The sequence below is a fragment of the Delphinapterus leucas genome, chromosome 19 (genome assembly GCF_059928025.1).
Source record: "Delphinapterus leucas isolate spDelLeu-1000000601 "Yukka" chromosome 19, BTC_Dleu_Yukka2, whole genome shotgun sequence".
Lineage (NCBI taxonomy): Eukaryota > Metazoa > Chordata > Mammalia > Artiodactyla > Monodontidae > Delphinapterus > Delphinapterus leucas.
Window position 1 is genome coordinate 53,539,571 of NC_143147.1, and position 101,901 is coordinate 53,641,471.

Below are 101,901 nucleotides of genomic sequence, written 5' to 3' on the forward strand. Positions count from 1 at the left end.
GGAAGCACAAACTTTTCAATTTTTATAAAATCCAACTCATCTATTTTTTCTTTGTTTGTTTGTGCTTCTGGTGTCATATCTAAGAAACTGTTGTCTAATGCAAGGTCATAAAGATTTACTCCTGTGTTTTCTTCTAGGAGTTTTATAGCCTTAGCTCTTACATTTGGATATCTGATCCATTTGGAGTTAATTTTCATATACGGTGTGAAGTGTAGGAGTCCAGCTTCATTATTTTGTGTGTGGATGTACAGTTGTCCCAGCATCATTTGAAAAGACTGTTCTTTCCACATTGAATTGTTTTGGCACCCTTGTTGAAAATCAATAGACCATAAATAGGAGGGTTTATTTCTATACTGTCAGTTCTGTTCCATTGATTTACATGTCTGTTCTTATTCCAGTACCACACTGTGATTGCAGTAGCTTTGAACTGAGTTTTGAAACCAGGATGTGTGAGCCCTCCCACTTTGTACTTTACCAACATTGTTTTGGTTTATTCTGTTTCCTTAAATTGCTATATGAATTTTAGAATTAGCTTGGCAATTTCTGGAAAGAAGTCAGCTGGGATTTTGATAGGAATTGCAATGGAACCATAGGTCGATTTGGGAAGTACTGAAATTTTAATAAGATTATCTTCCAGTCCATGAATCCAGCCTGTCTTTATATTTATTTAGATCTTCTTCAATTTCTTTCAACAGTTTTGTAGTTTTCACTGTGAATCTTGCACTTACTTCGTTGAACTTTTCCATAAGTATTTTATTTGTTTTGATGCTGTTACACGTGGAATTGTTTTCTTAATTTCATTTTTGGATTACTCATTGCTGGTGTGTAGAAATAATATTGATCTTATATCCTGCAACCTTGCTGAACTCATTTATTAATGCTAACAGTTATTTTTCTAGATTCCCAGGAATATGTCTTCTGGTCTTCCAGTTTCCCAGGAATACACTGGAACATTTCAAAGTCTCTGTGGACATCTCATTCCTCAGCTTTTCTTTTTAAGCTTTTCGATTGGGCTGTTTTTTGCCCCCAACTGTTATCCATTGCCTCATGCAGCTGCCATGTTAAAATATTTGCTTGAAAATGTTTTCCAGAAATGCCACCTGAGGAGAGTCTTTTCTCACTAGACAGCTCTGAGTCAGCTCTATGGCAAGCCTTTCAAGTGAGGTCTCCCAGGGGACCACCAGACATGTAAAACAATGACAGTTCTTTGGGAATGAGGCTTTGAAGGACCTCCCAGTCCATGCTGCTCCTTCTGGTACCAGGGATGTGGGCTGTTTTGCAAGGCTACCACTGGCATGGAGAGCGAAGGTCAAGGACAGGTTAAAGCAACACAGATCTCATTGTTCTTACAGAAGTTAATTTGTTTTCCTTGAATAAATTGCTCCCCAATTTGCTTCAAGCCTGTTGGTTAAATTTCCAGAGCTCAGAAAAAGTTGATTCTGACCATTTTTGCCAGTTTTGTTGTTGTTGTTGTTATTATTGTTATTGTTGCTTCTATGGAGGGATGAATTTTCAGATATCCTTCCTCCATTATTTTTACTGATTTTCCTGCAATATTTTTTAAAAATCTCTAAAGTCTCAATGACCATAGGCTAATTAAATATTTATCATGGGAGATGATTAAGGAAAAAATAAATTAAAAGAGAAAAAAATAAATAAAAGAGAAAATATAATTCTTATAGAGGCTTTCCCAGATGGGTAGATGAAGTTTGAAAAGGTATTTCTATATTTAGTGCTCTCAAAATTAAGGTTAAGGGCTTCCCTGGTGGCGCAGTGGTTGAGAGTCCGCCTGCCGATGCAGGGGACACGGCTTCGTGCCCCGGTCCGGGAAGATCCCACATGCCGCGGAGCGGCTGGGCCCGTGAGCCATGGCCGCTGAGCCTGCGCGTCCGGAGCCTTTGCTCCGCAACGGGAGAGGCCACAACAGTGAGAGGCCCGCGTACCGCAAAAAAAAAAAAAAAAGAAAGAAAGAAAAAAAAAAAAAAATTAAGGTTAAAGTAACAGATGTTTTAACACACCCCTTTTTTTTCATTCAGGTTAAACACAGACTTTAGAGTCAGAACTGAGTTCAAATTCCAGCTCTGCTTCCTACTAGCTTGATGACTTAGGACAAGTTATATAACTTCTCTGTGCCTCAGTTTCCTCATTTGTACAATGGTGTAATATATCTATCACATAAGGTTACTGTGAGAATTAAATGTTAAATGCTGATCACAGATGCCTGACAACCCAAAAGATATTAGTTTTCATAATTATCTTTCAATATTCTGCAAAAATACACTAATAATTCTTGAGTACAGTTAACCTAAAGTCATATATTCTTTTCTCTCTTCCTGTTTCTTTTGGGGTTTTTTTTTCCCCTTATTTGTTTTAAAGAACTAAGAAAAAGAAAGAAAGAACTAAGAAGAAAATCTATTCCAGCATTTTGGAATAAAATTTTGTTCCCCAAAATTTATTTGTTTATTTTATTATTATATATACAAAATGTTATTTATTTATTCAGCAAACATTTATTAAATACCTAGTAAATATTAGGCACTATGTCAGGCACAGGAATAATAATGACAATAAAGTGTGGTCCCTGCTCTCAAGTTGTTGACAATCTAGGAGACTGACAAGTAAACAGTTGATTACATACACAGTAGCAAAGGCTATGATACAAGAATACACATGGGACTATGTGATGGGAGTATGGCTTTCACCAGTTCCTCTTGGATTTCTCTCTTCTTCTTTGGCTCCAGAACCAAGGAATTAGCCCTATTTTTGTCTTTAACTGGGTAGTGTAAATCATGAAATTTTTAAAAATTGGTAGAGATGAAAGAAAAACACCTTGAATTATGGAGGACACTAGAAATAGTACTTTTTTACAGAGCAAGGGCTTCCTACCAGCATAGTCACTTTGAGGGTTTTTAACCTGAAAATCTTTTGGCATATTTTTTCTTTGCTAGCCACTTTTTTTCTATTTTTTTTGTTTGTTTGTTTGTTTCACTTCTCCACTTTATCATCTAGAGACCTGGGTAGTTCCCAGTGAAAGAGTGTTTTATAGATTCTGAGGGTGATTTATAGGTAAAGACAGAAAATGATTTTTTTTTAACCTTCCAGTTCCATACCAAAAAAAAATGAATATAAGCTTTCATGGAAGTAATTGAAAATGCAGATAATTTTAATTCCATTCCATTTTTCAGAATTCTCAGTCATAATCCTTCGACAACAGTTGAAGATTCTCATCTTTTTAAATTGCCAGCATTAAAATATTTGTAAGTATTGCAACAGTTTCATGGCTCATGAGATAATTTCTGCTCCTTTTTACTTTCGTCAAAGATTGAGTACTTTGGCTAAAAAGTCATAATTTAGACTTTAACTGGGTTATTGAAAATAAGAGTTATTGGCAAAGAAAAGGATTAAGAAAAGATATATACGGATAAGACAGCCAGCAGAGCATGGAAACAGTGTTGAAGAACACAGATAGATATGGAACATGTAGATGCATGTAGGAATATTATTGATCCCAGAAAGAAAAAAGGAATAAGGGGTACATTATTTTTTTTTTTTAAAGAGTGATCAAAACAGGTAGATGCAATTGAAAATGAGAAGTTAGGATAATAGAAAATGATTGTGCTGTTCAGCACCAAGGTCATTCATTTGATGATGCAAATTTAAATTTCTTCAATAAGAGCTGTTTTGGATTATCATCTATGGCAAGTAAGAAGGCAGCATTGAAGTAATCACATGTTAAGTATCTTTTTAAGTTTAGAGCTTTTGTCTTTGGGTTTTCTATCACGCATGTTTGGGCTTCTCCTTCAGAGATATGGGAACAACACAAGTGTCACTTACAACAATTGAAAGCATCTTCATGATGACCCTTGAATTGGAAAAACTGTAAGTTGATTTTCCTTACATTTATTTTCACGCAATTGTTTTTTTAGGTTTGTTTTATTATTTTCTTAAGTCAGGTTTATTTATGTATAATTTTCATTTAACAAAATTCACTATTTTGAAATATACAGTGTGATGTGTTTTGACAAACGTATAGTTCTGTCGCCACCACCACATCTGAGGTAAAGAAAACTTCTGCACTCCCAAAAGACCCCTCGTGTCCCTTTGTAGTCAATCCATCCTCTTCTCTCTATCAGCCCCTGGCAACCACCAATCTGATTTTTGTCCATATAATGTTGCCTTTTCCAGAATACCTTATAAATGAAATCATGTGGTATGCAGCCTTTTGTTTTTGGCTTCTTTCACTTAGCCAGTCTCTTTGGAGATTCATCTGTTTTGTTGCCCCTGTCAGTAGTTCGTTCCTTTTTATTGCTGAGCAGTATTCTAGTTGACTGGATACACAGTTTGTTTACGCATTCATCGTTTGATGAACATTTGAGTTTTTTCTCGTTTTTTGGCTATTATGAACAAAGCCTCTGGAAATAGTCACATGAGTGTCTGAACATATGTTTTGTGCGAGCATATGTTTTCATTTCTTTGGGGTAAAATCCCTAAGGGTGGGATTGCTTCATCATATGCTAAGTGCATATTTAACTTTTTAAGAAACCGCTAGACTGTTTTCTAAAGTGCCTGTGCCAGTTTGCTTCCCCACAGGCAGTCTATGAGAGTTGCGGTTGCTCCACATCTTCACCTGATCCTTATATTTGTTTTTAAAAATATTTTAGCCTTTCTAGTAGGTGTGTAGTTGCATCTCGTGGTTTTTGCCACATTTTGCATTTCTGTAATTGATGATGTTGAGTGTCTATTCATGTGCAAATATCTTTTTAAATGAAGTGTCTGTTCAAATCCATTTTTAATTGGATACTGATATTGTTTTAAGAGTGCTTTATATAAAAAGCAATGGAAAAAGTCCTTTCTCTCAGATATGTGTTTAGTAAATATCTTCTCCCAGATTGTGACTTTTCTTCATTGTATTAAAGTGTCTCTGAAAACTAGAAGTTTTAAATTTTTGATGAACTCTAATTTAGCAATTTTTCTTTTTTTCATATTTATTTAATTAATTGATTTGGTTGTCGGGGGGGGGGGTCTTCATTGCGGCTCATGGGCTTCTTAGTTGTGGCATGCGAACTCTTAGTTGTGTCATGCATGTGGGATCTACTTCCCAGACCAGGGATCAAACCCGGGCCCCCTGCATTGGGCACTCTGAGTGTTAACCACAACGGAATCCCTTAGCAATTTTTCTTAAATGGTTTGTGCTTTTTTGTGTCTTATCTAAGAAATCTTTGTCTGAGACCCCATTGTCTAACCCAAAATCACAAAGATTTTCTCCTCTGTTTTCTTCCAGAAGTTGTATAGTTACATTTAGGTCTATGATTCATTTTGAGTTAATTTTCATATATGTTGTGAGAGAAGGTTCAAGTTTCATTTTTTTGCAGTTTCAAAAACTATTTCTCTAGGACCCTATTGTGACAGTTTATTACACAACTTACTGCACCTTAAACTGTGCCATCCCCCCGCCAATATGGCAATCTAATAGAAACTTTCTGTTATGCCAAGGCTAGTTGAGGGGATTGCATGAGATTAGTATGCGGAAAGTGCCCTGCATTTAGCAGTCTGTTCCAACCATCTCTGTCAGGTCAGCTGACAAATGACTGTCTTCACCATGCCGTCACACATTGGTCACTGCTGTAGCGTCATCTTCCTCAGCTCCCCAAAGCATCTGCCACAATTGCGATCCCTGTCTTGTCAGCTAGATGCCCTCCTCTCTGGATATTAAAAAGTATTTCCCTATGTAATGACAATACTGTTAACACACAGTATTTAAGAAATTGAATTCCTACACAATAATATTACCTAATAAATAGTTGCTATTCAAATTTCCTCAATTGTCTCTCTTATATAATATCGTTTCTTTTAACAGCTTTTTGAGGTATAACTGACATACAATAATCTGTGTTCACACACACACATACTTACACACCATGAAGACATCACCAAAATCAAAATGTCCATCACCTCAGAAAGTTTCTTAATGTCTCTTTGTAATTCTTCCTTCCCATCTTTCCTCGCCCTTCCCAGTTGCCATGCAACCATTGATCTGCTTTCTGTTTGCATTTTCTAGAATTTTATGTAAATGGAATCATACAGGGTATACTTTTTCTAACTGGCTTCTAGCTCAGCATGATTATTTTAATCTTCATCCATATTGTTGCATATATCAGTAATTTATTTCTGTTTATTGCTGAATAGTATTCCATTATATGGATGTACCACCATTTATCTACTCACCAATGATGGACATTTGAGTTGTTTCAGTCTTTGTCTGTTACAGATAAAGTTGCAATATAATACTTGTACACAATATAATAGTTGTGTACAAGTCTTTGTGTGGATGTATACTTCCATTTCTCTTGGGTAAATACCTGCAAGTAGAATGGCTGGATCATTGGTAAGTGTATGTTTAAGTTTTTTAAAAATACCTATTTTCCATAGCGGTTTGATCATTTTCATCTCTACCAGCAGTATATGAGAGTTGCATCTTCTTCACGTTGCGGCCAACACTTGCTATGCTTAGTATTTTTAATTTTAGATAGTTTAATAGGTGTGTAGTTGTATCTCACTGTAGCATCCCTAATGATTAATCATGTCAAACATCTTTTCATATGCTTATTTTCCATCCATATATCTTTGAATCTGTTATCTAAGTATAAGAGATTGCTAAGTATTTTCTCCCATTCTGTGACTCATGTTTTCATTCTCTCAGGAGTGTCTTATGCAGGGCAGAAATTCTTAATTTTGATGGTGTCTAATTTACCTATATTTTTCTTTTATGGATTATGCTTTTGGTGTTGTATCTAAGAAATCTTGCCGAACTCACGGTCATAAAAGTTTTCACCTGCTTTCTTCTAGAAGTTTTATAGTTTTATGTTTTACATTTAGATCTTTGAACCAATTTGAGTTCATTTCTGTATATGGTTTGGATGGAACTTCTTTTTTTTTTTTTGCAGCTGGATATTCAATTGCTGCAGCATCATTTGTTGCAAAGACTATCGTTTCTCCACTTAAATGCCTTTGAACCTGAAAGTCAGTTGTCCACATCTCTCTACTTCTGAACTTTCTATTCTTTTCCTTTTTCTCTGTCGTTACACTACTATCACAATGTCTTGAAAGTGTAGCTTCATAAGCCTTGAAATCAGTTACTGTTAGTTCTCCAACTTTGTTCTTTTTCAAAGTTGTTTTAGTTATTCTAAATTTTATTTCCATATGAATTTTAGAATTAGCTTGTCAATTTCTATAGAAAAGCCTACTGGGATTTTGATCTATAAATCGATTTGGGGAGAATTGATGGCTCAACAATATTGAATCTTCTGATCCATGAATACTTTATATCTCTCCATTTATTTAGGTCTTCCTTAATTTCTCCCAGCAATATTTTACAGTTTTCAGTGTGCAAGTCTTTTACATCTTTTGTCAGATTTATTCTAAGTATTTTATCTGCTTGATTCTATTATAAGTAGTATTTTAAAACTTTGATCTCTGATTGTTGATACAAATTAATCTTTTTGTATGTTGATCGTGTACCCTGCAAACTTGATAAACTCATTTATTAGTTCCAGTAGCATTTTTGTAGATTCTATCACGTTTTCTACATAATCGTGTTATCTGCAAATAAAGATAGATTTACTTCTTCGTTTCCATTCTGAATATCTCTTTTCTTTTTGTTGCCCTATTGCACTGGCTAGAACCTTCAGTGCAATGTCAAATAGAAGTAATGAGAACAGACATCCTTGCCTTTGTCCTGATCCTGGAGAGAAAGTACTTTGTCCTTCACCATTAAATATGATGTTAGGTATTTTGTAGAAGTCATTTATCAAGTTCAGGAAGTCTCCTTCCATTCCTAGTCTACTGAGGGCTGTGTTTTTCTTTAATCAGGAATGGATGTTAGGTTCTTTCACTCGTTTCCTGCATCTATTGCAATGACTATGTGATTTTTCCCTTCTTTTCTTTTCTTAATTTGTTTATTTATTTTTGGCTGCATTGGGTCTTCATTGTTGCACACAGGCTTTCTCTAGTTGTGGCAAGCCGGGACTACTCTTTGTTGCAGTATGCAGGCTTCTCATTGCGGTGGCTTCTCTTGTTGCAGAGCACAGGCTCTATGGTCACGGGTTTCACTAGTTGCGGCACATGGTCTCAGTAGTTGTGGCTCACTGGCCTAGTTGCTCCGTGGCATGTGGGATCCTCCCAGACCAGGGCTCGAACCTGTGTCCCCTTCATTAGCAGGCAGATTCTCAACCACTCTGCCACCAGGGAAGCACTTAAGTATTTTTTTTTTAATGTATTTTTTTGCTGCGTTGTGTCTTTGCTGCTTTGCCTGGGGTTTCTCCAGTTGTGGCTAGCAGAGGCTACTCTTCATTGCGGTGCACTGGCTACTCATTGGATGGCTTCTGTTGTTGCAGAGCACAGGCTCTAGGTGCATGGGCTTCAGTAGTTGTGGCACACAGGCTCTAGAGTGCAGGCTCAGTAGTTGTGGCATACAGGCTTAGTTGCTCCACGGCATGTGGGATCTTCCTGGACTAGGGATCGAACCCGTGTCACCTGCATTGACAAGCAGATTTTTAACCAATGAACCACCAAGGAACTCCCAATTCCAGTATTTTTAATCTTTTGTGTAGATCATTATTCCAATCTGGTGTCATTTTCCTTCTACTTAAAAATACTTCTTTTAACATTTCTTATAGGGAAAGTCTACTAGTAATGAATTCTTTCAGCTTTTTTATGTCTGAGATAGTCTTTATTTTGCTTTTGTTTTGACAGATCTGGGTATAGAATTCTAGGTTGATAGAATTTAATTCACTACTTAAAGATGTTATTCCACTGAGTTCTCGTTTACAGTGTTTCCAACAAGAATTCTGCTGTCATTGTTATCTTTGTTCTTCTGTATGTAGTGTATAGTTTTTTCCTCTGGCTGCTTTAAAATTTTTCCTTTATTGCTGGTTTTGAGCAATTTGATTACTTTTTGTGCCTTGGTGTCGTTTTGTCCATGTTTCTTATGCTTAAAGTTCATTGATCTTCTTGACTTTGTGGGTTTACAGTGTTTACCAATTTGGAAACATTTTGGCAATTATTTCTTCATTGTATTTCTCCTCTCCTTCATGGACTCTAAGTACACATGGATTAGGCCACTTGAAGTTGTTGCACAACTCACTGATGCTCTATTCATTTTTGTTGTTGTTTTGTTTTGTTACTCTTTTTGTTTAATTTTGGATAGTTTCTATTACTATGGTTTAATGTTCACTGACCCTGTCTTCTGTGGTGTCTCTTCTGCCATTAACCTCGTTCAATGTCTTTTTCATTTAGACATTGTTTTTAATCTCTAGAAGCTCAATTTGGGTCTGTTTTGCATTTTCCATGCCTGTACTTAAGATTTTCAGTATTTAGTCTGGGTTTTTTTGTTTTTTTTTTTTTGCGGTACATGGGCCTCTCACTGTTGTGGCCTCTCCCATTGCAGAGCACAGGCTCTGGACGCGCAGGCTCAGTGGCCATGTTGCACGGGCCAAACCACTCCGCGGCATGTGGGATCTTCCCGGATTGGGGCACGAACCCGTGTCCCGTGCATCGGCAGGCGGACCCTCAACCCATGTGCCACCAGGGAAGCCCTAGTCCGGATTTTTTAACATACGAAATAGTTATAATAACTTTTCTTCATGTATAATAACTTTTTAAATATTCTTTTCTGCCAATTCTAACATCTGCGTAGATTATGGGTTAGTTTTCATTGATTGCCTTTTCTCCTCAGTATGGGTCATATTTTCCTAATTCTTTGCATGTTTGGCAATTTTTCAGATGATCCCACATATTGCGAGTTTTAGTTTATTGTGTGCTATATATATTTATATTCCTGGAAAATGCTTGGGCTTTGTTTTGGGTGAAATTCAGTTACTCAAAACAATTTTATTCTTTTAAGTCTAGCTTTTAAGATTCGCTGGGTGGGAGTCCAAGTAGCCTTTAGTCTGGAGCTCATTATTTGCAACTACTGAGACAAGTCCTTTCTGAGTATCATGAGGTTTTCCGGTCTGACTTGTAGGAACAGGTACTATTCCTACAACTCTGTGTGATATCCAGTTATTCTTCTTATTAATCCTTTCATGTGGTTCTTTTCCTGGCATCAAGTAATTCCTCACACAAATGTACTGACCAATACTGTGTTGAATTCTCAAGAGATCCCTCTGCGTATCTCCAGAGTTCTTTGTCTGTGCACTTCTTTTCTCTCTGATACTCTACTTTGTGAATTCTAGTTACCTTGGTTTTCCCAGACTCTTAGCTCCATTTCATTAGTCAGGGAGTCCACCAGTCTCGGCCTGGACTTCTCTTCCCTGTACCATGACCTGGAAACTCTCTCAGAGAAGTAAGTTATGGCCATTATAGGTATCACTTCATTCATTTTCCATCTCCTGGGGATCACTGAACTGTATTGCCTGAGGTCCAGTTTCTTGAAAACTGTTGTTTCATATGTTCTGCCTGATGCTTTCATTGTTTCAGGTGGGAGGTTAATTTGTTCCTTGTTGCTTCATCTTGGCCAGAAGCCAATAACATTCTTTAAGTCTGTTTTGTTTTGATACAGGGTCCAATTAAAGATTAGGCATTGCATGTCATGTCTTTCTTTCCTTTAATCTAGAATATTTCCCTACTATTTTTTTTTTGGCCTTTTATGACATTGGCATTTTTAAAGAGTCTAAGCCAGTTGTCTTGTAAATTGTCCCACAATCTGGATTTGTCTGTTTGCTCATTAGATTCCAAGTAAACATTTTGGGGAAGAATACTATATCGGTGATGTATTCTTCATACTTCATCACTTCAGGTGGCCCAGTGCTAAGTCTGATCACCTGATTAAGGGGGTGTCTTCGATATCTCTCCATTGTAAAATTATTTTTCCCCTTGGTAATTGATAAATAATATGTTGGGTGATACTTTGGGATCAGTGAAGATCCTACTTTCAAACAACTCTTCACCCAACTGTGCATCAATGATAATCCTTGTCTGAATCGATTATTACATTGATAGTTGCAAAATGACACTTTCCTGATCTATCATTCCTTTTGCATTTATTAGCTGACATTATTCTATAAAGAAGAGCTCCCCCACTTTTCATTTTGAGTATCATTATGAACTCATGTGCTTTTTTCTAAATTAACTATGTTATACCTTATTATAATGATCATGTTATTCTTTGGAATGTTCCATTTGTCCAGATTTGGCCAATGCGATCTCTGTTATTGTTTAACCAAATGATGCTTTTTTATTACCAGAATAACTTCTAATATCTTACTACTGACATATAGGAACTGAGAAAGGGACTCCAGAAGGTGAGGTCTTATTCAGACTCTTCTTAGAAGTCTGCCTTCTTCCTGTGTACTCTCAACCCAAAGTGAGGCTTTGGGGTTGGTAGGAGATACTTCTGAAATAAATTACAGATCAATGTCACCCAATTCTAATCCCTATTCCCTTTTTTCTAGGCATACCATACCTACTGCCATCCTAATCCTTCTGTTGGGCACCTCGCTCCTTCTCTCCTCCTCTATATTTATTTACAACAGTCAAGAGCACCAATTGGCCACTGGCCCCTATCCTGTTCTCCAGCCCATGAGCCCCAAGAACTTCTTTTTGCACTGGTCTGTGGTGGCCTTGGACTACCCCTTCTCCCTACTCAAGTAACTCTTTTATCACAACTTTAATGACCAGTGTTTCCATTTATAGGATCTTACCTAGCCGTATGGGCTGCTGCCTCTGCCAATTTAAAAATACTATTGAGGTTGCCTGTAAGACAGTCAAGCTGCATTGTGACAGTGAATGCCTGACAGACGTGACACCTTGTGGTGAGTCTCAATTGCGGGATAATAAATTGTTAATTTAATTTTTTAATGTTTATTTTTAATCAATGATGATAAATTTTAAAATTAGTGGTGTAATTGCATTGTTTTAATTCATTCATTCAGAGTTCCAGCTCCCTAAGATTCTAAGAGCTACCCCCTTGCTAAAAATCAGATCCTTGGTTACATTATTAAGCTAATATAACTGATCTGCATACATAATGGAACAAGATAAAGGAATGGAAGGGGGAAGGGAATTAACATTAATGGCCACTTTTCCTATGCTGTGCTCTCTGCAAATGAGAACTTATTCATATAGTGAATCACTTGGAATCATGCAGCCCGGGGCCTGTCCTGGCTGAGGCAGGAGGTGGGTAGGTTTGGTGCTGGGCTGAGCTGCAGGGAGCTGAGCGGCACACAGCTGACCTGCAGTGGGGTCAGGAGAGGCCAGGGCCTGAGGAGGGCCGTCTTGGGCAATGGCTGCTCTCACACGTTCTTCTTTACCTTGTCTTTCTGGCACCTCCCTGCTAGTTATCCAAGGGGTTGGGATCTTTTTTTAAAGGAAAAAAAACAACCCAATGGGAATTTTCCACCAGCTTGAAATGGTGGAGAAACCCCTACCAAGACAGGGTACACATTTGTACCTGAGTTTGAGAACTTGGGAGAAAAGTTAGGCCTTGGCTCCACAGCGGAGGGAGGCCCAGTGATCCAAGTATTCTTGCAACCTCAATGACCGTACGTGAGGGGCCAGAAGTAGATGATCCTCTATGGGCAGGAGGTCGAGCATGTTGTAAATAACTGGTACTTGATGAACCAGGAGAGAGGAGGGCACCAGAATAAATTGTTGTTTGATTTAATGATCTATGCCCCTTGAGGATGGTATGTTTTCCAGTTCCCAGGGACGGATGATACTGGGCAAACAAGGGAGGGAAGCCTCTCTTCATCCTTCTACTCATCCTCCTTTGCCCACATTTCCCCTTGTGGAAGTACTGGCTACATGAGGGATTCTAGTTTCAGCCCTGCTTCTTCTTGCAGGCCCTTGTTATTGGTATATAAATATTCAACTATTTACATTTTAATTCCTTACCACATGGTTAAACTTGGTTATGAATTTATATATTTTAATATGAGAAAAATAAGTATTTTACAAGCAATGCTGAGAAGCCAGCATTAGAAAATAACATTTGCAGGTGGCCTGAGGCAGAGCAGGGCTCACTCTGTGGCAGTCTCGTGTGCTGTCTCACTTTCCTCACCCGCCTCTGCATCAATCCAATATGCAGCCAGAAGCTTGTCTGCTGGGGCTTTGATGACTTCCCTGGGGTAAGAAGACTAATTGCAAGGCTTTTACTTTTGAAAGGAACAATTATAGTTTCATTATTTCCTCATTTAGATGAGAAATTTAAATTGTCCCCTATCATTCACGTTGCATCCTTATAGAATATCTCACCCTCATCAGAAGACTCCCTGTCCTGTAGCTTTGGTGCCATGTTTTCCTTGCCTGTGGCGTTGAGGGGCCTATAGGTTCACTTTGATTGGAACCCCACCCAACCGGCAGAACCTTCTGGGCTGTCTCCCAGGCCCACTGATCCTCTGGGGGACCGTGTGCTATCACCCCGTGGCTTGCACCGTTCTTCACCTCACGTTACTAAACCACCAGCAGTATCTGTGGTCCTTTTGGTAGATTATCAAGTTTTGTTCATTCAGAATTTCTTTTACTCATTAATGTATTTAACTCTCACTGACTTAATAAATGTGATTAATGACTTTCTTTGCAGGAGTGGAAGAGCGTTTGCACCTTCCGCAGGTGGCACTGTCATTATAGAATCACTTGGAATCATGCAGCTCGCGGCCTATGCTGGGTGTGGCAGGACGTGAGTAGGTTTGCTGCTGGGCTGAGCTGCAGGGAGCCGAGCAGCACACAGCTGACCCGCAGTGGTGTCAGGAGAGGCCAGGGCCTGAGGAGGGCCGTCTTGGGCAATGGCTGCTCTCGCACGTTCTTCTTTACCCTTTCTGGCACCTCCCTGCTAGTTATCCAAGGGTAGGGATTTTTTTTTAAAGAAAAACAAACCACCCAATGGGAATTTTCCCCCAGCTTGAAGTGGTGGAGAACCCCCTACCAAGACAGGGTACACATTTGATTTAATGATCTATTCCCCTTGAGGATGGTATGTTTTCCAGTTCCCAGGGACGGATGATACTGGGCAAACAAGGGAGGGAAGCCTCTCTTCATCCTTCTACTCATCCTCCTTTGCCCACATTTCCCCTTGTGGAAGTACTGGCTACCATGAGGGATTCTAGTTTCAGCCCTGCTTCTTCTTGCAGGCCCTTGATATTGGTATATAAATATTCAACTATTTACATTTTAATTCCTTACCACATGGTTAAACTTGGTTATGAATTTATACATGTTAATATCAGAAAAATAAGTATTTTTACAGGCTATGCTGAGAATCCAATATAAGAAGCCAATTTAAGAAGAAAATAAAATTTGCAGGTGGCTTGAGTCAGAACAGGGCTCACTCTGTGGCAGTCTCGTGTGCTGTCTCACTTTCCTCACCCGCCTCTTCATCAATCCAATAGGCAACCAGAAGCTTCTCTGCTGGGGCTTTGATGACTTCCCTGGGGTAAGAAGAGTAATGCCAAGGCTTTTAATTTTGAAAGGAACAATTATAATTTTCATTATTTCCTCCTTTTAGATGAGAATTTTATACTGTCCCCTACATTTACCCTGCATCCTTATAGAATATCTCATCCTCATCAGAAGACTCCCTGTCGTGTAGCTTTGGTGCCATGTTTTCCTTGCCTGTGGCGTTGAGGGGCCTATACGTATCCCTAAGCCAAAGTGGCCGCCTTCTCCCGAAAAAGCCCTCCTAGAACACAGAAAGGGAAATATTAATTCTGCATCTCCCCTGCTTTCTCTGGCCACAGTACTTTACCCTCCTCAAATTTACCTGACTCTCACTTTCCCCTGGGCTTCTCTTACGCAGCAGAAATCGAAAAAAGCCCCTTGGAGGAAAACACACACAGTTAGTGTTACATGTCATTTTCCACCTCTCTCACAATGTGTTATCTCTGGTCTTATTAGGACTAAATGGGTACCTCAGTCCATAATCACAATGAGCAAAAATCACCACAGACCCGGGATCTTGAAATTCATTCCATGCCTGCTGGCCTTCCAGAAGTTCTCTGTGTCTGTCCAAAATGGACCCCCAGTGTCTCCGGGGAGACCACTGCATGTGGCTTAGCATGGAGTATAGGCAAGATTTTCAGCCCCGTTCACCTTTCCTGGCCCTTGGCCAAGTGCCCTCGTGCGGTGAAAACACTGCACAACGGCGCTGGGCAGAAACACGTTACTCTCTAGACGCGCTTCACACCAGTCCGCTTCGGACTTAGTCGCACATGCAGCATTTGCTGGGGGTGTGAGTGTGGGAAGAAGGTGCTTTTATTTTCCTGGCTGCTCTATACTATAAGTTGAATCACACCAAGTAAACACGTGAACCCAACAAGCAAAGTTATCTATAGCTCTCTGACTTTCACACTGCAGGGTGTCACTGAGGTGTCAGTGAATTGTGGAATCAGTTTAAAGGCCATGACCAGCAGGGAAACACAAAATACTGTTTTTGAATACAAACAGAATAGGAAAAAAAATCTGAGTGCACAGTAAGTTTGTTTCAGAAACTACTTTTTTCCATATAATATGTATCTACTGAATTGTGACATAAAACCTAGCTCACAAAACAAACAAACAAACAAACAAAAAAAAAAACCTAGCTCACCGCTGAAGCACAGTGGGATCAGTAGAGAAGACCTCAGTGGAAAGGGACCATCTTCTTTTTCATAATCACTAGCAGTATGACCATGGGGCAAGATATTTTCCCTTTCTCTTTCTCCAGTTCCTTATTCTAAAAGGATGAGACAAACTAGTCTAAAGTTTCTCCCGGTTAAAATTCTATGAGGTTTGGATAAAGGGAATAGAGAGTAGGGGCCTGAAAAGCAGTAGGATGAGACGGGAAGTTTTCTTGCCACCTTACAGAAGGGACTCACACGTTCTACCTTTCGTCAGCTTTGAGTGAGGCCAGCCCCTAAATCCCCAACCATGTGGCCCTCCCGACCCCAGAGCCTCCTAGAAGGCCTCTGGTCTGGCCTGATGCCTAGGAACCAGGCATCAGGCCAGCAGGAACAGGTACAACCAAAACCCCTCCCCGTCCACGCTCTTTCCTTAAAGGACTAGTGAAAGCAGATGAATCTGTGCCAGTCCTGTTCTAACTCAGCTTGGGCTGGGGAGCTAATTCTGCTGATAGATAAATTAGGGTAAACCATTAGGGTAATTAAACATTCTTCCTGTCTTTGGTGAGGAAATGGAAACAGATGAGTTCTCTAAGTTCTCCTCTAGTTGTAAAATTCTGCTTTCAAAGACCAATATTTACCTTCTGCTTCTTCTTTTATCCTCCTCATTTGCAATTCTATGAGAATAAATCTGTTTTGAAAGAAAATATGATCATGATTAGCCATTACAACTATTTCCAAATCCTTATTCATTCCTTTTTACTTTAAATCTTGTCTACCCAGTGAGATGATAACTTTTTTAAGGAAAGGAATTCTACCCTGTTTAAAATTCCTGTGACTCTTCCACAGTACCTAACTTAGGGTCTTGCATGCAGCCAGCGATATATTTTATTGACTGTTTTAGATAACATTCAACAGATAATTCCTAATAAAAACTCTTAGAAGTAGGAAAAGAAAATAAAAGTATCTAGCAGAAACCTAAGCTTTGTTTTTGTTTTTTTGTTTGTTTTTGTGGTACGCAGGCCTCTCACTGTTGTGGCCTCTCCCGTTGCGGAGCACAGGCTCCGGACACGCAGGCTCAGCGGCCATGGCTCACGGGCCCAGCCGCTCTGCGGCATGTGGGATCCTCCCGGACCGGGGCACGAACCCGCGTCCCCTGCATCGGCAGCTGGACTCTCAACCACTGCGCCACCAGGGAAGCCCCTAAGCTTTGTTTTAAAGTCAAGAACAAGAGTAGGATGCCCATGATCACTGCTACTATTGATCATTGTGGAGGAGGTGTTAATCAGTACGATAAGAAAAACGAAGTATTGGAAAGGAAGAGACAAACATATTTGCATATGAAATGAGGGACCTAAAAAGACCAAGAGAATCAACCGAAATTTTATTGGAAGTAACATGAGTAAGATGGCTCCGTACAAAATCAACAGATCAACATATAAGCCTCAATAGCTTTCCCATATAACACAAATAACTAACTAAAAAACAGAAGAAACATCCCACTTACTATATCCATAAAAATGCATAAAGTACCTAGGAATAAACTTAACCAAAAATTTGTAAGACCTATGCGATGAAAATATTAAAACTTTTCTGAAGGACATGAAGAAGTACTTACATGGCATGAGATACCATCCTCCTAGAATGTTGTCAAGAGGTCAGTTCTCCTCAAATTAACCTACAAATTCAATGCAATCCATTTATATCCAAAATAATTTTAAAATAAAACCTAGCCACCTGACACTTGGTAGGGAATATATGTAAGAATAGTTATGAAATGTATGCAAAAGAAGGTCAAAGAGTAGGACCTTGCCCTACCAGATATAAAATATGTTACAGAGCAACTAGAATTAAGCAGTGTGATATTGGTACTGGTACAGGACAAGATAACTGGATCACAGAATAGAGTCCAGATGAAGAGAGTATATTAGACCAGGGAAGAAAGAATAAACCATTCAGTGAAAGATTTGAAAACAACTAGATTTTCATGTAGGGGGAAAAAGTTAGATCCCCTACCTCAACCACACTAAAAAAGAAATACAACAAATTCTAGACAGATTATAAAAGTACTTGAAGAAAATATTAGAGATGATTTTTACGTCATGAGGTGACAAAGGCCTCGCTAACAAAACCCACCCCACATGAGCCATGAGGAGAGGACGAGCAGATATGGTGGCAGACTGTCAACACACCTCCTACTCTTCACAGCCCTTGCCCCCCTTTCCCCTGGACTGTTTGTCTTCTTCTTGTTGACTCATGAAACTCTTGGGAGTTCCCTGGTGGACCAGTGGTTAGGGCTTGGCGTTTTCACTGCTGTGGCCCGAGGTTCAATCCCTGGTCAGGGAACTAAGATCCCGCAAGCTGCACAGCATGGCCAAATCTCGCCACCCCCAAACAAACAAACAAAAAACAACTCTTCATAGTAAAGAAATACTGGCTTTCAGTGAATTTCAGGGTTTCGAATCTTTCCAGTGTTTTTGTCTCCAAGGAGACACGACAAAAGAGTGGAGTAGGGAGCACAAGCTTTGCAGTCGGGTGAAACTGGCTTCTGCTTTTGGTTTGGCCACTGGGCCCTCACACTGATCTCCTTCACCTATGAAGGAGGGATAGTAATATCAGCCTCACAGGACTGTGGGCATTAAATCAGACAATATATGGAAAACTCTTCATCTTACGCTTGGCATGAATCAGTGCTAAGCTGGTGTCACAGACAAGATGGTGGAATGTATCAAAGGCTCTGCTTGTGGCATCAGGCTCTGAAGGCTCTTTTGCACCATAAGATTATAAAAATATTGCTCTTATTTTCTTCTAATACCTTTATGTGGTCTTTTTCACATTTATGGAAATATGTTTATTTAAGATGAAAAATGGGGATCTGCTATTATTGACCCCCCAAAGAGTTAGGCAGCTATTCTATCACCACTTATTCATTTTCTTCCACTGATTGGAATATTGAAACATGACATTTCAAAAGTCTTAACAACACATGGGTCTATTGCTGGACTCTATGCTACTTCAAATAAATATTCGGCTGCATTATTCCTCACTGTGGAATTGACATAATGCCTCATCTCTCTTCCGTTGAACACCATTATTGTCTACCATAGGAAGAACACTGCATGGCCCCTGTCCTCAAAAAGCTTATCACATAAGTGGGGAGAGGAAATAACGGTTAGGACTCCTCGCTTTCACTGCCGAGGGTACAGGTTCAATTCCTACTTGGGGAACGAAGATCCCGCAGGCCAAAACAAAACAAATGTAAGGTTAAACTACCTAGAAGTTAAAAACAATAAGAAGGGGACTTTCCAGAAATTCTAAAAAAGCAAAAGGCCATACGCCACCTGGCGATATAGAGGGTACAGTCTGGGCAATGGCCAATGAATAGCAAGCTGACCCCCTGCCAGTCCCCAGCCTCCTGGCTCAGAAATCATACTCTTCCTCACCAAGAGAGAACTCACGTCTTCCTGTTGTGGTGGTCGCACTTTATCAATATCACAGGATTGATCAAAAATCAGAATGCCAAATTATTACTTGACAATGAGAAATACATCTCTTCTACACACAGGGCATCCATGTCTACACAATGAGAGAATTACCTTCTGTGGAGACAGGCCTCCGTGGCACACTAAAGCACAATCACACAATCGAAGGCTACTTGGTGAGGACAGAATTAGAAAAGGAATCAGCTGAATCCAGAATTTAATGGGAAGGCTTGAGGTAGCTGGATCCGTCCATCTCCTCAACAGGCGCAGCCTGGCTAGGGGGCCTGACTCTTCAGTTATGCTGCCTAAGGTGCCATCTCTACTCTCGGGCAATGTGAGGATGGGCACTGCCCATGTTGGTCTCTCCTCACCTTTTCTATGCTTTCACTACTGACCAACCCTCCTGCAGATAGACACATTTCTCGTTAGAAGTTAGTACATCATGTCAGGTTGTATTCAAGTCTGATAGGCCCGCAAGCCATTGGTCCTTACGCACCTCTGCTCAGCTCCATGATGTGCTAACTTTGGTGTTTCTGTCTTGGGGGGCTGCCTTTTAAAAAACTGCTTACCACTTTTGTGAGTTCTGAGGGGAGGGACCGCTTTGCTATGGCCCCTAAGAAATGGTGACAAACCTCACAGGACTAGGATCAGGAGGGCTGCAGTATTCAGGGAAGGCTTTACGAAGAAAGATATCTGAACTTGAGTTGGCTTTTCAGAGGTTCATAGGACTTCCACAGGCAAAGCAAAATAAAGGAATTTTAGATGGGCAAAGGCACAGACAAAAGTAGGAATGGGTATGGTGTAACGAGCGTATAGTGAGGAGCTGCTTTGGCTGGAATGGAGGGAGGCCATTACAAGAGAAAAGGTAAATAAAGTAGGTTGGATTCGTAGGGCAGAATCAAGATTGTCAGCTTATTAAAACCACTCTTTTCATGTTAGCAACTGCCTGTGGGGAAAAGTAATAAACCATTGTGTAACTGAACAAAAGGTAAACAGGCTACCTCCAGGAATAGGCTACTATAAATATGACATACTTTAGGGTAGCCTGCTGCAGGATTTTACTTGCAGTGGTTTAATGGAACCTATCTACACAATTCCTAATACACCGGAGAAGAAAGATGCTAAGTAAACCTAAGGAATTGAAAAGATCACACTTTTGTCATCTAGGCATGTCCTTTTACCTCTCCCAGGGTGACTGATAGCTCCATGACTTTGGAGATCGTATATCTCCCATCATTTCAGCCAACAAAGGAAAGAAATCAAAAGTAGAATGAGAGTGACTGGTGAGTACATCAAATCAGCGTCGGTTTTTGAGTTGAAGGAATTTTACTATCATGTCAACTCTGGCCTTCCTATAAACTTAATTTGTCAAAATAGTCCAATGGCTTGTTATCATGGATCCAATTCCATAGAGATTTCCTGGGAGTGGAGTTCCTTTAAAAATCCTGTGGGGACTTCCCTGGTGGCGCAGTGATTAAGAATCCGCCTGCCAGTGCAGGGGACACGGGTTCGATCCTTGGTCTGGGAAGGTCCCACATGCTGCGGAGCAACTAAGTCCGTGCGCCACAACTCCTGAGCCTACGCACCAAGAGCCCGTACTCCACAACAAGAGAAGCCACCTCAGTGAGAAGCCCATGCACCGCAATGAAGCCCCAACGCGGCCCAAAAAAAAAAAACCAAAAACACACAAAAAATCCTAGGAATATACTTTTCAGTAAAAGAACAAAGTGTATGTCAGTCCTTATGACTAAAGAGAAGAATCAAGTACTAGTAGGTGGAAAGGTGGATTTGATTCTCAGTTTGTGGGTTCTGAATCTGAATTAATTATTTTCCTTACCTCAATGAGACAGAGAATTGTAACCCAAATCGTCACTACTACAGATATGGATATTGCCAAGATGAGTCTGTTGTTATAGCCATATGCTGGAACTTCTTTTGTGAGCTAAAAAAATAAATAACTTTTTAAAAACAAGGAGATAGAAGGGATGAAAATTTACTATTCTTAAAGCTATTCTAAACGCTAGCTAACTATTCTTAAACTACTATAAAACCCAATACTTTCAGGCGAGTTGCTTCTATAAGAACACACCAAATTTAACGTTCTTAATCTTATCATTAGCATTTTCTTCTAAAATTTATTTACCTACACCTTATTTATCTTGTGTTATGCCTTTTCTCATCTTTCCTAGGAAGAGTGGCACACTGAATAAATGAGCAAAGTGGGAGATCACTGTCTTAGCCCGTTTCATGGCTGAAGATAAGATACAGACTAGGAGCCCGTGGCATTCCTGCTTGGGCACATTAATGGCGTGTCCTAAACTGAGTAAAAGTCCAGGTCCCATGTGTCAGGGGTTATCCTCACCTCACTTGACTCCTGCCCTTTCTGCTCACTCTGGGCTTCTGTGCGCTCACTGATATAGTTGTCAGCTTTCCACTGGTCCGTATCCCACTCCGCTTTGGACACATTTGCTTCTTGCTGCTTGCTGAGAAGCTTCATCAGGAGGCCTGTTCTAGAGATGAGGTTGGCACAGGCCAGCTGCACGTGGGTCTCTGAGCAGTTCATTTTTAAAGTCTGGATAACATGAGAAATGAGCCTTCGCACGTCATTGTTGGGGATGAGGGACCGTAGCTGCTGGTTTAGCTGAGTTTCAACTTGATCACCCGGGGATGTGAGCCCTGGGAAAGCGAAGCCTGCGGCCTTAGAGGATAATTCAGTGCCCGTGTTGTGGTCCTCCCATCGTGTTTGGTTGGTGTGTTGAACAGTCGGCATACTGCTGTCTGCAGCAACAGTAGAATGTGCAGGGGACACGCTCCTATGGGTAGTGTTTCCAGGGCCGGTTCCTCCTGGCAGAGTGGAGCTTCCTGTAGAAATAATTTCTTCAGAAACATTGTGTGCAGTATTGTTTTCTGAAGTAGTGTTTTCTGTAGAAGGGTCTGAAAGAGAAAATAATTCTGGAAAAGGCTTTTCCTGAGAAGTCACTTCTCCTGAAGATGAAAGAGCCTCTCGTGGAGGGGAATTTATGAGACTCCTCAGTACAGAGAACGGAGGGCTTACAAGCGTCATTCTATTGAGTGAACTTTTCTTTCTGAACTTTCGACTCCTTTTGCCTTTGGGTTTTCTGTGGACCCGATGAGACCTAATTTTATGGAAGATGTATTTTTTTCCAGTATGTGAGATTAGTTCGAAGTCCTTAATATTTCTAATTCTAGCCTTCGCATCCTCTAAAACATGAATAGTGTTGGATGAGTCTTTTGATCTGCTTTTAACGTCAGATGGGGATTTTGGAGGGATGGAGGCAGAAGGCCTGCCCTTGAAGTACTGTTTCCGGGAAGAGGAGCCTGCTGCCTTGTGTTCTTTTATGAATGAAGACTCTGCATTGGAGGACTTTCCCACCAGCTTCCTGGGCCTCTGCACCATGAGAAGCTGTTTCAGCTTTCTTGGGGATGGCCTCCTGAGCCTTCTTTCTTCGGCAGTGTTCGCCTCTGATGGCTGGGCATTCTGTTTCCCCCTGACGCTCCCATCTCCCACTGCTTTGAGGTGCATTTTCTGTACGCCCCTTGGGCCCTTGAGGACCCTGTCCACTCTCGGCAGCCTTTCCTCTGTACTCTCAGTGTTTGCTAGGCTGTCTTTCTGTGGTTGGGCAGTTTGCAATTTCTTTTGAAAGATGTAGCGTTTAAACGTGGCACTTGAAATGTTGGAACGCGTACGCGTGGCAGGTTTTTCTTCCTTTCTAACCTCATCAATTTTTTCTTGAGTTTCTGCAGCTAACAAATTTTCCGCAAAATGGAGTTTCCTCAATTTGTTTTTATTAGTTGAAGTGTTGGGTACAGGTGTAACAGAAGGGCTCCTTGAACTGTTTTTCAAAAGGCCCTGCGGCATATCTCCATCTTTTGTATTCGAAAACAGAAGCTGAATGAATGGTAATAATGTTGCTTCCACATCTCCGAGATTTCCCTCTGAGGTATAAGGCAGTATGTCATTTAGTGTACTGATAATATCACTTTTATTCTTAAAGTCCAGCTGCTCATTCATGAAGCCTGACAAGCTGACAGCACTTTTATCTGACGACGCCCTCTCTGACTCAACAGTCAGTTCGGTGCTGTTGTTCTTTTTCCGGGCTTGTAACACCTTCATCAACGATCCTTCTGCATTCCGTATAGATGTTTCTTCATCTGTCAAAAAAGAAGGGACTGTTTTGATCATTGAACACTGATGGGACAGCTTTTTGTCAGTCCACAGCCAAATAAATTAGGAATCAGTCAAAGTTTGAGTGCCACTGAGGAGTAAAAGGAACCCACACTTAAGCCTATGACTGGCAACAACAAAATGTGAAAAAGATATCTCTTGAAAAAGTGGCTATCTACTCAGAAAATTCTGTAGCGTGAAATATAGTAACTATGTTCAGCATTACTCCACTGGCTCCCAGGGGCCAGTACTCAAGGAAAGGCAAGGCTGGAAGACAAATATTCCCCTACTCAGCTGGACTCTCTGCAGATCTACTGTGACTCCTCACATTCATATACCCCATCCTGTCCTGCCTCAGGGGCAGAGGAGGGTGAGGCTTCCTCTCTCCACCCCCTCAGTGTGCTTGTGTTCTTGCTGCTATCACAGATGTCCACGACAACAACCGCCGCTAACAGGTCGTCATCTGTACATGTCCTTCTCCACCCACCCACCGAGTCCTTTGCTCAGTCCCTGCTTCCATATATCCCAGCGCCCATAACACAAGGATCTATACAGAAAAAACACTATGCCCACCCTGGCTCTTTGCTAAAATTTGGGCAGGGATCTGGGGTATAAATTAAGAGATTTGCCAGATTATATGCCAATGTGGAATGTTCAACAAATCAATGGAATAATACTTGAGGTCTTCAACTGCAGAAGGGAACAAGCAACTTCTGTCAGGTGGCTCCTTTGCTTTCATTTCATTTTACTTCTAATATTTCCAGCTTTACTTGGGGAACCATCCAAAGCTTCTGACTGTGTGAAGGTAATGTGTACCATTGTGTAGCTGGGCTTCTCTTTCAAAAGGATTAAAAGTAGTTTTGGTGAGGGTCAAAGGAGGAGGGGAGGGTCATGAGAAAGGAGGAGCATGGGCTTGCAGAGAGCCCCAAACTGGGGACAGGAGATCGGGGCACTAGGGTCATAGCACTTAACACCTCTGATCTTGTTTTTTCTCACCTGTAAAAGGAGATTAAAAATGCCTTTTCTGCCCACATCTGGGGGAGAAGGGAGTAATATAATTAGTAAAACAGTTGTCTAGGGGAGTTCCCTGGTGGTCTGGTGGTTAGGACCCGGCACTTTCCCTGCTGTGGCCCAGGTTCAATCCCTGGTTTGGGAACTAAGATCACACAAGCTGTGTGGCACGGCCAGGAAAAAAAAAAACCATGTTGAAAAATCAGCAATATTGTCTTTATATAAGGTGCAAAGTGTTATTTGTATGATGTGCTCTAGATCACTGAAAGAGACTCGCATTCAAGCTACCTGGGCATGAAAATACATTTTGGAAGCCATCAAGTTAGTGCCAATAAATCTAATATATAGAAAAATAGTTGAAACCCCCTGAGTGTTTTGTGGATAGAAAAGCTTGAGATTCAGAGCAAGCTCAGAGCTAGACAGTCTAAGAATAAACTAGCTCTCCCATCCATTAGAAGGGCTAGGTAGCAGCTTCTGGTTATGGAACCAGAAAATCTCAGGCTCCAAATAGGACATAAAACAGCATCACTTGTACTCTTTATAAAATTGCAGAAACACACAAAATAAACAAAAATATATTTACACCTCTCCTATGAGACAAAGAGTACCTGAGACTTAATGTATATAAAATCAGTTTACAAAATGTGATGCGCTATATGAATAAGTTCTCATTTGCAGAGAGCACAGTATACGATATGTGGTCATTAATGTGAATTCCCTTCCCCCTTCCATCCCTTTCTCTTGTTCCTTTATGTATGCGGATCAGTTACATTATTAAGCTAACAATGTACCTGAGCTATTATTAGCTTAATAATGTAACCAAGAATCTGATTTTTAGCAAAGGGGTAGTTCTTAGAAACTTAGGGATCTGGAACTCTGAATGAATGAATTAAAACAATGCAATTACACCACTAATTTTAAAATTTATCATCATTGATTAAAAATAAACATTAAAAAATTAAATTAAAAATGTATTACCCCACAATTGAGACTCACCACAAGGTGTCACGTCTGTCAGGCATTCACTGTCACAACGCAGCTTGACTGTCTTACAGGCAACCTCAATAGTATTTTTAAATTGGCAGAGGCAGCAGCCCATACGGCTAGGTAAGATCCTATAAATGGAAACACTGGTCATTAAATGTGTGATAAAAGAGTTACTTGAGTAGGTAGAAGGGGTAGACCAAGGCCCCCACAGACCAGTGCAAAAAGGAGTTCTTGGGGCTCATGGGCTGGAGAACAGGATAGGGGCCGGTTGGCCAATTGCTGCTCTTGACTGTTGTAAATAAATATACAGAAGGAGAGAAGGAGAGAGGTGCCCAACAGAAGGATTAGGATGGCAGTAGGTATGGTATGTCTAGAAAAAAGGGAATAGGGATTAGAATTGGGTGATATTGATCTGTAATTTGATTCAGAAACATCTCCTTCCAACCCAAAAGCCTTTGGGTTGAGAGTACACAGGAAGAAGGCAGACTTTTAAGAAGAGTCTGAATAAGACCTCACCTTCTGGAGTCCCTTTCTCAGTTCCTATATGTCAGTAGTAAGATATTAGAAGTTATTTTAGGAATAAAAAAGCATCATTTGGTTAAACAATAACAGAGATCGCATTGGCCAAATCTAGACAAATGGAACATTCCAAAGAATAACATGATCATTATAATAAGGTATAACATAGTTAATTTAGAAAAAGCACAAGAGCTCATAATGATACTCAAAATGAAAAGTGGGGGAGCTCTTCTTTATAGAATAATGTCAGCTAATAAATGCAAAAGGAATGATAGATCAGGAAAGTGTCATTTTACAACTATCAATGTAATAATCGATTCAGACAAGGATTATCATTGATGCACAGATGGGTGAAGAGTTGTTTGAAAGTAGGGTCTCCACTGATCCCAAAGCATGGCACCTCATATTATTTATCAATTACCAAGGGGAAAAATAACTTCACAATGGAGAGATATGGAAGATACCACCTTAATCAAGTGATCAGACTTAGCACTGGGCCACCTGAAGTGATGAAGTATGAAGAATACATCACCGATATAGTATTCTTCCCCAAAATGTTTACCTTGAATCAAATGAGGAAACAGGCAAATCCAGATTGTGGGACAATTTACAAGACAACTGGCTTAGACTCTTCAAAAATGCCAATGTCATAAAAGACCAAAAAAAAAAATAGTAGGGAAATATTCTAGATTAAAGGAAACAAAGATATGACATGCAATGACTAATCTTTAATTGGACCCTGTATCAAAATAAAACAGACTTAAAGAATGTTATTGGCTACTGTCCAAGATGAAGTAACAAGGACCAATTTAACCTCCCATGTGAAACAATGAAAGCATCAGGCAGAACATATGAAACAACAGTTTTCAAGAAACTGGACCTCAGGCAATACAGTTCAGTGATCCCCAGGAGATGGAAAATGAATGAAGTGATACCTGTGATAGCCCTAACTTACTTCTCTGAGAGAGTTTCCAGGTCATGGTACGGGGAAGAGAAGTCCAGGCCGAGCCTGGTGTACGCCCTGACTGAGGAAATGGAGCTGAGAGTCTGGGAAAACCAAGGTAACTAGAGTTCACAAAGCAGAGTATCAGAGAGAAAAGAAGTGCACAGACAAAGAACTCTGGGGATATGCAGAGGGATCTCTTGAGAATTCAACACAGTATTGGTCAGTACATTTGTGTGAGGAATTACTTGATGCCAGGAAAAGAACCACAAGAAAGGATTAATAATAAGAATAACTGGATATCACACAGGGTTGTAGGAATAGTACCTCTTCCTACAAGTCAGACTGGAAAACCTCATGATACTCAGAAAGGACTTGTCTCAGTAGTTGCAAATAATGAGCTCCAGAGTAAAGGCTACTTGGACTCCTACCCAACGAATCTTAACAGCTAGACGTAAAAGAATAAAACTGTTTTGAGTAACTTAATTTCACACAAAACAAAGCCCAAGCATTTTACAGAATATAAATATATATAGCACACAATAAACTAAACTCACAACATCTGTTATCATATGAAAAATGGCCAAGCATGCAAAGAAGTAGGAAAATATGACCCATACTGAGGAGAAAAGGCAACCAATCAAAACTAACCCATAGTCTATGCAGATGTTAGAATTGGTAGAAAAGAACATTTAAAAAGGTGTTATACATGGGGCTCTCCTGAGCCTGCGCATCCGGAGTCTGTGGTCCGCCACAAGAAAGACCACAACAGTGAGCAGCCCGCGTACCACACACACACAAAAAAAGTTATTATACATGAAGAAAAGTTATTAGAACTGTATTTCAGTTGTTAAGAAACCCAGACTAAACACTGAAAATGTTAAGTAGAGGCATGGAAAATGTAAAACAGACCCAAATTGAGCTTCTAGAGATTAAAAACAATGTCTAAATGAAAAAGACATTGAATGAGGTTAATGGCAGATTAGACACTGCAGAAGAAAGGGTCAGTGAACATTAAGGCATAGTAATAGAAACTATCCAAAATGAAACAAAACGTGTAACAAAACAAAACAACAACAAAAATGAATAGAGCATCAGCAAATTGTGCCACAACGTCAAGTGGTCTAATACATGTGTACTCAGAGTCCATGAAGCAGTGGAGAAATACAAAAATTTGAAGAAATAATACCCCAAATTTTTCTACATTGGTAAACACTATAAACACACAAAGTCAAGAAGATCAATGAACTTTAAGCATAAGAAACATGGACAAAACGACACCAAGGCACAAAAAATAATCAAATTGCTCAAAACCAGCAATAAAGAGAAAAATTTAAAAGCAGCCAGAGGAAAAACCTATACACTACATACAGAGGAACAAAGATAACAATGACAGCAGAATTCTTGTTGGAAACAATGTAAACGAGAACTCAGTGGAATAACGTCTTTAAAGTAGTGAATTGAATTGTATCAAGCTAGAATTCTATACCCACATCTGTCAAAACAAAAGCAAAATAAAGACTATCTCAGACATACAAAAGCCGAAAGAATTCATTACTAGTAGACTTTCACTATAAGAAATGTTAAAAGAAGTATTTTTAAGCAGAAGTAAAATGACACCAGATTGGAATATGGATCTACACAAAAGATTAAGAATACTGGAATTGGGACTTCCCTGGTGGTGCAGTGATTAAGAATCTGCCTGCCAGTGCAGGGGACACGGGTTCAATCCCTGGTCAGGGAAGATCCCACATGCCGCAGAACAACTAAGCCCGTACGCCACAACTACTGAGCCTGCACTCTAGAGCCTGTGTGCCACAACTACTGAAGCCCACGCACCTAGAGACTGTGCTCTGCAACAAGAGAAGCCATCCAATGAGAAGCCGGTGCACCACAACGAAGGGTAGCCCCTGCTCGCCGCAACTACAGAAAGCCCAGGCAAAGCAAAAAAGACCCAACGCAGCAAAAAAATAACTTAAAAAAATACTTTAAAAAAATTTTTAAAGGATTTTAGTCAATCAATATATGTCTCTGACCAGAATGGAATTAAATTAGAAATTAAAAATGCTGAAAAAGCTCCAAATATTTGGAAACTAAACAACACACTTCTGAGTAACTTTGTGGTCAAAGAAGAAATCAAAAGGGAAATCAAAAACTATTTGGAACTCACTGAAACTGAAAACATATTATGTCAACATGTGGGATATGCTAATGCTGTACTCAGCTTCCTCAACTTCCACCTTAAACTGGAAAAACAAGAGCAAATTAATCACAGAGTAAGAGAAGAACACAATAAAGGTCAAAGTAGAAATAAATAAACTGCAAAATAGAAAAGTACTATAGATATTAAAAGGATAATAAGAGAATATTATAGAATACTTTATACCAATAAATTCAATATGAAATGGACAAATTCCTTGAAAGACATACACTAGTAAAGTTTATTCAAGAATAAAGATATTAAAGAAATTGGATATGCAGTTTAAAACCTTCCAACAAAGAAAGCTTCAAGTCCAGGTGGCTTAACTGATAAATTCTACTGAACATTTAAGGAATAAAATAATGCCAATTCTACACAAACTCTACCAGAAAGTTGAAGACAAGGGAATACTTCCCAACTTATTTATAAGGCCAACTTTCACTATACCAAGATTAGACAATGACATTACAAGAAAACTATAGACCAATATCTCTCATGAACTCAGAGGCAAAAATTCTTAACAAAATTTTAGCATATCAAATCCAATAATATATAAAAAGATGATACATCATGACCAAGTGGGGTTTATCTCAAGAATGAAAGGCTGCTTTAATATCTGAAAATCAACTTACCCAACTTAGTACACTAAAAAAGAAAAATCAGGACATCTCTGGTGGGGCAGTGGTTAAGAATCCACCTGCCGGTGCAGGGGACACGGGTTTGAACCCTGGTCTGGGAAGATCCCACATGCCATGGAGCAACTAAGCCTTTGCACCACAGCTACTGAGCCTGCGCTCTAGAGCCCGTGACCCACAACTACTGAGCCCATGTGCCACAACTAGTGAAGCCCGTGCACCTAGAGCCCGTGCTCTGCAACAAGAGAAGCCACGGCAATGAGAAGCCTGCATACTGCAACGAAGAGTAGTCCCTGCTCGCCACAACTAGAGAAAGCCTGTGTGCCACAAAGAAGACCCAATGCAGCCAAAAATAAGTAAACAAATTAAGAAAAGAAAAGAAGGGAAAAATCACATAGTCATTGCAATAGGTGCAGGAAAAGAATGAAAGAACCTAACATCCATTCCACATTAAAGAACAGCCCTCATTAGACTAGGAATGGAAGGAGACTTCCTCAACTTGATAAATGACTTCTACAAAATACCTAACATCATATTTAATGGCGAAGGACAAAGTACTTTCTCTCCAGGATCAGGACAAAGGCAAGGATGTCTGCTCTCATTACTTCTATTTGACATTGCACTGAAGGTTCTAGCCAGTGCAATAGGGCAACAAAAAGAAAAGAGATATTCAGAATGGAAACGAAGAAGTAAATCTATCTTCATTTGCAGATAACATGATTATGTAGAAAACCTGATAGAATCCACAAAAATACTACTGGAACTAATAAATGAGTTTATCAAGTTTGCAGGGTACACGATCAACATACAAAAAGATTAATTTGTATCAACAATCAGAGATCAAAGTTTTAAAATACTACTTATAATAGAATCAAGCAGATAAAATACTTAGAATAAATCTGACAAAAGGTGTAAAAGACTTGCACACTGAAAACTGTAAAATATTGCTGGGAGAAATTAAGGAAGACCTAAATAAATGGAGAGATATAAAGTATTCATGGATCAGAAGATTCAATATTGTTGAGCCATCAATTCTCCCCAAATCGATTTATAGATCAAAATCCCAGTAGGCTTTTCTATAGAAATTGACAAGCTAATTCTAAAATTCACATGGAAATAAAATTTAGAATAACTAAAACAACTTTGAAAAAGAACAAAGTTGAAGAACTAACAGTAACTGATTTCAAGGCTTATGAAGCTACACCTTCAAGACACTGTGATAGTAGTGTAAACATAGAGAAAAAGATCAAAGGAACAGAATAGAAAGTTCTGAGGAAGAGAGATGTGGAGAACTGACTTTCAGGTTCAAAAGTATTTAAGTGGAGAAACGATAGTCTTTTCAACAAATGATGCTGGAAAAATTGAATATCCAGGTGAAAAAGAAAATAAAAATGAACTTCCATCCAAACCATATACAGAAATGAACTCAAATTGGTTCAAAGATCTAAATGTAAAACATAAAACTATAAAACTTCTAGAACAAAACAGGTGAGGGCTTCCCTGGTGGCGCAGTGGTTTAGAGTCGGCCTACCGATGCAGGGGACACGGGTTCGTGCCCCGGTCCGGGAAGATCTCACATGCCGCAGAGCGGCTGGGCCCGTGAGCCATGGCCGCTGAGCCTGCGTGTCCGGAGCCTGTGCTCCGCGGCGGGAAAGGCCACAACAGTGAGAGGCCGGCGTACCGGAAAAAAAAAAAAAAAAAAACTGGTGAAAAATTTTATGACCCTGAGTTAGGCAAGATTTCTTAGATACAACACCAAAAGCATAATCCATAAAAGAATAAAATAGATAAATTAGACACCATCAAAATTAAGAATTTCTGCCCTGCAAAAGACACTCCTGAGAGAATGAAAAGATGAGTCACAGAATGGGAGAAAATACTTAGCAACTTACATATTGGATAAAGGACTAATTTCCAGAATATATAAAGAACTCTCAAAACTCGAGAAAAATACAGATAAAAGATTCAAAGATATACAGATGGAAAATAAGCATATGAAAAGATGTTTGACATGATTAATCATTAGGGATTCTACAGTGAGATACAACTACACACCTATTAAACTATGTAAAATTAAAAATACTGAGCATACCAAATGTTGGCTGCAATGTGAAGAAAATGCAGCTCTCATACACTGCTGGTAGAGACGTAAAATGATCTATAGCCCTCTATGGAAAATAGGTATTCTTTAAAAACTTAAACATACACTTACCAATGATCCAACCATTCTACTTGCAGTTATGTACCCAAGAGAAATGGAAGTATACATCCATACAAAGACTTGTACACAAATATTCATAGCAACTTTATCTGTAATAGACAAAGACTGAAACAACTCAAATGTCCATCAATGGTGAATAGATAAATGGTGGTACATCCATATAATGGAATACTATTCAGCAATAAACAGAAATGGATTACTGATATATGCAACAATATGGATGAAGATTAAAATAATCATGCTGAGCTAGAAGCCAGTTAGAAAAAAGTATACCCTGTATGATTCCATTTACACAAAATTCTAGAAAATGCAGACAGAAAGCAGATCCATTGTTGCATGGCAACTGGGAAGGGCAAGGAACGATGGGAAGGAAGAATTACAAAGAGACATTAAGAAACTTTCTGAGGTGATGGACATTTTGATTTTGGTGATGTCTTCATGGTGTGTAAGTATGTGTGTGTGTGAACACAGATTATTGTATGTCAGTTATACCTCAAAAAGCTGTTAAAAGAAATGATATTATATGAGAGAGACAATTGGGGAAATTTGAATAGCAAAGCTTTATTAAGTAATATTATTGTGTAGGAATTTAATTTATTTAGTACTCTGTGTGAACAGTATTGCCGTTACATAGGGAAATAATTTTTAATATCCAGAGAGGAGGGCATCTAGCTGACAAGACAGGGATCGCAATTGTGGCAGATGCCGTGGGAGGCTGAGGAAGATGAGGCTAGAGCAGTGACCAATGTGTGACGGCATGGTGAAGACAGTCATTGGTCAGCTGACCTGACAAAGACGGTTGGAACAGACTGCTAAATGCAGGGCCCTTTCCGCATACTAATCTCATGCAATCCCCTCAACTAGCCTTGGCATAGCAGAAAGTTTCTATTAGCTTCCCATATTGTAAGGGGGATGGCACAATTTAAGGTGCAGTAAGTTGTGTAATAAACTGTCACAAGAGGGTCCTACAGAAATAGTTTTTTAAACTGCAAAAAAAAATGAAACTTGACCCTTGCCTCACAACATATGTGAAAATTAACACAAAATGAATCATAGACCTAAATGTAACTATACAACTTCTGGAAGAAAACACAGGAGAAAATCTTTGTCATTATGGGTTAGACAATAGGGTCTCAGAGAAAGATTTCTTAGATAAGACACAAAAAAGCACAAACCATCGAAGAAAAATTGCTAAGGGACTTCCCTGGTGGTTAAGACTCCGAGTTCTCAATGCAGGGGGCCCGGGTTCGATCCCTGGCCAGGGAACTAGATCCCACATGCATGCCGCAACTAAGAGTTTGTATGCCACGACTAAGAAGACCATGAGCCACAACTAATGAGCCCATCTGCCGCAACTAAGACCCAGCACAACCAAATAAATTAAATAAATATGAAAAAAAATAAAAATTGCTAAATTAAGAGTTCATCAAAAATTTAACACTTCTAGTCTTCAGAGACACTTTAATATTATGAAGATAAGTCACAATCTGGGAGAAGATATTTACTAAACACATATTTGAGAGAAAGGACTTTTTCCATTGCTTTTTATATAAAGCACTCCTAAATCTCAATAACAATATCCAATTAAAAATGGATTTGAACAGACACTTCATTTAAAAATATATTTGCACACGAATAGACACTCAACATCATCAGCTATTACAGAAACGCAAAATGTGGCAAAAACCACGAGATGCAACTACACACCTACTAGAAAGGCTAAACTTTTTTTTTTTTTTTAAATATAAGAATCAGGTGAAGATGTGGAGCAACCGCAACTCTCATAGACTGCCCGTGGGGAAGCAAACTGGCACAGGCACTTTAGAAAACAGTTGAGCAGTTTCTTAAAAAGTTAAATATGCACTTAGCATATGATGAAGCTACCCCAAAGAAATGAAAACATATGCTCGCACAAAACATATGTTCAGACACACATGTGACTGTTTTCAGAGGCTTTGTTCATAATAGCCAAACAACGAGAAAAAACTCAACGTTCATCAAACGATGAATGCGTAAACAAACTGTGTATCCAGTCAACTAGAATACTGCTCAGCAATAAAAAGGAATGAACTACTGACAGGGGCAACAAAACAGATGAATCTCCAAAGAGACTGGCTAAGTGAAAGAAGCCAAAAATAGAAAGCTACATACCACATGATTTCATTTATAAAATATTCTGGAAAAGGCAACATTATACGACAAAAATCAGATTGGTGGTTGCCAGGGACTGATAGAGAGAGGAGGATGGATTGACTACAGAGGGACATGAGCGGTCTTTTGGGAGTGCAGAAGTTTTCTTTACCTCAAATGTGGTGGTGGCTACAGAACTATACGTTTGTCAAAACACATCACACTGTATATTTCAAAATAGTGAATTTTGTTAAATGAAAATTATACATAAATAAACCTGACTTAAGAAAATAATAAAACAAACCTAAAAAAACAATTGCGTGAAAATAAATATATGAAAAAACAACTTACAGTTTTTCCAATTCAAGGGTCATCATGAAGATGCTTTCAATTGTTGTAAGTGACACTTGTGTTGTTCCCATATCTCTGAAGGAGAAGCCCAAACATGCGTGATAGAAAACCCAAAGACAAAAGTTCTAAACTTAAAAAGATACTTAATATGTGATTACTTCAATGCTGCCTTCTTACTTGCCATAGATGATAATCCAAAACAGCTCTTATTGAAGAAATTTAAATTTGCATCATCAAATGAATGACCTTGGTGCTGAACAGCACAAACATTTTCTATTATCCTAACTTCTCATTTTCAATTGCATCTACCTGTTTTGATCACTCTTTAAAAAAAAATAATGTACCCCTTATTCCTTTTTTCTTTCTGGGATCAATAATATTCCTACATGCATCTACATGTTCCATATCTATCTGTGTTCTTCAACACTGTTTCCATGCTCTGCTGGCTGTCTTATCCGTATATATCTTTTCTTAATCCTTTTCTTTGCCAATAACTCTTATTTTCAATAACCCAGTTAAAGTCTAAATTATGACTTTTTAGCCAAAGTACTCAATCTTTGACGAAAGTAAAAAGGAGCAGAAATTATCTCATGAGCCATGAAACTGTTGCAATACTTACAAATATTTTAATGCTGGCAATTTAAAAAGATGAGAATCTTCAACTGTTGTCAAAGGATTACGATTGAGAATTCTGAAAAATGGAATGGAATTAAAATTATCTGCATTTTCAATTACTTCCATGAAAACTTATATTCATTTTTTTTTGGTATGGAACTGGAAGGTTAAAAAAAAATCATTTTCTGTCTTTACCTATAAATCACCCTCAGAATCTGTAAAACACTCTTTCACTGGGAACTGCCCAGGTCTCTAGATGATAAAGTGGAGAAGTGAAAGAAAGAAACAAACAATAAAATAGAAAAAAAGTGGGTAGCAAAGAAAAAATATGGCAAAGAACTTTTTAGGTTAAAAACCCTCGAAGTGACTATGCTGGTAGAAAGCCCTTGCTCTGTAAAAAAGTACTATTTCTAGTGTCCTCCATAATTCAAGGTGTTTTTCTTTCATCTCTACAAATTTTTTAAAATTTCTTGATTTAAACTACCCAGCTAAAGACAAAAATAGGGCTAATTCCTTGATCCTGGAGCCAAAGAAGAGATAAATCCAAGAGGAACTGGTGAAAGCCATACTCCCATCACATAGTCCCATGCGTATTCTTGTATTATAGCCTTTGTTACTGTGTATGTAATCAACTGTTTACTTGTCACTCTCGTAGATTGTCAGCAACTTGAGAGCAGAGGCCACACTTTATTGTCATTATTATTCCTGTGACTGACAGAGTGCCTAATATTTACTAGGTATTTAATAAACGTTTGCTGAATAAATAACATTTTGTTTATATATCAATAAAATAAACAAATTAATTTTGGGGAACAAAATTTTATTCCAAAATCCTGGAATAGATTTTCTTCTTAGTTTTTTCTTTCTTTCTTTCTTTCTTTCTTTTTTTTTTTTCTTAGTTCTTTAAAACAAATAAGGGGGAAAAAAAAACAAAAGAAACAGGAAGAAAGAAAAGAATATCTGACTTTAGGTTAACTCTACTCAAGAATTATTAGCATATTTTTGCAGAATATTATAAAGATAATTATCAAAACTAATATCTTTTAGGTTGCCAGGCATCTGTGATCAGCATGTAACATTTAATCCTCACAGTAACCTTATGTGATATATATATTACACCATTGTACAAATGAGGAAACTGAGGCACAGAGAAGTTACATAACTTGTCATAAGTCATCAAGCTAGTAAGAAGCCGAGCTAGAATTTGAACTTAGTTCTGACTCTAAAGCCTGTGTTTAACCTGAATGAAAAGAAAAGGGGGGGGGTGTTTAAAACATCTGTTACTTTAACCTTAATTTGCAGAGCACTAAATATAGAAATACCTTTTCAAACTTCATTTACCCATCTGGGAAAGCCTCTATGAGAATTATATTTTCTCTTTTTATTTATTTATTTATTTCTCTTTTTATTTATTTTTTCCTTAATCATCTCTCACGATAAATATTTAATTAGCATATGGACATTGAGACTTTATAGATTTTTTTAAAAATTGCAGGAAAATCAGTAAAAATGATGGAGGAAGGACATCTGAAAATTCATCCCTCCATAGAAGCAAAAATAACAATAACAAAAACAACAAAACTGGCAAAAATGGTCAGAATCAACTTCTGAACTCTGGAAGTTTAACCAACATACTGGCAGCAAATTGGGGAGCAATTTATTCAAGGAAAACAAATTAATTTCTGTAAGAAAAATGAGATCTGTGTTGCTTTAACTTGTCCTTGAACTTTGCTCTCCATGCCAGCGGTAGCCTTGCAAAACAGCCCACATCCCTGGTACCAGAAGGAGCAGCATGGACTGGGAGGTCCTTCAAAGCCTCATTCCCAAAGAACTGTCATTGTTTTACATGTCTGGTGGTCCCCTGGGAGACCTCACTTGAAAGGCTTGCCATTGAGCTGACTCAGAGCTGTCTAGTGAGAAAAGACTCTCCTCAGGTGGCATTTCTGGAAAACATTCTCAAGCAAATATTTTAACATGGCGGTTGCATGAGGCAATGGATAAGAGCTGGGGGCAAAAAACAGCCCAACCGAAAAGCTTAAAAAGAAAAGCTGAGGAATGAGATGTCCACAGAGACTTTGAAATGTTCCAATGTATTCCTGGGAAACTGGAAGACCACAAGACATATTCCTGGGAATCTAGGAAAATAACCGTTAGCATTAATAAATGAGTTCAGCAAGGTTGTAGGATATAACATCAATATTATTTCTACACACCAGCAATTTCATTTTCATTTCCAAAAATGAAATTAAGAAAACAATTCCACCTGTAACAGCATCAAAACAAATAAAATACTTATGGAAAAGTTTAACGAAGTAAGTGCAAGATTCACAGTGAAAACTACAAAACTGTTGAAAGAAATTGAAGAAGATCTAAATATAAAGACAGGCTGGATTCATGGACTGGAAGATAATCTTATTAAAATTTCAGTACTTCCCAAATCGACCTATGGTTCCATTGCAATTCCTATCAAAATCCCAGCTGACTTCTTTCCAGAAATTGCCAAGCTAATTCTAAAATTCATATAGCAATTTAAGGAAACAGAATAAACCAAAACAGTGTTGGTAAAGTACAAAGTGGGAGGACTCACACATCCTGGTTTCAAAACTCAGTTTAAAGCTACTGCAATCACAGTGTGGTACTGGAATAAGAACAGACATGTAAATCAATGGAACAGAACTGACAGTATAGAAATAAACCCTCCTATTTATGGTCTATTGATTTTCAACAAGGGTGCCAAAACAATTCAATGTGGAAAGAACAGTCTTTTCAAATGATGCTGGGACAACTGTACATCCACACACAAAATAATGAAGCTGGACTCCTACACTTCACACCGTATATGAAAATTAACTCCAAATGGATCAAATATCCAAATGTAAGAGCTAAGGCTATAAAACTAGAAGAAAACACAGGAGTAAATCTTTATGACCTTGCATTAGACAACAGTTTCTTAGATATGACACCAGAAGCACAAACAAACAAAGGAAAAATAGATGAGTTGGATTTTATAAAAATTGAAAAGTTTGTGCTTCCAAGGACACTATCAAGAAAGTGAGAAAACATATAGCATGGGAGAAAATACTACAGGTGGGAAGAATAAGATGCAGTTGGGAGAAGAAAAGTATACTAGTTGCTAGGTGTGACAATCTCAAAATTTTGAAGTATTACAAATAAAACAGCCACCCTGAATCACCCCAAAGGGCAGACCCAAGTTATTTTTGTTTTTAGCGTTTATGCCTTTGTAAATCTGAGAAGCAGCCAGGATTCTAGTACATAGCAAAAAGTGATGACAGCACACTGAAGTGTGTAAGCTTTTGTGTGTATATAGCTATCTAGAGGAAACAGTGCTAGCTGAATGGGGAAGCATTAGGGCGGCTCTGTGACCGCAGCTCAATTTGCCTTCATAGTGTGGCCTCACCTCCCTCATTGATATTCTCAACAATGGGGTAAATAATTCAATAGGGATAAGGCTTTGATTTTCCTCTTATTCTCTCTTAGTGCTTATGTTCTTGGTACAATATTGATGTACCACAGACAAGCCAGCTCCTAAAATCATGGAGCTTGTATTGTTAGAACCAATGAAGTGACTAAAAGAATTTTTAAAAATAAGCCATCAGTCTGCACCTGCATAGGTGAATGAAGGAGAAATACTTTAAAGTCAGAAAAAAAAGTATACTTAACATTTAGGATCATCAACCACTGCTGGTTTTCCATAATATATTTCATTCCTGATTTTATCTGAAAGAGATATGATTACTACCACCATTCAAAGAGTGGTACTTCATTAATTAATAAGCTCTTGGCTCATCTTTGAGGTAGATTTCGGATTTAAAATAGACTACCACACTGCTAACTACTTCACCTTATGCTTGTCAATAACATCGAGGCTTCATTCAAGAAACCTACTGGCTTATAATTACCTGAAACCCAGTGATGAATCAAGGTTTTGTGGGGCCTGAACCTCATCTACTTTGGGAAATCATATCTAATAAAAACATGCAAAGTTATGAATACAAAAATCGCCAGGACCCCTCTCAAGACCTTGCAAGGGAGCTATGCAAGTGAGGAGCCCTGAAGCCTAAGCTTCATTGAATTCATGATAAATCCACCTCAGCTGGGGCCCTTTTCCAAACTTATTTAATGCAGGCAACTTATAAACACCCCAGTAATATGTCATTATAGGGTAGTAAAATGACCTAACTCGAGGGTGGCATCTTCCCTTGGTGGCTTCCCTTTGGAAAGAGATGCAATAACGTTTATAGCTCACCATGGCAAATGTTTCCTGAAGCAAATTAGCTTTTTCTATTAGAAAGACTTAGCCCCAAACAAAGACTGACTATACTGGGACAGTCTGTTGAGAGTAACTGTGAACGAGTTTCAGGAGTACAGTAATGATTTCTTTCCAACACCAGATAGTTCTGATTCTTTCACTACCTTTTTCTGTCATTTAAGAAGCACACAAATTCCAAAGGAACAAGTTGGTGCCTCTTCCATCACAAATCTTTTCTAACCTACCACCCATTTTCTACTTCATCACCCCCCTCCCTCACCTTGTTACCCTGCTGCATAGATGCTAGAATGGCTCTCATATATGTTTTCCCATCAACATCCATCTTTCTCCTTCCAGGATGAAAGCTTCTTGGGGACAAAGTCCCTGCCCGACGCGTGTTTGTATCCCCAGCAGCTAGTACAGTGCTGACACACGGTGGGCATGGCACTCAGGGAATGTTTTTGAATGAATTCATTAATTTTTCAACTGTGATTTATTTATTTATTTATTTAATTTATTTATTTCCACAATGTATTTTCCTGGGTTGTCTACATAACTATAGTGAAACTCAGATGCTTATAAGGAACTCTTGGTGTTATAGGATGTTTAGGAAAGGTGGTGAGTTTAAGAGGTTGTGTTGACGCTCCTAAAACCTCCTGGTGAAGGGATGTCATGAGCCTGCTCTCCCTTGTGCTGGCAAAAGAAAAACTGACCCTAGTGCTCTCTCCCCAAGGTAGGCATCAGCAAACTAACAAGGGAAAGGAAGGAGGCCACTAAAGATAGGCATCTGCAGGAATTGCTAATCCAGCTCCAGACACAGCCACAACACCTTCAATTAACCAAAATGTTTGAGCTGAAGGGGTGTAAAACCCACACTTCTTATTGAAGAGTAGTCAGCAAAGAAAGTATATTGAATTAGGCTACAACAATGTATTTTCCTTATATTTTTCACACTACAGCTGAACACAAACAACGTCTTTTTCCATACCGAAAAGGTTCCTATTGACAACAGATAATTCACTTCAGAGATATATGCTTTTTGAAAAATAATGTTCTGGGTGGCTGGGGAGAGCCCTGTGGTGGGTGTTCAGGAATTCTTTCTGCTTTACCATTAAAAAGAGCTAATAATGGTTGGGGAAGCACCCACACCTGTTGCTCCCTGAAGAATTGGGTGCTAAACTTAGTTCTTTGCAGCTCTGTGTTGCATACATTTTAAGCAGTTAGGAACTTTGCACATGAGCAGGAATCAAAGTTAAATTCAAAAGCGGAACTTCATGGACCATTTGCATAGTGGAGAGGCATCAGTGGGATTCCATGACAGTGTTAATTTGAGCGTTTCTGCTTGGTGCCTTTTATTGCCCGTGCCAAAGATCAGTACTATGGAAAGCAGAGCGTTTCATATATATGAGTTAAACAAGTCTCCTGGCCTCTTTGTACCTTAGTTTCCTCATTTGAAAAAAAAAATGGCTCTCAAGACATACTTTCCAGAATTCAAACTGGGCTTACACTCAGCTAACCAATAACTGCATGATGTTTTTACACACAGTTTTTTACATGTATTCATCTTCTATTTCACTTACAACGTGTGTAGAAAGTGCATTCCATGCCAGGCCTGAAACGTTCCAAAGCTCAGTTCTGTGAGTGAATTGCAACCAAGATTTCTACAAGAAAAGACACAAGCCAAAGAAGAAGAAAAATATATATTCTTTCAGAACAGTTATCGTTTGGCAATAAATCTAATTTACATATGATGAAACATAACATCACTATTCCCCCACACACTAATGAAATCTCACTGTGGAAGATATTATGATTTATACTTTCACGATTTTATATGTGGTGCATTAGAAATGAAATAGTAAATGCTCATTAAATGCTTGTGTTAAGTGATCTTTATTTCTCTAGAAAGGCAGCACTATTGACATTTTGGGCTGGATGATTCTTTGCTGTGGGAGGCTCTCCTGTACTGTTGGATGTTTAGTAGCATCTGTGGCCTCTGTCCACTAGATGCCAGGAGCACATACAGTTCTGACAAGGAAAAATGTCTCCAGACACTACCAAATGTCACCTGCGTGCAAAATCACCCTGGTTGAGAACCACTGCTCTACAATGATTCACTCTGATCCGTGTAATAACTCTCACACTAAGCTTTGCTGGAGACAAAAAGGATTTGCTACAAAATGTTAGTAGGAATTTTAATCACATTTCAAAATGAGTAACTAATTTTATAAAAATTAAGCTTTATAAAAATTCCAAATATAATGAAGTTATAGTTGTAACTTACATAAACTGCAAAAAAGGTAGTGGTTCAAATGTACGTCTTTCGATAGACTGTATTTTATTGCAGGATAAATCTCTAGGAAAAGGAAAAGGAAAATATTGACTCAATTAGCTATCAGATATCTAATTAGTAGGAATCATTAGTAGAGTTTAGCATGATAATAATAAATAAGAAGCTTTGGTCTAAACTCCAAACCTTAGGAATTATTATTTGAACCTTCCAGAGACCCTAACCCTGCCTTCACCTCTCTTAAGAGTCTCACCTTCAGGATCTTCATAAATTAAATATACAACTACAGATCTTGATAGATTTTGGAGGTAATCTTTCCTGAGAGCAGAAGCATTGATTAGATTCCACCTTTTGTGGTCACATCAAATTCTAGATTATGAGCTCAAAGTTTTTATCTCTATATATCATTATAATTTCTAATATTCAAAGGAATATTCTTATATTTACACACTTCCCAGTATAGTTCTGTTTTTCTAGGCCAATTCATTACCAGAAGAAATAAAAGATACCCTTTCACACAACTTGAAAGGAAGTTACTCCTCTCATTAATATGTAACTTTAATTCAGTATTACACTTTCTATCATATTGACTTTTATTTGAAAATACCTACTCTTGACTATAGCTGACTATGTTATTTCCATTGATTCCAGCTTAGTCTCTCATTTCACCTGGATGGGTGTAACTGTCTTCTGACTGGTGTTTCCATCTCTTCGCTCTCTGTTTCTAAGCCATCCTCCACGCGATCCCCAGATTAACTCTCCGGAAGTTGTTCTCAAATACCAGCATCACTTGTGAACTTATTGAAGATACAAATACTCAGCCCTACTGGGGACCTCTTGAATCAGTAACTATGGAGGTGGAGCTTGTGTTTTCACAAGCCCTCCCAGTGGTTGGTTCTGTTGCAGGCTAAAGCTTGTCCTAAAGCCCTGCTGTGGTACCATGGTAGCTTGGCATATTATCCTTGGCTTGGCCTCCAAAGCCCTAGATGATCTGGCTCTACTCTCCTACTCTTCCCACTTGTACTCTACAGGTACTCAGAGTATTTTCCCTGTGCTTTGCCTTTCTCCCACTCTCCTTCTGCAAGATTACTCTTCCCAAGATGTCTGTCATTGATACCCAATGGCCCTTCGAGGTCCCATTTAAACAGCATTGCTCTAGTAACATCTTCCCTGATCCAATTTGAAGACTTCTTTCCCTCTTTTGTGCTCCAATACCAACTTATAGCTCTCATTGCCCATATTCATTTCTTTCTTTAAATATAGCTATTTTTGCAACCCATTTCCTCTGAGTATAAACTCCTTCAAAGTATGGACTAGATACTGCTTATGTGCATCGTCTATCATGTTTAAAGCCAACGTGTGGACATAAAGCAAACTCAAATATTTATAAAATCAAAATATAGCTGGAGAGTGGATAGAAGGAGGAAATGACTGTTTTAAAAGCAATGTAGTTTTATTACTTCATGGTGCCTCCACAGCACTTTGTCATTATGGTTTGAGTTATATGTTTATTTTCCCTGTGAGATCATGAGTTGCTAAAAGGAAACCTGTCTTACCCGTTGTCGTGTTTACAACACTAGGCATAGGGCTTATTAGCATATTCTTTTTTCGCTTTTTTATTGATTGGCATTGTTTTTTAAGAATGAGAATTCTTATGCTAACGTGAAATAATCAGATTATAAAGTATTTCATAGTAGAAGTAATGAAGGGCCTAGTCCACTGAGCATTTATCTTATTTGTTTTTCTTCAAACTGTGTTTGTAAGGTTTGGAACCCAGATGGCAGAGAAGAGATTAATATAAAGGTGATTGTCCCTTGAGGCTTGGAAGCTTTGATAATTAAAAGAACTATTTTTAGGGTCATGTGAGGCTCTTTATACCCACTTCCCTTAAGCCTTTTATATTTGCAAGAAGAATCTATTTGCTAAAGAGGATCATTAATTGGCTTAATAAGGATTAATGACATACACAGCTTTGGATGCCATGGACAAAGGACAAAAACTGAGCTTTTATAGCAAAAAACACTGTTATCTCCTTATCCCTAAATAAAAAGAAACACTAGGCAAGCATTTCCTCTTTGATAAAGAAGCTGGAGAGGGAATTCCCTGGCTGTCCAGGGGTTAGGACTCGGCGCTTCCACTCCTGGGGACCTGGGCTCAATCCCTAGTCCAGGAACTAAGATCTCACAAGTCCTGTGGTGTGGCCCAAAAACCAAAACAAACAAACAAAAAACAAGAAAACAAAAGGCTGGAGAGATTTTTGTTAGGGGCATTATTGATATGCTGATTTACTGTAAGCATTTCTAAATATACCACTTAACCATCATCTTAAACATTCTTAATATTGGCATCACAATTCCTGCATTGAAATCCTCAACAACAGCTTGTTCTTTTGGTAACTTAATATGTTCTTAACAATACACATTCTTTTTTTAAGATTTTTTTTTTGATGTGGACCATTTTAAAAGTCTTTATTGAATTTGTTACAATATTGCTTCTTTTTTTTTATGTTTTGGTTTTGTGGCCATGAGGCATGTGGGATCTTAGCTCCCTGATCAGGGATAGAACCTGCACCCCCTGCATTGGAAGGCAAAGTCTTAACCACTGGACCACCAGGGAAGTCCCTTGACAGTACTGTTTATATAATTCATCTGCATAAATATTTAAATGTTAATTCAATTTAGATTAAATTATCAAAGTTATGAGTTAATGGCATTCATACGAATGTAAGGGGTCTATATTTTCTTGTCCTGTAGGTGACAATTTGAGGTTAATTTTAATTCCTCTCATGTCACTATCCAACTTTTTCAAACCTTTGCTGTAAAGGCCAGATAAGTAAATATTTTAGGCTTTGCAGGCCACATACAGTCTCTGTCACTTATTTTTCTTCGTTTCTTTTTTTTCTCATTTACAGCCCTTTCAAAATCACTTTTAACTTATGGGCTGTATAAAAACGGACTGTGGGCCATATTTGATCCATAGGTCATAAACAAAATATAAATACAGATGGAGAGTATATGAACACTTATATAACAATGTTCATATGGGAGTCTATAATTGCTCAGACCTCATTACCACTTTTCCTCTACAACTAAAGGGTATTTTTCTATCTATACCTTGCCTATATAATTAAAAAATTAAAAATGAATCGGAGATATTTAGGGCTAGTGATGGGCTGGGGCCCTACACAGACTTACAGAGCTGTAGAAGTTTATTGCTAGAAGAAATTGAAGAGATTATCTAACTTGAACCCCTTAATTACTTTATAGATAATCTACTTTATAGATAAGAACTCATAAATAAATATGATTAACTTACAAATATCGGAGGGATAGCAAGCCTTCAAATGAGTCTTTATGTAATTCAGTCAAATAATTTTCACTGAGATTTCTGAAAAATGAAAAGGTTATTTCTGGATCAAAATGCAAAATAACTACAACTATATATTACATAGGACTAACTCCTATATGGGAAGGAAAGCTGGGTAATGGTGCCACCTGAACAACCTAATTCTTATTTAATTTAGGGATGGTGATTTCTGCTCTGTTTTCATTTATACCTTCTTTTCACATCCTCCTTTGTGTCCATCTCTCTCCGTCACGCATGTGTGCCTGCGCGCGCACACACGCACACACACCACCCACTCTTCCCACCAAATCATATAGTTAATGCCTACTGTCTAGATCACAAAGTCTCTGTTAGAACCCAGCTCTGGGTGACACCAACGTTGCAGAGCTGCCCTTCCCTCCTCTCTTTCCCCAAACCTTAATGGGAAGTCCCACACAGAACTGTATCAGGGCAAATGAAGCCATCTGAATTTTTCCCCCATTAAAATTTTTTGAAAACTAATATGTGCATAAAATATACATAACTGTTCAATAATTCAATTGAACAACTGTTCAACTGTTTAATAATTACAAAACAGATCCCCACGTAACACCATTCATGTCAAGAAAGAATCCTGCCAGCATCCCAGAAGCCCCCAGTGTGCCCTTTTCCAGTCACAACCCTCTCTCTGACTTCCTAGAGGTAACCACTATCCTGACTTTAAGAATAATTTCCTTGCTTTTTAAATGTAGTTTTGCCTTTTCTCTATCAGCCATAAACAACACAGTTAAGTCTTGCTTGTTCTTGAACTTTATATAAGTGGAATCATATTACATGTATTATTTGCCACATTGCTTCTTTCATTCAACATTATTTTGTAAAATTAGTTCATTTTTGCCTGTAGTATGTAGTGTTGCATGTCCAACTACATGAGGCTTCTGAGTATTTGAAAGTGGCTAATGTGACTAAGGAGTTCAATTTTTAATTTAATTAACTTTAATTATTCTAAAATTTAAAAAACTGATACTCAATGTAATTATTGGAAAATGTTTATGTTAGCAACAATTTGCATATGTGATATTACTTTTTCGACTGTAAATTTTATGAAATATAAATACCAATCAAGTATTTGTAATAAAATTTAGAAACCAAATTTTGATTTCAAAGAGTTAGTATGGGAAAGAAATGTAGATTCTCTCATTAATTTTTATATCGAGACATGTAGATATGATATTACTTTGGATATTTTTAAGTACTTAGTATGAAAACAACATAGAATATATTATTAATAATGTATAAAATGAGTACATGTTAAAATGATAATATTTTGGATATAAGGGTTAAGTAAAAGATATTAACATTTATTTCATCTGTTTCATTTTACCTTTATTTTTAAGTGGCTATCAGAAAACTTAAGATTACTTATGTGGCTTCTTGCGTTATGTTTCTGATGAAGTGTATGACTTCTAAGTATGATTATACCACACTTTATTCATTCAACTGTTGGTGTAGACTGAGATTTTTCTAGTTTTTATTTATTAAAAACAGTACTGCTTTGAACATTCTTGTATTTGTATCCTGATACATATTTGTCTGAGTTTGTCTTGCATGTATTAGGGATACAAAATTGTTTCCTAAGAAGTTTTGCTATTTCAAGCTGGCAGGTTGAAACATGTCAGGTCTCCACCCCTTCAACTTCCACCAAAATCGCTAAGAATGATACAAAAGATATAACATAAAATTCACAACCTTAGCTCAATGTGTGGGAGCAGCTCCACAAATCCTCCCCTACCAGAAACGGACCGGAGCTACCTACAGGGTGATCAGTTGGAATAGTGTGGTAGGAGCAGCCTACAGCACACATCAACCCCACATCTTCCCTCCTTGATCCAGGAAGCAAAAGGTGTCTTCCTCTAGGCAGGAGCAATTGGTGTTAGCAGGGGGGCAAGGTCCCAGAACCCTGGAAGAAAGGTATGCACTCCCTGACTAGCCACCAGAAGGCACCTTCCACCTCTGCCTTATTCTCAGGGGAACCCATTGGGAGTAATAACCCCCAACAGCTCCTTTCACTTCTCCCCTAAAGCTGGGAAACAAACCAGTAGAATCTCAACTACAAAGATGAATTACACTCAGGAATGACCAAACAATGTGACAAAGCCAGCTCCATTAAGGACAGAAAACAAAAACAAACAAAAGAGCTTATAGCCAGTGAATCAGAGTTAACGAAGCGCAAGAGAACCATAGAACAGCACAATTACTACCCTCAGACAGATGTAAGCAGATAATGCATCCATTAATCAATTCAGGAATATACGAATGAAAAGTGTTAGCAATAATTAAAAAAAACTCAGTATATGAGCAGCAGAAATGACAGTTAAAGAATAAATTAGGAAACTGAGAGATCCAGCCAATGACTTCTCAAGAATGCAGAACGAAGGGAGCAGGAAGGATTCACAGTCAAGCCTGACCCCTTGGTCTGCCCGAGGAATGTTAAGCCCTTTGCTTCCGCTGGTCTCACACTAAAGACTAGGAACATGCTGCGGGGAGGAGGGGGTGGGGTTTTGCACCAGTTTCTTATATCTGGTAAGCAGGAAGGCACATAGCCTGTATCCCAAGAGTGGAGTGAGGGAGTGGTAGAGAGAAAGCCAGTACGGAAGAAACTCTATAAGATGTCAAAGGTAGGTTTCTCTGGCCTCGAAGAATTCCCTTCCTTGCAGGTGATATTAACAGTGGTACATCCTTCAGGAGCCTTGGGGATCTGAACACAGGCTATGTTGCCTTGTGAAACTATTTCCACTGAATTGTGCATTTAAAACGTTCTGCTTTTCACTCACAGTGTCTCTTGGTCACATATTTATATTAATTCCATCTCATAGCTTAATTCCAGCTCATAAATTAATTCTTTACTCATAGCTTATGTGAATTAAAATATTACTACCTGGAAACTCTGCAACTCAGTTATTAAGGTGGTTCATATTATACAGAATATAGTCACACACATTTTTAAAAGATCACTAAAACAAAAACACAAAAGACTTCAATTCCCACAAAGAACTCTTGGAGCCCTGAGCATGATTCAAAGACCCTGACCTCAATTTGAAATTCACCATTTTAGGAGGAATCGCAGTGATTGTCAGAATACATGTTAGGGGGAATGGTCAACAGATGGTGCTAAGATTGATTGTTTTCTCACCTCTAAGTCGTGGTTTCATATTTCCATGGAAATGATTCAAAAAGAAAAAAACCAAATCAACATGTCCAACGACGTGTATGGTAACCCTTTTCATGCCATCAAAGGTAGGAAAAAACTCTACCTCCCCATATCGCATAACAAAACTGTATGTATATACCATAAATGATATACAAACGTCACAGGAAATGATGGTATATGAAAAAAAGCTGCACAAAAGTGGAACTCATATATACTAATTATAACTTTGAAAGTTGACACGGATTCAGTAAGTACTGCAAAGAGATGGGGCCGATCCTCAACTCTTTATGGCACTGTCTTCTCTGATTGGCTGATGCCCATATCACACTGGTTGGAGTTTGAATATCATGGTAGGACAGGGCGTAACCAAACAGTATGTATTTCAAATTAATAGGGTTTCTTTCTGTGAAGTTGTTTGGATGACAGGATGGTAGAAATTTTAAAAACAACAATGGTAAATTCAGCCTAGAAGTAAAGTTTAGACTGAGAATGAGTCAGTCACCAGAAAATTACCCAAAAAGGGGCTTCCAATAAGCAATAACTGAATAACTGAAATAAAATACATTAATCTGTAGAACTTCAAATATCCATTTTGACTGAAGAAAAAAATTTTAAACTATGGGGAATCAGAGTTAAAGCCAGATCTAAAACTTTCTCACACCATGAATATATCAAAACCAGGCATGAAGTTAACATTTAAGAAAGATCCATGTCTAACTTCTGACCAGGGTTCAGGTCTAAGGCAATCTTCTGAATTTCACATTCATTCTTGATTCTGTATTATTGACAATTATCCTTCTCCCCACCTCTGAAACTTCTAGGAAATTGAGAGGGCTCAGGGTTTGTTTGTTTCATTGATTTAACTATATATATAATGCAAACAATAGGCCTTTCTGGAACTGATTTACTCTCCTTCCCCTGCTTTCTTTCTCTCCAAAGTACTTAGCAATGCTTGAAATTAGATCTATCTATTTATTACACTTATATACTTATTTCTATTTATTTGTAAACCCCCTGAGAACTGGGATACTTGGGCTGTTTCATTCTTGGGCCTGTAACCCTAGCATGTAAAACAGTTCGTGGCATATAGTACATACTCGAAAAATATTTATTGAGTGAATTCAGAAAGTGACAAATTATGAACTTTCAGATACTTTTATTTAAAACAAATTATCCATTTATCGTCACTCATGAGGATAATTACAGGAAAAGAAATGTCATTTTTCTCTCCTACATTTGTGACTCAATCTTTTGAGGCAAGAATCCTTTGAGAATTTCATAAAAGCAATGGTGTTTTTCCCTAAGAAACTGCACTTTCTTGAACACACGCAAAAGTGTGCACGCAATTTCGACTTGTGGATCATCCTTTTAGGGCAGAGGTCTGTGAATAGAGAGGACTGAATGCAGAGTGCCAAACTTGGATGGGAAATAAAAGTACATCTCAGTTTTCACAAATCTCTAACTAAAACCAGCACTTCCTTCCATTATGAATGTAGGCAACGAACCACAGTAGATTAGCAGTATAGTTAATTTGGTCCCCAATAGAAATCACAGGTCACTTCATATCACGTATATGCTGCAGATACCTCAAAATATCATTTATTCTCATCACTACCCTGGAGTTATAATATTTATTAGACCTACCACTATATCTTGTTATTTAAAGTGTTAAGAGAAGCATATTTATTACTATTTCACTAATTTAAAAAATATTCTGAAAACTATTTCAATATAGTTGGTTTCCTTTGTTTTTCTATATATTTTGACTTACTATACATTTTAAAACATTATCCCAAGAACATAAGCTTCTGCAGCTTGCCAAAGAGTTATACACCGGGGAGCAGGAGGGAGGTTAAGAAATTCTGCTTTGGGGAACCACTGACCTCAAGTTAGGAACCTCTGCTTATAAGGTATAAACCTCAAGCTGACTTAGAAATCTTCAAACCTTACCAGATTCATGTTATAGTGTATCATCTCTGAAACACATGCTTTTTAAAAATTAACTTTTAATTTGAATTTATCTTTTAAAAATATGTAATATATATTCACATCTCAAAATTCCAAAAATATGTAGCACACAATTCAAACTTTTTCTCTTACCTCTGTCCCTCAGTCTACCACCCCCCTCCACTCCCAGAGGAAATTAAGTTATCTATTTCTTGTGCCAAATGACTTTCATTTTTCTTACAAGATTGGGAAATTAAATCTCCAAGTTAGGTACTATCACGGGAAATATAAACTACATATAGTATTCAGGAAATCTGTAAATTAAAAAAAGGGCTTGGTTCTAGCAGTTTTTTCATTACCAATAAGATATCAGACTAAGGGGGCATCTCTTTAAGGGTGGTCATAATACCAGTTTTTAGATTGACTGTTATGTCTTTTATTATTAATTCAGAAGTCATTTATGACATCTATTCAAGTTGAACTAAGGATATGACCACAGACTGTCATGAAAATTACTTTGAATGTTTTTTTCCCAAAATAACTTATGTATCTAAACTGACTTTTACTACAAATCAATAAAAAAATAGTAACAGAAAAATGGGCAAAGGACAGACAATTCAAGGATAAAATACAAATGTTCAGTAAACATATAAACATATTTAATTTCACAAATAATAAGAAAATTCAAATTCAGACGGGACCCCTTTTATTCATCTGTCAGATTAGCAAAAAAAAAAAAAAAAGTGAGAATCTCCAGTGGTGGAAGGGTGTGGGGAAATGAATGTCATCACAGCATGGTGACTGCAGGGTAAGCTGGCACAACTTTTTTGAGGGCAAATAAAATTTTATATCTAAATAGTCTTCACCCCAACAATCCCATTTCTAGATAACTATTCTATAGAAATAAACGACCAGGCTCACAAAAATGCACGTACAAGGATATTCATTGCAGCAATGCAAGTAACAAGAAAACTGGTCATAATCTAAACATTCTTCAATAGGGGCATTATTAAACTGTAACACATTCATACTATGGAATACTATGCAGGAGTTTAAAGGAATGGGGTAACCCTCTATGTACTGGGAAGGAAAGAAATCTAAGACATATCATAAAATGAAGGAATCAAGTTTCAGGATGTTACTTATGTAAAAAATGATAAGAAAAACACACAAACCTCTTTTGCTATCTGTAAATATGTATGTACTCAAACGTATGGAAAAGAGTCTGGAAGGATTAATACTAAACTCAAAGTAGTGGGTGTGGGATTAGGGCAAAAGAAGGGTTTTCACTATACCTCTTATTTCATTGTTATATATTGAGAATATAATCATGTATTACTTGTATAATGGAAAATAAGTTTAAATTGTCTCTTACTGATTTTAAAGAGGTCCTGCAAAATTTAATTTTTAATATAAACATAGAATTTCAATCATTAGGTTGCTTTGGGATATGGAAGGGGAAGTACCTTTGCTCACAGGTATTGACCTCAAAATTCTGGACCAAGAAGGATCTTACAATGCAGTTAGCTTTTTGTATTCATATTTGGGGAGAGTATACTCACAGCTTCTCAGCCCAGCGGTATGCCTTCCATATACTTTCATCAATGTAAGAAATAGAGTTTCCTTGGAAATTTCTGTGAAGAAACACAGTTCATATGCTTGAATAGGTAGGAAAAGAATGTAGAGAATAAGGAAAAGAATCATGGCCACCATGTAGGGAATATTCAAATGCAGAAAAGACCAGCTTTTCAATTCCCACAGCTGCCCAGCTTCCCAGTGTGCACAATTAATAAAAACATACTGTGAGGCCACTGGCACAAACAATGAGGCATCCCCTCAGAACCTGAACTTCCTATCTGTCCAAATTCTTGGATACATAATGCCAATTACTTTTTATCCAAAATCACTTATGTGTCTAAAATGACTCCTACAAATCAATGAGAAAAATGGCAAACATTTATCAATATCAGCAAATAAATATTAAGAAATCCTATGGCAGGCAACACCAAAGCTTTGGCTCAGTGCCCTCAGAATCTCTCCAGGTGTTAGAAGGATACGGGAAGGCAATTAGAAATTAGAGGGACTAATACGAAAATATCTCTTAAACATATTGCCTAGGGAAAAGCACAAGTCACTGAACAAGGAGTAAAGTTATTACCTCATTAGGGGAACAAAATGCAAAGGAAAGAGATCCGGAGGAAGGACACACATCAAAACAGTAACAGGAGTTACCTTATTGGTGGTAGGGAAGGGGGGGTGCAATTTTCACATTTTATCCTATATACTTCTGTGACATTTCTTTTTTTAAACAGTGAGAATGTATCCATGAATTAGACATGTTTAAAAGAAGCTGTTAAATGCCTGAGGTTCAGTTTGAACCACTAACTCAGTGGATGACTGAATCTTTACCTTTACCTTTGTCCTCTTCCCTCCACAACAATGGAACTATTCAGTTTATATGCACATTTTTCACGGGAGTCAGAAATAAGTCAAAACGGATACCTGTCTGCCCATCTGCCTGAGGGACATTTCCACTCAAACAGAGCCTTCTGGTTGCTTTATGCTCACCAATAAAAGATGCCTAAGACTGAACTCATCTCCCTCAAACTGGCTCTGCTTCCCAACTGCTGTATTTCCACCTATTATACCACCATCATTCTGCCCATCAACACATGTGATTTTTCTCTTTCCTGTACTACAATCCTCCAACTCTTGTCAATTACTACATCTTGTCAGGTTTTCCTCTGTAGTACTCTCAGGATTTTCTTTCTACTTCCATCACAACCACTCTAATTCGACCCCTTCTCACTTTACTCCTAGATTTTGCTAAAGCATTCTATTTGGTCTCCCTGAACCAAGCTTTCCTCTCTAGGTCGCTCTACATATGAAATCTAAAATCAGCCTCTTGCTTTAATCATTTGTCTCTCTTGCTTGAATACTTGCAGTGGCTCCCCGTATCTCACAGCATAACTTTCAAACCCCCGTTGCCGATAGTCAAGATATTTTATAATCCTATCTTTCATTGTTGCCTAACCCAATTCTTTATAGCCAGACTAATCCATTAAATTCTGATCATCCCTGCAGTCACACCTTTGCCTACACTGTACTGCCTATTATTTTTCTGACAAATCACAGCCAATCTTGAAGTTCCAGCTAAAGATTTAGCTTATCCATGCAGCCTTCTGTGACCTCCACACCCCTGTGATTACAGGTTCTGGTGAATTACAGCACGTATCTGTATTTCTCTTAATACTTAATTATATATTACCTCCCTTTTAAGGCATATCCCCTTTCTTCCCACTTGTCAGTGTCATGTTCTGGAGACAATGACATATACTTCTGTGGCTCCCACAGTACTTAGCCCTGGGTTGGGCACAAAATGGGTGCTACATATAGAAAGCCAGGGGACAAAGATGAGTTCTAGATATAACTGAGGGATTGAATAATAATAATAGCTAACACTAAAATATACGCTAGGCACTGATAGAAGAGCTTTACCAATATTAACTCATCTAAATCTCCCAATGAGATTGGAGTCATTGGGAGATTTAGCAGTCATAGGAATCATCCTATGAGATGATGACTACCATAATCCCCATTTTACAGATGAGGAAATTGAGTCATAAAGCTAATAAATGACAGACCTGGGTTCAAACCCAGGTAGTCTGGCTCCGGAATCTCTACTCTTAACCACATGGTTGTATTACCACCAAAGAGATGGGGAGAGGGACAAGTTGCTGTAAAGAGGATGGAGTAAAGATGGGAGAAGAGTAGATGTTAAGGAATTAAATAATGGTGTAAAAAATGGAGAAGGAAAAAATAAGGGCAATTAAAAGTAAAAGACTGGAGAAGAGGGAAAAATAGTTAAGAAGGATAATGAAGATAAGGAATCATTGACAAACAAAAGGTGGAAACAGAAAGTCAGTCAATGTGGATTGGGGAGATAAGGAGGACCCAGGGAGACCTGAAGAAAGGCTGCATTGTCAGGCAGGATGCAGAGAACAAATGAGGAAAGGGGATTCTTACAGGATGGTGAAGGTGCCGTTGTAGGCGTTAGGCTCTGGCTCAGGCACTCTGTGGAGCTTCTGCTTTGGGCTGAGACCATCACATGACAGCGTCTCATTTTTGCAGGTACAGAGCTCACATATGCTGATGTTTGTGGTGGCATTCTGCCCTGGCTGCTTCTTTTCTGGGGTATATTGTACACCAGGAAGACCTGTGGATACTGAATACTGAGTCGAAGGAAAAAGAACCGTCTCAGATGGCCTTGGTTGCTGAGATATGTTAACTCCCAGGTCCACAGGTGAAACTGTGACTTGAGACAGGTTTGGTTGTGCAAGTGTCACCTCAGGGTGTTTTGGAGGGGGAGCTGTAGTCTGCTGCCGGGCTGTAGAATGTTCAGACTCTGTAGTAGGTTCTGGAGTTGTGGTAAGCTCCAGGTTCAAAGGTTTAACTGTGATACTGGGTGATGTTGGAGGCTCAGTGTGATCCTGATCCGGTGTTGGAACTATTCGATTGTGATATACTGGAGGCTGAGCTACAAAAACCTCCTTAGGTAGTTCTGCAGGCTGGGTTAAGGTCTCCTGCATGATTGGAAAAGGTTCACCCTCCTTAGTGGGTTCTGGCCTTCTGGTCAGTCCAAGGTCCAATGGTTGAATTGTGACCTCAATCAAAGTTGGGTGGTGAGCCTGAACTTGTTCTGGATTTGGAAATGTCACCTTGGGGTATGGTGGTTGAATTGGGGCTCCTTGGTGAACTGGAAAAAGTTCAACATTTTCAGAGGGGACTGGATGCTGATCTGAAAATTCCTGCCAGACTGACAGAGGTTCCAACTGCTCAGAGGACACTGTAGACTGAGCCGAGGTTTCTTGTTGGAGTGGAGAAGTTTCAACCTCATTAGTGAACGCTGGAGTTACGATAAGTGCAAGACCCACAGGTTTAACAGTGACATCGGGCCGCTGCAGAAGCTGAGCTTGATCCTGACCTAGAGGAGAAACTGTTGGCACAGGATGCTCTGGAGAGAAAACTACAGTCACATTAGAGAGCTCTGGAGACTGAGTTGGAGAGGATTCCGCCTCACCAGGAGGCTCTGGAGGCTGAGCTGTGGCTTCCTGCTGAGGTGGAGAAGGTACAACCTCAGGAGCCTGTGGATGCTGATCTGGAGTCTCCTGCTGGCTTGTGGCAGGTGTAAATTCTTCTCCAGGATGCTCTGGATACTCAGCTGGGGGCTCCTCTTGTACTGAAGGTTTATTATGTGTACCGGCTTCTGGAGATTGGGCTGGAGCCTCCTGTTGAACTGGCAAAGGTCCAACCTCCTCAGGTGGCTCTGAAGGCAGCGTGGGGGCCTCATGCTGGGTTGTAGAAAATTCTGCATTAGTAAGGGGCCCTGAGGGCTGAGCTGAAGGCTTGCCCTGATTTGGAGAAGGGCCCACCTCTGGAGTGGGTTCTTTTGTTATGGTAAGCTCCACATCTGCAGGTTTGACAGCAACACCGGATAAGTTTGAATGCTGACCATGAGGGTGACTTGGAGGTGAAACTGTCATTTCATGATGCTCTGGAGGTTGAGCTGGCTGTTCCTGTTGGGTTGGCGAAGGTTCCACCTCCCCTGAACAAGGCCCTGTAGGCAGCTCTCCAACAGAACCCATGTCCGGGTATGGAGCCTCAGTCTCAGTCAACTCCTGATGAGGCGGGGCCAACATCTCGACTGGAGACCAGGACATCAAGTAATTAAAGCCCCCGGCTTCTGCCAGGGGTGTAAGGGCATGGGGCAATTTGGGAGGGGGGTCTGAGGCATATGAAGACCAAGCCTCTGTCAGCCGCGGGGGGTTGGGGGTCACCTGGACAGGGCCCAGAGCCCACTCCGGAGGCTGAACTGCCTGGACTTGAAGCCACAGTTGTAGCCACGTGAGGAAGAGCCGTGGCAACCAAAGGCGCAGCCGGGACATAACGTGCGGCGGCTCCCAGGCACAGTGACCCAGGCCAGTGAGGAGCCGGAGTCACATCCTGTGTCCTAGCTGAACCGCTATGCCAGCGCCGACGAGAGCGCTCAGGTTAGCAACCGCGCGCCCCTCCCCCGCCTAATGTTCCACCCGTTATTTATGACATCTTTCGTTACGCCACCTTTATTAGGTTAGTGCGGAGATCCAATCCGCGCCACCAGAGTGGGCCTTTTGTCCAGAGTCCCCAGGGCCCAAGCCATCCTTCCCCTTGCAAAGGCGACAGTTACCTCCTGCCGGGCCCTCTTCCCAACCCCTCCCTGCCCTCCCTGGCCCCAAACAATGAGGCGGGATTTGGGCTGCAGACCCGAGTGGCCCTAAACTCCAACAGCCCAGGGGTGGAGGGGGGTTGGGAAGGATGCAGAGCTTCCCGAGGAAACCACAGGACGTAGCATTCTGGGAAATTCAAAAGTGCTAATCCAGTTCTGGCAATCTGAACTCTTCCTCCTCAGAGCTGAAGTCTGAGAGACATTCTTCCTCCCTTTGGCCACACGGCTGACAAGAAAAGTAGCTGACCAGCAAAATGAGCACCAGTTGGGTGGCGGGAGGGGAACACACCTTACAATTATTCGAAAATGTTGCGTATATATGTCCATGCCACTCTCTCACTTTGTCACAGCAGCTCGGTGGTTTGTGACCACCTAGAGGGGTGGGATAGGGAGGGTGCGAGGGAGGGAGACACAAGAGGGAAGAGATATGGGAACATATGTATATGTATAACTGATTTACTTTGTTATAAAACAGAAACTAACACACCATTGTAAAGCAAATATATTCCAATAAAGATGTTAAAAAAATAAAAAACAATAACATAAAATGTTGCCATTTCCTCCAAACTCTCAGTATTCACGTCTCATTATTCATTCACCACTCTGTTATTAGGGGTTACCACTGAATCAGTGATGACTCCAGAACTTCTGTAGGAGGGGTTTGGGGCAGGTGAGCAATTCATTCTGGGAAAGAGAGTCTAAAACCAAGTGAATGGCCCTTTACATTAGAATGGGCAAACTTCCCACACCCCACCTTGTCTCAACAGAGCCATTAATCTAGAAAAAACTACAGTGTCACTTTTCAGAGGTCTACCCTGTGTGCACACATGGAGAAGACACTTAGAATGTTAAAGTCAGCATGTTAAGTAATTTTCTTGAAATACTGTAACTAGCACCCAGTTTACTTTCTTCACAGGCCTTTTCATAATCTATTTGATTTTAGTCCTTTTTAATTGTCTGGTACACCTTTAACACCTAAACTCCAAGAGAGAAGGAGCTTCATCTTATTTCCAGTGCCTAGCACATAATGGTTTCTAAATGGAACTGATTCCAAGATTGGCCTCATTTAGGAATGGATCTGTTGTTATAATCAGGTTTCCGAAATCTTTAGTATCAATACGGAATCCTTTCCTCTCACATTTCACAGGAAGCTAGACTTCTTAAAGCCCAAACAGGGATACGTCTGAAGTTTCCTTGACTGATTTAAATTGAATTAAAATAATTATATTGTACAGGAAAAACTTTCAAAATTTTTACATTTTACAGAACATAACCACCTTTTCTTTCTCTACTTTCTTCCCTTCAGAACAAACTTTGCAACATTGGGGTGAGTTAAATCGTCAGAAATCTAGCCCCAAATTCAGCTCTCAATGACATGAAACACATTTTTTGCTCCTTTTTAATAAAAATCCTATATGCAGTACATTAATGTTTTCTTTTAGAAATTACGTTGACAACTTAATCCCTAATTCGAGGCATCCATATAATTGGTTTACAGAAAGGTTCTTCGGCAAAATATTTAACACAAGATATATATGAGATGCTGAGATCTGGGTAATATACCTTACTTGAAAGGCATGAATAGTTTTTAAACACTGTAGCATAATCACACTTAAGGCCATAGTTACTTTGTTCCCATATCCTTGCAATTCTATTTGAGGGGAGTTCTAAAAGGCCTGTGTCTTCTCCTGTGTCCACAACTGTAGACGTACACTGATGGCCCTCAATCCTGCTCTCCAAACTTCAAATAAGGGGCCAGAGACAAGGCTCGGGACTTGGAAAAGTCCTAGAAATTCCCTGCCTCAAAAGCAGTTTCACAGTTTCACCTTTGCCTAAGGATAACAGGGCTGAGTAGACATGCCAAAGTCTTCCAAATCCTGCTGGGTGTTTTGAATTATGGCTACACTGGCTGTGTACCCCTTGAGTTTTTATCTCCACATACTTGAATGAAATCCTGTAGTTCCTCTTTGGTTCTAGCATCTGTGACCTCTTCACAGGGTCTATATGCCATAGCTACTTTACCACTTTCTAAAATCAAGTTAACAAGGATCAATTCACAAGGTTTCTTGTTCTAAAACTTCCTGTATACAATGGTAGCACCCAATAATTAGACATTCTTTTGATTTCTAAAAGCAGAAAATAAGAGCATTTTCCTAGAAGTTCCCTCATCTGACACTTCCGTTTTTATCATAATTACTTGTGAAAAAATATATAACAAGTATCAACTTTGGTTCAAAAACCTTTATGATCTTAGAAATAAGAACTAAGGAATAATGACATAGGAATTAAAAGCTGTGGAAACAAAAATGTTCAATCACAATACAATGAAATAGGAAGGCATTAGGTGAGGGTCAAAGTGAGTTCAAACCTGGGATAGATACCAGTGGACTATAATAGATACTTCATGTTAGAAGCAAGGCAAGTGCCTACTCCTTGGGAACAAAATTCTACCAGATACAATGAACAAAGCTTTGGAGACAGAGACAGAGAGCATTTGAACACTCTACTGGCAGAAACTGGCCCATGTACCCTTTGGACAATACAGCTTTCCTCAAGGCAAGCTAGAGCCACCAGGCTTTTTGGTCTAAGGAGTTTTGAGTACATATAAGGAGTACCTTGGCATATTAAGGACAAACAACCCAGACATTTAGTTTGGTTCTTAAAGGTTGTTACCCAGAGTTGACAGCTGGTGGAGATTCAGCCTGATGACCAGGGAAGTCAAACTTCATTGGAAGGACTGCCCAGGCGGGAAGGCCAAGACCAATGCAGGGTCAACTCTTACAAGCAAATAAGCTCTCTGACAACTTAGCTAGGATTTCTCAGTCTCTAAGCCTGCAGGGCTGTGAAGCAGGGGAGCAATTCTGTTCCAGGAATCTACTAATCATAAAGTTTCCTTTGGGCACAGCCTGTGACATTCTCACCGCTGTATAACTCGATAGGGAACACAATCAACGCTATTCAGTAGCATGACCACTTTCAAGGATCACAGAAACGTAGCCAATAATTATATAAGAATCATATTCACCCAATATATCAGAAATGAAAACTGAAATTAAACTGATTCCAAAAACATAATCTAATAAACTCTTCAACAAGAAAACAACAATGATAATAATAATAGTCCATATATTTTGTCTGCTTACTAGGTTTCAGGCATAGTTCTAAGCTTTTTACATTCATCATCTCATTTACTCTTACAATATCCCCCATTAGGTGGTAAGCTGAAGTACTAACCCTATTTGCAGATAAAGAAATTGCAGCTTAGAGATATTAAACACCTTCAAATTTCTCTGGCTAGAAAAACCTAAAATTGCAACAACAACAACAAATAAATCTAAGAGACAAAGTTAGGACTCAAACACAGGTGTGCAGGGCTTATAATCACTACAGTATTCTGTACAATAAGCAAGCAATTGAGGAAGAACTGGATCAAACACTTTCTGTATGAACTGAGGCAAGTCATTCTACATCTAAACACTGGGGACAATAATATTTGCTGTCGTTTTTCTCATAAATGCCACAAAGAACAAATTTAAGACTGCTGCTGTCAAAGCATCTGGTGAATGAAAGAATAGGTAATATTTTAGATAACCATTATTTTCATCCAATTCACTTTTTTTTTTTTTTTTTGCGGTATGCGGGCCTCTCACTGTTGTGGCCTCTCCCATTGCGGAGCACAGGCTCCGAACGCGCAGGCTCAGCGGCCATGGCTCATGGGCCCAGCCGCTCCGCGGCACGTGGGATCTTCCTAGACCGGGGCACGAACCCGCGTCCCCTGCATCCGCAGGCGGACTCTCAACCACTGAGCCACCAGGGAAGCCCCATCCAACTAACTTTTCAAATAAGTTTATTTGCTCACTGAAACTGAAGGACTTCAAGGACAATCAGAATGGTCTTACCTAAAACCACAATCAGCAGTTTCTGGAATGCATCTATCATAGCCTTCTGAATAGCAAGCTTCTGGGTTACCTTCCTTTTCATACGGAATGATAATGACCCTAAATCCAACTAAAACAGATGAATTTAAAATGCCTGTCTGAATAACTGATTTCTAGGTTATGTGTTTAAAACTAAAAATGCATCTGTGATTCTTAGATCATTACCTTAGTGATCAAGGGCAGGCAGAACACTGGGGTGCGGTTGGATGTCGCTGTTGTAGGTATACCCTGGCTTGGCACATTTTTACTGCTCAGATCTATTCTGGAAGTTCCTAAAATACTAGACGGGAAATGCAAACCAAGAACGTGGCACAAATCTCATATGACACACAGATTTCAAGTGGACAAGTTGAGGCTACACTGCTACAGACCCTGCTCTCCTGAGCATGAAGGGCGGGATTCATACAGTGACATAGATTTGGTGGTGGTGCAGATGATCTGGCCTCTCCTCAACCATCACCCACTCAGGTGGATGGTGGAGCCTCCTCCACTCCGTTCGCTAACAGCCCTGCCTCTGACTTAAAACCCTAACCCCAAGTGCCATGGATTCTAGGAAAAAACTCAGTACCAATCGGAATCCCCTTTCTAGGGATCTATATTTACTTTTTCCGCTCAGGCCCTTCTCTGGGAGGCAAAGGACTGAACATTTACACAAGAGTTTATTTCAATCTTTAGACAATGGTTTTGTTGGGATAACTGAACGCCAGAAGACATCTGTATTTGAAGGACTATTTTAGCACATAACAAATTATTAACCAAAAAAAAAACACAAAAACTAACTAATTTTCCCTCCTCCTAAGCTTCTTGGCAGGCAGTCAGTTCTAAAATTCTAAAGTTTAAGGTGCTGTCAGGTATTGCCTAAGATAAAAACCTATACTGTCAGGCAGAAAAATTCTGCCCAGGGCTTTAGTTGCTTAGAAAAGGTGATGATGTATCTGAAAAGTTGAGTTTCAGAAAGAAAGGAAAAAAGAGAAATCCCACTCCCTCACCTCCCCATACACACACATATTGGAAAACAGACCTTCCTCCAACTTATCCAAAGGTTCCTCAGCCATGCCAACTCCAGGACTCCTGCACTCGTGGGACGGCAACACCACCTCTAAAGCACAGAAGAACTTGAGGCTTTGCTTCTGAAGTGGTGTCACAATATCTTCCTTTTCCCTTTCTTCAAGGTTAGAAAGATCCTGAAGCTGTTAGGATTTTGAATTAAAGGCTAGACTTCAAAATATCCTGTTGTTAGAAATAAAAACTAAACTCCAGCAACCCCAGGTAATAGTTTAGGTATGCTATAGCTTCAAAATCAAGTGTGAATTGCAAATGAATGACTAGATATGGTCAAATATTTTTTATTATATACCATACAAATACTGGAGAAAATTATGGACACCACCATCCAAGTCATTGAGATTATCACTAATTCTAGGTGGCAGGCCAATGCTCAGATACTTCCATGTGGAAGCCTCTCACATCTCCTCCCCATAGCCCTGTTCTATTCTTCTCTCTAAAGTCTAGGAGTTCAATGTTGAAAGGAGTCTGGTTAGTCAAAGAAAGTCTACAGAGTTTACCTTGATGATCCTTTTTGACAACCCATTGAAGCCAAAGTAGTAAATTGCCAATTCTTGGCATCTGGAGCTGTTTAGGGCAGGCATATTACGTTGAACCGCCTTATGTCTGGTGCCGAGATGAACCTAAAGACATAAAAGACCTAAAAATATCACAACCCTACATAGAGACTTATTTTGGATATACCTGAGATTTATCAATACCAATTTCATAGAGGGGCTGTGAAGATTAAGTAGCACATTTTAAGCAATGAGTTCACAGTGAGCCCTAAATAAATGTTATTTATTATTTTTAAGTCAGTACTTTTCTGCACCATTTCCAGGGCCCCTGATTAACCGGAAGGTTCCCTGACCTCTGGTGGTGAAAGTGATGATGAAAGCAACCAAGGAAGCCCAGCAGAAGCCTATTATGGGGCTGGGGGTAAGCAAAGGAAGTGAACTGTTTTAGTCGTCTCATCCTGTAGCTCCTGCTTGAGAATATGAGCTGAAGAGGAGATAAGATGGACCTGCCACTGAATTAGGACCTTAATCTGTAGCACCCCCTCCCCAAGTTACTAACCCCTGTCAGAAGAGGAATACGTATACCTCTCTAAATGTAAATAAAGCAACCAAAAGAATTAGAGGTTCATCTGCATTAACAAGCTTCTTTGTGAGTGCCAATATTTCCAGTCTTAACTCTCTCAATAACTTACATATTACTGTGGAGTTTTTACATCACTAGTTCTTTCTTAAATGTCTATTTCCATTTTGAACAGCGTGTAGTATATAAATACAGTCATAAAAATTCAAATACAAATAAAGTCAAAGAATTGTTAATTCTTTGATTTGTTTGTGCATCTTCCCCGTCACTAGTTTATGAGCTCCTTAAGTGCTTGAAGGAACCGTATATTATTCTTTCCTTGTTACGAGAAACAAGCATAGGTCTTGGCATATAATAGGGGAGTGGTGGTCTGTTGACTGAGTGAATGAATGAGTACATAAGAAAATGAAATTATTTTCTTCAACTGAAGCTGGCTGCTGGGAAGGAGAAATGAAGACTAATTTTTAAATGTTGAGTGTCGCATGGGAGTCTAGGCCCTGTACGGTGAGTCATAATGGAGCTGTCCTGGACAATTAGGAAACTTCAGAAGGGCTCTGAGCCCCTGGGTAGTAGAGACAGTTGACATCTGGGATAACCTTGCCACAGTTCTTGTTGGCAAACATATCCCTTCGTGCTACTGAGAAAAACTCAGATACATTAGGCCTTTCCTTCATTTTATTTTAAGATGTTATTATCTTTTCTTTATTTATTAAAAATACAAGGGGAAAAAGATAAGAAGTATGTATAACTGCCAATGAATAAAAGAACTCATAATTGGAACTTCCCTGCAGTGCAGTGGTTAAGACTCCATGCTCCCAATGCAGGGGCCTTGGTTCAATACCTGGTCAGTGAACTATGTCTCACATGCATGCTGCAACTAAGAGTTCGCACACCACAATTAAGGAGCCTGCGAGCCACAACTAAGGAGCCTGCCTGCTGCAACTAAGACCCGGTGCAACCAAATAAATAAAATTTTAAAAGAACGCAGAATTAAAGTAGGTAACAATTTCGGGCGTGTGGGCAGTAAACTAAGGCTCTGCATTAAATAAGGAAATCTAATACGAATGCCCTTTCCTCTCAACTCTATAGTGACTTGTAGAACATTCTATCAGTGCCGAACCTTATGCTGTGAAAATCTCAGAACCTAAGCTTATGGAATGGTCTTCATGTCCAATATAAGAAAAGAACTCATTACTCACAACTGACACCAAGTAACTGTTTCATAATCTTTCCAGGACCATCTGTAATATCTGAGTGGTTATGTGAAACGGTCGCAGGGTCTGCAAACAAAAGAATGCCTGACACAAAATCATTTCAATCCCAGGGAGTACAGCCAGGATTGAAGAGGGTGGTAAACAGGGTACAGAAGTGGGAGGTAGTGTACCTGGAGTCACATCTGAGGAGAGTTCTCAGATTCAATAAAGGTGAAATCAGTGAGTAAAGAAATATGGGTGAGAATAAGCAGCAAGGTCAGTAGAAAGTAGCCAGAGCGAGAAGCCAACCAGAGAAGACACACAATTATAAAGGGAAAGTTCTGGGAAATCTAAGCCTCACTCACTTATTCAGAGGAATTGAAAAGGTCCTTGAAAAAGGAATGGTGGCTGAATGGAGGCACATAATGAAATGTTAATTCTGGGGAAGTAAAATTGGATGGCATGTTAATATGGAATAAGGTTTCTACAATGCATGAAAGAATATTTTAACCATTTTCTGGAATGTGAAGGGAGCTCTGAATAGGCAGTTTGAGAGTGGTGATGAAGCCTCCTTTATGTTACATCTGGCAAAAGTTCCTCAAGCTCCGGACTTCCCTGGCGGCACGGTGGTTAAGAGGCCGCCTGCCAATGCAGGGGACACGGGTTCGATCCCTCGTCCGGGAAGATCCCACATGCCGCAGAGCAACTAAGCCCGTAAGCCACAACTACTAAAGCCTGCGTGCCTAGAACCCGTGCTCCACAACAAGAGAAGCCATCGCGATGAGAAGCCCACACACCACAAGGAAGAGGAATCCCCGCTCGCCGCAACTAGAGAAACCCAGCGCGCAGCAACAAGACCCAACGCAGCCATAAATAAATAAATAAATTAATTAATTAATGAAAACCGTTTGTAAACCTCACACATTTGAAATCCACGTAAAAGTAAATATAAGGAAGACTCTTGTGAAGATTTCTTAAATTAAGGGGCAGCGTAAAATGACATGGGGTTTAACATCAGTTAACTTTGGGTTTGGCCTCTAGTTTCCACATGTACTGTCATGAACCTTAAGTAAGTCACTTAACCATCCTGAGTTCGAGTTTCTTCATCTAAAAAAAAGAAAGAAAGATCTGGGGAACTGGGGGATCAGTGGAGCAGTGAATCTGAGAGCATTCTGTACACCACAGTGCTGTACAAATGCTGGCCTTTCCCCCCCACCCCGCTGGGATCTTAGTTCCCCGACCAGGGATTGAACCCGGGCCCTCAGCAGTGAAAGTGCAGAGTCCTAACACTGGACCGCCAGGGAATTCCCGATGGCCTATCAGTTTAAAATTCAGCACTTCATCCCAGTAGAGCGAGGAATTCCACATTTGGACCCACCTTCACTGGAGATGTCTGAAAAAGCTGCTTCTGGTCGCATGCCTTTTGGGCTCTGTGGGCATCCCCTGCTGAATAAAACTTGATGATGCCACAGAACCCAGGACCGGCCACTGCTGCGTTTGGGAAGACTCGGACCGAATACAGAAGGCCAAACTGGGAGAAGACTGTGAACAGAGAATGCTGTAGGGTGGTCCCATGCTAAGTAAGTGCAGGAGATTTCACGCCCAGGATAACAAACCGCCCGTTCCCTTATATTCCCCCAGCCCTTCGCCACAGGCAACTGTGGTGAGCCTGCAACTCCAAACACTTCTCATTTTATGAACAAGTTTCCCTCTGAAATCCTAAGCTTCGAGAAGCATTAGGAGGCAATGCCGTCTGTTGGGAACTATCTCTCAAAAATCTCTGGGGCCGAGCTGACTGCTCAGGTCGGCTCTAGAACTAAGATTCCTCTCAGCGGAGACCACAGGCAGATGAGGTGCTGAAGCAGTACCCCGGGCCGCCCAGTTACTGGGGCGCGCGGCGGCTTCCTCCACCCCTCCCTCCGCCCCGGCTCGGCTCACTTGCAAGGCCTCGGCCGTGGGTCCAGAGCTCAGCTCCCACACCAGCAAGGTTTTCTCACCCGCGACGGGAACCGCAAAAGTTACCAACTCCGCCATTCTACCGGTACCCCGTGTGCGCGGTTCGAGGCACAAGCGGACTGCGCCTGCGCACGCGCGCCCGCGCTTTTTAAAAAAGGGATCCTGAGGGGCGGAGCCAACTCGGCGGGAGTGGGACGGGGGCGGGGCTCGGACCTCTCCCTCGCCCCTCCCACTCCGGGCTTGTCTCTGCCTCTAGTTCCCCTTCCGCAGCTCGCGCGCCCAGAAGTTTTGGAGTTTAGCGTTTCTATTCAAGTGTATTTTTAGCGTAGAGTCCAAAGTGTGAGTTTACAGGATCGAATGGTGCGGACATCTTTACAGCAGCTGTCTTCATCTTCAAAGTTCCAGAGGAGACTAGAGTACTAAGTAGTTAGTGCTAACTATCCACTGAACTTTAAAAACTTAGATTTCCCGACTCTGTGTGAGAAATGACCACCAAAGATGCAATCCCTCGACTTGAGTGTTTGCATGAGTCTTAAATATGCAAATCAAGTTATAACATTAAAGCCATCAACAGGCTAGTACGAAATTCTTAAAAAGCTGGTTTCCAGTCCATTTTCCTAAAGTACTCCCAAATCACCGAGCACATTTCTCCATCCCCACCACGACTTTCTCCACCTCAATATATCAGACCCTTATCCCCACCCATTACCTACTTCTGAGCTCTTTTACTTCAAGAATTGTTGACTTTGGAGGAATTACTTGGATCTTGATACTGTTTCAAACCAATAACTATAGATTTATTATCTATATCATTATCCATTGCATTCATTGTATGTATCCATTTATTCATTGTATCCATTATCTGTGTATGGAGAAGATCCATAATCTTCTCCAGATAGATTATGAACACCTCATGAACAATATTTACAGATTTATCATCCTTTTTCTGGTACCTAGCACACTCATACTCTATTAGGTACTCAAATATACTTGGGATTAATCATGACTAAATTAACACATTCTTTGCACAAGGAATGCTTTAATAATTCCAAAAATATAGAAAATTCTTCATCGTGGTCTTCTTGGTTTGCAAATGACAGTCAGGAACCAGGGGCCTGGGCCTGGATAGGAACAAGGAGGAAGCCCTAGGAAACCATTTACTCCTGGGGCTCTGGTCAGTTTTATTTGTAAATGGGAAAGGAAGAAAATAACATGAGGTGGAGGCAAGAGGAAGAAGAAATGAAGAATTCCCAAGTGAGGAGAGGAGTTCTGGAATGACTCCACCACAGGCCTGCTCCCTGTCTCATGCCAGGTGGCATCCTGTCATCCAGTAGGAGAGTGGCCGGCCTGCACAGTGCAACCTCCATTTTACCCTGTGGAGAGAAGGAAGATTGGTTCTTTTTTTTTATTAAGAATCAATTTTATTTATTTTTGGTTGCGTTGGGTCTTCGTTGCTGCACACGGGCTTTCTCTAGTTGCGGCGAGTGGGGACTACTCTTTGTTGCGGTGTGCGGGCTTCTTATAGCAGTGGCTTCTCTTGTTGCGGAGCACAGGCTCCAGGCGCGTGCGCTCAGTAGTTGTTGCACATGGACTTTGTTGCTCCACGGCATGTGGAATCTTCCCGGACCAGGGCTCGAACCCGTGTCCCCTGCATTAGCAGACGTATTCTTAACCAATGAGCCACCAGGGAAGCCCCGCAACACTTTTTATAGAAAATGCTGCTGCCAATTATGTAGAGAGGGCCCGTGGCAGCCGTGTTTATGTTGCTTAATTTCTTCCATGCCTGTAGCTGAATGAATGGAGCTGGGACACAGGGTCCAAGCTGAACCCATCAGATCCTCCCTGCCAGGCACTTGGACTGGGACTGAGCCTAGCTAGTCTCTATGGTTGCTTAGGACATTAGCCCATAGATTCAGGGCAGACATAGTCTGTCTGGTAGACTGTAGAGCAGAGAAAGCTGGTCTGCAGAGGGAGTAGTGAAGCCAATGCACAAAGAGAAGCAGAAACCTGCAGAGGAAAGTTTCCAGCCCTGCTTCCACCCTCTTCCTGAGGCCCAGCTGCACCCCTTGTGTGTGCTCAGCAAGACACCTTGTCCTCTCAGAATAAATCTCCCCCAGCTAGCTCAAGTTGTTCTGTTCCAGCAACCAAAAGGATTTTGTTTAATACGGTGTCAGAGGAAGAGCCAGATCCCAGGTCTTCTAAGTGGGAGTTCCAAGCCCTGCCACATCCCACATTTTTCTAGGCATAGAAAAGGTCAGGTCCTGGCCTACTGTCCCTTTCTCTGTCACTACATCTTGCTTAAGGCTCCGCCCACTAACTTCGTCCCACCATGGCCTCCTCACCAGTTCTTCATCCCCCCTGTTCCGGACACAATCCTTTTCGCACAGTTGATGATTGAAAGAAGATTGGGGCTCAGCAGTTCTGAAAGCGAGAAAGAGGATAGCCGTCAGTGCACAGGGGACAGTCCCGAAGACTGGCTCTCCCTGCAAGGCATGTGCCACCCAGTGGCTGAGCACTTCCGGATGAGGCAAGTCTTCCCCCTCAGAGGCCCATTTGGACATCCGTACAATGGCTGCTGGAGGTTGGGGATGGTTGGGGGGTGGGGGCAGGAGGGGCAGGAGGGCTGAGATTTGAGCCTCTTTACTGCCATACTCCCTAATGGATGGTAGTTCACCCCAAGTGTGGAGGATTCTAGGGAAAGGAAATGCCAAAAGAGGCAGCACAGAGACGAAGGAAAAGTCCTGCCTAAGGAGGGAGGCTCTTCAGGTGAAGAGCCCAGGGCCATTAATCAGAGTACAAAGGAGGAGATGGGGGACAGAATCACGGACCTGTGGAGCCTCCTGGATTAGCCCTGAGGTGGGAGTTTGCACTTGGCCTTCGGTCAGACCATTAGCCAAAGGCAGCCCTACTTGGTGGTGACAGCTGAGCCTTCAGGGCCACCAGTTTGGCATTCAGCACTGGTTCTATGAGCCTCAGTTTGCTCACCAATAAAGTGGGGATCATACTAGTTTCTACTGCATGGCAAGTTGGATGAAATGAGCTATGTATGTAAAGTACTGAGTATATAATACGCTCTCAGTAAATGCTGGCCGCTGCACTGCTCTGCTGCTACTGCCTGTGCAGAGCTTCTCTGGACCCTGCTAGCACACTGCAGAACCGCCTATGGGCATTTAGGGAGACGAGTCAACCCTCTGCTCAGTAACGGGATTCCCTGATTCCTTGAACCAATCCTCTGGGGTTGTTTCCAGGCTGTGTGTGGGAAGGGAAGTCCCGTGAGCAGAGCCTGGTCATCTCTCTCACCTCTCCCACCCTGGGGCCCTGGCCAGACCTTGACAGTCCACTTGGCAAATGTTTTCCGTGTGACTCTTGTAATCATTGCACCAGTAGTGGCTGTTGATCTGGAAGATGCCATAGTCAAAGCTGCCATCTGTATTTTCATTTACCTTTGTTATGTTGAAGTGACTTTCCACGAAAGCCAGGCACAGCCCTTAGAACAGGGAAAAGAGGGTTTTTAGACGGGGGGCCAAGCTGAGGGACAAGGAAGACGGTGGAGAAAGGGAGACGAGGAATGAGAAGAAAGGAACAGGCTTCCCTGGTGGTGCAGTGGTTAAGACAACTAAGCCCGTGCGCCACAACTACAGAGCCTGCACTCTAGAGCCAGCGAGCCACAAGTACTGAAGCCCATGCGCTCTAGGGCCCGTGCTCCACAACAAGAGAAGCCACCGCAATGAGAAGCCTGCACAACTCAACGAAGAGTAACCCCTGCTCGCCACAACTAGAGAAAGCCTGCGCACAGCAACAAAGACCCAACGCAGCCAATAATTTATTAATTTTTTTTTAAAAAAAAAAAGAAGAAAGGAACAAAGCCTAAGAGGCTAGATGGGGCTAGTGGGCCAGAAACACCCATTAGCTTCTCCTCTCATTCTTCAGTCCATCCACCCATCAGTACAACCACTCATCTGTCCATCTGTCCATGCATGATTTCTGCACTTAATGATCACCTACTGTGTGCCAGAAACTGTGCAAAACCCAGTGAGGGACATTTAGCTGGCTCAAATGCAGATGCTGCCTTCAAGGTGCCTATAGAATAAGAATGAAGATATGTACCTAAAAAACCCACAAAGCAAGATGAAAGGAGAGAGTGTTATAAGGCAGACGTGCCTTACAATTCTGGGCAAGAGGGAGCTATCTCTACCATGGAGCAGGACGAAACCTTTGCACTGGCTGTTCCCTCTGCCTGGAATGCTCTTCCGCCAGATGTTTGGGGGACTAGGTCCTTTATTCCATTCAGCACTGCTCAATGTCACCTCCTCAGAGAGGCCTTCCTTGACTTCCCCCTCTAGAACAGTGTCACCCATCACTCCCCACTGCTCTATGCTTCTGCATAGCATTTATCACCACCAGGAAGCACTTCATATATTTGCGTGTTTCTTTCTTGCTGTCTCTTCCCCTAGAATGTGAACACTATGAGAGAAGGAGCTGTGTTGATATCTCTATCCCCAGCGCCTAAAATAGTTCCTGGGACATAATAAGTGCTCAGTTAAGAATCGTGGAACAAATATCGAATGTTGGGAAAGGCTTCTTGGACAGGGCTGCTTTTTGAACTTGACTTTGAAAAACAAATGAGAGAAAAAGAAAGATGGCCACGGAGGGCATGACCGGGAGAGGAGGAGAAAGGGGGTGTGAGGGTGTGAGGAAACGGCACTCACAGTCACTCAGGGAGTAGCCCTCAAAGCCAACCAAGTCCTCCTGGTGCAGCACCTTGGCCAAGTCACATCGGTTGATGAGGCTGGCTTGATTCACAGCAACGAGACAGCTGACCAAGGAGATGAGTAGCAGGGTCGTCATCCTCAGAGGGGAGGAGACGCAGTGGAGGGTGAGCAGAGGAAGGCCTGCGGGTCCTAGGGTCTCCCAGGAGAGAGAGTCTTCTGGGGAATCTGGAGAGAGCAACCACATGTCCTCGCTTACTCACTGCCCCCCTCCTGGCTGTTTCTCTTTCCTCTCATGTATTATTTTATAAATACATTTTTGGGGGGGTCTCCTGTTGTTTTGTTTCTGGTTTTGTTTTTCCTAGTCTAAAATTAACGATGCTAGGGCATGTCAAATAGAAATGAGAGCCAGCTCAAAGGGGTACCCACTGGCCAAATCTGGAACAGCATTTTTTGGGTAACAGCTTTACTGAGATATAATTCACAATATATAATTCACATACCATACACTTAATTCATTTAAAGTATACAATTCAATCATTTTTCACAGAACTGTGCAACCAATCCCACAGTCAACTTTAGAATATTTTCATCAACCCAAAAAGAAACCCCATATCCGTTAGCACTCACCGTCTGTTCCACTTCCCTCCAGCCTCTGGCAACCAATAATCTACTTTCTATCTCCATAGATTTGCATATTCTGAACATTTCATATAAATGAAGTCATACTCTGGTCTTTTGTGTTTGACTTCTGTCACTTAACAATGTTTTCAAGGTTTCATCCATGTTGTAGCATATACCAATATTTCATGCCCTTTCACGGCTGAATAATATGCCATCGTACGGATATATCACAATATGGTTATGCATTCATCAGTTTGTGGACATTTAAGTTGTTTCTATTTTTTGGCTATTATGAATAATGCTGCTATGAACATTCGTGTACAAGTTTTTGTGTGGACAAATGTTTCCATTCCTTTGGATACATACCAAAGAGTGGAATTGCTGGGTCACATGGTGACCTAAAGTTTAAACTTTTGAGGAATTGCTGGACTTCCAAAGCGGCTGTACCATTTTACATTCCCATCAGCAATGTATGGAGGTTCCAATTTCTCCACATCCTCACCAACAGAGTTATTAACTGTCTTTTTGATCAAAGCTATCCTAATGGGTGTGAAGTGGTATCACATTGTGATTTTGATTTACATTTGCCTCATGGCTAATAATGTTGATCAACTTTTCACATGCTCATTGGCTATTTGTGTAACTTTGGTAAAATGTCTTTTCAGAACCTCTGCCCACGTTTTCAGTTGGGTTGTTTGTCTTTTCATTATTGAGTTGTAAGTGCTCTTTATATATTCTGGGTATTAGAACCTTATCAGATACTTGCTTTGCAAATCCTCACATTCTGTGGGTTGCCTTTCACTTTCTTTTCTTTTTTAATAAATTTATTTATTTATTTATTTTTGGCTGCGTTGGGTGTTTGTTGCTGTGCGTGGGCTTTCTCTAGTTGTGGCGAGTGGGGGCTACTGTTGGTTGCAGTGTGTGGGCTTCTCTTGTTGCGGACAAGGTTGAGGTGGCTTCTCTTGTTGCAGAGCACGGACTCCAGGCACATGCGCTTCAGTAGTTGTGGCATGTGGGCTCAGTAGTTGTGGCTCACGGGCTCTAGAGCGCAGGCTCAGTAGTTGTGGCATACAGGCTTCGTTTCTCCGTGGCATGTGGGATCTTCCCGGACCAGGGCTCAAGCCTGTGTCCCCTGCATTGGCAGGCAGATTCTTAACCACTGCACCACTAGGGAAGTCCCGCCTTTCACTTTCTTGATGGTGTTGTTTGAAACACTAAAGTTTTAAATTTTGATGAAGACTGATTTATGTATTCTTTTCTTTTGTTGCATATGCTTTTGGTATCATATATGTGAAACCAATGCATAATGGTTTCCAAGGTAATCTGGAACAATTTGACCATCAAAATAAATGATGATAGTGACAGATTATCACCCACTGAATGAGATAGGAATCCATGAGTTCATAACAGTAATAGATAAATGGATACATAATGGGGATTAAAGGGGAACTCTTCTTGACGAGAAAATGCTGACTGATAAACGTGGAGGTAGCCATGAAGTTCGAAAATCACCATCTTGAAACCATCCTAAACTGGCTTGAGCAAGAAATAATTATCAATAGATGCTAAATATGAGGGGGTGGGAAGCTTGGTGAGTAACTGAGTATGTTCATGGTCTTAAAGCATCTCCCCTTGATTGCATGAGAAAAACAGTAACAATACAGTGGAGAAACCAGACAGTGTTTTGACCTGGTAATCAAAATTAACACCACCGGTGAGGGACAGAGAGAGATTATGTGCCTCCAGATGTGATACCCTGAGAAGGACACACGTCACTTATGCAGCATTCTGGCCAGAGATGCATAACCTGTAGCTAATCTTGAGGAAACATCAGACAAAGCCAAATGGAGGGAAAATCTATAAGATAACTGGCCTGCGTTCTTCAAAATGATCAATGCCATGAAAGCAAAGAATGAGGCTATTTGTATCACTAGGGGTGTGCGTGTGTGTGTGTGTGTGTGTGTGTACCTTTCCCATTAAACTAGGTGTATGTTCCTGAGGATTCCTCCATCCACTAGCTTCATGAGTCAGGCAGCTTCTTGGACAACATGGCTACCCTGATGCCTGTCTCCTCACGGATGTTTTATTCTGTCTCCTAAGACTCACTCCATTGCAGCCTGAGCTTGCGACCATTCTTTTGCCTCTCTCTTCCACCCTACAGTTGCCAGATTTAGCAAATAAAATTACAGGATGCCCTGTTACATTAGAAGTTCAGACAAACAACAAATAAGTTTTTAGTGTAAGTGCGTCTCATGCAACCTTACTCTGCCCTGACTCAGTAGGGTCCTACAGAGACAGGTATCACTGAACTTCGGAAAGCAGGGAGCTCCATCTCTGCCCATGAAGGCCCCTCCTGGGGTTCCCTGGGGAAAAAGTGGTTCGGGCAGGTGTACCCCCAACTTCCCCTCCCGAGCTTACCGCTCTCCTATCCCTCTCTCACCCCAGGTCCCAGCCGGCCTAGGGCTTTCTGGGAGAATCTGTAGAACAAAGTCGTTTGGGTAGGAGCCTCCTCTTCCTCACGGACTACCCTGTGGCCCCGCCCAGCTCACCGCTCTCCATGTTCTAAAGAAGACGGGAGTGCTCAGCCATCCCCACCTTCTGGAACCCCAGTTCTGTGATGTCATCACTCTCCTGGAAATACTCTGGTCTTACATGCAAATTGGCTCAGTCTTGAGGCCAAACTTCAGGCAGAAATGGTAGATGGGCCTGGAGGGATTGGTGACAACCGTGGGATAGGGTAGAGGGGGCTGGTTGTTCTGTCTGCGCACCTCCCTCCCCTTCTGGGAACAGTACCACCTTTAAGGGAACTCCTTCCCCCATGGGGCTTTAGTGCCACAGTCACAGGGCCCTGCACTCCAGGTGACAGGGTGTGCCTGTGCCCCAACCAGTGTATCTTGAACTGAAATTAAGCAGAGCAGCTCAGCTTCTCCCAGGTAGACTTTGGGTGTGGGGCCAGAGGCGGACAGTTTGGAATCACGTGGATACGGCCCATCCGAGAGAATAAGCCTCCTTGAACAGGGATCAGGGTCCAGACGGGATTCCAGCCCCAGGGTCTACCCTTTCTGCAACCTAAACACCCTTTTGCCCTTACTACTACCCTATGATTCAATAAATGTCCTTTCTTGTGTAAACACGTTTGAGTTGAGTTTCTGTCACTTACAACCAAAAGAGACCTGCCAGGAGAGAAAGCATGGGGTTAACCATCCACGGAATGGTGACCTGACAACCTGTCACCTCCCCATGAAGGCCACACATCTTAGTATCATTTGTCAACAAAGTCTGGGAGACATTTCCACCAACTAGAGCAAAAAGGAAGCAAGAGAAAATTCTGTTACTGATGTTCACTCCGCCCTCTGAAACAGGGTGATAAGGTCTGACAGAAAAGAAGTAGGAAGAGCTTTCTAAGTGGGCAGTGATGCCCCATACCCTCTGCCTTTGGACTTCCCTCCCCAGTGGGACAGCAGCGCATTGCATCTTGGGATGTGAAGGCAGCCGGAGCTCTGGTGGAGGTTGAACTCTGGGAGGAGGGTATTCTCTGGGTACCACTTTATGAAGTATCGTTTGGGGCCAAAAATATGCAGGTGCCTCAGATGCCCCAAACTACCATGTCTGTGTAGAATTAGAGACCCGGGTAGGAGGAGAGGCTTCCATAGCCCAGGACCACATGCTGGAAATTGGGCCAGGGGAGGGTCTCCCTGCAGCTTAAAGTCTTAGAGGGGATGATGGCAGCACTCAAAGGGGGACCAGAGGGACCCTCCACCCCCACCCCCCAACTGTGACAGACGTGAGCCCTGAATGGATTCTTACCCATTCAAGGACCTGGGACCCAACCTGGGACCCAACTTGGGACCCAAGGATAAATTCTGAATGTTGCAACCTGGGACAAGAAGACATGGAAGCCACAGATCATTGGTCTAAATAAATATTTACAAGTTATAAATCAAACTAACAAGCTGTTAACTAAAATATTTTCTATCCTCATATTCTGACAAACATTCCTTTAAAAGGATAAAATTTTAAAATGTGTATGAAGCTATGCTTTATATATGACTGAAAGTTAGCAAAATGTCAAAGATGAATGAATTTAATCTTTATTCCACATGTCTAGATGCTCTGTTAATGGGCTGACAATGTTGGGATGAATAATAAACAGATACATAATTCATAAGGGATTATAACTATTCCATGAAATTTATTTTTCTTATCTCCCTTTCAATACAATCACTAATTATATTACTATTATCAAGATTTTTCAATATATTTAAGAATTTAAAACATAATTATATTCAAAGTATAAAATTTTAAATATATTTTCATCAAAAATATAAATTTATGTGAAAAATGTATTAATTTTCTGTTTTCCAAAAATTAGCTTTTTTAAAATATTGAAAGGTATCTAATAATTCAAAAGGCAAAATACAAATTAAAATGAATATTAAATTTTTATATCAAATTATTTATATAAATCGAAACACTTTCTTTTACTCTTTGAAAGCTTAATTAAATTTTATTAAGTAACTTTTAATTTTAAAATTTAACTTAAATTTTATTTAAATCATAAATTAATTTTAAAACATTTTTTAATTTAAAACTTTTAAAATGAAAATGTTACAATTCATAAGTCTAGCATTCAGTGTCCATCTTGTTGCTAATGTAAAGAATTAGTATCATGTTATGTCTGAAGTCTAAACATATAAAAATTTAAGAGTAATATGTAAAGTGATTTATGCAATATTACAAAAATTTCCTCAGCTTTTTACAACTGAGGCAAATACTGTACTAATTCCTGTGTACTTCCAGAACCATGAGTAGAAACATGAAAATAAGAATGGTACCACTCAGCACTACTAGAAAATGATATTTCATTGTGTTCAAATCTATTGCGTTCAAGCTACCTGAGAGGAAAGCTCTGACAAGTTAGTCTTTTCTCTTTCCTAAGTTCTTTTCTGCTCAAAGCGTCTCTGGACTCTGAAATTGTACCAAGCAGGAGTCAGTAAGCTTTCATCAAACCTTTAGACGCAGTTGCATTTTTCCCCATGAACATAGGGTAATATGTAAAGAAGCATCTCCCCAGGGCCTAAACATTGTTAGTCAAGAGAGTGGATGTTTCGGGTTAAGTCGTGCTGTGCCAGTGCTGAGTGCCAGATCTTGAGTAACAGAGGCATCCTGTGGTTTAATTTAATTATCTTGTCTGCAGGTGCACTAAGCACAGGCCCAGCTAGGGGCTCCACTTGTCAGTTTTAATGGCAATACTGGAAAAGTATGCTCTGGCAATAAATTGCTATAGAAACCAGAGGAAAAGTTAAGGAAGTGTCTGCTTTGAGTTTTCAATAAAATATGAGAAAACCCCCAAATGATACCGCTGGCTGAAATGCAGAATACAAGGAACTAAAATCCAGTGACAGAAATGAAATCTGTATTGAAGGCAGGAAGAGCAGAATCCACAGGGCAGAAGAGTCAATCAAGGCTGGAATCACACACTTGGGAAGTTCTTCAAATGCAGAGCAGAAAGACGTGTGGAAAACAATGGGACAAAAAAAGGATGGATATGGATGATAAAGATTAGAGCCTTAAGCTGGGACAAAGACACCAGAGCTGAAAAAGGTGAGTTTGCAGATCTGACAGGTAACCTGTGTTCCAGGAAAAATACATGAAAAGACAGTCACTACTGAGACATATTCAAACCATATATTCATAAGACTGAATTTTTGACTTTACTTTTAGGCCTGTACTTTACCCCACAGAACATATACCTTCTCAAATACTTCAGGAATAGTGACGAAATTGATTATAAACTAAGCTACAAATAATACCACAATTTGTCCCCAAAGGAGGAATTACCTAAGCTCTGTACTCTGGCTATAATTTAAAAACCTCAGTTTCTTATAACTTTAACAGAAACATACATACACACACACACACACACACACACTCACACACACACACACACTTTTTCCCCTCTGAATAATTATTGAGTCAAAGGCAAATTAAAATCTGGAATAACAGGTTTGCAAAACAATGAAAATGACATTAATATATTAAGTGTCTGAAATTTATTTAGAAGTAAATTCATAATCTTAACTGCTTTCATTCAAATAAAACAAGCAAACTGAGCATTCAACTGAAGAACTTAGAAAAAGTAGAAGAAAAACATTCCCAAGGAAAACAGAAGGAAGCGAAACATAAGAATGAAAGTGTAACGTATTTAATTGGCTTCAGGGGGAAATATTGGGTGACGAGTTAAAAACGAAGTTAAGAAGCAAAGACTAGAGAACCTGAATATTACGTGTCCCACTATGGACTTTGGATCCTTCTCTGTAGCATTAGTGTTGTGTAAACTAAATATTTCAAAGTTTCTGGAGTGAATTCCTTGCAAGGACTGGCCACTCAGAAGCCAAGGGTTGCCAGCAAGCAACAGATTTCTTTAATAAAAACACAGTGGGTAGATTATCCAAGAAAGTAAATATAACTGAAGGTTCTAAAGCCTTGACACCCCAAAGCATTGCCAAACACTTTCTCCCATAAAATCATATTTTGTCCCAAGGGGGGACCCCTAGCAGGACTGAGAAGTACCATTGCCTGCTGCTGGACCTGGGAGCATGGGGCAAGGAGGGAGACTTACGTCTCTGCTCAGGAAAGTGCAATGGAAGCGCCTAGATTGTGCTGTGAAATGCAAGATGAGTGAAATACACACCTGCCTTTGAAAAATCAAATATGGACCTTAGCAGGTCCATAAGTCTGAGTAATTAATAGACTGGAGAAATTCCGTGGTGGTCCAGTCCAGACACATCATTCACATAGTTCAAAAAGAAGCATGCCACCCTGATGGTCAGCCCTTCGAGAAATGAATCTTTCCACTGAGCTAAAATTCGCCTGTGTCCACTTTCTCTGCTTAAACTCAGTCCCCACACGTCATCCACCCAGCTTCGGACCCTCTTGCATGAGGTGGCCAATTGCTGGCCTTTGGAGTCAAACCAAAATTCCTGGCAAAGAACTGGGCTCATATAACTGCATGTATAGGTAAAGCATTTGACTACATCATTATATGTTTTAGTGTAATCATACCTGTGCATCTTCATAGAACTTACCTATTATTTTATTACTTTCCCCCAGTTTCTCTTTTATATTATAGTTAAAGCATTATGCTGATTTTTAAATTTACCGTCATTATGAATGGATTAAACAAATCAATAAAAAGGAATGAATGGGGCTTCCCTGGTGGCGCAGTGGTTGAGAGTCCGCCTGCCAATGCAGGGGGCATGGGTTCGTGCCCCGGTCCGGGAAGATCCCACATGCCGCAGAGCGGCTGGGCCTGTGAGCCATGGCCGCTGAGCCTGCGCGTCCGGAGCCTATGCTCCGCGACGGGAGAGGCCACAACAGTGAGAGGCCCGCGTACCGCAAAGAAAAAAAAAAAAAAGGAATGAATGACTGGTACACACAACGACGTAGATAAATTTCAAAATAATTATGCTGAGTGAAAGAAGCCAGACCAAAAAAAGAGTATATACTGTATGAGTCCATTTATAGAAAACTCTAGAAAGTGTAAACTAATCTATAATGACAAAACAGATCAGTAGTTTTTTGGGGGATTAGGGAGTAGAAAGGGGCACAAGGAAATTTTGGGGGGTGATTGAGATGTTCACTACCTTGATGTGATGATGGCTTCATGAGAATTTACATAAATCAAAAATTAGCAAATTGTACACTATAAATATGTCATTTATTATATGTCAATAAAGTGCTTAAAATCTTTAAAAATTACTATCATTACACTATATATATATTTAAGTAATGAATGTGTTTTTATTTCTCTTATAATTTAAAAAATGTGAACATTCTGTAATTCAGCAGAAATTTTTACTTCCTGGTGACTTCTTCACTGGGTCTTAATTCCCTTTTATGTAACAGACTCTTGTTCCGGAAGGCAATTAGCTTTTCATCATTCTTTCTGTCTAGATAACATCCAAGGACAAATCCCACAGGGACAGGTATATGTACCCAGTGGTCACACACAATCTGAAGTAAGTTCATCATGAATGCTGAAGCCTCGGAAGCAACAACGACACTACCCACAAAATATATTTTGTGGAAAGGGAGTTATGGGTCTGTCATGGCTGAGAATCCCAGTATTAGGAAAATTCAGAAGTTGGGGCAAAGTTTCTCCCACATGCCGGTTTTCAGGACAACTCTCTGTGCAATTTATCCAAGTGGCCACTAGAGGCCAGCAGAGGTCCAGGTACAGGAAGGCAGGGGCTGCGGGGACACCAACACGTAAAAGTATTCCCTCCTCTATGCTCACCAGCCTGGGAGCTGGGCATTAATATCCCCGATTTATGCAGTGGTAGAGCCGGGATTTGGGTTGTGGTCTCTCTGGCTCCTGATTCCACTTTGTTTGTCCCTCAACATCAAGAGCCCTCCCTGTGTTACCATATGTCCTATCTCCGGTGGGGCAGCAGCCAGAGCTCCAGGTCTGTCATCCACAGAAGTGACATGGAGTAGTGGGAAGTGGCATCAAAGAGTTGTGATTCTCAAGGTGCCTTTAGAAGGCCGCTCAGGCTCAAGGTACCCTCTGTATTGGCCTTCCACCTTGCCTGAAACCCTCCTATTATGAAACAAAGCGGACTTCCCTGGTGGCGCAGTAGTTAAGAATCCGCCTGCCAATGCAGGGGACACGGGTTCGAGCCCTGGTCCGGGAAGATCCCACATGCCGCGGAGCAGCTAAGCCCGTGCACCACAACTACTGAGCCTGCGCTCTAGAGCCTGCCAGCCACAACTACTGAGTCCGCATGCCGCAACTACTGCAGCCCGCGCGCCTAGAGCCCGTGCTCCGCAACAAGAGAAGCCACTGCAATGAGAAGCCCGCGCACCGCAACGAAGAGTAGCCCCGCTCGCCGCAACTAGAGGAAGCTTGCGCGCAGCGACGAAGACCCAATGCAGCCAAAAAAAAAAAAAAAAAAAAGTCAGCGTTCCATTAGCAGACAGTGCAACATCACAGGCTTAGCTAACCAGGCTGAAGAATGAAGCACTGGTGGAAAGGTCATTTTTTATAAGGGACAGGGAAAGGAGACAAGGTTTAATTGGGGGTGGGGAGGTGATGGTGGAGCATCCATGGGATGCTACAATGGAGGCCCCCCAATAAAAACCATTGTTAATACATATTGAGCCCTCCCAGTGTGTGAGGCACGAAGCAGTGGATGCAGTGAATCATTTCATCTTCACAGCACTCTTGTGAAATTAGACGCAGAGAAGTTAAGTAATTCACCCATAATCACAGAGCTTGCAGGAGGTAGAGCAAGGATTTGAATTCAGGTTTGACACCAACATGGTGGGTTTAGCTGCTACTCTGTACTGCTCACTTTCATGGAATTGTCTTTCTTACTCTTTGGGTCTGGGGTATTATTTAGTTCCTGTGTTAAATTGGTTGGTGTTGGTAGCAGGTGGTGGGTATTTTATTTCAAACTTCTGGAGATAAAGCTCCTGATGATTCAAGAGAATTTTAATCCCCTGTGATGGTCCAGGAGGGAAGTCCTCTCTATTTATTGAACATTTTCAATGTGTGAGGTTCTGTGCTAAGGTTGATACTTTCTTAGTGATGCTATTGGAAGGGCAGGTGGGCAGAGACCAGCAACAAGGAATCGAGGGGCAGGTGATATGTAATGACCCAGTGACATTGTTCATTTCTGCCCACAGATGTGTGTCAAAGGCAGCGGGGCCCCACCTCAGCTGGAGTCCCGAGCAGGTGACTAGACCAGGATGTAGGTCCAGGGAGTTCACCAAAAGGCCCCAGTCGTCAGGAAAAGCCAAACCATCCCAGTGAGCAGATAACTCATGTGTGTGGTTTGCGGGTGATGAAGTATTCCAGCGGTTTCTTTTGTAATTTTTTTTTATTTTTATTTTTGTCTGCGTTGGGTCTTTGTTGCTGTGTGCAAGCTTTCTCTAGTTGTGGCGAGCGGGGGCTACTCTTTGTTGCAGTGCGTGGGCTTCTCATTGCGGTGGCCTCTCTTGTTGTGGCTTACGGGCTCTAGAACACAGGCTCAGTAGTTGTGGCGCACAGGCTTAGATGCTCCATGGAATGTGAGATCTTTCCGGACCAGGGATCGAACCCGTGTCCCCTGCATTGGCAGGCGGATTCTTAACCACTGCACAACCAGTGAAGTCCCTCTCCAGAGGTTTCTTTCCTGGACATCCTTCCCCTTGGGCTTGGACCGGTCTGCCTGGGATCATGCAGCTTGGTCCTCCAGGCAAGGTGCCTCAGGGAGGTGGCCTCTTCTGTTCTGCAGGGCCCATCAGCTATGGGCTTCTGCCCATCCTGCTGCTTTTATGCTCCTATGGACACATGGTAGGGGTGATACAGGCACCAAGTAAAGGCTCCAGGGCTGCACAGGTGAGGACAAAGCAAAAGGAGGCCAGAGATAAACAAGTCCTCACAGACCCATTGGATCCACTTGCTTCATTTCATAGATGGGAAAACTGAGGACTGGGGAGGGGAAAAGACTCGACCAAGGCTACACGCAGGGTGAGCTAATGGCCAAGTTGGGGGTAGGACTCCCAGCACAGTCTCTTTCTCCCACATGCCCCAGACTTAGTTAATGATAGGTCCTTGCTTCTGGACACTTCTTTGTACTTTGTCTATTACTATTTACTCATTATCTTGTGTCTTCTGAAAACAATAATTCTTTAATATCATTACATATTCAGTCAGTGTTCAAATTTCTAATTGTTCTATGCCAAAAAGCATTTTTTTTAACAATTGGATTAAATCAAGATCCAAATAAGATGCGCTCAGTTGTGATTGGTTGATGTCTCCTAAATCTCTTTTAATCCATAGGTTTCTCTCCCCTCTTTCGCTTTTTCTTTGTAATTTATTATTGAAGAAGGCAGAGCATATACCTTGTAGATTGTCCACAGTCTGTGTTTTGATGATTACAAGCCCATGATGTAGTTTAACATATTGCTCTGTCTTCTATAATTCCTGTAAATTGACAGTTGAGTCTAAAGGTTTGATCAGATTAAGATCAAAGCAGGTGTTGTGTTCTTCCATCAAAGGGACATAATGTCTAGTTGGCTTCCTTTTTGTGACATTAGCAGCTGTTTATGCCCAATGCCTGGACCCATTAATTCTCTGGGAGTTAAACGTGGTGACATTCTAATTCTATAATTCCTTCTTCATTTAGTAACTGGTTTATTTCAATAAAGAGAAACTTCCCCTCCTCTGCTATTGGTTACCCGGGCTATTATCTCATGAATTCTGTGAGAATTCTGGGTCGGTACAAGTGTACCCCATTTCTATATGAGCACAGAGGTCAGAGGGGTAAAGGGAACTGTTACCAGAAGAACTGTCCAGCTGAGCCCCCATCAACCCACAGAATTATAATAAATAATTAAATAGGAGTTGTCTTAAGGCCCTAAATCAGGCAGCAGCCCATGGGTGGCAAACCTGGGCTTAAGGACTCCTAGGCCTTTTTCTCCCTTCATAGGAGGACAGATCTGCACAGAATCTTAAACATCATCCAGTTCAGCCTTGTCATGTTCAGATGGGGAAGGTGAGGAGGCTGAAGGCTGGAGAGGTGTAGTGACTTATGCAGACTTGCACACGTAACCAAGGTCCTGGGCATAACCTTAAAGGAAACCCCTAAAAATTCCTGTGATCAGTTCCAGGGTCTTTGATGCCTGTGTCTGCCGTTCCTGCTCCACAGCCTGTGCTTGTACCCAGTGCACCATCTCTCGACCTGGTCCTACTGTTGTGTCCCCAGCGCCCAAGATCGACACTTGATAAGTAGTTGAATGAATACATGAATGAAGGTTCCATTGTTTTTACCTCTCCAGAACTGGCTGCTCGTGGACCTGCCCACTGGGGAAGGTCCTGCAGGCATCGGTCCTGCTGTAGATGTCCAGAGAGCTGCCAGCCTGTCAGGCACAGGGCAGGAGCCACGGTAAGAGGATGAGAGAGAAGCGGGAAGCAGCAGGGTTCACCCTAAGAAAGCAACTGGAGCGGCAGACTATACTCCACCCTGGCAAGAGGCAAATGCAGCAACACACAAGCCTGCAGAGACCATGGATGGGGGGCACCAGTAGGTGGCACTGAGATGGGGCGGGGACAGAGCTCCAGTGCACAGGAGGGGCAAGGCAGGGCCCTCAGCCTCATACTGGGCAGGTGACCAAGGCAGGAACTCGAGCCAAGGATCAAATCAGAAGCCATGATGATTAGTTAGGATTAAGCTGAGTGGAGAGGAATGGAGAACCCCAACTATCACTGGCTCAAACAGGGTAGAAGCTCATTTTCTTCTCACGTTAAGACACCCCAAGGGAGTCAGTCTACCACCAACAGGGTGCTCCATGGTACAAAGGAGATGAAAGAGAGAGAGGACCCAGGCTCCCCTGTCTTGCTCTCCTATCTTCAATCATAACTTTGCTCCTTGGACCAAAAAGGCTGCTGGGACTCAGCCTTTCCTTGCCATATTCCAGGTATCAAGAAAGAGTAGGGGAAGGAGAAGAGCAGTCTCCTTTTCTAGGGCATTTCCTAGAATTGTGCAGACTACTTCACTTAGATTCTATTGGCCAAAACTGAGTCACATAACTAGACCTAGCCACAAATGACAATGGGAAATACCGTCTTCATTTCACACATTCATGGGCCCAGCTAAAAATCAGACAGTCAGTAAGTGAAGGTCAGGGAACACGTATCCAGTGACTCAAATTATGATACAAGGCAGAAGTCAGCAGGGGACTCACAGCTTAGGCCCAGGTGCTGGGCTGTAGCTGTTTCCATCCCTGCTGCCCTAGGTCCCAGGGCTTGGGCAGAGTGAGGTCATATGAGTGCAGCTGTGGGGAGGGAGGGGGTGTTGAGCCCAGCCACAGGGCCTGACGGTCCCTGAGTACCAGAGCAGCAGCAGTGGGCCTTTTACAGCTAAGCATAGCATGAGCCCTGGAAGAAGTGTCTGCTCACTGTCAAGGACAGGCACAGACTCAAAGGCCAACAACTGCCTGATACCGTGAAAACATCCTTAAGATGATGAATCCGGGGCCACAGACTGCCTTTTCCCAGGAGGCAGTGACGTGGCTGAGGACAACTGCCTTTTGTTCTTTACTTAAAAAAATAATTAAAACAATTTTACCATAGAATAACATGTATGTAGAAAAGTACACAAATCATAAGTATACAGCTCAATGACTTTCACAAATAAATGAACAACCCCAGTACCCAGCACCCAGATCAAGAAGTAGAACATTACCACAACCGCAGAAGGCCCTGAGTGTCCCCTTCTGGTGGCTACCCACCCACTCGCCCTCCTCCCACCTCCACCCTTCCCACCCCACACCCTCCAATGCCCACCCTACCACCAGCATTTTAAAATCTTTCTAGGCAATTCCATAGTCAATGTTGAGAATCACTGCTTTTGTAAAAACAGTTATCTAACTTGGCCGCACATGAGAATCCACTGGGATAGAAAAGGGAACAGAGACAGCTAGAAGGCAGTGTGGTACAGTGGAGAAGCCTGGGGGCCAGACAGGCCTGCCAGTTATCAGCTGTGTGACCATGACTGAGTCCCTTCACCTCTCTGAGCCTCACCTGTGAAAAGGGAATAGTATCATCCCATGCCCGGCAGAGTCAAGGCTGAGAGATAGAGGGTGTTAAGCCCAGGCATACGTAGGGTCCATATATGGCAGCTACAATTGTCATTTTTATTAAAGGTGAGCAACCCCAGGAAGACTGAAAGCCCTTCTTTCTTTATGCAGATGGGACCCAATCTGGGGATGGTGGATACAGACTATGTTGATAAGAGGGTCAACAGGTTGTGCTGATGAGAAGCTGGGGTCTTTCTAGGGAGCCCAGGAAAATTCCACGGGCAGCAGAGATACCCAGCCAAAGCCAATGAGAGGTGGCCACTGGCTGGCACAGCTGCAACAGCACTGGGGACCAGCAGCTGTGGATGAACTTGGGCAAAACCAATCCTTCTCCTTCAGCAAGACAAGCAAGGAGCTGACTGGCTGCAGGCTCTGACTCTGAGATTTACCGATGGAGAAAGAAGCAACCTGCATCCAGCACCTACTTTGTGCCAGATGCTGCACATTCATGCCTTTAATCTTGTGAGGTGGGCAAACCCATCCCATTTAACCCTGGAGGAGCCTGAGGCTTACAGGCAGGAGCACCTGCCTAACTCACAGAACCCAGGTGTCACCAGGAGGCTGGGACCTGCCTCTCGGTTGGGCTGCAGTGGCAGCACCCCTAGGGATGTTCTGTGTTTGCAAATGACCTGCATACACCTTGTTTGATTAGATGCTCATTTCTGTCTTTTTCCTGAAATGAAAAGTATATGACTTTTTAAGATGATGACTTTATCTTTTTTTGTACTTATTACAAGACATAATGTTTACTTTAGAACATAGAGGAAATACAGATAATCAAAAGAAAAATATCAAAGTCTCTCATAGCCCCATCCTACAGAGATGAGCACATCAATGTTTCACACCTATTGTTCATCTATGTGAGTCTGTGTTTATGTGTGTGTGCGTGTGTGTGTGTGTGCACACACAGGTAGAAATTTACCAGAAAGGAGTCATAGGGTATACTCTGTTAGATTATTAGCTTCTCTTCACTTAACAATAAAGTTGACCTTGAACCACACAGGTTTCAACTGCGTGGGTTCCCTTATAGCAGACTTTTCTCAATACAAGGCAGGTTCTATATTCGCAGATATGGAGGACCAACTCTGGGACTTTAGCATCTGCGGATTTCGGTATCCAAGGCAGGTCCTGGAACCAATTCCCTTTGGATATCAAGGAATGACTGCATATAGTGGCCATATTTCTATGTTCTCCAACAGTGGCTCTCATTAGAACCCCCCAGGAAAGCTTAACAAATATTCACGTCTGGGTTCCACCCCCAGGCCGATATAATGGGCCTGGGATGGGGTTGGCCTATGGGACTTTTAAGACTCCCCAGGTGGTTCCAATGTGTGGCCAAGCTGGAGGGCCCCTGTGCCACAGAATCATTTTCCCATGGTGGCCTTGTATTCTTTTTGCTGAAGGGATGCACTGTGATTTGACTAACCCCCCCCCCCTTTTTTTTTTCCCCCGGTACGCGGGCCTCTCCCGTTGCGGAGCACAGGCTCCGGACGCGCAGGCTCAGCGGCCATGGCTCACGGGCCCAGCCGCTCCGCCGCACGTGGGATCCTCCCGGACCGGGGCACGAACCCGCGTCCCCTGCATCGGCAGGCGGACTCTCAACCACTGCGCCACCAGGAAAGCCCGATCAAACCCCTTTTCTTGGACATTTAATTTGGTTCCATTTTTTCATCATTATAAACCTTGTAGAAGGTTCTTCAAGTTCCTCCCATTGCACATGTTCATCATGGCTTTCAGAAACATTGATAGTATGATCATTTTCTTCTTTTTTTTCCTTCCAGCCTTCCTGAGATATAATTGACATACAGCACTGCATAAGTTTAAGGTGTACAGCATAAAGATTTGACTTACATACATCATGAAATGATTACCACAATAAGTTTAGTGAACATCCATTATCTCATATAGATACAAAATAAAAGAAAAAAAATATTTTTCCCTGTGATGAGAACTCTTGGACTCTACCCTCTAAACAACTTTCACGTATAACATACAGCAGTGTTAATTTTATTTATCATGTTGTACATTACATCCTTAGTACTTTTTTATCTCGTAACTGGAAGTTTGCACCTCTTCACCACCTTCATCCAATTCCCTCTCCCCCCACCCGTAGGTGATTTTATTCTTTTCTCATATATATATATATATATATATTTATTTATTTATTTATTTATTTGGCTGCGCCGGGTCTTAGTTGCAGCACGCAGCATCTTCATTGCCACGTATGGGATCTTTATTGCGGCATGCAGACTCTTAGTTGCCAGCGTGTGGATCTAGTTCCCTGACCAGGGATGGAACCCGGGCCCCCTGCGTTGGTAGCACGGAGTCTTAGCCACTGGACCACCAGGGAAGTCCCTGGTGACTTTATTCTTGATTTAAGAACTTTGGCAAAGAGTCTTATGGAATGGTATCAGGTGAATTAGATACGACTCTTTTGTATAAGTGAAAGTCAGCTCGAGGTAGCTTAAGCTATAGAGAGGGCTTATGACCAAACTATGGGAGATTTCAGTGTTCTGAATGCTGGGACTTTCTCTCACACCCTTTAAGCTGTTGCTCCTCATTCCTTCTCCCCCAGCTCCTGGCAACCACTAATCTGCATTTTTGTTTCTATGGATTTACCGACTCTGGATATTTCACATAAATGAAATCATACAGTATGTGACCTTTTGTGTCCAGCTGCTTGTACTTAGCCTGAAGTTTTTGAGGTTCATCCACGTTGCAGCGTGTAGCAGTCCTTCGTTCCTTTTTATGAATAATATCCCATTTGAATGGCTAGACCACGTTTTGTTTGTCCACCCATCTGTGGATGGATATTTGGCCGTTTCCACCTTTCAGCTACTATGCATAGTGCTGCTGTGAACACGCATGAATGTGTATTTGTACATTTCCAACTCTTTGGGAATGTACACCTGCGAGTGGAATTGCTCGTCATTACCTTTTGTCTGGTCAATTGCAGTAGCATCCAGAGTGATCTCTACATGGTTGCAAGGGTGATCATTTTCCTTTCTCAAAAACATTATTTCTCTTCTTATAAGAGCTATACACGTTCATTGTCAAATTTTTAAAAAACACAGAGGAGAGTTTGTTTTCTTTTTTAATCCAGGGGAATGTAAACGCTTCCCCGCTGACTTCCCCGCCCACCCTGTAGCCTTCTCTTTTGTCACTCCTCCGCACTGCCGCCCCACCCCTGGGTCCCTGTGACTACAGCCCTATGCTTCCCCAGGCTTCAGAGCCACAGCAGATGCTTCCTCTGCGGATTGCTCTTCCTGCCCTGGTCTGCATTTTCCTGTTTACCTTTTCTGACTCAGCACTCCTGTCACTGTTCCCCCAGCACATCACACAGACCTGTAAATGGCCAAGATCACTGTGCCCGGACAGTGAGAAAGGGAGGCTGACCCACTTGGGATGCTGTGGGGTTCTTCTGCTTGACCCCAAAGCAGCGCTGGTCCCAGCCCTCTCCTCTCCACAGTTTCCGATATTCCCCACAGCGTCTGAGCTAAACAGGGAACCACCAGCTCCCCTGAACCTAGTCATCAGGGCTTGGCGTTTTGCTACATTCCCCTGTTGTGACGACTGGCAGTGAGGCTGGTGCCAAATGGGCAACCCAGAAGGATATTTCTCTTCCTTTTTCCTTCCTCCAGCCTTGTTCTTTCGGCTCCAGGAGCCAGATGCTTTGGGGTCTAATTACACGCTGCCGTTGGAAGCGCATGTCAGAGCTGGAAGGGAAGAACCTCATTATAAATAATCACCACCAGCATTTATTGAACACTTACTCTGTGCCAGGCCCTGTGCCAGGCCCGCTTCCAGGCATTACCTCATTTACCCTTCCCAACAATTCTAGGAGGCAGAAACCATTTATCACCCCTGTTCTGCAGGGAAGGAAACAGAGGCTTTGGGGAGGTTACAGGGCATTTCCCTAACGGTGCTGAGTGGTGCACAGTGGCAAAAAATATTAGTAGGTGGGTAGGGAAAAAGAATCCCATTGTTACACGCCGCATCCTGCAACCCCGCCCCCCCCGGGGAAATTCACAAGGCACATCAACATACTAAAGGCCCTGAGAAGTCCTGTAGTAAAGAAATCTGTTAAGGTCAGTGCCACTTCTGTACAGACCTCACGGAACTGCTGATCCAGAAAGCACAGTTTGGGGAATGAAGATATTAACCATGCTTCTCATCTTATATGTGGGGTAAGGGAGGCCCAAGTAGTGGTTTAGGTGCAGACCAGGCACAGATCTTGGGCCCAATGCTCTCTGCACATCCCCTCCCCCACCTTCCAGGAAACAGAGGGTGGAGGAAGGCAAACCATGATCCAAATGGCCCACTCCCTGTTTTTATAAATAAAGTTTTATTGAAGATGATCTGTTTCAGCTCCCTTGATTTATGGATGAGCCAATCAAGGCCCAGAGAGGATGGGTGACTTGTCAAAGGGCACATAGCACAATTAGGGGCAGAGGCAGAAATAGATTCTAGATCTCCAAAATCCAGGTATTCTCTGAAACACAAATCAGACAGGTGGTAGGAGGTGGCGTGTGAAGTTCCTGATACCTGTGATACCTGCTCACAAGTTCTCCACTGCACAGTGCTTACACAGGTACTGCCCCCTTTCTGCTATGGCACAGACACCCCTGAGGCATTTCTCCTGATGCTTTGGGCAAAGCCACCCTGGTGTGAAGAGTGGTGCTCCTCTGCTCTCCACCTTGGATGGGTGAACAGAGCAGGGGCCAACCTCGAAGTCTCTTGAGGAGGGGCAAAAGCTAAACAGGGCAATCTGTGTTTATTTAAATTCTGTACCAGATGCAGGAAATCATTAACTTCCCCTCTGCCAATGTAAAACGTGAGATCATTTGGATAGGACCTGGGCCGAAGGCAACCTTTGCCTGCTCCAGGAAGAATTTGCCAAACAAACTAAGGGCATAAACGGGAGGCTCAGGGCAGCTGTTTGAAACCACTTCAGAAAATGAATTCCTTTCAAGGGCTTTTGGGCTTCCCTGAAGTGCACTGTTGTACAATGGTCATCTATTGACATTGTGTGTGTGTGTGTGTGTGTGTGTGTGTGTACAGTTGAACATGCAAGTAAAATCATTCTTACCTCTTGATTAAAATGGTTCATGCATAGAACACTTTGTTAACATTTTAGAAATGTGAACAATTTAAAATACCTTCAGATGTAAACATTTCGGTTCAGATAGGTCCATCCGGCAACTGATACTAATTGGGGATGTTTTATTAGTCTCTGAATCTAGGGGTGGAATCGTCTTACCAACCCTGGATGGCCAAGGCATGGTGGACAGCTAGAGGTTCACCTAGAAACAGCTGCGGGGACAACGGTGGCCTCTGGGTGGAGGTTCTTCCTGGGGCAGCCAGACTGCCCAGATGGCCTTTCCAGAGCTGGGAGATGCAGGCTTGTCACTGAGGTGGAGGGTAAAAATAGTCCTGTGTGGGTGGCCGCTGGGCCCAGAGGCTCTGGCTTCCTCATTCTAAAGCTGGAAGGCAGCCCAGTTGACAGGCACCTTCTTAGGCTCCTGAGGCCCCTCCCAAGCCCTGGGGCCTGGGGGGAGGGTGGTCTTTCTCTAACAGCGAAACACTCCCCTCCCCCCTTCCCCCTGCCCCCCAAAGCACAAAGAACGTGCTGGAACAAACTTGGGCTGGGTTATAAGGTAGCTAAGGGCTAAAATTCTGGCTGTGCCAGGTACCAGCTCTGTGACCTCAGGCAAGACTTTTCTCCTTTCGGAGCCTCCATTTTCTCATCTGTCAAATGGGGCTTCTGACCTCTCTCTGCAAGGCTCGCTGTGGAGATTAAGTAACAATGACAGCTGACGTGCTCTACTCTGCAACCTCACTCTCCTGCCCCTCCCCCTTCCCCCGGCTGCTCACCTTCCAGCACATTCTTCAAGAGTTGCTCTAAGGCAAGCCAGCTGCATGTCATGAGGACTTCAAGCAGCCCTACGGGAAGGTCTCCAGGGCCAGGAACTGAGGCTTCCAGACAATAGCTCTGCTGGGGAGTCACGTTAGAAGCTGATCCCCTACCCCCAGTGGAGCCTTCATGTGACTGTGGCCCTGGCCAACCCCTTGACTGCAGCCTCATGAGAGACCCTGAGCCAGAACAACCCAGCTAAGCTGCTTCCGGTTTCCTGGCCCTCAGAAGCTATGTGAGCTAATAAATATTTGCTAAATTTGGGGGTGATTTGTGATGCAGAGATAAGTAATGTACTTCTCTTTCAGGGATATTATACGAATTAAGAGTTAATGCAGGGACTTCCCTGGTAGTCCTGTGGTTAGGACTCTGCACTTTCACTGCCGAGGGCAAGGGTTCAAATCCCTGGTCAGGAAACTAAGATCCCACAAGCCACTCAGGTGGCCCCCTCAAAAAAAAAAAAAAAAAAAAAGCAGTTAATGCAATCAAATAGCAACCGGACTTGCTGGGACCAGTGACTCCAGAAAGGGCAGAAGGGAAAAGCAGAAGGAGGGAGCACCTGGCTGAATCCAGGCCAGGCAGGTCTCCCACTCCTGAACTCTGGGAAGGAGTCTGAAAGACTGAATATACAATGGCCAGACCGTATATAAAAATAGTGCTCTGGGGCTTCCCTGGTGGCGCAGTGGTTGAGAGTCCGCCTGCCGATGCAGGGGACATGGGTTCGTGCCCTGGTCCAGGAGGATCCCACATGCCGCGGAGCGGCTGGGCCCGTGAGCCATGGCCGCTGAGCCTGCGCGTCCGGAGCCTGTGCTCCGCAACGGGAGAGGCCACAACAGTGAGAAGCCCGCGTACCGAAGGAAAAAAAAAAAATAGTGCTCTGACCCACTACCTATAGCAACAGCCCAGGAAGCCAAACCACAACCCCTGTAGCAACCAGCCCCAAACATCCAGGCCTTGATCAATAACAAGCTTCCCTAATTTTGCCCCCACTTTCAACACAGTACAAATTGGAGAAAGTTAAATATGCTCCCCTAACCAATCACATGGGCTGCCCCTCGTCTAGTCATCCCACCTATAGCTTTTCTATGCCAGCAGCCTCCAATCAGGGCACACCTGAAGCCGGCCCTTTTTGCTGCTACAAAGCTTTCCCGCTCCTCTATCTGCCTTTGTGTCTCTGCCAAACTCAAATAATGGTGGCTGACTCCCCTACTGTAGTAAGCTGTGAATGAATAGCCTTTGCTCGTTCATTTGGGTGGTCTTTGTTTACTTCCACAAGCCCAAGTTTCTCTCTCTCCCCTCCTGCTCCCAGATCACAGACAACATCTTCCTCTCCTGCCACATAACCAGAGAAAGCTGCTCAGGGATGATGGAAGAAAGGGGACAGTTATAATTAAGAGTGTAGCTTTGGACGTAGTATTGATATATCTATATCTATACCTATATCTATCTCTACACACACACACACACACACACACACACACACAATGGAGTATTACCCAACCATCAAAAAAATGAAATAATGACATTAGCAGCAACATGGATGGACCTAGAGATTACCATACTAAGCAAAGTAAGTCAGAAAGAGAAAGAAAAATACCTTGTGATATCACTTATATGTGGAATCTAAAATACGATACAAACCAACATATCTACAAAACAAAAACAGACTCACAGACATAGAGACCAGAATTGTGGTTGCCAAGGGAGGGGTTGGTAGGGGAGGGAAGGACTGGGAGTGTGGGATTAGCAGATGTAAACTATTATATACAGGGTGGATAAACAACAAGGTCCTACCGTATAGCACAGGGAACTACATTCAATATTCTGTGACAAACTATAATGGAAAAGAATATGAAAAAATATATATGTATAACTGAGTCACTTTGCAGTACAGCAGAAATTAACACAACATTGTAAATCAACCATATTTCAATAAATTTTTTTTTAAAAAGAGTGTAGCTTTGGAACAGGACAGATCTCGGCTCAAATTCTGGCTCTGATGCTTAACTAGCTGTGTGGTCTTAAGTAAGTCAAATAACCACTCTGAGTCTCTGTTTCCTCATGTCAAGGGGACATCCACTGTAAGAATTCAGTGAGGTAACATATTTAATGCACTGAGCATGTAATAGGTGCTTAATAAAGGAAAGGCCAACCATGAGCCTCCTCACAGCCTCTTGCTGGAGTAGGCAGGCCCCTGTACCCCACCTTTACTCACCCCTCCCTAACCTTTCTGTGCAGCAGACAGCTTGACTGACCTCAGCTGGATGGGGTCAAAGCCATGGGCTCCAAGTCCAGGGTATGTCAAAGGTCAGGGGTTGGTCTCAGGAAAAGGATGGACAAAAGACATAAAAACATTTCTCTAAAGAAACCCAGCTGGTCAAAAGCCGGGGACAAAATGTCTAGGCCAGATACCTGCTCTCATCCTGTTCTATCATGGCTCTGAGGGGTGGTCAGGAAAGGGAGACTCCTGCCCAGAAAACTGAGTGCCCTTGCGCCAGGCTGCTTTCTTAAGACTGAGGAGGTGAGCTGGGTCTTTCCCTAATCTCTCGTGTGTGTGTGTGTGTGTGTGTGTGTGCATACATGTTAGTTTCTTCATCTTTAAAATGAGAAATTTTATAGCTTCGCAGGACACACACACACACACAAATTAGTGTTCTACTAATAGTGAGGGGGTGGCTTTGGGATGCCCATGTGCTGGAGGCATCCTGAATCCCCTCCCTCCAATTTGCCAAGCCCTTTCTTTCCATCCACTTATCTCTCCTTCCACCGCCAGCACTGGAATCCAAGTCTCCAGCCAGCCATCTTTTGCCTGGACTATTGCAAAAAGTCCTGAATGCTTTCCTTCTTTCCTTTGATTCAACAATCAAAGAATACAAGGGTGAGAAACCATCCACTAGCCCCTAAATTCACACGATGATTTTTAAAATATTGACAATAAACAGGACTGGGGGCAGTATGCTCTTTCTCCACAGGGCTGGTGTGTAAACTGGTACATTTCTCGAGGGCAATTTGGTTAGATGTGATTTACTGATTCTGCAGGTCCATTTTTCAAAATATAATAGAAATAAAAAATGACAGTTTCTGGGCTTCCCTGGTGGCACAGTGGTTGAGAGTCCGCCTGCTGATGCAGGGGACGTGGGTTCGTGACCTGGTCCGCGAAGATCCCACGTGCCGCGGAGCGGCTGGGCCCGTGAGCCATGGCCGCTGAGCCTGCGCGTCCGGACGGAGCCTGTGCTCCGCAACGGGAGAGGCCACAACAGTGAGAGGCCCCTGTACCGCAAAAAATAAATAAAATTACAGTTTCTGTACCAAGATTTCATTACAAGGTTCTTTATGGTAATCTTGTTTCTGACAAAAGAAAGAGAAAGAAAGAAAGAAAGAAAGAAAGAAAGAAAGGAAGGAAGGAAGGAAGGAAGGAAGAAAGGAAAGAAAGAAGGGAAGGAATGGAAGGAAGGAAGGGAGGGAGAAAGAGAAAGAAAGGGAGAGAGAGAAACAAGTCAAATATCCAAAAATAGAGACTTTGGTTAAATAAATTGTAACAGTCTGTACTTTGACTACAATATACAATTCCTTCACTAAAAATGATGCTGCAGACCAGTAATTCTCAAAGTGCATCTAGGAGGAGCAGCAAGAGCATTTATTTGAAATGCACAGGCTTACTGATTCAGAAACTCTGGGCTGAGCCCGGGAATCTGGGTTTTAACAAGCCCCCTGGGCAATTCAGAACCACTGTTGTAGGTGAATATTTATCATTACCAAAGGATAAACTGTTAAATGACAAAGGGTTACAGAACAGCATGTACAAAACAGCATGTATGAACAGTGCGTCCCTATTCTGAATACATATATAAAGACACACATAGAAAAAGGACAGGAAGATTTTGTACCAAGGCGGTGACATGGACGCTCTCTGGGTAGTAGGATTATGAGCTTTTAGATTTTTTTGTGTTTTGCTAATAGGTAATTTCTAACAAGTTTACAATGACGTGTATTTGTGAAAAGGAATGGAGAAGGGAAAAATGCAGTAACATTTTTAAATTAAGAAAATGTCAAACGGGGAGGGCTGGGGGCGAGGTGGGAAGGAGGCAGAGAGTACTCCTCACCTTGATGGTGGGAGCGAGGCTGGGGAGGACCTGGGTGGGAGCGGCGGGGCACGGCCGGCCGGCCACCCAGGGCCATTGCCCAGTGACGAGGGGAGAGAGGAGAGGGAAGGGAACGCTGGGGCGAGGGGAGGGGTCTCTGCGACTCCTCTGACATCTGGGAAGGCTTCCTGCGACTTCAGTAAAGAGCGGAGAAGAGACTTAGGGCAGACTTCAAGAAGAACTTAACTGCTTAAGAGCACCAAATCCCAGAAGAGGCTCCTTGGTTGATTTTTCCCGGCTGGAACCAAGGCTGCCCCGAGGGTGTCGAGCTTCGCCGACCGAGGGCGGGGCTGCCCTGATCTCCCGACCCCTTCCAGCCTTGGGACACTGGGGGAGCTGCGATCGCTGCGGGATTCCCGCCCCCCAAGGACGCTGCAGGGCCTGGGGCGGGGGGGGGATGGGGAAGGAAGGAGGGGGCGGGGCCGTTGCTAGGGGAGGGGCGGCGGGGAGTGCAAGGAGCGCAGTCGGTGCCGCGAGGCGCGCTCGGCTCTGCCGCTCCAGCTCCGGCGAAGCCTGTTGCTGCCTTCTCCCGGCCGCCGCTTCCCGCCAGGTGCCCAGGGGCCGGCGGCCCGAGGGGTGCGGCGCGCGGGCAGCCCCCCGCCCTCTTGCTCTCCACGCACACAGGTGGACCCGAGCGTCTCCGAGAGCGCGGACGCCGGAGAGCCTCCCGGTGTGCCCCGGACCGCGCGCCAAGACCCCGGGCGCCGAGCGGCGATGAACGCGACCTTCCTGAACCACAGCGGCCTGGAAGCGGCGGGTGGCTTGGGCGGCGGCGGCGGCGGCGGCGGGGCCGCCGTGGGAAATCGCAGTCACGGGCTGGGCACGTGGCTGGGCTGCTGCCCCGGGGGCGCGCCGCTGTCCGCCAGTGACGGGGTCCCCGCGGGGCTGGCTCCGGATGAGCGCAGCCTGTGGGTGTCGCGCGTGGCGCAGATTGCCGTGCTCTGCGTGTTGTCGCTCACCGTGGTCTTCGGCGTTTTCTTCCTGGGCTGCAACCTGCTCATCAAGTCGGAGAGCATGATTAACTTTCTGATGCAGGAGCGCCGGCCTTCCAAGGACGTGGGCGCTGCCATCCTGGGGCTGTACTGAGCGCCGCCTCGGCCCGCCCTCGGCAGCTTGGCTGGAAGAAGACGGAGAAGGGAGCCCAGGACCCTGGTTCCCCTCCCCGGGCTCTGCCGCCGCCTCTCGGCGGGCAGCGCGAGGGGCAGCGACGTGCCTCCGGGCGCCCGGGCCCGGGCCACTGCGGGACCTTAGGCGGCGGCGCGGGAAGGGACTTCCACACCCGACTCGGTCCTGCGTGCGGTCCAGCGTTGCGGGGTGGGAGGGTAGAGGATGGGGGTTCTTAACTGTTACTTTGAAAGGAAGTTCTGGGCAGGGTGGGAGAGGTTGTGGGATGCACTTGGGGCTGAGGTCACTGGCGTGGGAACTTTGTGTGTACGTAGGTGGGGTGGAGTGGGGGCGAGTTCCGAGCAGCGTGCGGGGGGGCGCCGCTGTTGACGAATCCGAGTCACTGAGCTTGTTGGCTTGATTTCGCATTTGAGAAGAAATCTTGCAATAAAGCTACAGCCGTCGGGCTTCCCGCGGCTTCCGCCCGCACTCCTGTGGGATGTGTGTGTATGTTGGGGGTGCGGGTGGGCGGGGGTGGGCGGTGTGTAGCCTACTAGCAAGTACTTTAGGCAGGTCACAGGACGCCAGGCCTCAGGACTGGGCAGCTGTCGGGGCTGGTCGCGGGCTCCTGAGACCCACTCGGAAGCTGCAGCCGGGGAGGAAAAAAGGTCCTGTTTTCTACGCGGACGGCCAGGGAGGCAGGTCCTGCAGGCTGGCGGGATAGCTGGTGAGATCAATTAAATCCCTGGAAAATTTGAATCTATTCCGTGCGATGGAAAAAAAAAATCAGTTACTTGAGTCCAAAACGGAGAAAATAGCAAAAATAACACATCAGGACAGTGGGCAAATCAAATTCAATTAATGTGTGGGCAGCGGTCTAGATCGAGGGAAATTTTAATTATAGGGCCCAAAGCCCCATGTAAGGGCTTGCTTGACGCTACCCTTGTAGAGGGTAGGTGAGCAGATTCTGAAGATGTGCCCTTGCAGCATGGGGAGGAGAGTTTGGGTGGGTGGAATGTATGCTTGGGAGAGGGCTTTGTGGTTTGAAGGACCCAGGATGTTTAAAATGGAGCAAATGACCTCCGATGTAGCTGTGTTCAGGGAATTTGGAACCTGATGCCCCTTGCTGCCCAGAACCCTGGCACCTCTTATAGGTGCAGAATTTCCTTAAAGCCGTGTTAAGCAGTTAGAACCTTGGCACTCACAGCCAAGGGGGAGTGTGAGTGGCTCTGCTGTCTGCAAGTGTCTGGTCTGGGGAAGAACTGAAACTGGGGGGTGGGGGACAGGAGGAGAGAAAGCTGGTCTTTGTAGCTTGTGTATATCCCCCTTAGCCCTAGTACCAACCCCACTCAGGCACCCTGGTGCTTGGAAGATTTGGGGGGAGGGCTCTAGTGGATTTCTCCCCCTCTTTTTTGCCGTGGGTGGAAGTGAAGGTGAATGAGAAGGAAGGTGGCTGAAGCCTTACTTGGCTTTGGGAAGAGAAGTATACTTCTCTTGTATGAGCGCCATCTCACGTCTCCAACACTAGTTCCCTACGAGGTTTGCGGGGGGGTGCACAGCATCTCAACAAAAGCATAGATGGTCACTGACTATGTTTTTGTTTTTGTTTTTTGCGGTACGCGGGCCTCTCACTGTTGTGGCCTCTCCCGTTGTGGAGCACAGGCTCCAGACGCGCAGGCTCAGTGGCCATGGCTTAGGGGCCCAGCCACTCCGCGGTCTGTGGGATCTTCCCGGACCGGGGCACGAACCCGTGTCCCCTGCATCGGCAGGTGGACTCTCAACCACTGCGCCACCAGGGAAGCCCACGATGGTCACTGATTATGAAGGATTCAGAATCCTCCTGGCTCCTGAGCCCTCCTGTGTAACCAGGGTCGTCATCATTAGGGACTTCCCTGGTGATCCAGTGGTTAAGACTCCGTGCTGCCAATGCAGGGGGGGCCCGGGTTCCATCCCTGGTCGGGGAACTAGATCCCACATGCATGCCGCAACTAAAAGAGCCCGCGTGCGGCAACTAAGACCCGGTGGAACCAAATAAATTAATAAATAAATATTAAAAAAAAAAATCATCATCATTAGGATGTGTCATCTTCCCACCCACACCCACCGCACCACCCCAATCTCAGACCTGGGAGAGTTCATCCAGTTAGGCCAGTCCAGTAAAGGATAGGGGCCAGAAACTACTTGCAGAGTTAAACCCACAATGTGAAGAATGCTCTGTTGATGGTTTGGGTAAGTAGCCCAGCTTGATCTGGTGAGAGCAGCCTTGAACAACTGGGGCAACCTGGGGATCTGGCTCTGTGTAGCACAGCTGTCTGGAGCCCGGCTGACCCGATGGCCTGAAGAATGGAGGTCAGAGAGCCGCAGGTGTTCACGTAAAACCCAAATGACAGGAAAAATGGGAGTTTTGGCAGGGACACAGCTTAGACACTGTTTTCTGGCTGACCAAGTTGGAGCGAACACTACAAGAACTTCCCTCTAATAAAATGGATCTGCAACTGGGGCAAGAGAAGGGGATTCAAGAGTTAAGTTTCCTGAATTTGCTGAAAAAGGAAAAGCCTTAATGGGGAAGCTTTGCAGGATTTTCTCACTGTAAAGAAGAAAAAGGACAATGAAGACATGTACTAACATGTGTGTTTGTGCACCCCATCCCATGACTGGCACACCCATTTGGACAAGTATGCACACACAGGCAGGTGCACACAAAGCCAGGCTCAAGCCCCAAACAGGAAACTAGCAAGTGTGAGTGGGGTCCAGGGAAGGGTGGAGGGTGACATCTCTTCTGCAGTCCATCTTAGTTCTTTCGAAGCCCTGATGTCCTGCAATGTGCTTACAGAGCTCTCTTATATAAGCCTCAGGGGTGGGCACACTTAGTTACCAAAGAGCGAGCACACGAAGCATAGTGCTTCAGGGGAAAAGCAGGACTAGATCAGAATCCTGAACCTGGGGCATCGGACACTGGACCAAGAAAGAGCCTGGTTCTCCAATGCCCTCTCCTCACCCCCTACCCCTGTGCAGGGAGAGATCTTCCAACAAGGGCTGCCCAAGATTCAGGGGCCAAATCTCTGGAAGTCCTGGGTTCAGAAGAGAAGTCCTGGACACTGGTCTTTGAAATCCTAGCCGTCCTGCTTCCTGGCTCTGTGACTCTGGGGAAGTAACTCAATCTCTCTGAGCCTTAGTTTCCTCATCTATAGAATGGAAGCCATAGTACCCATAGCTCCCGTGAGACGATGAGTATAAAGTGGCTGACATAGTGCCTGGCATGTGATAAACAGCCAATAAAGATAATGATTATCATTATTTTTGTTTAGGGTGTGAACTCTTCCCCAGCAAGATATATTTGGTTCTCTGAAAAGGGATCTTGGACAGAAAAATAGTAACTCGTATTTGCAAAGCATTTTGTAGGTTTCAAAGCACTCTCATAATCAGGACAAAAATAATGTATCGCGTGTCTAATGAGCGGAGCACTGAGCTCCCACCTTGCTGAGGAAGGTTTCATTACTGCTCCCATTTTACAGGTGAGGTAACTGAGGCTCTAAGAGGTTGTCTGAGGTCACCCAGCCAGGAAGGGGCAGAGCTAGGATTCAGCCCTGCCTGTGACTCCAGCCTTCCCTCCACATGCTCTTGTTTGCTGTCCACAACAGCTCGGTGAGTAAGAGCACACACTCTCCCATGAGCCTGTTTATAGGAGAGGAAACTAAGTTTCCATTTAATGGACTTGCCCCTGTTCATCCTTTCAGTGAGTGTCTACTGGGAATCTCCTGTGGGCCAGGTACCGTGCAGGCACTGGGGTGAGCAAGGCGATAGCAGAACTGGAGTCTAGCCCGGCCTGCAGCCCCGGGTACTTGCACTGCTCCTCAGGACCACTAGCCCTCGGGTATTGAGGGTCTCAGGGACTAGGTCAAACCCTCTGCTTCCCTTCCTGAGTCAGGGATGGAATATCTGGGGTCAGTTGTGCCCTCACTAGCAAGAGGTCCTCTGGAATGGGGGACACTAGGAAGGGCTTACATCACAACATCCACTTACTTTCCCACTTGTTTATCTGAATCCAGTTCACACAGAGCCATGCTGGTCTGGCTTCTGGGAGTCGCTCTGCCCAAACTCTCCCCAGACCCCAACTCAGCAGCAGACCAAGAGCAGCCTGGAGTGTTAGGGGAGGTTTAGAAGGGACAGTGAAGCCTGACAAGTGGTGGGCACAGACAAAAAAATGGCCACATCCAGCATTCCAATGTTGGGGGAAGGGGGTGTGCGTGGGAGGGTGGGGGGGGTGGGTATGTGTGTGTCACACATTTTTTTTTTTTTTTTTGGCGGTACGTGGGCCTCTCACTGTTGTGGCCTCTCACAGGCTCCGGACACGCAGGCTCAGCGGCCATGGCTCACGGGCCCAACCCTCCACGGCACGTGGGATCCTCCTGGACTGGGGCACGAACCCGTGTCCCCTGCATCGGCAGGCGGACTCTCAACCACTGCGCCACCAGGGAAGCCCTGGGTCACACATTTTATACCAAGGAATTTGGTGGGATCTCTGAGTAGCATTCCTTGAGTGCCGCCCACGATCCTCTCTTGCCAATCAAGATCTTACCAGGGACATAGGATGTCCAGATCCCCGAACCCAGCTCAGGGCAGGCCAAACCAGGCAAGTGTCCAGGTCTCTGAGATGGCAGCTGGGGCGGGGGTGTGGGGCCTCTACCCTGAGGCAGCATCTGCTTACCCCTGCAGCTCCATGGCGTGATAGAGCTCCATCACTACACTACCCTCGAGGACCAGAACTGTCTTCTCTGTGTGTGTATGTTCTGCGGTGCCGAGCACGATGCTTTATTCTGTTTAGGAACATCACAAAACTTGGTTGAATTGAAGACACAGCCTCTGCTTTCAAGGGGCGTCATGCATCATAGGGATCAAAGACATGTAATGAAATAAACAAAACACAAGGAGGGTAAGTGTTCAGTCAGATGCAAATAAAATTCCATGGTAATGACTCCCTTTTTAGGTGCTAATATTGCCATTTACAGAAGATCTTCCACATGCCAGGAATGGTGTGAAGCACTTTTCATATTTTATCTCATAATCCTTTCTATTTTTTTCATAACCCAGATCTAATAATTCCTGCAAGGCAGAGACTGTTCTCATCTCCACGGAAGAGAACAAGGCTCAGACTGTTAGGTCATTCCTCTGAAACCACAGTTAAGAATCAATGGAACCAGAGTCCACATTCAAGTCTACCTGAGTTCAAAAGATATTTGGAAAGTGAAGAGCTGGCACATTTTATGATTTTGATTGAAATTTTGAAATTACACCATGCCTTGCCTTTCTGTTTCATTGTTCAGGATGTGGGGATATTTTGGGGAGCACTGCTCACTTTTCTTTGTTGCAGAATGTGGTGGTGACCCCTTAGTCATGAAATAGTACCACCACTGATGATGCTGATGTTGGTGATGATGCAGAGAAATTAACGACTCACCACCATCATTAAACAGACTATAAGTTGACAAGAAAAGTTACCCAAAACACTAGAAGTAGAGAGGGAAAGAGAGGGTTATGTCGAGATGGTTGACTATATACTCACTCCATCCAGCCCTGAGTCATTATAAACACTGGGACAGATATTAAAGAAAATCTATAGCATTGCAGGAAAACATAAGGGGTGCCCTCAGTGGACTAGAAACCATGAAGATATCCTGGAAAATAGGTGTCAGATTAGGTCAGGTCGGAAGGGGTACTCACAGCTCACAGATCAGGAAAGCAAGGTCTGCCACAAAAGGTGGGAACTGTTCCAGGGTGCGCCAAACTGGGGTGCATGGGCAAGGGAAGCAGGTAGAGTCACTCCCGGGGTACTGCAGAGGTTGTAGTCAGATGAATCAGCTTCCTCTCTCCTTGTCCCAGCACTTCTTGCCATCAGAGGCAACTCTGAGGCTTTGTCATGAGCAGGGCACGAGGGATGATACAGAAAAGGAGAAATTATTTATGGACATGGTGAGCTTAAGATACACTGATCTGCAAAGATTAGAAGAGGTTTACAATGGCAGTCAGAGGGCATGCCTGCCCCAAAGACTGCTCTGGGTCCTTGATGCCATGGGCCCTGTCTCCCCTGGAACCTGCCTGTTATGCTCCGGACTGCAGACTTAGATAATGAGATGCTCCACTTCTAAAAATGTGGCTTTATATTAACTTTTCTGCAATGTATGTATCGGCAGTCACATGTGTACTTACCAAAAGGGTGAAAAACTCCAATGAATTGCCATGGAGATGAAACCTGGAATGAGGTTGCCATGGAAACAAAACTGTTTCTAAAATGCCACATCACCTTGGGGAAGTAGGAAGCTCCTGTCAAAGACTTGAAGCTAGGTCTTCCCTGGTGGCACAGTGGTTGACAGTCCAC

At 42.3% G+C, this 101,901-nt stretch overlaps 4 protein-coding genes and 1 pseudogene across 7 annotated transcripts; 1 reads left to right on the plus strand and 4 right to left on the minus strand.

The window, feature by feature from the left end:
* Window positions 1-3,076: 3,076 nt before the first annotated feature.
* Window positions 3,077-55,857, minus strand: LOC111171276 (leucine-rich repeat-containing protein 37A2-like). 4 transcript variants are annotated; one of them, XM_089901352.1, is made up of 12 exons: window positions 53,939-55,857; window positions 51,475-51,546; window positions 44,746-44,817; window positions 41,425-41,496; window positions 40,721-40,801; window positions 34,875-34,946; window positions 34,256-34,330; window positions 25,266-25,384; window positions 21,435-23,245; window positions 20,910-21,014; window positions 16,232-16,281; window positions 3,077-14,423 (listed from the first exon to the last, which is right to left on the minus strand). In XM_089901352.1, the coding sequence occupies exons 1-12, from the start codon at window positions 55,855-55,857 to the stop codon at window positions 14,321-14,323; spliced, it is 4,551 nt and encodes a 1,516-aa protein (XP_089757478.1). In that variant the 3' UTR covers window positions 3,077-14,320. The 4 variants fall into 4 exon arrangements, 3 of the variants coding, with proteins under 3 accessions (XP_089757478.1, XP_089757479.1, XP_089757480.1); XR_016389015.1 differs by having other exon boundaries at window positions 14,330-14,423; window positions 15,581-16,281; XM_089901353.1 differs by lacking the exon at window positions 44,746-44,817.
* A 455-nt stretch (window positions 55,858-56,312) lies between these two features.
* Window positions 56,313-65,610, minus strand: LOC149746775 (RAD52 motif-containing protein 1-like). The gene is made up of 7 exons (XM_089901361.1): window positions 65,389-65,610; window positions 64,829-65,008; window positions 61,681-61,803; window positions 61,137-61,305; window positions 60,077-60,175; window positions 58,121-58,205; window positions 56,313-56,425 (listed from the first exon to the last, which is right to left on the minus strand). Exons 1-7 carry the CDS (start codon window positions 65,482-65,484, stop codon window positions 56,323-56,325), a joined length of 855 nt encoding a protein of 284 aa, XP_089757487.1. The 5' UTR covers window positions 65,485-65,610; the 3' UTR covers window positions 56,313-56,322.
* A 615-nt stretch (window positions 65,611-66,225) lies between these two features.
* Window positions 66,226-94,458, minus strand: LYZL6 (lysozyme like 6). Its single transcript, XM_089901832.1, has 7 exons — window positions 94,383-94,458; window positions 92,975-93,141; window positions 82,068-82,083; window positions 70,116-70,334; window positions 68,735-68,893; window positions 67,749-67,827; window positions 66,226-66,779 (listed from the first exon to the last, which is right to left on the minus strand). The coding sequence occupies exons 1-7, from the start codon at window positions 94,456-94,458 to the stop codon at window positions 66,710-66,712; spliced, it is 786 nt and encodes a 261-aa protein (XP_089757958.1). The 3' UTR covers window positions 66,226-66,709.
* On the minus strand, window positions 75,400-85,808 carry LOC149746776 (NADH dehydrogenase [ubiquinone] 1 beta subcomplex subunit 1 pseudogene; annotated as a pseudogene).
* Window positions 94,459-94,798: 340 nt separating the features above from the next.
* RPRML (reprimo like) lies at window positions 94,799-100,163 on the plus strand. The gene has a single exon (XM_089901360.1). The coding sequence runs from the start codon at window positions 95,136-95,138 to the stop codon at window positions 95,505-95,507; it is 372 nt and encodes a 123-aa protein (XP_089757486.1). The 5' UTR covers window positions 94,799-95,135; the 3' UTR covers window positions 95,508-100,163.
* The last annotated feature ends 1,738 nt before the right edge of the window (window positions 100,164-101,901 follow it).

Bases quoted from the DNA above. Each gene is read 5' to 3' on its own strand.
- LOC111171276 (XM_089901352.1), bottom strand. From the start codon at position 55,857: ATGTCCCGGCTGCGCCTTTGGTTGCCACGGCTCTTCCTCACGTGGCTA. The intron at 40,802-41,424 runs GTAAGTTACAAC...CTTTTCTTGTAG, and splicing joins CTACCTTTTTTGCAGTTTAT to AAATCTTGGTTGCAATTCAC. The intron at 23,246-25,265 runs GTGAGTCTCAAT...CTTTTTTGACAG, and splicing joins GACAGACGTGACACCTTGTG to ATGAAGAAACATCTATACGG.
- LOC149746775 (XM_089901361.1), bottom strand. From the start codon at position 65,484: ATGGCGGAGTTGGTAACTTTTGCGGTTCCCGTCGCGGGTGAGAAAACC. The intron at 65,009-65,388 runs GTGAGCCGAGCC...ACCACCCTACAG, and splicing joins CCACGGCCGAGGCCTTGCAA to CATTCTCTGTTCACAGTCTT. The intron at 56,426-58,120 runs AGTATGTGGAGA...GCTCATTTTGCT, and splicing joins GAACTACAGGATTTCATTCA to GGTCAGCTACTTTTCTTGTC.
- LYZL6 (XM_089901832.1), bottom strand. From the start codon at position 94,458: ATGGCCCTGGGTGGCCGGCCGGCCGTGCCCCGCCGCTCCCACCCAGGT. The intron at 93,142-94,382 runs GTGAGGAGTACT...GTATTCTTTGAT, and splicing joins GCCTCGCTCCCACCATCAAG to TGTTGAATCAAAGGAAAGAA. The intron at 67,828-68,734 runs GTCTGGCCAGGG...TCTCGCTTTCAG, and splicing joins TTGCCAAGTGGACTGTCAAG to AACTGCTGAGCCCCAATCTT.
- RPRML (XM_089901360.1), top strand. From the start codon at position 95,136: ATGAACGCGACCTTCCTGAACCACAGCGGCCTGGAAGCGGCGGGTGGC.